General features: G+C 38.4%; 12 protein-coding genes across 18 annotated transcripts in view; 9 read left to right on the plus strand and 3 right to left on the minus strand.

Moving 5' to 3' along the window:
• Positions 1-2,949: 2,949 nt before the first annotated feature.
• Positions 2,950-16,568, minus strand: duox (dual oxidase). Its single transcript, XM_066669414.1, has 33 exons — positions 16,511-16,568; positions 16,294-16,371; positions 16,052-16,210; positions 15,228-15,418; positions 14,876-15,074; positions 13,959-14,125; positions 13,638-13,698; positions 13,063-13,159; positions 12,762-12,852; positions 12,532-12,634; positions 12,271-12,443; positions 11,998-12,173; positions 11,435-11,553; positions 11,204-11,344; positions 10,937-11,050; positions 10,654-10,850; positions 10,292-10,471; positions 9,917-10,142; positions 9,708-9,801; positions 9,327-9,502; positions 8,953-9,022; positions 8,770-8,847; positions 8,222-8,400; positions 7,837-8,067; positions 7,419-7,518; positions 7,263-7,312; positions 5,370-5,497; positions 5,116-5,269; positions 4,695-4,927; positions 4,382-4,540; positions 4,057-4,212; positions 3,726-3,854; positions 2,950-3,357 (listed from the first exon to the last, which is right to left on the minus strand). The coding sequence occupies exons 1-33, from the start codon at positions 16,566-16,568 to the stop codon at positions 3,235-3,237; spliced, it is 4,590 nt and encodes a 1,529-aa protein (XP_066525511.1). The 3' UTR covers positions 2,950-3,234.
• Positions 16,569-18,540: 1,972 nt separating this feature from the next.
• duox2 (dual oxidase 2) lies at positions 18,541-21,166 on the plus strand. The gene is made up of 7 exons (XM_066667863.1): positions 18,541-18,702; positions 19,214-19,271; positions 19,474-19,608; positions 19,812-20,019; positions 20,140-20,354; positions 20,712-20,929; positions 21,064-21,166. The coding sequence occupies exons 1-7, from the start codon at positions 18,556-18,558 to the stop codon at positions 21,070-21,072; spliced, it is 990 nt and encodes a 329-aa protein (XP_066523960.1). The 5' UTR covers positions 18,541-18,555; the 3' UTR covers positions 21,073-21,166.
• apba2a (amyloid beta (A4) precursor protein-binding, family A, member 2a) lies at positions 21,080-33,476 on the minus strand. Of its 3 annotated transcripts, none has more exons than XM_066667861.1 (11): positions 33,442-33,476; positions 27,748-29,316; positions 26,728-26,767; positions 26,407-26,552; positions 26,148-26,234; positions 25,619-25,804; positions 24,713-24,892; positions 24,103-24,315; positions 23,835-23,954; positions 22,748-22,888; positions 21,080-22,639 (listed from the first exon to the last, which is right to left on the minus strand). In XM_066667861.1, exons 2-11 carry the CDS (start codon positions 29,275-29,277, stop codon positions 22,568-22,570), a joined length of 2,715 nt encoding a protein of 904 aa, XP_066523958.1. In that variant the 5' UTR covers positions 29,278-29,316; positions 33,442-33,476; the 3' UTR covers positions 21,080-22,567. The 3 variants fall into 3 exon arrangements, with proteins under 3 accessions (XP_066523958.1, XP_066523959.1, XP_066523957.1); XM_066667862.1 differs by lacking the exon at positions 33,442-33,476 and adding an exon at positions 29,793-29,901; XM_066667860.1 differs by lacking the exon at positions 33,442-33,476 and adding an exon at positions 32,622-32,875 and having other exon boundaries at positions 21,081-22,639.
• Positions 33,477-33,576: 100 nt separating this feature from the next.
• On the plus strand, positions 33,577-38,723 carry eif3ja (eukaryotic translation initiation factor 3, subunit Ja). Of its 2 annotated transcripts, none has more exons than XM_066668628.1 (8): positions 33,577-33,630; positions 33,780-33,883; positions 35,256-35,310; positions 35,385-35,482; positions 35,901-36,018; positions 36,141-36,305; positions 36,417-36,490; positions 37,547-38,723. In XM_066668628.1, the coding sequence occupies exons 1-8, from the start codon at positions 33,609-33,611 to the stop codon at positions 37,679-37,681; spliced, it is 771 nt and encodes a 256-aa protein (XP_066524725.1). In that variant the 5' UTR covers positions 33,577-33,608; the 3' UTR covers positions 37,682-38,723. The 2 variants fall into 2 exon arrangements, with proteins under 2 accessions (XP_066524725.1, XP_066524726.1); XM_066668629.1 differs by having other exon boundaries at positions 37,550-38,723.
• Positions 38,724-39,472: 749 nt separating this feature from the next.
• Positions 39,473-42,108, plus strand: si:ch73-330k17.3 (IGFBP domain-containing protein). The gene is made up of 4 exons (XM_066668820.1): positions 39,473-39,773; positions 41,076-41,163; positions 41,587-41,782; positions 42,019-42,108. The coding sequence occupies exons 1-4, from the start codon at positions 39,473-39,475 to the stop codon at positions 42,076-42,078; spliced, it is 645 nt and encodes a 214-aa protein (XP_066524917.1). The 3' UTR covers positions 42,079-42,108.
• A 1,087-nt stretch (positions 42,109-43,195) lies between these two features.
• Positions 43,196-66,582, minus strand: parp16 (poly (ADP-ribose) polymerase family, member 16). Of its 2 annotated transcripts, none has more exons than XM_066667967.1 (7): positions 66,147-66,582; positions 48,449-48,645; positions 47,800-47,937; positions 47,461-47,667; positions 46,426-46,597; positions 46,123-46,267; positions 43,196-45,496 (listed from the first exon to the last, which is right to left on the minus strand). In XM_066667967.1, the coding sequence occupies exons 2-7, from the start codon at positions 48,635-48,637 to the stop codon at positions 45,361-45,363; spliced, it is 987 nt and encodes a 328-aa protein (XP_066524064.1). In that variant the 5' UTR covers positions 48,638-48,645; positions 66,147-66,582; the 3' UTR covers positions 43,196-45,360. The 2 variants fall into 2 exon arrangements, with proteins under 2 accessions (XP_066524064.1, XP_066524063.1); XM_066667966.1 differs by lacking the exon at positions 66,147-66,582 and adding an exon at positions 50,057-50,257.
• Positions 56,093-66,289, plus strand: scamp5a (secretory carrier membrane protein 5a). 2 transcript variants are annotated; one of them, XM_066667968.1, is made up of 8 exons: positions 56,093-56,532; positions 58,624-58,647; positions 59,383-59,440; positions 59,637-59,756; positions 60,922-61,078; positions 62,984-63,085; positions 63,687-63,804; positions 64,001-66,289. In XM_066667968.1, the coding sequence occupies exons 3-8, from the start codon at positions 59,434-59,436 to the stop codon at positions 64,187-64,189; spliced, it is 693 nt and encodes a 230-aa protein (XP_066524065.1). In that variant the 5' UTR covers positions 56,093-56,532; positions 58,624-58,647; positions 59,383-59,433; the 3' UTR covers positions 64,190-66,289. The 2 variants fall into 2 exon arrangements, with proteins under 2 accessions (XP_066524065.1, XP_066524067.1); XM_066667970.1 differs by lacking the exon at positions 58,624-58,647.
• A 6,190-nt stretch (positions 66,583-72,772) lies between the features above and the next one.
• Positions 72,773-80,690, plus strand: LOC136695475 (inhibitory synaptic factor 1). Of its 2 annotated transcripts, none has more exons than XM_066669578.1 (2): positions 72,773-74,451; positions 78,951-80,690. In XM_066669578.1, exons 1-2 carry the CDS (start codon positions 74,305-74,307, stop codon positions 79,575-79,577), a joined length of 774 nt encoding a protein of 257 aa, XP_066525675.1. In that variant the 5' UTR covers positions 72,773-74,304; the 3' UTR covers positions 79,578-80,690. The 2 variants fall into 2 exon arrangements, with proteins under 2 accessions (XP_066525675.1, XP_066525676.1); XM_066669579.1 differs by lacking the exon at positions 72,773-74,451 and adding an exon at positions 77,988-78,280.
• Positions 80,691-85,677: 4,987 nt separating this feature from the next.
• On the plus strand, positions 85,678-90,969 carry ubl7a (ubiquitin-like 7a (bone marrow stromal cell-derived)). The gene is made up of 10 exons (XM_066668397.1): positions 85,678-86,147; positions 86,282-86,401; positions 86,980-87,062; positions 87,178-87,262; positions 87,485-87,542; positions 87,702-87,835; positions 87,992-88,041; positions 88,144-88,320; positions 88,945-89,055; positions 89,263-90,969. Exons 1-10 carry the CDS (start codon positions 85,934-85,936, stop codon positions 89,398-89,400), a joined length of 1,170 nt encoding a protein of 389 aa, XP_066524494.1. The 5' UTR covers positions 85,678-85,933; the 3' UTR covers positions 89,401-90,969.
• Positions 90,970-91,829: 860 nt separating this feature from the next.
• Positions 91,830-97,631, plus strand: acot19 (acyl-CoA thioesterase 19). Its single transcript, XM_066668995.1, has 11 exons — positions 91,830-92,017; positions 92,111-92,317; positions 92,680-92,779; positions 92,875-93,065; positions 93,496-93,665; positions 93,843-93,962; positions 94,275-94,357; positions 94,949-95,042; positions 95,168-95,248; positions 95,471-95,612; positions 97,439-97,631. The coding sequence occupies exons 2-11, from the start codon at positions 92,122-92,124 to the stop codon at positions 97,567-97,569; spliced, it is 1,308 nt and encodes a 435-aa protein (XP_066525092.1). The 5' UTR covers positions 91,830-92,017; positions 92,111-92,121; the 3' UTR covers positions 97,570-97,631.
• An 8,134-nt stretch (positions 97,632-105,765) lies between these two features.
• lamb4 (laminin, beta 4) lies at positions 105,766-130,746 on the plus strand. The gene is made up of 35 exons (XM_066667874.1): positions 105,766-105,888; positions 109,007-109,064; positions 109,480-109,637; positions 111,394-111,529; positions 112,420-112,493; positions 112,598-112,786; positions 112,876-112,939; positions 113,334-113,548; positions 115,403-115,523; positions 116,076-116,267; positions 116,376-116,531; positions 117,445-117,554; positions 117,650-117,729; positions 117,822-117,978; positions 118,867-119,085; positions 119,160-119,345; positions 119,475-119,584; positions 119,731-119,851; positions 119,981-120,158; positions 120,707-120,850; positions 121,070-121,301; positions 122,302-122,459; positions 122,802-123,026; positions 123,515-123,726; positions 124,138-124,234; positions 124,913-125,276; positions 125,601-125,761; positions 125,852-126,051; positions 127,004-127,189; positions 127,392-127,536; positions 128,250-128,457; positions 128,549-128,684; positions 128,785-128,955; positions 129,283-129,436; positions 129,703-130,746. Exons 2-35 carry the CDS (start codon positions 109,010-109,012, stop codon positions 129,840-129,842), a joined length of 5,454 nt encoding a protein of 1,817 aa, XP_066523971.1. The 5' UTR covers positions 105,766-105,888; positions 109,007-109,009; the 3' UTR covers positions 129,843-130,746.
• Positions 130,747-132,586: 1,840 nt separating this feature from the next.
• Positions 132,587-140,511, plus strand: part of lamb1a (laminin, beta 1a) — a 27,922-nt gene continuing 19,997 nt past the window's right edge. The window contains exons 1-9 of the mRNA XM_066666989.1: positions 132,587-132,685; positions 133,426-133,598; positions 134,657-134,792; positions 136,370-136,443; positions 137,003-137,191; positions 137,298-137,361; positions 137,492-137,694; positions 139,451-139,571; positions 139,893-140,081. Of these exons, the coding sequence (XP_066523086.1) occupies positions 132,661-132,685; positions 133,426-133,598; positions 134,657-134,792; positions 136,370-136,443; positions 137,003-137,191; positions 137,298-137,361; positions 137,492-137,694; positions 139,451-139,571; positions 139,893-140,081 (1,174 nt within the window). The 5' untranslated portion in view covers positions 132,587-132,660. The remainder of the gene's footprint in view (positions 132,686-133,425; positions 133,599-134,656; positions 134,793-136,369; positions 136,444-137,002; positions 137,192-137,297; positions 137,362-137,491; positions 137,695-139,450; positions 139,572-139,892; positions 140,082-140,511) is intronic.

Below are 140,511 nucleotides of genomic sequence, written 5' to 3' on the forward strand. Positions count from 1 at the left end.
AGGAAACCCACACGGACACGGGGAGAACACCAACTCCTCACAGACAGTCACCCGGAGCGGGAATCGAACCCACAACCTCCAGGCCCCTGGAGCTGTGTGACTGATATATATATCATTATCAATTGTTAATTATATTTAATGCATTATTTTTAGCTAGGTAAAATAAATAAAGGATCTGTTTTTTTTTTTTTATCGTTACACTTATATAGCGCCTTTTCTAGATACCCAAGGACGCTTTACAATCTACACTGCTCAGAACACTCAATTCACACACACACACTGGCAAGAAGCGGCAGCCAAACGCACACAGCGTACTCTCAACCAGAAACGACCGTCCACCTGGAGGACTGCATCGGGCACTAGGATTTCACCCAGGACAGAGCGCCAATCCTTATCTGGGCACACACACATTCACACTCATTAACTCACAAATCAGGACAGTTATTACAGAAGCCAATTCACCTACTTTTTGTACATCCTCATAAAATTGTCTTTTCTATTTCACCCAAAATAATGTGTTGATTCTACTTTTAAAAAACTACAAATTTTACAAGCATTTTCAGATTCAAACACTTACAGAACCGAAAATTATAAAACATCTAAATTTAATAATTTTCACAAAAACATATTCAACACAAAACCCAAGTGAATAAAAGGACAAAATGTGTAAATTTAATATTTATAATTAGATAGGTTTTATATTATTATTATTAATGAATAATAATAATTAATGAATACATTTTACATTAACACATTTTGTTCTTTACTTTTGTATTGTGTTAAGTATGATTTACTAATGTGGAATTTTGTAATCATTTGAAACCATGTAAATATAACACAATACTTTTATCAGTGGTCATGACTAGAGTTGGGAAACATCTTTTCTTTACCGAATGAATAAGCAAATTCTATGGACTCACAGAGTATCATTATTACATAAAATATCCCAGAGTTTCATAAGAGAGCAATACAGGGGAACATGTGGGTAATCTAACTTTTGCAAACTTTGCTGCGCTTTCCAGCAAATAGAACTTTGCTAATGATGTTGGCTGAAGACATTAATTAAATTTTTTATTCATCTGTCATTTCTTGGGCCATAATTGTATTGTGACATTTTCAATGAAACCATTTAAGACGCATTTATTTGATTCAGTTACACAACCTGTTATCAAACCTTTCATCATATATGAGAAAATGAGTGGCATAGTGTAGCCCTCGATCTACCAGTTGTAAATTGCAAAGATCATATGTCACAGCTTGCTGTAAATGAGAACCTGGATGTATTTTTTCTTTATTACACTAGTGTGGGGATAGTTAACTCAGAGATGAATGTAAAAGATATTCAAGAGATAAATGTAAATGTTGTAGATTCACAATATCATTAACTTAATAATCATAATTTTAAGACAATTATTCATAAAAAATAAAGAGAGAGGGAAGCTTTGGCCATACTTAGTTGATGTCACAGGGATTAGAGCTGCAGAAGTCTAATAACATTACAGTGGCACTTGCACGAAAAGTGTATATTCAATAGTTGTTGTGTAGCACTTTGTTTGTACAATGTAATAATTTCATTATGTAATGCATAACTACACTTGTAGGTGGGCTCTTTCTGCAGTGCACTGGGCCAAAAATCCTGAAATGTAGGCAACATTTTATACAATTGTATATTTATATCTTATACAGTTTCTTATCATTAACATATTAACTGAGGGAGCACTTTTTTTTATCTGATTAGGTCTCAATATAAATAGGATAAGAAATTGGTTCTGATTTGGAACTACAGAACTGTCCAGCCTCCTTATCTGAGTCTCTCCTGTCACAGTGCTGGACTACATTGTTTACACAAGATCGCAAATGTGAGTTTAAATGGAAGGACACTAACCTTGAAAAATTGGTTGTACAAGTTTCTCTTTAGTTCTCCCACTTCCTTATTCATTGCTCTAAAGACGTAGCTAAAAAGGTCCAAATCAAAGAAAGGGAAAATGTAACATTTTAGAAACACCTTGGTATCTTTACATAATAGTTTTTTTGTTTGTTTAGATGTTCCTGACTGTGTTGATGTAAGGTTTTATTTTGGTTAATCTGCTAAAACATCTCTATTTCCACAGCGTTCACATTAGCTAACTTTAGTAAGACTGAGTCAAATGGTTGGGTTCTGCTACTGACGTTAAAATAGTGCTCTGACGTGGAGCTTTTTTCACTATTTTTTCACTATTATTTTACTTGAAATATAACAAATATATATAAGGTGTAAGTAAACGTACACATATTTACCATGACTAATAAAATCGTACAAGAAAGTATATGTAAAAGTCTTTCAGAAAACAGACAAAAATGATGGGAAATATACTGATCCAGTTTTATGTTCCATTATACACTTTCTGTGTAAACCAACCAAACCATAGACAAAGAGCAAACAGAGATGAAGCAATTTCCTGGAATTTTATTTAACTATTGTTATTAATATGCTTGTTCAGAAACGTGTTTTTTTTTTAGTTATAGGAATTTATCTGCAGAACACTTTTCAAACAATAGATAATTGTTACAACATCATCATCATCATCATCATCATTTTCTTCTCCGCTTCTCCATTTCAGGGTCGCGGTGATTGTTACAACACAAGTACTTTATTTTTTTTAATTTTCTTCCCAAAAATCAATCTAAAACATGTATGTCAAATTCATAATTAATATTTCATTTGAAATTAGACACATGGACTGATGAGAGTAAACAATGAAATGTTATTTATTTTTATCTTTTTAACAATGATTTCCATTGACTTGCCAGGAAAGATTAGTTTTAAAAACATTTCATACAATAAAGGAAAAATGGCACACATCTCTTGTTATATTAAACTGAGGACATTTCACAGTGTTGAATTACAATAAACATATATGCCACATTAAAGATCACAAAAAAAAAACACAGTACAGAAGTGCAGAGTAAGATACGATGGTTTTAGCGAGTGGTTAATTCCTTTATTCAATACATTTTCTATATCACAGTCAAGACCAAACATATTTCATTTATGTGATCATTTTTTTAAAAATATTCTTTAGTAAAAAGCAAATATATTTGAAAACTTCCAGCTTTACCATTAGCACACATCAGTAGAAATAGTGCATTCCTTGTTAATCTTGGGTCAGAATGAGAAAAAATATTTATTGTTAATGTAGATCCCTTCATTGTCCAGTGTAATATATTGATACAAAATTAAGAGCAGCACTAAAACTAGAAGTTCTCGAAGTGATGGATAAAATGAGCTTGATCACGTTTGTTAATCTGCTGGCAGGCCTTTTCTACATTCTTTGTCAAACCAGGAGGACCACAGCTGAACACACCAATTTTCCCAACCTGGGGGGGAAAAGAAAGAAAAGAGTTATGGGTAAACAAATATTTGAGCATAAAGCTAGAACAGCTGAAGAGGTTCACATACTTGTAGATATTTTAAAGCGATATAAGGAACATGAAAGAACAATGAGAACATAAATAGGGAGGGTTAGGATGGATGTTTTTCATATGTGTATTAAAGTGTAATGACTGCTTGAAACTGAATTAAGGAACTGATTCATTGTGAATTACTAGTTAAGGGGACTTTCCTTATAGGATGTTTTGATGAGTTTATAAATTATCACAGCAAACTAAGTAAAATATTGACACATTGTGATAAGAAGGCATGTCTTCACTGGGTGTGTTAGAATTGTGTGACATTGTGGTGAGACCTCAGGGTGAACTTCCTGCAAGGAACTAAAGAAGGCCACAAATGGTGGACGACCAAAGTGAGTAATAGAACGTAATCCTGTGAACAGACTCCTGTTCCATACTTTCTGGAAGTGCCTCTCACACACGTACTGTAAAGAGAGAGAGAGAGAGAGAGAGAGAGAGAGAGAGAGAGAGAGAGAGAGAGAGAGAGAGAGAAAAAAAGTTTTAAATGTATAACTAATACACTATTTTGTGTGGGCAGTTCTTGTTATACATTTGAGTCAGTGTAGGGAAATTATTGCCATTTCAAGCACATTTCTTAAACTATATGTCAGATAATCCTATCCTTACCAGCATGGTAGTCCGGAGATCAAACTTCTCTGCCAACTGAGTGATATAGATATGCACAGACACCAGATCTTGATCATCCACCTCCTCAACCTCTCGTATGATATCGGACACCCATTCAAACTGCCGCTGTGTTCGAGTCACCCAGATAAAGTACACCTAGAGGAGGTTGATTGACTGTTACTTCTATAGTTACAATAGCAAACTCTCAAAAGTAAACTGTGGAGTAGTCCAACTGATGAAACTGTGAAAAACGTCTATATAACTATGCAGTATAAATATAAGTGTTATGATGTAAAAGTGTTTTTCCATTCAATGAGAATTTTACCTTTTTGCACTGAACTCTGAGCTTTGCCGAAGATTTGAATACCAGATCCTTCAATATTGAAGCAAATGGAGTTACTCCAATGCCTCCACCGACCAGAACAGACACCTCAAAGTCTTTCCATTCTTGATGTCCCTCCCCAAATGGTCCATCCAGATACAGCTGTGGAAATAAATATGTTAAGAGAAACTGAAATCTGAAGTCCTATAACACAAAAGTTCAAGTTCAATTTCACGCAGGCAAATTTGCAGTAATTTAATTAACTTAATTTTTCAATAGTAAGTGATCAGGACAACATCTAGGATTCCTTCCTTACTTTGGGATAAGAGCCCAGTTTCTGTATTTTGTCTGGGTTGTAGACTTCTCTCAATTTGCTGGTCCATGGTCCCACAGCACGGATATGCAGGCTCAGGGTGTCTTCATGTGGTGCTGAGGTCAAAGTGAAGGGGTGGTACTCGTCTGTGCCCAGCTCCAGACATGCGATCCGAACCCACTGTCCTGAACGATACGCAAAGCCTGGGGGGCGCTTAAACTCCACATGGGTCACTTCTGTCATTGGAGACAGATACACATAAAATCAGTTCTGTCACAGACCTCAAAATTGGTTGGAATCTGTAAATTGGGTTGGTGAACTAATGCAGGCCACAAATACTGAACATGAACATGTGCTGTATAGAAAGAACAGCTTGTATGAACATGATGCTGTCACTTGTAAGAATATGAGTAGTTTTCTCTACCTGAGGGAAGCAGCTCAGCTTTCACTACAGGAATCTCCACCTTCTTCCTGCTGAGGCTGATGAGTTTGTCCAAGAGGTAAAGCAGGGCTGGAGGGATCAGGTAGACGAAGAAACGTGGCTCCTGGAGGAGGGCAAAGCTGCCATGGATCACCGTCTGCCAGAAGTGAATGAAGAGGGTGAATAATTGCTATTTTTATTTAAATTCGATGTCTTCCTATCAAAATATTTTTATATTATTAATGATTGATTCTCACCAGGGTATAGACAAGAACATAAAGGTAATGTGTGATCCAGAAAGCTCTGAAACTGATACGTCTAAAGTAATGCGTGGCAAAGACATACAGAAAGGCCAAGATTAGAAGCAGAATAATCCCTGTGAGACCTGTGTGAGAGAGACAGAAGGATATACAGAGAGACAATGAGAGACAGTCTGTGTATGTGTGTTTGTGTATGAGAGCGACAAAACAGTAATATAAAACACATACAAGTCATACGTAATATAAGGAAAGTTTTATTTCATTTTATTAATTGTTTGACATGTAATATTTGTATACAAGCCCACTTTCAATGAAGTTGGGACATTGTGTAAAACATAAATAAAAATACGATGATTTGCAAATCCATTTCAAACTGTATTCAATTGAATACACTACAAAGACAAGATATTTAATGGTCAAACGGATAAACCTTTTAGTTTTTTTGCAAATATTCACTCATTTTGAATTTGAGGCCTGCATTACTTTCCAGAAGAGTTGGGATAGAGGCAACAAAAGACTGGGAAAGTTGAGGAATTCTCAAAAAACATCTGTTTGGAACATTCCACAGGTGAACAGGTTCTTGGAAACAGGTGAGTGTCATGATTGGGTATAAAGGGAATATCCCCGAAGGCCTCAGTCGTTCACAAGCAAGAATGGCGCGAGGTTCACCACTTTGTGAACAACTGTGTGAGCAAATTGTCCAACGCTTTAAGAACATATCTTTTCATCATCTACGGTCCATAATTTCATCAGAAGATTCCGAGAATCTGTAGAAATATCTGCAAGTAAGCAGCAAAGCAGAAAACCAACGTTGAATGCCTGTGACCTTCGATCCCTCAAGTGGCACTGCATTAAAAACCGACATCATTCTGTAACGGATATTACCACATGGGCTCAGGAATTCTTTAGAAAACCATTGTCAGTGAACACAGTTCGTCGCTCCATCTACAATGCAAGTTAAAACTCTGCCATGCAAAGCGAAAGTCATATATCAACAACATGCAGAAATGCCACAGAGTTTTCTGGGCCTGAGCTCATCTGAGATGGATTGGTAAAAGTGCGGGTACTAGACTGGCCTGCCTGCTGTCCAGACCTGTCTCCCATTGGAAATGTGTGACGCATTATGAAGCACAAAATACCACAACGGAGACTCCGGACTGTTGAACAACTGAAGTTGTACATCAAGCAAGAATGGGAAACAATTCCACCTACAAAGCTTCAACAATTAGTGTCCTCAGTTCCCAAACGCTTATTGAGTGTTGTTAAAAGGAAAGGTGATGTAACACAGTGGTAAACATGCCCCTGTCCAAACTCTTTTGGAACGTGTCGCAGGCCTCAAATTCAAAAAGAGTGAATATTTGCAAAAAACAATAAAGTTTATCCATGTGACCATTAAATATCTTGTCTTTGTAGTGTATTCAATTGAATACAGGTTGAAAAGGATTTGCAAATCATAGTATTCTGTTTATATTTATGTTTTACACAATGTCCCAAATTTATTGGAACTGGGGTTGTAAGCTTACTTACCACAGCAAGAATAATTTTTTCATCCCTTTAATTTAACCAGCATTTATGTTATTGTGCCCTGATTGCCTGACTGATATTGTTTCTTATTCATAAAGCAGTCCAAGCTGAAACACTCCTTATAACTTTAGCGATCAAACTGCTCAGTAGATGGATATAAAGAAAATAAGTTTGCTTTTGTCATATCACAAAAGGAAGTACTCAAAACCTGCTGTTTTTGATGCATCTATGGACTATGGATTTAAATGGAATGAACGACACATTTTTATATACAACATCAAACTACTTAACTACGTAATGCTGATATGGAAGTCGACATGTTCACAATCAGTAAACACAACATTTAGTATATACATGATCCCTCACCTGGTACTGTAGCAAAGAACCAGAACGTCCATTTTTGAGGCATCTCTGACCTGTAAATAATTTGCATAGAACATATTAGAAATGGCTAACTTCAGCTGTATAAGGTTAAGGTTATCACTGCCAAAATTGATTGCATTTATTGTATTGACATATTACCCATTATTGGAAAACACTCTGGGGAACAGGCAGGAAAGGATGTTGAGGTCACTAATGCAGAAGACGTAAATATTGACCACATGACCCAAACTGTGAACAACTGTAGGATGAAGGAAGAAGAATTTAGACTAAAGTCAAAAATGACCTCAAAGACAAACTACACTGCCAGTTATAATGTAAATAAAAGTTATTCACATGCTCCCCAGAGCAAGCAAAAGTCCTGAATAACCACTGATACTCTAAAGTTGCATTTATAATAATTAATACATTCTAATTAATTTTATAATTAATAAATCAGTGGCTCCAAACACTGAAATCTTGACCGGAATAAATGACAAATTGTTTCACACTGTAGGTTTATAACCAATGTAACATAGGCTTTCAAAGATGTTGAGTAGTTTAATCTAGAATTTCTTGCCTGCGAGGATGATAGCCGTCCCTGCCATGAGGCGATGAAGGTCAATGGCAGAGTCAAAGGGAATGTATCTGTTGAGGAAGGTCTCCCTAAACACCGTAATCAGGTTGCGGCACACTGTGAGGAGCATGTAGGGAAACAGGAAGGAGATAGCAGCAGCAGAGCCTCGGGACACAAGGATGCCTACGATGGAGGTTTCTGGGACTCCAGAGGAGTCAGCCTGTAAACCATAATCTGGAAAGGAAATAATATACAATCCAATAATATAAAGCCATTGTAATAGAAAACTAAGGTTCATGTCGTCATTTAGTGGTTTATTTGTTCCTTTTGATTAATCCCAATAATAGGGATTAGGCATAAAAGGGCATGGTGAAGTGGAATAACTCACAGTAGCATCTCTCCAGAGCCACCCCAGCAACGATCCCATAGATGATAACAAGGCACATAACATGGCGACGGTAATTTTCCACAAAACGTTTAAACTGCTGGATCTTCTGCTGGACAGGACTCCTGATGAGACGTTCTCTCTGAGGATTCACATAAACCTTGGGGCCGGAGAAGCCCAACCTGAAAAAAACGCATTGTACATGATTATAAACTAAAACTTCAAGTGAAGCCACATACCAACCCTGAAGTATGTAGAGAATATGCACCTGCTTTAAAAGATGATGTAATTCCTAGTGAAATTTGGCAGACATCATGTCACCTAATTACCTCAAACCCACAAACACTAATGGTTTCATATGACAGTAATCTGAAAATAACAGGGATCACTATAGCTTAGGTAAATCCTGATGGAGTACATGATAATTATAAGTGGACATCTGGACATGCAACATGGTCAAATGCTACAGCAGGTTTATGAACTAATAACATGGCAAAATGGCAAATTCCTACACAGATTTAAACCTCTCATGTCTCCTTTGAAGCTCTCACTTTTTTCTTTGACGAAGTTCTTGGCCAACATCAACTGGGCAGTTTTGCATAAAGTCAGCATCCTTTTCTAATAAGGAACTGCAAATGAAAGAAGTAAAACATGACAATGCTTTCATCTTATAGATTGAACAAGTATTTCTGGGCATTATAGTTAGGTGCAGAACATGACCTCTTTGTACTTACCTGTTTTTCTCTGTAATGATGAAAGAAACACGTGGTTGGGCCAACCTGTTCTTGCTCTGCTTCTCCATTCCTGTAGGTATGTAGCTAAGTGTTAGGATAACTAGTACATGCCTTGAGTGTTGGAGCAATCCTAGGGAAATCTATCAGGCATTAAAGGGCTTTTTCATTGACGGGGGGATATATATGACAATCCAGTCGGTTGCCTTTTTGTTTGCAGGACAGATCAAAATGCTTCCTATTGCTAAATTTATTCTATAGTTATTTAAAATATGCTCTGGGATACATTTAAGATGACAAAAAAGGAGTTTTACAGCTCCAAATTTGTTTGGTGGTCACCCAGAAGGCTAAGGACAGACAAACAAACTATGCATCACCTCTGATGTTGAGTTGTGCAAATTGTAGGACATTTTCATGGTCTCGCAGCAAGAGGTGAAAGTCTTCCCAGGTGATTTGATCTTTATCATCAACTCCAGCAGCTTGAAGCATTGCTGCTATGGCATCCTCTGCCTGGCTCTTAGATAGTACATTGCCAGAGATTTCCAAAAAAGACCTGGAGAAGAGCAGGAAGAACTCTCAGAAATGACCTATACTTCTGTTGTATAAATACTGTTATCATTAGCAGAGTTAATCTCCAGATAAGGACTCATTCTAAATAAACATCAATAAAAGTTTTGTTAAAAATTTATTGACCTTGCTGAAAAAATCTATACCAATGTTCCAGGAAATAATTTGCCTGTAAAAACATCAGACCTGACCTCAATAAAGAACAAAACTCTTCCTTGGACAAAAAGCCTTCTCCTCTGATGTCATGCATGGAGAACAGGAGTCTGGACTTCTCCTCTGGCGTCCCTGATTTGGAGAACCCAAATTAGGAGACAGTTTTATTACTCAAATTCCAATATTTGTAAATTTAGAAATTCAATTTTATTATACATATATAATGTGAGTATGAGCCTAATTTGACCTTTCATAAAGATGATTATGACATCAAGAAACTCTTGAAAGGAGAGGAAACCATTGCCATCCTTATCTGCCAGAGAAAACATAGACTCTACAAACAGAGAATCAGGCCTGAGCCCCAGTGCATCAGCAAATTCCTCTGCTGTGAGCTCACACTGCAGAGCTTCTCTAGTTCTTTTACTGGACACACCGCTTAGGTCTCCTGCATCACTTCTATCAATGTCTAGGACCTGAGTATAGAAAACACAATTAAGAAGTGGAAGCACCCGACTACAATCCTCAATGGTAAACTGAAATGCAAACGGTTGTCTAAGGAGCAGACATTAGTTTGAAACGTTGGGCCAAAAAATACTAAACAAATCAAATATTCAGTTCATACTTTTGCAAATGCTTGTCTGAAGAAGGTCTCCACTATCTGGGCCCGTTGTTCTTTGGTCACAGCCTCTCTTAGCAGTTCTTTTTCACTAATCTCTGTAACTGTAAGACACTGGGACATTACTTTTGACCTTAAGAGACCTATGAACTCTGATCTCTGTGCATCATTCTCGAATAACAGCACCTGTAAACACATTAGGCAATGATAGATTTGTTTCATTATCATTCCTGAGAAAAAAATACATGGAATAAAATACAGTATATTATAACAATAATAACACTGATGTAACTAATATTTAAGCAGCATGAGCAAAGGGCATCTGTGCCTGATTGAAGGTAAGGTTTTAGAGTTTAATGATATCATACCAGGTCATATTCTTTGGGGATCCTGAGAAGTAGGGCACGCTGTTGGTGGTCATTGGATAAAAACACCTCCAGTTGCTCCTGGGTGCCCAGATTATGAGAGTGCCGGGATCCTTTTTCACCATAAATATGTAGTTTTTTCATTTCATCAATCACCAGGTTGACTGGCTGAGTCTCTGTATACCCCTGCCACTCATGAGCTAAACAATGAACAAACACATAAATTATTACCTTATATAACACATTGCCAACACCAGTGTCAGCAGAGGTATAATGCAGGGAATACCTGTGATTCCATAAACTGGTTCTTTATCTTTGCTGGGCCCCCTGATCCTCTTCAGGAACTTTCTGTACCTGACTGCCCGGATTTTGGCCACAATTAAAGCCGCAATGAGACTTCCTGTTTAAGGGTTGGCAGAAAGTTGACATTAGGTTTTTGGAAAGTGCATATGCATGAGAGATGATAAATGTATGGTAAGAGATGGTCAAATGTTTAGTGTTCATGTAACTACATTAGTTTTGTTCAAATGCAAATGTTATTGGTCTTACTGACCCACAGGAAACAGGAAAAGGATAATCACTAAAATGCCATAGCCAGCTTTGTCGCTATTGTCAAAGTAACGTATGGAAGTAGCTTTAGTGCAGGGTTGAAGATCAGAGGCAGTGACTGGCTTAGGCTGGGGGCAGGGATCACCTATAAATGAGAGGAACAATTGTTAAAATATACCTGTTTCGTACAGAAGGAGCAGAGGCAAGAATATGTAAGTCAAATAATTCTGTTCACCATTTAACCAGAAGAACACATTCTTTTGAATGTCTTCACTCTCAGCACTGATGACAGCAAGAAGGACATCATAATATGTGGTGTTTTTTATAGACTGGATCTCTTCTTCTGTGAACAAACTATGACAGACAAACAAACCACAGCAACATTTTTGACAAAAGAACATGAAACATTTTATATTAAAATGTTTTGAATGTCTGTGAGGAATGTCTGTGGTGTGTTCTCCCTGTGTCTGCGTGGGTTTCCTCCGGGTGCTCCAGTTTCCTCCCACAGTCAAAAAACACACATTGGTTGGTGGATTGGCTACTCAAAAGTGTCCGTAGGTGTGAGTGTGTGAGTGAATGTGTGAGTGTGTGTCACCCTGTGAAGGACTGGTGCCCCCTCCAGGTTGTGTTCCTGCCTTGAGCCCAGTGATTCCGGGTAGACTCTGAACACACCACGACACAGAACTGAATAAGCGGTTACAGACGATAAATGAATGAATGCATGAATGTTTGTAATGTCTTCACTCTCAAGTGACACAAGAGTAGATCAAATACAAAATGTTCTGGTACATGGCTTACCCATTATGTTTGTTTTCAAACCAGAAGCGGTCTGCATTTCTGATGCGTTCAAACTGGTCCAGGAAAATGGAGACGACCACTGGGCCTGGTCCTTCATCTAGCTCCAACAGAGCTCCTACAAACAACTCCAGCTTCGAGACATCATTGTCATAGAGCTCAGACAGATCCTTAAACAACTGAGACACAAACAGCAAAGAGAGTCAGCAATATGTAAGGCTGAATATAATATTTAAGAAAAGAATATTCTGCATAAATCTCACCAAAATTGCTTACCTGTGGATTGGTCTGGTTAAGTTTGGGATTGACCTCTCCCCAAGTTTGGACTGGTTTCAAATTGAAGGCCTCTCTGACCTGATTATAACTTGGCAGCCCAAAGTCCCGTCCTCTCTGAATGGTCAGGGCAACCACATCTGAACGTGAGAACAGCAGAGTACCATACATGTAGTCTGAAAAAGAAAGAAGGAGGATCAGGTGCTCTATTTTTCTGAACAGGATAAAAGGAGCGGAGGAGAGCAATGTGAAAGGAGGACTAACCTCTTAGGTCCTCAACAATAACATTGTCCTCTTTTTCTGCTATTTGAGAGGCCATACCCATTATCAGATCATCCACATCCTGGGCAGATTTCAGGTTTGGATTCTATAGTGAAATCAGGATTAGAACTTGCTTGGTCACTCGGTTTCAAATATGTTGGCACTTACTCCACATTAACCAAATTGCCACACTGTGCTACCTATTAAATTAGTATTTCTCTGTCTTGACTCACATCTCTGTTCCAGAAACTGTTACACAAGCGCAGTGCTGGAGATGTGCTCCCGTCAGAGTTCACAATTCTCCTGTAGTGACAAGTCTTGTTTCTGAAGCAAGAAAATAAACACACGAAACAAACATTGCACATTCCTGTAGGTCTTTGTAATTACATTACTTAATGAATGATAACATAAGAAGTGATAAGAAGTATATTTGTATATACGTGTGAGACGTGACACATAAAACGTACTACATGAAACGTACAAATATTTGTACTCGTTATTATTTGTTTAAAAGGTGTGGATGTGATCGTTTACCTCATGTAGACACCAGGGGGAACCAAAGTCAACCCAAACCTTACAGCAGCAACCTGGAACTCAGGAGAGACTCCAGGATCCACAAATTTCTGATAGCCTAGGGGGGAATTGGAGGAACAGTTTATAAAGCACATAGCTATAGTTCCAATACAATGGTTATCATGCACAACTTGTTTTCAGTCTGCCAAACTACTTTTCAAACTGCAAAACTTTTCAGCCCTGAACCTCTATGGAATACACAGTTCTGTTAAACAGGCTTTGGTAATGTTTTATTTTTCCATAAAAAAGAGAGTTATAGCATATATTTAATTGCATGTTCGCATTAAGAAATTACAATACAAACCTAAGCATGTGACTTTACCTCCCTTCTAAGACTGAAGTAAGAATAACTCTGCAAAACCGCTCCCTCAGCAGAAATGATATCCCTGGCTTGTGTTAACTGCACTGACGTAACTGAAGCCCACTGAAGCCCATTAAATGGAGCCTCAAGTAGTAACTCACTAAACCACAAGTAACTGGAGCATGCTAGCACACCACACACAGCCACATGTGCGCACACTCACGCAAACTCTCACCTGGGTATGAAGGCACTGGGACACCAAGGTGAGCAGGTAGCCACTCATAGAATGCAATATTCTAATTTGAGAAGGAAACGAAAAGCATTATATATGAAGAGATACATCATACAGACATATCAGCCAGTATCAGCTACTGACACATGCATTTGGCAATAAATAGTGAGCAAGTAGCTGAAAGGTGAGTAACTAAAACAAAGGCATCTTAATCTCAGTTGCAGAAAGTCTATGAGGCAACTGTGCAGGTGGAGATGCTTCGCCAAATTGATACCTCTATCTGTGCTGTGTGGTTTCTAAATAACAGAGGACTTTTCTCTTTACCTGGAATGTGGCAATAACCCTCTTCCTTGCGTTCTGGAAAAGCTCCTCATCTGACCACGACGGGTGTTCCTTGTGTAGCTGAGATGCAATGTAATTATGGTAGCGAAACCAAATAATCCCTTCAGCTGCTGTGAAAATGTTCTCATTGGCCCAGGCATTCCCAAATTCTGAAGACACAAGAATCCACAGATTCACAGCTGTTTATTTTATTTGGCTACTGATTTGTCATGGCAACTGCATCAAAGAAAAGCTACTACATTTTACTTACCTGAACTTTTCTTTAAAAAAGGTTGAAAACAGAATCATTTATTTCTATGCACTAAATATTCAATAACACTGAAGGAATGCTGCTGATCAGGCCCAAGCAACATGAACCTAAAAGAGTGTCATAGGACAGGCCAGCTTTGGCTAGGCTTTTTCTCTCTAGGCATTGCTCCATGACTCTGGTTCATTGAGACATTCTAAACCACAGCATATGTGGCACAAATGATGAATAACATCTTATAAGATCAACAACAACACAGTCATTCTTCGTGGGATTAAACGAGGGCAGGAAAACTATAAAGACCAGGTGGACACACATACAGGCACGTAATGAATCTTGAAACTGTTTTGTTGACTGAATGAGGTCATCCTAACCTGAGAGTCTCCATATTCTGAAAATTCAGGTGACTGTTTAGTAGTCTGAATACTAAACAGTTGAGGTGCCACATTACATACTGACACGCTGTCCACTGTCAGTAGAAACCCAGGCTAGCCAAACATGGGCTGAGTAGCATTTTTTCTTTTGACTAGTAACTACAATAAATAGAAAGGCTGTAGTATAAAGGACCTCTAGAACATGGCCAAATGTCTGAAGAGATGTGTATCATTTCTTGTTCCAATAATTCACATTTTTGTACAGTGATTCATTTTACCATAGAGCCCCTCTGAGCCAGTCTGCCCAGTGCATGGGTTTGGTGCACTCCACATGAAATTGTTGTCACTCTGTTTTGGCATGTTTATATCAGATCCAGATGACAGGAGGCCTCCTTGAAAACTCCTAAGTGCATCACACCAAGAGCTGGAAGAACCATAGATTGAGCTGCCATCTATCCATGCAGTCACTTGGTTCACCTGTGCAGGTAATTGGTGGACAAATTGACAAATCAGCTTATTCAATTTTAAACTTTTGTAGTCTGATTACAGTTATATGCAATGTCCAGTGATACACGCTACATTTATTTATATAAAAAATCACTATGGAATGATTTGGAAATGCTGTGTTACCTGTGTCCTTGGATTGTTTGGGCTCTTTCCAGTTTCATGGTCCCAACTTGCACGCTGAAACGGTAGCAGAACATTTTGCCTTGTGGTGTTGGAGCCAAAGACAGGATCATTTGGTGAGACTGGAATTTGCATGAACTCGGGAGGACATCCAGGCCTTCGGGATTCTGCTATCTCTAAGGCTACATGGTAACCTAACGACCAAGAGTAAATCTGTTAGATGTTTTATAGATATATTATTTACTAGTAATTTTATTGGTTATTCAAACCATCTACAGCCTGTAAGCAGCAACTTACAATTTACAATTTACATAGGACTGTAACTTTGCTCCTGCCCCTTTCTGTGAGAGTGTGTGAGGGGCCCTATGTGAAGCTTTAATGGATTAGCATAGGATATTTTACACCTTATCCTGTATATGATTATAATGTATGGGTGCTGTGGACCAGACATCTTTTGGACAGATGCTGTGACACTTCACGTTTTAACTTTGATTTGATTCTGCAAACACTGCACAATGTATTTTAATACATTTCACTATATTAGTGTATAAAGCAGTTTATATAATATATATATATATATATAACATACAAATTTGATCTGTTCTGTTATAGGATGAGAAGTGGGTGGGGGGTTAGCTCAGGTGTAGACTGACAAAATCACAACAAACCTGGACTTAAAACGGTCACTTCTCAGGGCAAAGTAATGTTGATATATTTTTACTTTTAAAAGTAACGAAGCTGCCTTAAGGCTCTGATTTCACGGAACTTCTGTTTCCAGACAGAGACTCGGTCATTCAGTAAGAGTGAACAGAAATGGCCAAGCTCACCGAAGAAGACGGAGAGCACGGTCCGGTTGCGTTGTGAGAGCTGAGCAGAGTCTCCTCGCGCGACCATGTTGCTGATGATACGCGCGTTCGGCAAAGCGCTCAGAGGCTGATAAGAGCCATCAGAGTAGCGCGCGGGCAGGAAGCGCATGAGCGGAGCACCTGCCCACACACACACACACACACATTTAACAATAAGCACACTGAATTGTATCTAGACTCCACAGCTGGAGGCGCTGTTGTACCTGCGGTGCCGCGGCGGTGATAGGCCAAGTTATTGTACCAGCCATCGAACCTCTGAACTTCCCAGGTGATACTGCAGTCTGTGTGAGGAGAACAAACACAACACAGTGAAAACAGAGTCCTCATTCGCCTCCATCCTTCGACTAATACAATGCGGTTACATCATAAATTGAATCTGCCTTCATTATTGTGTTTAATCAGAATGTGCACGTTACTTACGCGCTGTGAGGAAGGCGAGAGAGAGCGCGAGGAGGGTCCAACTCCCGCGCACATCCATCGTAGAGAGAGAGAGAGACCTACAGAGAGAGAGAGAGAGAGAGAGAGAGAGAGAGAGAGAGAGAGAGAGAGAGAGAGAGAGAGAGTATAGTGTGTGAGTTTCAGAGAGAGGGGGCAGTCAAGCGTCTCTCTTCAAAGAGCAAGTCCTGTAAAAAAACACTTGAGCTGAAAAGACAGAGACAGACGGGACATAAAAGTCTCAGATAAGCTCGGTAATAATTAAAAAAATAAACCAAAGTTTATTGTATAGTAACCAAAGCAGAGAGAAATAAACTATTTACAGATTAAGAAATGATCTTGTGTAATTAAGAAATAAGAGTAATGTGTGGGAGAACATGCCTGTGTAAAGTGTGAGCTGCAGTCACTCAAACACTCCTGAGTTAAAATGGTCGAATGCAGTGAGTTAAGTCTTAAGTTACTCAGGCGGCTCGCTTTGAAATGTCCACATTTCTAGAGAAACTTACTGAGTCAGAATTCGCAGTGATAGTGTTACTACTGCTTACTATTTTTAATTTTTTTAAGCAATTCATATTACTGCAGGATGATGAATGTGCAAATGTTTCTCAGTGAAGTAACACTGTTTTATCATCGTTAAAGTTACATACACAGCTCGTACTAATCCCCGTGTACGGCTGAACACTTTAGGGAAAATACCTAACTCTGATTTCTCTGACCAGTAATAAAAAATAAAAGAAATAGCAATTATTCATTATCAATTAGGCCATGCTTTGTAACCAAGGAAACCTGGCTTTAAACCTGAACGCTGAATGTAGGCTATGATTTAGTTGCAGTGTTTGGACGCCTGTGATTGGTCAGAGTCTGTTACACAGAAGCTGCAGGTCCCAGTTTCAAACTTAAGACAATGTCCATTGTAAAGAATATTGTCTTCCTGAATTCGCAGCTCTTTTGTTAATTCGTGCTTTAAACTGCGGGTTCAATAGAGACATGGTTAATCTTTCAGCCCTAGAACAAAGCACGGCTGTATGTGCGTTGTAGACATTGAGGTCCCTATCCCCGCCACTGAATAGAAATCCGAGTCGATACGTTTATCTACAATGAACCGCTTCAAAGCAAACGACTCGGAAAGACTTTAACATCTCTCCAGCTGATTTACGCAGAAAGGTCCCAAACTCGGTTCAAACGTTGGTCAAAATCAGAGCGCTTAAAGCAAAATCCGCTAAACCCAATCGTTTAAAGTAAGACCCGTGGTAAAGAAAGCCAGGGAAAGAGAGAGAGAGAGAGAGAGAGAGAGAGAGAGGTAATATAGTTTAGTACAGTTGAGCTCACCGGGTTGTAATGGATCCGCTGTAACCGCCAAGAAAAACTGAGGCGAATGGTCAATGAGGAGTAGGACAAAAGAGTCGGAGTCAGTAGAGAGCCAGCCTTCAGCTCCAACTTTATCAGAGTACACAGTTACAGAAAGGGATGGTCAACAGTCGGTTCACACCTCTGTTCCCGCATGTTCCAATCAATGCAAATCAGGCCTAGCGCGAGGAAGTGTGAGCATATAAAAGATGCTCGCCCTCACACAAAGACAAATCCCTCTGGACTCCGATTATCTTGGACATTTTCCTTCCACTTCTTTCTCTTCCTCGCTCTTACAGGTAGGCTAAGCGTGTCCGTTACTATCATTCACCTGGACTTAAGACTGTGTCTTCATTTTAAACAGGATCACATTACTACATCATTAATAAGTCTACATCATTATTATTACTATTATTATTATTACTATTATTATAGACACTTTCACAAGCAGGTAAATGCTGGAGCAGTTTTATTTTAATAGATATTCGCACAATAAGTGATGATTAGCTACAAGTTTAGCCTTGCCAGAGTGGTTTAGTGATAGTCTTAGGCATCCTCTCCTCAGTTTTTGCTGAAGCTGGACATGGCTCTTATCTGCTGATCTGTAACTGAGCTGCACGTCGACACTGTCCTCACTGTAGCGCCGTCTGCTTTCAGCTCTAGCGCTCGCATTTGGAGGAACGATGACTTTCTACGATGGCATTTACCCATTCTACTCACTACAAAGGACCTCGTTCATCTTCAGCACCAACCTGCTCACTGTCATCCTGGTGTTCTTGGTGCTCGCTGTCGGCTTCCTCCTCATTGTGCCAGGAATACGTGGCAAATCGGTGAGTGGGGCTCAAGAAATTCAGTATTTCCCCAGAAGGGGCTACACACTACTGATATTAACACCCTTCCATTTACCTGGAGACAGTATTCGTACTTTCCTCAGTAGGTTCCACTCTAAATATATATATTTATTTTTTTAAAGAGTTTGAGAATAAGGGATCACACAAAGAAAAAAACACATAACAAACTTGAGTTCATCTGTAGTAGACAGGTCCTTAATGCACAAAGAACTTCCACTGGAGTTTTAAAGTGAACTGAACAGGGGCCTACCTGATAACATTTACACTTACATCTGAAGTTGTTTTTGTGCCTCAGTTACCTTATACTTCATTTAAGCCATTTTACTGGTGTGTTAAGTTGTTTGGGTTTGGTTTTGGCTACACCACTGACTGTCTCAAGTAAAAGATCCCACAGACAACACCTCACATATCTGCTGTTGAGCTTTCCTTTGTCCTGATGTTATTGAGAGTTCTCAGTGAGAAAAAACATTTTTGAATGTGTTTCTTTCAGCGGATTCTCTGGACATTCAGGATAATCATAAGCTTGTTTATTGGAGTTGTTATTGTTGGTGAGTATTTCTCTTTATAACAATTTTAAACCAGCAGTACAGAGTAAAGGGAAACTTACAACAATAAAATACATTTGCTGTTAAATAGAAATGTAAAAATAACATGTTTAATGTCTAAATTATGAAGTTTTCTCTAAAAAAACTAATCAACAAATTGGTTTAAGTTTTAAACTAAATATTTAATTTTCTTGTCCCTTTACAGCTCTGAACTTCACCAGTGATTGGGCTGAGGCGAGTTTGAAAGCCAACACCACGTACAAATCCTTCAGTAATATGGTGGTGAATGCTGAGGTCGGGCTGCATGTCGGCCTGTATGGAATTAACATCACACTTAGAGGTAAGTCACACAAGACAAGACTTGACAAGAGTCTTTGCTTTTCTTTCAATCTACCAGAGTATTGTTATTATAATTCTTTTCTATATTTCTGCCCAATCATTAGCCGTGTATATATTTGGAAATGTAAAATGTTTATGTTGGCCAGACAGATCAAGTGGATAGGTTCACAAATTTGACATAACCCTTAATTTGTGTCCTTTTAGGAGATCCTGTTGTACAGTTCAATGAGACAATAGACTACAACGAAATGTTCAGCTGGACCAGTAGTCTGGATGAGGAGTATGCTGATGCTTTGGAGAAGGGTCTTCCCAACCCCATACTGTACATTGCTGAAAAGTTTACCCTCAACAGCCCCTGTGGCCTCATCTACCAGTACCGATACTCAGGCAAATATGCCTCAGCCACCCTGTGGTAAGACACACAGATCACTGACCCTCTTAATGCCTTTGGAATATAAATGCGAGGTCTCATTCAACAACTGCAGACCAAGTACAGTAAAGAATGGTATCTCTCTTTAACTTTTTCCCACAGGACGGCTTTTTGCTGCTGGCTGGTAGCCAACGTCCTCTTCTCAATGCCCGTCATCCTCTATGCTGGCTGCATGATGGCTACCACAGCAGCTTTTATCTTCTTCTCCATGGCCTCCTTCTCAACAATATACAACCTTCCACAGTGCTTCTTCACTGTAGGAACAGAATCCTTTGTGACAAACTTCAGCGCTTCCTTTTGGCTCGCGTTAGCTACTGGTATGTGCCATGTATCTTTTATTGATCCTCTGTGTATTTGGTCCTGAAAATGATACTGTAGACCAGTGGGTTATTTTTTTCCAACCCTGCCATGCACATTTATTGCTTTCCCTTCTCCCAACACACCTGATTCATCAGTTAATGAACAAATACTTTCAGAGTTGCAGTTGGTGTGTTAAAGCAGGGAGACCACTAAAATGTGCAGGGCTAGGTGCCACCAGTGTTGAGAAACAATGCTGTACACTAATTATAAATGTCATAAATATGTTGATAATTATGTTCTTCATTTATTTAAAACATATTTAAATGGTAATGCATTTCTGATTTAGTGTCAATAACAAACTATGTTTCTTACAGGTTTATTGTGTGCACTGATTGGCATAGCGGTGATACTACTGGACATGATGTTTCCAGAAAAAATTAGGGAAGCATTCAGTATCGGCATAGACGATGAGGATGATAACATTTACCCTGAAAAGGGCTACCTCAATGCTGGCTTCTTTGAAGGAGTGAGTTTAGATGGCGTTATTGTGAAAGGGATGAGCAAAGAACCACAGCAGATCTCCACTTTAACGGTAAATCTCTTTTCCTTTACCAAATAATCATTCTAATCAATTGTTACTAAAACATATTAAAATTATTGACATCAATAATACACAATGGGTCAGTAATGCTGAGTGAATGACTACATTTTAATTTCTCTCCACAGAAATTTTGAGAAACCATCTGTTTCACACAAGGCCATCATTCCCTTTACTTGAAAAACACACGTGCTGCAGAATGATTTTGCTGGGGGTAGCTGTAAATACAACATTTTTCTGTTCTACTGAAGAATTTGGATCTGTGTAAATATGTACATAAATATATATTTGAGTGATAATAAAAAGAAAATATATGTATTGTAATAAATGTATTGTTTACAGAGAATAAAGAAATAAAACAAATGCATTACAGTGTTGTGTTCAATGTCAGGAGTTAACATCCACATAGATTCAATACTTGGCTTAAAGACATGGTTAAAAGTCACAGTATTATTACTGAATGTAGATTTGCAAGTCACCATTTCAGTTAAATGATCATCTGTGTTTCTACATAAACCTGATCTTCTAAATGAGGAATTCTTTTAGTAAATATTGGATCATTAAGTAATAAAAAATGTTAATGCCACCATGTTTTATGTGTTATATATTTTTCAGCACAATGTGGTAAAATTCTGTAATTGGGTAAAATGATTCATCTGTACACCAGAATTATGAACAGTAATATTAAGATGAAGACATCAGTTCAATGGACAATGTCCTTATGAGTAAACCTGGGCCATGACAACTCAACATAGTCACTGAGATATTTAATGCTAAGAATGTGTTGTTGTTATCTTTGGAATTCAGCATATCCCTCCCAAATGACTACAGCAGTATGAAATTGGTAAATAATTAAAAGTTGTTCCTAAGTAATACAATTCTTGAGCATAGCTGATGAACACTGCATAGATATCTAGCCCCTATCATTACAAACCAGCTGATAAACAGTAAATATACAGTCCAACCAGGAACAATATTTACATAGTTAAAAAATAAATGCCAGCATCAGCATTGTTTTGTTAAAAAAAATAATTATGTGTGGTAGAGCAAGGGCCTCACTGCTGGAGCAACACATCCACTAGACCTGGAAAGCTAGGAAGGGTTGGTTGGGGTATTCAGCACACCCGGATGAAACACAGATGGAGGTCATGCACTAGTCATGCACTGCTGGCCTCAAAAAAAAAAAACATTTACCACCATGTTCAAGAGGATAAATCTAAACAAAACAGAGATTGAGAAGGCTGGTCTCCTAAAGACTGCAATTACCATTTCACTCTTAGTTTTAGACATAGTTTAGCCCCTGTACCCTGTACGTCAGCGTCACTTGTCATTAAACCTGTCCAAATTATATAAAAGTATAATTAGCTTTCCTCTTTAGTGCTTTTATCTTGTAATGAAACACACATCCCACACATGCAGTAAACAGCCTGATGACACATGACTCATGTTGATGATGAATTGACAGGCTACTGTATTTGAAAGGTACACAACATGTTAAGTCTATTTTTAAGCCAGGGTGGATACATACGTTACCAAAAAGAACATACCATTTGGGAGATAATTTGATGCATTGTTTTAAATTGCACAAGAAGAGTAGCGCACCACAGTGTTTCTGGAGCATCCAAATTGCAATTAGATGTACATTGGTGTCTCCTGTCCGGTAAGCAATCGGAACATCACAGCTGGCATAGTTTTCATGTGAATCTGTTACAACAAATAGAGACATGAGCCCTCAATGAGTAAACATGCAAATCTAGTTCCGTAAAAGAGTCACAGACCCATATTTACACTAATCCAAAATAAAGCACTTACCTCACCAACAGACACTGACAAGGCATGGACTATTTTCTCATGTGCCATTGCGACCACACTCTGTCCATTAATTTCAATTATTCTGTGACCAACACGTACACCTCCCCTTTCTGCTATTCCACCCCTCATCAGACTACAAATCTGGAAAAAAGAGCAATTAATTAATGCAATAAATGCACCATGATTGCATACATGTATAACGTGTCACACGTGTATAACCACAACTGAACTGATGATTTGATTAGAAAATAAGACTTTGCACAATGGAAATCTGATTTCCTTATCCCCAAGGAGGTCAGTAAACAAAGGCTTATTGTAGTCCATAGACTGCTTTAGTTTTGTTAATGTACCTAAGAAGTAATGGAAGCTTCTGTCACATTTAACAGTACTGACCAAGCTGCATGATTAAAGGACGAAATTTGAAAAACAAACAAAAATCAGCCTTAAAATGCCAGACATGTCAGTGCTAGTAACAAACTTAGTAATTATACCTTAGATTTATTAACAACACAAGATGGCTTAAGTCAAGTGTATGATCACTTAGGTATGCAGTTTGAATAATGTTGTTTAATGCACATAATCTACCTTGCTCATTAGCTATACTGGCTTTGAAGCAAAACTGGAGAAAACTGGAGTGCCATATTAAGAAGCCATTTCAGACACCAAATATGTCTAAACTGACTGATTATATTTTGTATTAACACCTTACTGTAGGGTGATATTTATATAGCAATAAGTTACAGCACTTTCTGACCACTAACACTGACCTACACATATATTTATAATCAATTATACCAAATGCCAACATTTAGTCCACAGGACTCCAGATGACCTTTCAGTTAAATGAGTTTAAGGTATGTCAACTATCATGACACAACACAGTTTCCAAAAAAAACCATGTCATCTGTTATGCTGTACGTCATCTTGTCATCAAAGTTTATAACAGCAGTCTTTGAACCTTTAAATAATTCATCTTTATATGGATTTATGACTGTTTCAGTAAGCCTCGTGTTAACCATTTTAAGAAAGTGAAAAACTGTGTTCACTTGAATTTGTTTACTCATAGTTTTAGTTAAAGGGAACTCACTATGCCATTCTGTACACTGAATCCCAGCTGGTACTGCAGGTCTGGTCTCTTTATCAACACAGTGGTGACAGGTGGGCAACTTACTACACTCAACTTTACTTGCACCTGACTCTTCAGACCCTGGAATGAACACACAGATGTATACTTTATAGGTTATCCACAGAAATGCTCAAACTCTACTTTATGATAGACACTGTTTTTCTTAAGTAAGCTGGGCTGATATGTGTTTGCATATAATTAACTATAAATTCAAAACATTGGTAAAAACCTTGATAATGCCTTGGCAGGTTGCCAGAGGTAAGCCCACCAAGCTTGTGTCATTGACAGCCATGAGTTGATCTCCCACGTTCAGTTTCCCAGAACGGGCAGCAGGCCCACTGTTCAGCATGCAGGCCAAAATGACTGTGGGTAGGATAGAGCCCCAGCCAGACTCCACTATCACTACACCAAGAATCTCCCCTTTCTGCTTCTCCAGGTGCAACTACAAAGAGAAGCCACACCAGGGTCAGGGTGAAGAGAAGACGAAGAGGGAAAGAGAGAGGTAGCTGGAGTACCATCGTCAAATGATATGCAACACAGCAATGTGGGTGAATGCTGAATACACATGCAGCTAAATGAATCATTATCAGAATAACATTTGTATCTCTGTTTTTTTTTTAGTCTTTTTAATTTTCTGATATTAGAAAATACTATCAAAATAAATAAGTTGGAATAAAATCCCTTTTCCTGAACCATCAGTTGGGGAGGGGGGTTAAAAATTGTGTTCCAATAGCAACATTATAATTTATGCTTTTATGAAAAAAGACACAGATGATTTGTGAACATATTTACTAGCAAATTGACACTGACTATTAGCAATGCTCCAAGGCTTTCCATACCTCTTTGCAGTTTTCTGAGTTTGAGAAGTGGATGAGGTCATCATTGTACATTTCTTGTGAATTAAGAATATCACTGTAGTCTTTCTGACTAAGATCTTTCGGGTTGATACCATTTGCTCGCAGGAATTCCTGGTAGGCCATGCTAAACGCCTGACCAATGGACTGTGCAATGAGTTGGGCCTGAGGAAGGGGAGAGGACGGGAGGGAGAGTGCTCAGCAGAGAACGTGAGGATACTTAAATGTGACACACACACACACACACACAGATAAAGACACTCACGTACGCAGGCAAACACTCAGTCTTATCTCCATGGTTTCGGGGGACATTACATAGACTTACATTTATTCAAGGGGGAGTGCTCAGCTTAAGACAAAACAGTAGAAGATAAGTCATAAGCAATTACATAAGTATATACTTTTCAAGCCATTGTCCCTGTTCACCTGGGCTAGTCTGAGGTCAGACATGGTGAAATAACATGGATTAGTTATAACTGCATAAGATGAGAAATGAGGTTTCTAAGCTCAATTTGTGGCTAGATTTGCTATTTTACATATAGCATTTGCCTTTGGGATTGGAGTTTGGAGACAGAGTCTTAGTTTGTACAGACCATATAAAATAATAAATGAACATAAATCACAACAATAGTGTTCCATTGTGAAATGTATCTACATATTGTCATCACATGTTCTCACATCTTTAAAACAGTAACATTAGAGGAAGAGTTACTGTGGCATTAATGGAAGTTCATGCAACGATTGATCAAGTCATTTTTGTACACAGCAGGTTTTTTAAATAATGTCACAAGATGATAAACTACAAAAATGGGAGAAAAGGGTTTTGTCCTTACAGTAATGAATGAATGAACCTAACTATAAATTAGAAATAAAGCCGTAGCATTAACTTACATCTTCAGATTCAAAGACATAACAGATCATTCGGTACTGTTTCCTGCTTTCTGAGGAATTGAGGCTGTTGTCAGTGCAGTCCAGTGAGGCAGAGTGAGACATGCGTCTGCGGGCCATCAGCACCACCACACTCCCAATGTCCGCAATGTAGGAGATGGTACGGAGGGCATTGTCCATCATAGTCTCCTGTATCCAAAGAATTATAGGATTAGCATTTATTTTTGGGAATAACTTCTAAAGGACCTAATTTATTCAAGTAATATCATTATTTTGTGATGTAACAGGGTTTTAGGGGTGTAAGAATACAGGAGTTTAGCTGTTTCTATATGTGGAAAATAGATGGTAATCCAGCTAATATATATATATATATATAATCTTTATATATATTTTTAATTTTATTGTCTGTATTTCATTATTATATTCAAGATGTTTAACCAAACATCATACTGAAACTAGACTAAAAAAAGATATAGGCAAACATAACTGTCCATATAAATACTGATGAACTATAAGAGTGAATATTGTTAACCTGTGTGTCAGCATTTAACACTTTGATGGCTTTTGTTGAAATGAAGAGATCAACCTCAGTCAGGCTCTGGCTATCTCCATCCAGACACTGAAACACGCAGAAGAAGAGTTACAGCTACATCTAGTGGAATGAGTAGGCATTTTTGACCAGCTACCAACACTACGGACATCCTCCACAGAAAACAACCACAAGCAGAACAGTAACAAAACACTATATGATATCTTTCTAGAAGTTCACAGAACCATTGTTCACAGATTACCTTTACTCTGTCCACAGCTTCTTGAGCTTGTATCATACGCACACTCTTAGATGGGTTTCTGTCTGACAGAAGCTGGGTGGAGCCGAGGTAATTTGCAGCAAATATGATCCCATCAATGAGATCCTCTGGTTCACAAGGACCTGGAACTAAATGAGAGATAAAAACATATCTGAATTAAGGCTTTTACACACGCAAACACACACACACACACCATTTTGATTCTATAGTTACCGCCATTATGTATTTGTTCAGTACAGTTCCTCTCTTTATCTTTCTACATTTAGCATGCCATTTTTGTCACATGAGCTGACAATAACTTACCATCCACAAAGCTTGGAAAAGAAGGATTTCTCTTTCCTTGCTGAAAAGCAATAAAAAATCATTTTAAAAAAATAATTTAGTCTGTTTCACAATCACTTCAAACTTTGAAACTGAAGTTTCAGTAACAGAAGTGAAAGCCTTGGCTGTATTATATATATATTAAATTGAACTGCTTTATACTGTCATAGTTATATGATATAATGTGTTATTTAACATACGCACAACTTCTGTGCCATTATAAAAGAGTCATGTGGGGATATTGAAATGCACCCACATCTTTTGTGTAGCATAAATGTATTTCAAAATTGGTAACTGTTGCATAGTATTAAATATAAAATTACAAAAAAAGAAAAAAAAAAGAAAAAATGGAAAAAGAAAAAACATCCTGAAAATTGCGTGGTTTGAATATGGCTGTTGAGAAGCATTCATTCGTCACTGCTCTCGTTAAGAGTTCCATGTGCCATCCAGCATGTTCATTTGTTCTGTTTTTGGGGATAATATTGAATCTAAAGCTACATTTGTGTCTTGGGTAAGAATATGCTTATATTCAATATTTATGGCATGAAAATTTAGTTAAATGATATTCTCACATCCACTTAGTAATAAGTCTGCAGCTACACTTTCCCCATTTATGTCACAGTTTACATGGAAAAATATTAAGTACAGTGTCTAAACTTGTAGGTGTGACAATGTTTAAAAATAAATCCACCAACACTGCTATGTCATGCTGAAATGTCCACCCTCCAAAACAATCCCTACAATGGTGGTGATATTGTGTTTCATTTGTTTTTGAGGGGAGGTATTTCAGAGTGAGGGTTGTGGACTTGCTTGTTAATTTTTTATTACACTTTATGCAATACAATCAGTAATAAAGTGAGTAGTTTGCTCCAGTCTGTTAAATGCATTGTTTGACACTTTGTATGCTGACTGAGAGACTGATTCTGAACAATACAATATAATATGTTGTGTTATTAGAGCCTTAGAAGGAGGTAAACATTGATTTTATAAACTGAGTGTTACCTGGCCTTGATTGGATCTCCATTCCTCTTCGTTATTAGCTTTGGGCTGGTCATTTTGCAGCGCTGAATCTGGAGGTTGCAGGACTTTGTCATGTACCCCAGGTCTGCTTTCCTTCTTTTCTGATAGTAGGAATGAAGCTTTAGAACTGTCTGGGTTCCCACTTTTACTAGATGACTGCTCAGTTACATACTTGTCCATCCCAGTATTTTGAGGTGCTACTTTCAGTTTCGCCCTCACCTCATTAACAATCCGGTCCTGATCCCCTTTAGCATCCACTGCTGGCTGCCTGTCCTTCCTGGTCTTTGCTCTATAATTACTGTGAGTGCGACCTTGTTCTCTGCCTGCGCTATCCTCAGGACAGTCACTGTCCTCATGTAAATGCCTGTCTTCTCTTTCCTCCCCACCACGTTGTCTGTATACATGTCTTTTATTATGATCTCCTTTGTTTTGAGGCTCTTCACATTTTGCTGGTTCTCTACCTCTTGGATTTCTGGTGCCACTGTCCTCCTTCCAAGTTTGCTGCCCTTTGAATCTAGACCCTTGTCTCGAGTTTCTATCAGCCCTATCCTTATCACAGTCTCTTGGATAGTCAACTCTTTCTTCCGTTGTTGCCTTTTTAAGGACTTCCCTGTGGCCACTGAATGAACCCTGGGTGTCACCTCTACAGTTCTGTTGCCTTTTGTCTCCTCTGTGATCATGAGATACGTCTTCAGCCTCTCTGCTCTTAGCTTGAGTGGAACTTGGCCGTTGATGAAGGTTTCTATTGTTTCCTGAAAGACCGCCACATATTTTGGGAAGAATTTCATCCTGATCCTCCTCTGCTTTCTCTCCAGTATAAATAAAATATTGATCATCGTCGTCTTCCTCCTCGTCCTCCTCTTCATCCTCACCCTCCTCATCATCTACATCATCTGCCTCTTCGTCTTCATCTTCCTCATCCTCAGCCATGGGGGCTTGAATGAAAGTTGTCTCTGTGATGGGCTCAGGGTGTTTGTAGACCAGTGCTTCCTTGCCATGCTTTAGCACATCATAAAGACCCCCAGATTTTGGCCAATCTTCTACTGGTGTTCGCCCACCATCCGGATCCCTGGACGTGCTGGGTCTAGCCGGGTCACTGTTATCAGTCCCTTCATGACAGTCCATTCCCTCCATGTAGCTTTCATCCTCAGGGCAACAGTGCACATAGTAAGTCATCCCATCGGCATCAGTACGCAGCTCCTCATCCTCTTCGTAGTCCTGCTCCTCTTCCTCCTCCTCAGATCCAACATTATCGTATTCAGACAGCGAGTCTTCCATGCTGTCAGGCTGAATAGGGCTGTCACCATGGATGGAGTCCTCCCCGGAGACAGAGCCATCGCTGGGGCAGAAGCTGTCTGGGTTGGGCGTGCTTGACTGGCTCTCCACAGTGCTGCTGTGAGCTTCCTCTGAGTCTTCTCTGTCTCTGGTGTTCTTCCCACTCTGCTCTGGTGTAGGTGGAAGATCAGGCTCAGTCTCACTGGCCCTGCAACCATGGCCTTGCCTGAGAGCCATAACTGGCTTCAGTACCACACCAGTGAGATTCCTTCAGTCCTGTAAAGAATGAGAAGAGATGACAAAATTAAAATATCAAGTAATAAATATTTAATTACAAATGCATTTTCATGTCATGAGGGACACTAAACTTTCTTCCCTGTAGTGATGTAACATTTTTCAGTTGTTTTCACACCAATATCTATTTTGTTTGGGTTGAGTGTGCCTGGAATAACACAGTTACACACCACAAAAGACAGTCGGATCCTTTCACCTATTTGAATAGAATTACTAAGGAAAGGGGAAAAAAACTGTAGAATAAGCTGATACCAGTCTTACAGCCAAATTCCTTCAAAACCAAAGTCTGTTTACATCGATGACACATGTTTACAGTCTCATCGTCAAGTATTAGCAGCATAATCATGACTTTTATATGACTGCTACTCTTGTACAGATGGCAATGAAGGATTATGCATTTCAATAATTTAATGAAAAAGCAGAGTATCAAATGATTTAAATAGTGAACAAACACTTACAGACAAGTTAAGCTTCAGCCACTTTCAAACAACAGTCGTTTAAGGACGCAGAGCTTCTGAACATAAACAAATCAGAGAACAGTGCTTCCTTACAATTGTAGATGTTACCTTTAACTTACTATATAAAAAAAGAAGAAGTCTAGCCTTTCACTCACAACAGCAAACTAGCATAACAGATTTGAATGAATGAATGAAAGGTTCTTACATAGACACTTTCATAAAACTTTTCTAGAAACCCCAAAGTGTTTCGCATTCTTTGGGATTGAGATTGGAATCCGTTATTAAGCTTCTTTGCTGAAATTACGCAGAGTATAAAAGCTCACAAGGATATCATCTCAGTTCAAGCACAAGGCCACACGTTCTACAGAATCAGACACAACGTATAACAGCTACAAGCTGACTGTTCTGTTTAATTCCTGATTTATTTTATTGCATATATTATTTAAAATGCTATGAATATTTACAAATTATAGAAAAACAAAATTATTCTCTTCACTTCTCTTTTTTTTTGGCATCACTCTTTGGTTCCTGAAATTGATGAGGATCCTTAGAGAGACTAATCTTTATCCAATCTGAACACTGAACCACAAAGAGTCAGGAGGAAAGGTCAGCACGATTCAGCACTGTGTCTCAGCAGGAAAGGTGTTCATGCTGGTATTTCTGTAGACTACAGTGATTTGCCTCGTGTGATGAGAGGCTTGTATTCCCACAGGGGTCAATGAGGATTCACTGCAGAACGCTTCCCTAAGGTTTACTTTGTAGCTATTCCCCTTGTAGAACAAATGGGATTAATACTTTGCCTGTTTTGTATGACACACCTTATAAATAAATCGAAAACAGAATTCTTAAATGAGAGACCACCTTAAACAACACAGATGCTAAATCACTGTACAAATCGCACTGAACAATAAATATTTTCTAAAGACCTCATGAGGACAATTATTACTGTTATTTTTATAAAAAATCAAAGGAGAGAAAAAGTATTAATTAGACTGATGTGTTTGTGGTTGACTCAGCACATAGACTTTAAGCTGTAGTTAGTTTTATGCTAAAAGCACTCATAAAAGCTGTGCTTCACTCCTGTCTATATTTGGTACTGATTGGTCTTTCATCAAATAACAGAACATATTTAACAATTCATAACACTTTTAGGATATTCATTAAGGAATTACATAAGGATTCTAGTTTGAAAAAAATCTAATTTATAATAATAATAATAATAACCTTTATAAAAATTAAGACAGTGACTGTACATTCGATTTGGGGTTTTCTACATTTCAGAGGTAACTGTACAGGACCGCTGCTCTGCAGAGAGTTGCTGTCTCATCTAAATGCAAATGCTTGGCTTTTTTGTAGGACACTTAACCTATATAGCTGATGAGTGGGCGACTTGAAGTAACACCAGAGGATAAGTGCAATTAACACCATAAAAGTTCCACCATGATTTGCAGAAGGTCTGCTTCTTCCGGGGCAACAGCAACAGTAGACAGTGTGTAGAGTTTTCATTACAAATACGTTTAACTACATCTTCAGGTTTACTCACTTATAACTTCAGGAAATCTATCTCAAAAGATCAGTGTTTATGGGTTTTTATAACTACATAACTACCTTTTTTATTTTTTGTGATTTATTCATCAAAGCTTCCTTTTAAATCACTCAAATTTTCTCCATTAATAAACTAACTACATACCTGTGGACATAACACCGGAGTGTTGAACAGAAACGTCTCTAGAGCTGCTAGCAGGTTTCAGATGCTCTAAACGGGTCTTTAATTCTCTTAGTAGTTGATGAGCTGGATATACAGCTGAACTTGATTAAAACACAGGGGGCTGGATTCCCAGACAGGGATTAAGCTTAGTCTAGGACTATATCTTTCTTTCAATGTATAATCACAACTAAAAATGCTATCAGAAGATGATCCACTTGATCATGCTGGTTATGCTTGCAATGGAAGGGGACCAGCTTGGTTAAGGTGGTAACATTGGTCTAACAGCTTGGTTAAGAAGAAGAAGAAAATGAAGATGAAGAAGCAGAAGAAGAAGGAGAAAAGAATCCACTAAGCATATTCTTTTCACTGCATTTAACCCATTTCTTGGTAATGACCATACACTAGTGAGCAATTCTTCACACACACCAGGAGCAGTGAACACACATCTGGTGTGAGGGTTAGGTGCCTTGCTCAAGGGCACTTTAGCAATGTAATTTTTTTTCTTACTGGTCCTGGTAACTGAAGCAGCAACCCTCCAGTCTCAAGCTTGCTTCTCTAAACTTAAGGCCACAGCTGTTGACATCTTGGTTATTGTAGTCATGGGGTTCTACCACCTTTGTTGGTCTTGTTGGAGGACCAGCATGTATATTCTGGTCATTCTGGTGAAATAGCTTGGTTAGACTTTTTGTTAGTCCAGATTCACCACGCAACTCAGCTGAAAACACTGCTGTTCCACTGGAGCTGGTCCACCAACTTAACCATGTTGCTGTTTCTTAGCAGGGACATCTGATACAAGCACACATTCAGAATGCATCACGTGCGAAAACTGCTGGGATTTCTTATGGAAGCATATGTTAACATTTAATATTGGTTCGATGCTCTGGTCAAGAAGAGACTGTAATCATCCCTATCAGGCTGACGCTAGTTAAGTCCTCCCTCATTCTACATTACTCACATTAGGATATTTTCTTCCTGCAGCAATCGGCCCGTTCTCTCGCATTCAGTTCGCGCCCCATGAACACGAGCATTAATGACATTCACTTTGAAAGCATGAGCTACAACTACAGGACAGGCTCCTTTAATACCGACAGCAATAAAAGCACTGAAAGACATGAGCTTACCAGAGGTGGGTCAGGTTTCTGCTTAGGCATCTGCGAGCCTTGTGGATGTGAGTGTGAGGCGCAGGAACGCGCGCGCGCGCGCGCACACACACACACACACACTCACATACACACCCTCATCATCCCGGGACAGAGACAGTGACTTAAAGACACCGAGAGAAAAACACAATATAGTGTTTAGTAAAGCAAAGGTAATTAATTGCAACGAGCATATCTTTCTTCCAGTCTGTCCATTATCAAGTTTGTCTTGCATGCACCCCGAAGACTGAATCAGAAATATACTCTCTCTCTCTCTCTCTCTCTCTCTCTCTCTCTCTCTCTCTCTCTCTCTCTCTCTGCAGAGAGGAGCGTTGAAAAACCGTTTGTTTTCATAATAAAAGTTAATTGGGGACGCCTTTCACCTTACTGTTTGAACAATTATCTGTCGTGAGTGAGCCAAATAAAACATGCTCGTTATTGGTTTGTTGAGGACCTGGAACGTAACACAAAAACCGCAAAGGGGCTAGCAAAGTAAACTGAACTCTAGTTTGTGACTGCTGAAATGCAAATTTCACCTATGTTAAATGGAACTCAAGACTAAATAAGGGCTACTACGTTCATAGCCCAAGTACTTATGTGGCATGATAACACCATCTCAGTTTATAAAATATAAACACTATAGAAAGTATTGACTCTAAATATTGTAACATGTCAAATTATGACTTATCAGATGCGCATATGCATACATCTGAAACAAACAAAGAAGCCCAAAGACAAACAAGTCCAATAAGAAAATGGCTGAAAGACATTCAAGATGGACATTCCTCAATTTTAGTCTTACTTTATCTCGCTAAACTGAGAAATCCTGCTTTGTGGAAAATCCACCTGCTACTATGACTACCTAGAATGTTTCTGTTTTTATCCGGGGCTTTTATTTTGAAGCTGGAGCGGGGTTCACATTTCTTGACTTTGCTGTGTTCACTCTATCAGAGTGAGTGGTCTCTCAAGATGGCGGACGGTGACTCTTGGGGTGAGGGTCTCTCTCTGGAGTTGAACACTGTATTTCGCTGTGTCAGCGCGGTTGTGTGAACAGATATGAGCGCTGTACTGTTCTGTATAGCGGCAGTGGTGTTAACGCAGAGCGATGATGTGTGTGTTGTGTGTGGGTGTTTGTTGTAGATGCGGACAGTTTCGAGCCAGAGGAGCCGCTCCAGAAGGCGGCAGCGGCGGCGGCGGCGGGGCACGACAAGTGGGAGGGAGAGGATGAGGACGAAGACGTTAAAGTTAGTCACTGCCGTCGATACGCTCATCTATCTCTGTAGGGTCTCACTCTTCTCGGGACTGTGCACCACAAGGCCAGAGCGCTCACTCGGTCTGAACACCCCTGGCCGAGCAGTCGGCGAGGGAGGAAAGCGTTAGCTCCCGCCTCCGGAGCAGATTATACCGCCAATGACAGCGAGAATGGGTTACAGACTGCCCTAAACATAATTATTATAGACATTCTGACTGTCACTGTAACTAACGCTCTGAGACAAAGTATAGAGTCAGGAGTGTGCGCTCTACGCGACTCCATGAACAACCTAGCTACATTCCATTCATCGAAACTAATACAGTCAAATCTGACATAACTAGTTTAGTCATATCTGTTGGTGTATATATAACCCATATAGTCAGTTAAATAATACGTTAAAATATAACTATTTGATGTATAATAGTTACAACCGATGTAATGTATGTCATATCAGTTAATATATTTCCATTTATTTTCTGTAACCTTTTGATCCTGTTCAGTCTCACAGTGAGAACACACACTGGATGGGCTGCCAGTCCATCAATGAGCAGATATGTAGTATTGTCATACCCAAGCACCCAGATGAAAGCCCCCACACACCTGGGGGAAACACACCTACTAACTGATCTGCTGTAGCAGATACCACCACTGGGTTATACAACATTTGCTGAGTAACCCTTATAGTGAACAACAGAGTTAGCCTTTATTAAAGATAAATTTAATGTACAATGAAAATACCATCTCAGAAGTTTCCAAATGTTCGCTTCCAATTCAAATTAAAGAGCAGAAATTCATTGTTTTTCTGATATCATGAAACCCAACACATTTCTATGTATTCAGCCTACAGCAGTTAAGATCCACCTATTCATGTTTAAGTTATATAGTGTGTTTCAGTTTGGGTTGCTATTCTTAATATGGGCGTTATGTCTAATACAGGTAGCAAATTTCATTAATTATGCAGACATTTTGAAATCATTGGAAATCTCCAAATCAGGTATTATTTGGGTGGTGGATATGTTGGGCAGTGATACTTTTGTAGTGGTGGTGGTGTGTTAGTGTGTGTGGTGCTGTTTAGCGTGTATCAGAGACACCAGTGCTGCTGGAGTTTTTAAAGTCCTCAGTTTCATTGCTGGACTGAGAACAATCAACAATCAAAATTGCCACACATTTCATCCAGAGAATGAACAGTGAGGGTAGAAACAAGGAATTGGTGTTAATGTTAAGGCTTATTGGTCTATATATCCATGTAGTAAATTAACACTTTCATTCCTACATCAGGGAAGCATTCAAGCATATTTTTAAAAATGTGACAGAATCCACTGATATGGGTATTCCCACTGAAGATATATTTGTCTATTTTCCAGGATAACTGGGATGATGAAGAGGAGGAAGAAGAAAAGCAGACAGAAATAAAAACAGGTACAAGGACATTCAGTTTGAAATGTAAGCAGTTTCATTTGTTTTGTGTATCTAAGAAGCAATGTCTCATTTAGTTACAGCTACTAAGCCTGCAGAGAAGAAAAAACTTATTGATAAAATCAAAGAGAAAGAGAGTTTACAAAGAAAAAAACAAGAGGAACTCCGGAAGCAGGTAAGTGCCATATTTATTTTTTCTCTGCTACATATTTTTAAAGGGGTGTTTATTTTATGTGCTAGCCATATATTACAGTGGGCCAGATATTTACCACTAGTCAAGTGTCAACCAACTGGTGTTGAGGTAAAACAAAATAAAAAATTGGAGAGAATATGTGGGTGAAATTACAGGGGTTTCTAGCCATTACACAGCTTTATAATATCTTTCCATAATATTATAGTTTAGGTGATCTCACATTTACTGTCGTATGAATATATAAGCAAATATGAGCTGAAGTAATGGTTTGTCATTTGAAATGTATAGACCTTTTTTGTTCTGAGAAATAAACATAATATTTGTCTGGAAAAAAATTATTGATGTGGAGACCACAAGGAATGTGTGGTTTAAGTTGAAAAAAATACTGTTACTTTGACAGTTAGAGGAAACAAACGTCAACACAGAACTCACACCAGAGGAGGAGGAACTCGCAGAAAAACTTAGAGTGAAGAAGCTTCAGGAAGATTCAGACTTGGAGCTTGCAAAAGATGCTTTTGGTAAGTACTCTTATCTAAACAGTACTGTAACAGTTTTTTTTTTTCTAAATATGGAAGATGTAGTAATGTTACCCCACATATTTGATACATTTTTAAGAAATTTTGTGTGTTCTCGACATTAGGCGTTGTATCAAATAATGTAACGGGAATTGATTCCATGAGCCCTTCCTCCAAAGATGATTTTACAGAGTTTGAGCGATTGCTGAAAGAGAAAATAACTTCATGTGAGAAGTCAATACACTATTCCAGCTTTTTAGAGTCACTCTTCAGAGACCTGTGTCTATCATGTAAGTACTACCTAAAAAACACATTATTGTGCTTAAATTACTTCTAAACACTATTGACAAATTGTGTTCATCTGTGGTGTTTCGCTTCAATAACACTGATTTGTGCTACAGTGGAGGTTGAAGATTTGAAGAAAATAAACAATTCACTTACAGTTTTACTCAGTGAGAAGCAGAAGCAAGAAAAGGTATGTTTGAACATAATTTCTAATGGTGCTTTCCACCGCATGGGTCTGGCTCTACACGACTCGGCTCTCTTTAAGCTTGTTGCATGTTCGGCTTTCGTTGGAAATTTATCGGCCATCAGCTCAAGGAGCATATAAACCTCTTCAAAACACCTCGAGGTAAAGTTACGAGCTGCCGTTGTGAGTCAGATAAAAATTAATTTAAAAGCTGCTGTAACTTAAGAGATTTTACAAGCAGCAAATTTGTGCTGGATTTGAATGAGCTCTGCATTTGTGGTGATTGACATGGCTGTGGCCAATCAGCGCTCTGCAGGGGTCACCATTTAGTACCTACTCGGCATGGTTGGAACCCCAAGGGAGCTGGGGCCGAAAACTGACCAGGTACCAGATTGGGCCAGTGGAAAAGGAAAAGAGCCGTGCTGAGTCATGCAGGTTCCATGCAGTGGAAAAGTGCCATAAGACTACTGACAGTGCGTTTTGTTAGTAATTAGATATCAACATAGTTTTGTTCAAGCTCTGTTCTCTAGTAGAGTACATTGAAACAATGAGGCTAAATTACAGAACTGCAGCTTTGATTAGATGGTGATTACATTCACATTAAGTTGACAGGTGTTTTTATACATAGGTCCTCATATCTGAATAAATTCTAGTAAGTTTCAGGTTTATGATGAATTTAAAAACATTATGTGGAAATAATAGTCAACAACCATCAAAGTCCATTTCTGATATGTTGGTGGAAAAAAATAATGTACTGAAAAAATGCTGCATTTAAAATAATGGCCTATTTACTTTAAATACTTAGTGATGACATACAAAGTGATACCTACACTTTACATAGTATTTATTAATTTACTTGTTTGTAATTTGACTTTAATTTGTAATTTAAACTAGGGGCTTGTGCCACAAAACGTAAATGATTAAAAATTAATAAAACTATAATACTTACCTCAATGGAGTAAGGCAAAATGTATAAAATACATCTGTAATCATGTCTGCTGACAAAGTAGAGACCTTTACAAAAATCTAAATATTCTTTTGTGTCACTCTTTTTTTATTAAGCAGCAAAATAAAGGAAAGAAGAAAAAGAAAGGAGTTTTACCAGGAGGTGGTTTAAAAGCCAAGATGAAGGATGACCTTGCTGACTACGGCGAGTTTGATGGAGGTTATGTACAAGACTTTGAGGATTTTATGTGACCCTGGCTTAATAACCCATCACATTCCTTGATTGCTGAAACATACACCTTTACAGCATGACTTCTCCCTACAGCCAGACCCACTTCCAGAGCCATGCTAGAAAACTGAACGTCATCCCATGTAACGCACGTTAGCCTAAGTGGTTTTATCTGAGAAAGATTTTTTTTTCTCTGATATTTATTATCTGTAGGTCAGTCTCATGTTTGCTTGGGAAACAGTGATAAGGACGTAATATCCTCTTTTAAAAGTCTTTGTCCGAAGTGAATATGAAAACTGACAGATGTGAACTAGCAGCTTCACATGAGTGACAGTATTACTGTTTGAAACCGCTACAACTTGGAAATAAATATGACGTTCTATGCAAATTTCATGAAATGTCTGTCATGTATTTTGATTACATTTAGGCCAGAAATCGAAGAGGATTTTTTTGTATTGTGACTAGGTATCTGCCTCTCACTGCTCTTTTTAATGCAAGGCAAACCATAATGTGATTCTCATTAAATGCTGTCACATCTACACAGTCTTATTTTATTGTTTTTCAGGTAACAGTATACTGATTGGTTTTAGACGCTTTGAACATAACGGTGAGTGTAGTTTATTGAATCTGATAAAAGAGGGGTTTATTTTGCCTGCAGAGACAGAGCAGATTTGGAATGCATTCCATATGAATCACCAAACCAGAGTTAAGAATATAATTTTCCGCACATAGTCCATGCTGTAGGGTGCATTGCAGTTCTGCAAAAGCATCCTCTGACGTTTAGCTGAGCTGTTTCTGTGAACATAATGTTATTTGCAATTTAGCTGTTTTTGTTTATGCTCAGTATCACTTATTTACCCCATAACCATGCAAGTGGAGATGATGCTACATTAAAAAAAGACTGTAAGAATGTTAGTATTGTTACTGTGCGAAGGACCAAGAGCCTATGGTATATTCAGGTGGAACTTTCCATTTTTTAAGTAAACAGATTTGTTTATGGAGATTTAACATCAGCAAAGCCAATAATAGGATTCTGCAGTGTTTTATAAGGATCTAATTTAATAAAAGCCCTAAAAAATTAAACACTTGTCCTCTCTTGCATTTTGTGCTCTAAAGTACACTGTCGTTGGCCATTTAATGCAACAATTGATATTGTTAATAACTTAAATACAGTACTACAAAATCAGTATAATTTAATGCAACTTCAATAGCATTGCAAGTGACATTTGGATAATATTTTGCAACACTGTTTCATCACATGAATAGACATAGGGTCCAAGATAAACTAATACTGGTCAAGGTGTTGGCCTTCAAGACATCTGTGTCAGAGGGAAGGTTATTACAGGCAAGCAGACTTATGAAAAGGCATACTTACACATGCTCCTCAGATAACTTGCCAATGTCCTAATCTTGTCCTTGTTAGAAGAGGGTGATAATCTTGATCGTTTGTTGAATTGCCCCTCTCTATTGATCATGTGACTTGCATGACAAAGGGTCTAGTCTTCTCCTCGATTCAACTTATCTAAAAGTGCTCAAAAGGAAGAAATGGTTTCAGAAAAAAAGAAGAGAGATTGTAAAGATAAGACTCCGGGGATAATTAACAGTAAGAGCTTACTGTAATACTCCATCATCCATTGGCTGTTAGGGGGGCGTGGAGGTTTGGCAAGTAACAGTTTTTTAGACGTGGGGAGCACTATATAAAAGAAGGTGTCAGTCCTGGCTCCTCATGTTAACAGTCTTAATTCATACCTCTGGAGATGAGTTGGTATGTGTTGTTGATTTTGTTGATGGCTTGGGTGGTAGTGAATGTGGAGATGGCCAGTTTAGAAAGCAGTAGGCCTCCAGTTGACCCTGGACCTCAAAGTCTTCAGGCCTTACACTGTCCACCTTGTGAGCGGATTCATTGCTCACCCCGCAGAGCTCTGAATCTCCAGTGTAAAGGTGGGGTCACCACAGGTGTGTGTGGCTGCTGCCCTACATGTGCCAAACTGGCTGGGGAGAGCTGTGGAGGAACGTGGGATCACCTGGGCAAGTGTGATGAAGGTCTGGTGTGTGTGTACCAGGACTCCAGTGATGGCAAACCAGAAGAAGAACGCAAAGGCATCTGCAAATCAGGTAACCCGAAAAAATCCGAAACCAGGTGAAAATATATTTTAAACATTGCAACCCCTCCAGCGCTGCACAGGAATAGTGCTGCCTTCTCATGAAACATTGAGAACAACTCAATACGTCTAGGACGTGTTGGAGTGGTGTTTGTTAATTAAAGCCAATAATTTAAAATCAGTACCTGATCTCACAAATGTAAATGTTGTAGTAGCTTAATAGCATTAAATCCTCACAACAAAGTTATGATGTTTAGTCTATGCCCCCTAAGAAAATTAAATCTGAGTGAATCTCCTTACTGATTTTTGAATGACTCTGGATTTCTGAAGTATCTGCAAACATCCAGACATATGGCACATCTCTTACTGAACAGTGAGTGTAGGCACTTGTCCGTAGTCCGACATGACCCTTGGGACAACGTAACCGATCAATCTAATCTATTAATCTAGCTACTTATCTTTTTTAGAGTACAATATGATACGTGAAAATGGTAAACATCCACTCATCAAATGTTTCCTTTGAAATCCATTGTGTCAATAGGGAGTTTGTTCCCTCTTTTCTGCAGTAACAGCTTCTCTTCCTCTGGAAATTTATAATAGATACAACCAGCCCAGTAAACAAGGAACGTCCCTGGACGTTCAAAATACGTCTAAAAGTAGTCTGTCCGTCAAGGACATATTATAAACGTCAATGGACGTCCAAATTCCATCTTGATAAGTTAGTTAAGTGGTGACCAATCGATAACGTCAGTGGACGTCCAAAATACGTCTAATAGTCGTCTTTTCAATGTCTGTGTTTGGACGTCTTTTCAACTTTAGTTTTCAACCTTAAGAGAACGTTGATTAGACGGCAGTTATGACGTTATTTCAACGTTGAATCAACGGCAAATCAACAAATGTTTACTGGGAGACACCTTTTGTTAAACTTGCTGTGTTTTAAATGTATAAATATAAATAAAGCTGTCTTGTCCTCTGAAAGGAATAATTCTAGAAAATTAGAATGTTGTTATAATCATTTGGGGGAAAAAAAACAGTGAGGACAGAAGAAAATGCCACTCCAGCTCATCTCTGAGGCACTGAATGAAGCTAAATCACTCCAGAGAGCACTGTTCAGCTGTTCCAGGGACTGCTAGGGACTCTTTAGCTAACGCTTGGAATTGGGCAGCGTTACATTCAACATGAAAGTATTTTAGAGTGGTGCTCAAGAGAGACCCATAAATTAGCTGAAATCACTCATTAGAATACGTGTCTACACATTTATATATAGATAGATAATACACTAATAACTGATGAAGCATAATTTGTTCCCATGCAGTACTTGAAGTCCTCGAAAAAGATACATGTCGTCCAGACTGTACCTGGGAATTCTGCCAGACGCACCCCAATGAAATATGTTCGGCCAGGTAAAGAGCAACAAGACTTGCACTGTATACTCTACCATTCCATTCATTTTAACTAACCAGCTGTGTTGTGTTTTATACATTCACAATATTTTTAGTCCTGGTTCTCTTCTTTCCTATAAACATAAATATTACTGATAATGTGTCATGTACTTCCATACATCAAGTTTTTTCTGATTTTCATGTTTCTATATTATTTGAACACATCAGCTGGTTTGTGTAGCATAGGTCTTCATTTCCTGTGGCAGAATAGGGTCCCCACCTGGGCAGGCACACCACGATGCACTTTAGTACCTATCTCTGTGACATAACATATTTGCCATCTCCTGTCTTTCTGTAGGTACTTTAGTTCTCAGGTCAATACCATGCATCTCCGTAATAATCCAGAAGGTTAATGTGAGGCTCTCTGTGTGCTTGGTTCTGTAGGTCGGTGTCTGTGGAGGAGCGAGAGTGTGGAGGATTCTGTCAGCACACAACCTGTTCCAGCTGTTTGGTCCTAAAGCATCCAGCATGTCCACAAGCCTGTGCTCAGTCTGACCACATCTGCCTCCATCGCTTTGGGAGGTGTATACGCAGCCATCTGGAGGCACATAAACCTGCTGTCTGCCACCAGAATTTGCAGGTAAAAGAGCTTAAAGAACTTGTTTATTATTTTGAATTTTTTATATAATATGCAACTCACACGAGCACATTGGAGTGGGCAGGTTTACAGATCTCTGATACATCTAGATCACTAGGTGTCAGAATAATGACCATTTCATAATGTGAAAAATGACTGATTGTTTCTTTAAAGAAAACACAGCACTGTCCTTGTTTTTCTGAAAACTCAGTGTGTGGTTTTTTTTTTTGGTCCAACAGAACAGTAGTGAGGGATATTTTATGTGCTTGGCTCCTGCCTGTCCAGCTCCAGCAAACTGACACATCGGTGAAAGAACTACTCTAAAGGGCTTGAAGTGAAAAATGTAGCATTTTAATGCAGCTATTTTTGATATATGAATGGTTGTAACCTTTTAATTCTTCTTTTATTAACCCACTGCAATTAAATTGGTGTATATTGTACAGCTGAAAGAAAATGTTTGTGAATTGATTGAATAAATGGTTTCTATATAAAGTGCTCCTAAATGTGATCTTTATTTAGAATACAATACGAAGATTTGTCATACTGTAAACTTATAATATATTCTCAATGATGTATCATGTAGAAAAAAATATTTTTTTTTCTATTTTCACTTTTTAATGTGAAGGGTAATAAGCAGCTTTAAATAGACCTGATGAGATTTAAAGTGACTAGAACAATAAACAGAACTGTACAAGGTACAAAATGCACTGTTTAACACAGGAATAAATAAAATAATTCATTCATTATCTGTAAGCGCTTATCCAGTTCAGGGTCACGGTGGGTCCAGAGCCTAACCGTACTCACTGGGTGGAAGGCGGGAATACACCCTGGAGGGGGCGCCAGTCCTTCACAGGGCAACACACATTCATTCACTCACACCTAAGGACTTTTGAGTCGCCAATCCACCTACCAACATGTGTTTTTGGACTGTGGGAGGAAACTGGAGCACCCAGAGGAAACCCACGTGGACAAAGAGAGAACACACCAAACTCCGCCCTAAATAAAATCAATATCCTTATTTTTAAGTGATGAACAACTATCAAAATATACCTAAATAGCACTCAGACTATTTAACCCAACATATTTATGGGTTCATAAATATGTTAATACTAAAAAATACCTAAATGAACTGTGTTGAAATAAAACTTTGTGGTGAATAACTTGTAATATTTAAGTATGCATTATATAAACAATTATTCTATACAAAATAAAGCATTGTTTACATGTCATCTGATTCCAAATATTAGAATATTTGCAGAATTACTACATGTAACACTCTTTGAAATTTACATATGAACTCTCACTTAGTTACTAAGTATATTCTTCTTATATTGACAAGAACAGCAACCAAACACTTTCTATAACTGCTGTGATAAGTACTGAAAAAAAGGACAATAAATGTAAAAACAAGGTGGCTTTAATGTTGTGACTAATTTCTTGCAGAGCTCACGCTATAGATTCTATTCCAAAAAACCTCAAAATATAACATAAGGGTGATTATTAGTATTATTATTTTAACAATTAAACTACAGCATGCACTGACAACAGGTTCTTTTGTGCATTTCACTCTCATCTGCTGCACTTTTCTTTGATCTTGTGACAGAACTCTCCTTGTCCTCTTTGCACATACGTCAGTTCTTGATGGGATTGATAAGGTCGGATAGTAGGTTACAGTAGGGAGGGACAGACTGACCCCAGGGAAGCGCCCACCTGAGATGTTCTCTTACACACAATGGCTTGTTACTGAATAACAGTAGGTTTATGAGCCTGTAATAATACACACATCCATGAGCCAGAAAAACAGTCTAGACTTACAATAGCACAGTCTGTTCACCTTCCTTTTGATGTCTGGATTATATCTCAACTCACGAAGAAAGGAAATGGTTAATTCTGATAAATCTGCAATTGTCAGACACTTTTATGCGTTTATGAGATATATATAAAGAAAATAGGGCTAATTCTCCTGTTGGCATACATCATGATTTCTAGCTGTGATTGGAGTCAAGCGAAGACAATAATATTTAAGGAATAAACTTGTATACTTTAAAATATTACTTTAAAATGGATAAGCACTTCTACATAGTAGTTGAAACAGAAACAATTTAGTGGATGGTTTATACTGTTTCTTGCACAAACATGTACACTCTCTCTCTCTCACACACACACACACAAACATTTGTATACATTTTAAGCCCCTCTCATTTATAAAAAAATATTATCCACAAGCATAACACAATAACAATAAGTGTGCACTTAAGGTGTATATGGTCAGAGCGGCTTTACCAGAGATCAAAGCTTGCTGTACAGTTTTATCAGATATTATCTCCATTGTAAATTGCCTTGCCGCTTTTGTTGATAACAATGGATAAAGACAAAAGCTGATATCATAAAACAGAACCAAACAGAAACAGAAGACTCTAATATTAATTTTGCACAGACAGTACTAAGAAATATGCTGAAATGTTGGAAGAATATGTTTATTGTGTAAGTATAAACTATTTAATAGTTACCCATGTGTATCAATACAATGCATACTTTTAACATTAAATGAAAACAACTAGGGAGAATCAATAACCATTGAGAATGTCAACACTGTATTAGTTGTATTGGAATGCATTGTATTGGAATGCCTAAATCTCCCCTCCCCTGCCAATTTTCAGACAAATTTGATCTCTTTTAAATTAGCATCTTAGCAATATTTCACTTACTGCTATTGATGTCAACTCAAGACCCGACATTGTTTCCATTAACTAAAATGTCATTTACTTTTGATTAACTTTATGGTCTGAGGCCAAGTATGAGTACTTAGTACTACATAGTAAGTCCTAATACTCACTGATAGCTGAGACAGCTGAATCTAAAATTACTCAAGGTCAATTTCCCCCTGCAAAATACACACTTCAGAGTCACAAGAACACATGAACGCAAATATTGCAATTCGTTTTGCTTGCACATTGCATTTTTGAGATGTCTAAAGTTAAAACGGAATTTCTAACTCTGATATGACATGAGAGCTACATTCAATTTAAAATATTCTAGATTGTCCACCCCACAAACAGTAAATCGATCATAGTGTACCTTTAACATTATCATTAGAACAATGGTCATTAGAACAAGCAACTGGCTTTGGCAAAATCTAACCTGAAACCCAAGATCATCTATATTACTGAAAGGCAAATAGTGCAGCATTTTTCCCATGTAATTTGGTTGTACAGTTAATATAATGATCCCACCATTCTACGCAAGTAGAAAGTGCTAAAGAAAACTTGACAAGCTACATGCCACAGTGTTACGAAGACCCAAAGTACAGGCCTTCATCCCTACACTGATAAAAACTGTCTGAACGTAGCTCATGTTACTTTAAAAATGCATAAACTACCCAAGGGTTAAAAGCTCTTTTCTGTCAATAATGGAGTGACTGGTGTCTGTGGTTTAACTCATACACACCAGGGATGGAATAAAATGTTCAGAGATTCCTGAGAGTTGTCTTCTTTGCTGTAGTTGTCAAATGACTGTCTTTATGAACCAAAGGAAAAAAGGCACTTTGGAGTGGAGGCAAAATGTGACGTGAGAAGTTTGGTTCACCGGAACATTCTGTGCCAAAACAACTGGAAACTAGTAGAATTGAAGGCACCGATGAATATGAGAAGCAGAAGATAGAGACCCATCATAACGGCAAAATGGTGTCTGACCATCCATGACGTCCTCTGAGTGCGTCTAAAGACAGGAAGAAAACACAAGTCACCCAATAATTCTACAAGAAATGGTTCACCATCATTTGATTTTATGACTGTTCTGAGGTCAATACTTTAGTTATATATATAATTAGTTATACATTAGTTATGTGTATTTAGTTATTTTGATTTTATTTTGAAATGCTACTTTTAGAGGAAACGAAATATGATTACTTGAATGTAGGCAAAGTTTTTCAAGTTTAATTTCGTGTGAACATCAGATAATGCTGGTATATAAATAATACTACCTTTTCTGTTCTTAAAAACCCCAGATGTACTCAATGGTGACTTCTTGCAAGCTTAAAATTATTCTAATATTTCTGGACTGTAAATGGCTCTTTTTAGTAATTTGAAAAGCCCCATAAAATTACAAAGAAATCTTTAATATATTAAACATGTCACAAAAATCTTTGTGTGTTTTGTAATTTGTAAATACAAATTATAAACAAAACGTCCTGGGAGACTTACTGGAAGTGCAACATTTTATATCAGTCTTCCTATTTATAGGCGTCTGTCTGACCTCATATGAATGATTTCTTTTCCTATTTTTTTGTGTTTTTGTTAATAAAACCACATATTTTCTACCAGATTTAAACAATTCTCTCTCACCTGGTTCTGTAACGATTCTGAGAGTAAACCAGCAGGTACTTCACTCTCAGCAGCTCATTATTTGTGACCACAAAGTATTTCTCAGGCACATCCCCTCCCTCGCTGTTCCTTGCCCTCAAACGCTGTCGATCAATGCTCTCAGAGTCTAAAATATTTTTGAACATTATAAAAATTAACAGCTGTCTATGGAATAACATGTTTTAAAACTTGTTACAAGGATAAATATTAGTGACACCAAGTTCTCAAGGAATCAGTATTTGTTAATAGGCTATGAATAATTTATTTATTTTTGTGTTACTTCACCTTTCTTCTTCACCTGACATTTCACATCTGGGTGATCTATTATTTCACAAAGGGCAACACAGCTTAGTAATGGCCCAAGGACACTCTCACGCCACCCATTTCCATGGGGACTATAGAGGATGGCCATGCTAAGGTCACTGGTGAGATAAGTGCCTTCCCCAAACAGCGATGTCTGGAAGGAAAAAGTGAAATGTGAATGTTTTTCATTTCATTACACTGACAACACCAACATGCTGCATATAATACATCTTTAATATTTATGTACTACGAATATAAATACTCAATTAGATAAAGCTGTAATTCATACAAACACTTGATTAACATGTAATCAATTTACGTCCAAAGATTTGTAGGCACCTGGTATTTCTCAATTTCTTTGACTATTAGAGGCTGTTAATAGATATTTCCCCCAACATACTGTTCCTATAACATCCTATACTCTTCTAAGAAGTCTTTAATACACACACTGACCTTATTTAGCCACAAGATAATTAGTGATGTCTGCTCATTCCAAAAGCACTAAGTTGTGCTCCATCTCTCCAAATTATGCAACATCAATATTTAACAGCCCAATGCTTGTGAGGATTTTTAACCTTCCAACCAATGCTTAGATTTCTTACATGGTGATCTTCGGTTCATGAATGACTACTCCAAAACATGCAGGCCTATTTACAATGTTTTTTATGAAGAAGATACAACCAGCAATGGGAGCACCATAAAGTAACTCTATTTACAGCCTACACGACCTACTTGTAGGAGCTGGATTTATAATTCTGAAAAACAGAAGTAGGTCTGTAAGGCAAAAAGAATGAACTGTAGAAAGAGTGGCATGGTTAAGCCAATAGAAAGATAACAAAGAGATTGTAATCACTGTCTTCACACGTGTTATCTTAACACCTGCTGATAAGCAAACAGTTCCACCAGAGATGCCAGGAAGAGCTCCTAGTAAAAATCTAACTATTCTTAAATAAAATAATAATAAAAAAAGTGCAAAATACTTCTAAAATAATGGGCATAAAAAAGAAAGTCACTGACCTTATTTAGATGGCAGTGTAAACCATTGTGTATAATGGAATGGAAGTTCTCCAGTCGGCTACCGTGGAATGCATAGATAGTGTCTCTTCCGGCCCTTGTCTTTTCAAACTTTAAATTCATCTGTTCACAGTACTCTAATTCAAAAATGAAGTCAGGCACAGGAGAGGAGATGCCTTCATCTTGTATCAGATGGCTGAGACTGACCCACTGGGCAGGAATCATTTAGGAAAAAAAATGGAAGAAAAAGAAAATGAGCAAATTTCATGTAAGATTAAATGTACTGTAACTGTACAAGTTCATATATATATATATACACACACACTCAAACTTAAGCTGCACCTTTTCTTTCTGAATAGTCTTCATAGAAAAGCTCTTAGAGGAAAGCACCCAGTGCACAAGTGCCAGGTGATGATCTCCCTCTCCCAATCCCAGACGGACAAGGTCTCTAACACTTGGCAAAGAACTCACATCCTTCTGCTGTAAGAAAAAAAAAAAACACAGGGAACATTGTTTTCCATGTAAAAATCTTTACGCAAATGTTACCCAATCCTGCATTTCCTAGCTAATGATCCATACAATAACAAATTATACAACAAAGTCTGCATATAATCTTGGCCATAAACAAACAAACAAATAAATAATAAATATTCTTAGTTAATAAGTTTTAGCTTGCTGTCCTCATTTGATAATTACTTTCTGACATTTGAATAGACCATTATCCCATTTATATGGCTGTGATAAGATAAAGTGCTTGCTAGCAGTAAATCTAAAGTAAAGTAGTATCTAAAATAAAAAACTTTTCAAAAAGCATACATTCCACCCACCAAAAATCTTCTCTCCCACCTTTAAGATACTTTACAAGAAGGGAGTTTTCAAACAGGAAAAATCTGGTTTGAGAGACTGTGAACTAGGTATGCAATTACAAATATAGCACTGGTAAAAAAAAAAAGTCTGATATAAACCATAAACACAAATGACCACCTCTTACCAGCTCTTCAAAATCCTTGATGTCACCTCTGAGGTATCGAGATGGGAATGGTCTCAGCACAGAGTCACGCTTATAGCTCTGTACAGCAGCCACAAAAATACTGCAACGCAAATCTGCAGCCACAGGGTCAAGATGGAGGCAGGAGCAGACCAGCTCTCTGACTGAGGCTGGTGATAACGGCGACTGCATTCCCAACACTACAACACAAAGCAGGAAAAAAGATAATAAAAACACAAATATTTAACACAATAAGATGCATAGAGAGTCATAATAGCCATTTCCAGCCATTTTAAGTCGAATTCTAAAATCTCATCTCTGCTCAAAAAGATAAAGAATCACTTAAGGCCTTAAACTGGGTATAGATACAACTCCACAGCTTCAACTTTATTCAACATGCATGAAGCTATTAATATGCAATTAGTCCCCACCTCCATTTCCCCACTTCTGCCCCTGCCATTTGCTTCATATTGAAATTTGCGACAGAAATGTTGTTTAGTTTTATGATGTAAGAAACCATGGCTATATGAATCCACCTGTTTGAGAATGTGCAGTTTCAAAATATTTTACTATTTTTTACTATTACTAAACTTCTAGTTATGGCCAGCCAGGATTATCTGAGGTTTCTATCCAGTTGTTTTCAACAGTCATCAGTTGGGCTTGTGATGGACTTTACCATAGAGGCGATGTATGTGTGAATTTAGGACAAATTTGTAACCAATAAGTGTTCTTCAAACTATCTCACATTATTCTTGTGTTTTTGTTTTTTTTTACAGTATTTCATTTTTAGAAACGAATCTTTCTCGAATGATATCCTATATGGCGTTATTACAGCCGAGATAAAGGGCCTAACACAATGTGTCTGGTGCTTACAACATGTACAACATGGGATGTGTGTATATAACATGCTACGGGCAGTGCAGAGCGGCATTAAACAGGTCTTTTGGGAGATTCTGGGGTTGGGAGGGATCGCTACAATGTAACGTCAACTTTTAAACTTTTTGTAAACCTATGTCTTGGTGTATCTTCCAGCAGGATTAAAGCTCTTACGTGTTAGCTTTCTACGATGATTTGAGCGCGAGTGTAATGTGTGAAACAACTTAACGTTGAGCAATGAAGGCATGACACCATACTTTTATTGTTCGGGGCATCTTTATGGGCTTCACGCATATGTGAGCTTTAGCTGGAGGAGGGAGAAGACTCTAGCTCACTATGGTGCTAAGTAGTTCTAGCCTATACGGCTAAGTAGCAATGCTAGCAAGCTAACAGTTAAGCGTATAATTTTGTCAGAAATGATACATTTCTGGTCAACTAGAAGACTCTGTGCTGTCTTAGACTCCCTCAGGTTAAGCAGCGATGTAGAACTGAGGGGTTAACACTGAAGTTAACCTATATCCATGTTGTTAGACTTCAGGGCCGCACGTTTGTTTACAAAACATTAGCCCTATGAGGAGAGTTGGGCGCTGCAAGCTAAATTAACAACCGCGTTACTGGGACCACTTAAGATCATTTGGCAATATAACAAACTGTTTAATAACACAAGCGATTTATGGAAGATTCTCGGGGTTTTTTATCGAGTCTAGCTGTTTGCTTAAAAGTAACTCAACTCACCTGAATGTGCAGATATTAGCTACAGTCCAGCCTTCACTGTCATCAGAGGATCAGTGTCTCTGTGCTGTTCCCACGGCTCACTTCATTTCACACCATGTGTGAGAGCAGTACAACACCGCCAAGGATCCCACAGACACATGAGCCACGCTTTAATTTGTTTAACGTTTTTTTTTTTTTTTTTTTTCTTTGTAGATGATTCTACATGAAAAAGATATCTCTCTCTCTCTCTCTCTCTTGCTGCTATGGCAGGCATTCAAATAAATTTAGTGAGAGACCCCGCCTACACTTTTAAACTTTAACACAATTATTGAACTTTTGATTATATGAGGTGATTTTTGTTAAAACAAATAAATAACAAATCCTGTTCATGTTCATTAACTTTATCTGACAGTGCACAACAATGCGGAATCTCTATATGATATATCACTAGTAGTGTGCTCTGAGCCTACTCCAAACACTACTGTGGCACTGTGTTGTTGCTGTACAGTAGTACATTTCTGCCCTTCACAGGCCCCGATTGAAAGTAATTCATAAATCTTTCACATTATACACATCAAATATTTATGCTATTAGTTGGATATAAAATGATCTGTTCTAGAGAAGCTTAAGGGTACCAGTCAAATGTTTGGACACATCTCATTATTCATTGGTGGAATAGGGTTATTCACTGCAGAGAACTGTGTTCCAGCCACTACCTCTGCACAACACAAGTTATCGTCTCAAACACATTAAGAATGCAAACAGCTCTTCAGATTAACTCTTGACGAGGCCAAGAGTGTGCAAAGCTGTCATCAAAGGAAAAGGAGTCTACTTTGAAGAGTCTAATGTATAAAACATATTATGGTTTGCTTAACACTTTTTTGTTTACTACGTAACGAGTTCCTTCATAGTTTTAATGTCTTCCATATTCATTTACAACGAAGAAAATAATAAAAAACTAAGAAAAACAATTGAATGAGATGATGTTCAGTTTTTTGACTGGTACTGTACATTCACAATATGTGGAAAATGGCCCAAAACAAAGGAAACGCTCCACGAGTGGGTGTGTCCAAACATCTGACTGGTAACTGGACAATTTATTTATTCTTCCTAAAGTGGAATGATGAATGGAACCACGCATCTATGTGTGCCTCAAAGAAATTCAGTGCACAAAAAGGATTACAAATACATTGACAGATATCTGGGACAGGCCGAACATGTGGTGCTGCTGTTGTTGGTTTGAGCCCCACCTCCGGTCACTGTCTATGAGAAGTTTGGTGTGTCCTCCCCCTGTCCGTGTGGGTTTCCTGTGCAGGCACGTACACAGATAGAGCCCTAGTGGTGCTCAAGTACCTGCCCTTTTGCCCTGGATTAGAAAAATGCCCTTTCTGTTGGAGCCCAATTCTTTTTTGTCAAAATGTCAGAGCACATGCCTGTTACTGTGGGTATATTACAGCTTCCTCTAATAGTCTAAAAACATACGTTAGTAGGTAAATTGGCTGTGCAAATTAATTATTTTATTACTACACCTCATAAGCAAAGGTAATGTACCACCTTCTGTGTTACAATGGCATATTTTTATGGGTATTAACAAAAACTATGATTCCCAACTGTCATGAGTGATTCATTTATGTGACGACATATATGTGTCACTGCATCTAAAAATAGACAGAGGCAAATGTGTGCCAGTCTGCCACTGAGTGTACAGTAGGGAGAAGAAATTTACATTAGTGTGCAGCACAAAACACTTACAGCATATGTGTCCTGTTCTGGAGCCACATTTGATGGCACGCTTAAAATAATAACAATAGTGAGGTCTGTTTTTCTTTCATTGTATTTAAAAGTCAAAACCCCATAGTTTAATATGTGGTGTTACAGAATATGTAAATTATGTACTACAGGGTAATATTTCCCAGCATCCAGCATTCAGTTTGTCAAAATTTATAACTGTTTATGATCCTTATGTTTATATTCATCAACAGTCTCTCACTACAATACACAGATTGCATTATACAAGTACATCAAATGCTCTCAGGAAATTGGAGTGTTACTGTCAGGAGTGTGTCTGCATATTTTTAGTGAGGGAATTTGATTTGTAATTAAATATTTTTAAGTTGAACTGATTTCATACATGGTGACTTTACTCCATGCTTTTTTTTTACTATTTAGAATCTGTTATTAAAGAATATAATATGCACTTTTACCCTGGAAAAGTGGATGTAGTGTAACTTTTAAAGAGTCACTGGGTGAGACTTTTGACACTAACTCTATCACATGATTAACACTGTAAGTTGCTGTACAGGCTACACTTAATTCAGTAAAATGTAAAAGGAGTGCTATAAGGTGTGGTTCCCATGTAATGTTTCTATCATAAAATCATGTTCCTAAAGGATATAAAGTTTTTAGCATCGAGTTTCCCCCAAGAAAAGCATCCAATATGGCCTCTTTCTTCAAAAGTGTATAGTTAGCTGTAGGTGGGATGTACATTTATGTGATAAGGAGGCTATTTAAAAGGAAGACTGAACAACATTACACTTAAATCTGCCACAAACTGCAGAAATGGAAAAATATAATTATGACTTAAATTGAGAATAATGCAGTGTGAAGAGAGATGTGTGTATCTGGTTAAAAGTAACCAGTTGGACCTGGGCCCAATTCTGTCTAAATCTTTGTTGTGGTTACTGAGAAACCAGTGTTCTCCTTTAATCTCAGAATTACATGAGTGCTCTAATCCTTCTGTGTAGCCACAGTTACCCTGAGAGAATTTGTAGTCAGAGCATAAAGTCAAACACCTTCTTTACACCAGTATCTACAACCCCAGATCCAACGAGGTTCAGACATTGTGTAAAACATAAATAAAAACACTATACAATGATTGCAAATCTTTTTCAACCTCTATTCAATTGAATACACTACAAAGACAAGATATTTAAAGTTCAAATGGATAAACTTTTTTTTTTTTTTTTACAAATATTCACTCATTTTGAATTTGAGGCCTGCAACACATTCCAAAAGTTGGGACTGGGACAACAAAAGACTGGGAATGTTGAGGAATGCGCAAAAAACACCTGTTTGGAACATTCCACAGGTGAACAGGTTATTGGAAACAGGTGAGTGTCATTATTGGGTATAAAGGGAGTATCCCCAAAGGGCTCAGTTGTTCACAAGACACGATGGGGCGAGGTTCACCAACTGAACCTGTGTTTGTGAACACCAACTGTGTGAACAAATTGTCCAACGGTTTAAGAACAACGTTTCTCAACGTACAATTGCATCTACAGTTCATAATTTCATCAAAAGATTCAGAGAATCTGTAGAAATATCTGAAAGTAAGCAGCAAGGCCGAAAACCAACATTGAATTTCCATGACCTTTGATCCCTCAGGTGGCACTGCATTAAAAACCGACATCATTCTGTAACGGATATTACCACATGGGCTCAGGAACACTTCAGAAAACCATTGTCAGTGAACACAGTTCATCTCTCCATCTACAAGTGCAAGTTAAAACTCTGCCATGCAAAATGAAAGCCATATATCAACAACACACAGAAACGCCGCCGGGTTCTCTGGGTCCAAGCTCATCTGAGATGGACTGACGCAAAGTGGAAAAGTGTCCTGTGAGTCCACATTTCAGATTGTTTTTGGAATTCATGGACGTTGTGTCCTCTGAGACAAAGAGGAAAAGGACTGTCCGGATTGTTATCAGCACAAAGTTCAAAAGCCAGCATCTCTGATGGTAAGAGGATGTGTAAGTGCCCCTGTCATGGGTAACTTACAAATCTGTGAAGGCACCATTAATGCTGAAAAGTACATACAGGATTTGGAGCAACATAGGCTGCCATCCAAGCAACGTCTTTTTCAGGGATGTCCCTGCTTATTTCAGCAAGACAATGTCCACATTCTAGACGTGTTACAACAGCGTGGCTTCATAGTAAAAGAGTGCGGGTACTAGACTGGCCTGCCTGCTGTCCAGACCTGTCTCACATTGGAAATGTGCGGCACATTATGAAGCACAAAATACAACAACGGAGACCCTGGACTGTTGAGCTAAACTGAAGTTGTACATTAAGCAAGAATGGGAAAGAATTCCACCTACAAAGCTTCAACAATTAGTGTCCTCAGTTTCCAAACGCTTATTGAGTGTTTTTAAAAAGAAAGGTGATGTAACACAGTGGTAAACATGCCCCTGTTCCAACTTTTTTAGAACATTTTGCAGGCCTCATTCAAAATGAGTGAATATTTGCAAAAAAACAACATTTATCCATTTGAACATTAAATGTCATGTCTAGTGTATAGGGCATAGTGTATTCAATTGAATATAAGTTAAAATCATTTGGAAATCATTGTATTCTGTTTTTATTTATATTTTACACAACATCCCAATTTCATTGGAATTGGGGTTGTAACTAAAGTTAAGCTATGTTCTAGCTAGCAAACGTATTGAATCACTGCCAGGAAGTCTGAGCAGTAACTGAAGTGCAGTATAGGGTCTGAAGGGTTCAAACATATTACAGCTGTCTGAACACACAGGCCTATGACAAAGATGTCACTAACGGTATACCTTTCTGAATTCTTTCTCAGAGGATACTGTTAGCCATACATTAGAATATTTTCCTTCAGTTAGTTTAATATACAACCCAAATTCCAAATAATTTGGGATGCTCTGTAAATGTCAATGTTGTGCAATGGGTAGTGTCACTGTCACAAAGGGTTGTGGGTTCAAGCCCTGCTCCGGGTGACAGTCTGTGAGGAGTTTAATGTGTTGTCCCCTGATAACAAGCTCCATGGTCCCTCTCCTCTTGAGTTCACAAAGGTTTTGATTCAGATCAGTTTTCCATTTTACATGAGTACATTTTAAATTAACTATGGTCCATTTAAACAGCAGTATTTCTGGATTGCGTTGACATATGGCTTCTTCTTTGTGTGATACAATTTTAACTTTCATTTGTGGATTGCACAACAAACTGTTCACACAATGAATTCTGGAAGTGTTCTTGATCCCATGCTGTGATTTCCAGTACAGAATCATACCCGTGTGCTGCCTGAGGGCCCAAACATCATGAGCATTCAATATTGACTGTCAGGCTTGTTCCTTGTGCACAGAGATTTCTCCAAACTCTCTGAAGCTTTTATGTATGCTGTAGTAAATTTACATCGAGAAACTTTTATTCTGAAATTGTTTCAAAATTTTTAGAAAGTTTTCCGCAGATTGGTGAATATCTGCACATATTTACGTGCGAGAGACAAATTGTTCCTCCAGCTGTTATTTTATTGTACCACTTGCTTTTTCCGCCTTTTGTTACTCCTTCCTAAATGTTTGATCATCTGAAATGTGCTATGTGTTCTGTTGCCTCTATAAACATTTGTTGTATAATAAACATATTGTCAGTGTTAGGATATAATGGGTAGAAGGACAGTATTCAGAATTCAGACAGTATACAGTAGATTTTAAAGGGAATGTGCAGAATGCTTTTACTTTTCACATTTTAGGAAAACATTTTAGGACATCTAATAAACCATACTTTAAAAACAAAAGACAGCTCATTGGTGGTTTATTTGCTGTACACATGATTGACAGGTTCAAAAAGGACTGAAAAACATTTTCTTGACAAAGCCTGAAGTTGTTGGTGAAGCCTGGTCAGACTGATAAATCAGTGGGTGGGTCCCCTGCTTATCAAACAGTGCCCTATTATTGCTGAGTTCATGAGTCAAATGAGACTAGGAGCAGCTGTGGATTGGAACGGACTGATAAAGTTTCAGTCCTTTATTCATAGAAGGGAAACGAAACTTTAACCAAATGTGCACCTGAAGAAGGCATCTTGCAACAGTAAAGATACTTATGTATGTTACATTTAGGCGTAACATAAAATGTACAGAATTTGTTAATCAGTATAAATCAAACATCGGTATAAAATAAAGCAGTTTTGGGTCAGGTGTCAGTTTTGGGCTGAAGCTAAGCTGCATTTTCCTGTGGGCGTTGTAGTGATATGAACACATGTTGGGTGTGGAAAAGTCTGATGTAATGGCCATTGAGGTGGGATTACATTAGTCCCAATGTAGCCTCGTACAGGACGTTCCAAGGTGCTTCAGTACCGCGGAGAGCGACTATGGGTCGTGTACTATGAGCGAGGGGGAAGCAGGATGGAGGGCTAGGGATTGAGAGAGGCGGAGTGAGGGGCTGAGCGTGAGAGGGAGAGTGAGTGGAAGAATGAAGTATCGCGATCTCTCGGAGGCCTGCTGGCTGCTGGGATTTGTTCAGAAGCATCATATTTAGCGCGGGTCCCGGGCGGGTGGTTGTGTGGGAGGATCACGGCGTTATCGTTTCACTGTATACCCCACTATCAGAAGAACATAAACCCCAGGGCTTTGCGGAAGAGCCCTCTTCGCTGCAAGCAGGGTCTGCATTGGATGGAAAGCAGCCGTGGTCCCTTCTTGCTGTTCATCCGAGGAAGCGTTTTCACAGGAGCCACGTTCTCGCGTGAAACCACACGGCGAGGTGAGATATTTCAGACGCTTCTCGGCTTTAACTGGTCAGAAAAACGAGCGTGTGTTGGGATCTGTCTCACTGGGCAAGGATATCGGAGACATGCATGCAGTACCATTGTATTAGAACTGGGTGGAAGATATGGCAGTATTCAGCATCGTTTTATATCGTGAAGGTCTCTCTCTCTCTCTCTCTCTCTCTCTCTCTCTACACACGACCTCCATCAGTCTCAGGACCGAGAGAAATGTGAGGTCGTTTGTATACACGCTGCTGTAACCTATATCTGATGGGAACTACCCTCGAAGAACCATGTATTCAGCGGCTAACCCCGATGAAAACCGTTGTGTTTTTAGAGTCAGAGGGTCTCGACTGAACCATGGCGCTTTGCCCTTCAGCTTTAAACCGTCTCTGTGTTACTAGAAATGTAGTTTAAAACCTGTAGGCCACTGTAGGTTATGTAACACGCAGTTTATCCGCGGGGATGAGAGGTGGAAATGTCTTTTTCCGTTTCCCTTTCCCTTTTCTCCCAAACCCCTCTGCTCCTCTCAGTCAAGCTCCAGCAAAGATGAACACCAACACACACTCGGGACCTCCCCGTTTTCCTCAGCTCAGACACAGAAACGTAAACACACACAGCGGATAGTATAATGAACATTATAGTAAAAACAAATCAGGTCCGTTACAGCTGTGAATTCGATCATGTAGAAGGCCGTATTATTTATAAAGACTCCTGACAGCAGGGGGCGCTTAATCACGGGATCTCTACACATCACTCCAGCAACATTTAAGGGACAAACATCACAAACTCAGCGAAATAACACAATAATGGTGTGTAAATGACAAATTAGTATGACAGAAAAGGAAAATTAACTGTTATTCATTCAAATGTACATTTCATGAAGCATGACAGAAATCCCAAATAGCAATATTAGGCCTAAATGTATATCTGTTATGTCATTCCACCCTGCACATGTTCCAAAAGAAATGTACAACCATGGTCACTACCACCGGAACTGTGCAGGATAAGGCAAGTGTGATTTTCGAAAAATAATTAAATACATTAATAATAATAATAATAAATACAAATATTAAAAATACATAACATTCATTTGCTCTAAAAGTAATAGAGAGCAATTAATGGGAACATTTGTAAATGTAGTCAGTAATGGTATCTGTTTCAGAAAGAAAAAATAACACTACTAAGATATGTGCTAAGTAAGCTTTGTAAGATCCTCTTCGGTTCACTTTCACTTCCCTCGTTGGGGTGTGTGTGTGTGTGTGTGTGTGTGTTCACGAGCAGTGGCATTCCTTCCATTAATCCAAAAACATGACGTCAGAACACCAGAGGGCGCCCAGGAGCGAGGTCTCAGTGAATGAAGCTACATGGGTAGAAATGTGGAGTAAATATATTTGTCTTTCACACCAGTGATTTCTATAAATTTTGGAAGTAAAATAATGGATTTCATTGGAATCAATAGTGAAAACAGTACAGTGTGTTTACGGTTATGTACAGAAAACAGGTTCTGTGCAGTATGGCGCTAGCATCACTGCTACTGAGCTCTGATTGGTCGGTGAGCTGAGGCGCTACACACTTACTGACGTCATGGGTTTTTATAAGGCTGTGTCACAAAATTCTGCATCCCCTTCTGGACTGATAATCACGTGTGAAAGACTGGCGATACCTTCACACCAGGCCAATGCCCTCTTAACACCACAGCTAATCACATACAGTTCTCCTGTAACTAAATCTCAGAAAAAAACACATAGGCATTCACACATTATTTGAGACACGTTTCTGTTGCGTGCTTTGTAATTTAAAATAGTGCATAGGTAACAAACTGCTCCTATTGTGAAATAAACTATGAAACTGTGCTTTTTTTAAAATTATTTATTTATTTTAATGGTCTGATAACATAAAACTATTTTGGAAAATTTGGCCATATTTGTAACTAATCGTAATGAAGGAGATTTATTTATATATGCCCACAAACATTTGTTTTTCTTACATATATTAACTTAAATACAATTGCTTAGGACACTCAGAGGTTATTTAGAGTGCAAAAGGCTTTCCTGAAGACCTTGTTTTTTTGTTTTTAATTGCAGCATTTCCACTGCAGAAAGGAAGAGGTGAGATAAACTCTTAACTCCTGCTCTGTCCTAAGAAGTCCCTTAGAGCCACTATAAGTGTCAGGAGAAAGGAGGAAACACCAAGTTAGTCACATGCTGGAGAATGATTCTCATGCCGTCCTTGAGACTCTGGCAGCAATGGGCAGTAACTTCAGTGACAGACAGCTTCACTCCAAGTGTGTGAAGGAGCAATATTGCAGGTCCATAATTCCTGCTGCTGTTAGACTGTACAACCAGCACTGCTGCCAGTACACCACATACACTATACACTTAAAGAATGCAGAATGTAAATGTTTTTATATACTTATATATTCCTTAGAGGGTATTTTAGATTTTAGATTTTTATTATTATGTTTGTTACAGCTACTCTACTGCTGAGTACCTTTTAACTTTAGCATTTAGCTTCGTAACACCATGGAACCTACTGTTGGAGTATTATATATGTGCAAAGAGGTTATTATTTTTTTGTTACATGAGTTTAGATCAAGCAGGCGCAGTGGAACATATGCATCACAAGGAATTTTAATACAACAGCGTCAATTCAAATAATTTTGTGTTTTATTAATTCGTTTACTTATTTATTTACTGGGCTTTCTGTCCGCAGCGCCCTCTAGCGTCTACGCAACACGGAAGACATTATAAAGTGGCAGTAACTCTTGGCAGTGACATGTATTCTTTACTGTTTGCTACTTTGTGTGAGTTCAGTGTGTACTTAAGAAATCATTTTTCATTTAGGTTGCTGAAAATTACTCTCTGAAATCAGGGGACTAAGAAAAAGGCGTCTTAATGGCAGGTAAGATTGGTTTTCTTGCTACTAAAATGATCAGCAATGTTGTAAAGTGTTTGCTGTACTCTTTCTTGTTTTAATTCCAGCACAGTAATTATTTTGTATGAGTAATGCTCTGGTCAGTGTAAGAATTGATAATGTATTAATCATGAGTTATGTCTTTTCTGACTTTTGTTCACTTTATTGTTTTGTTTCCTAACAGAAAACAACTTCCCTCCTCTTCCTCGTTTCATTCCTCTGAAGCCATGCTTTTACCAAGACTTCAATGAGATTCCAGACCAGCACCGCACCATGTGCAAGCGGCTCTACTATCTCTGGATCTGTATGTGGGCAAACACTCTTTCTGAATTATTTCTGCTTAATGACATTGGGTATATTTATTACTTTTTGTGTGTTCTGGATGCAGTTTTGTAAGGTACCAGTGTTTGGTCTAATAATGTTAGTTGTGTTGTCACTCAAAACACAGCAGCAGCCTAAACAGTGCAGCTTAAGTTTACACATAAGCTGAAGGACTTTGTTGGACATTGTTATTAAACCTTCATATCTCCAAAAATACCCAGGAATATTCAGCATTACAAGAAGTATCATATTAAAATCCTGGCCTGCCACCGTAGACAGTTAATACAAGGAGTGCTAAAGTGCTTTTATATCAGTGTGGTTCTGTAAAATGTACCACATTTTTCATCATAGTTTACCTCCTGAAAACTGAACAGTAAGTGTTTGATTTGCTATAGTAGTGGTACTGATGCTATGTCATACTGCTATTTGTCTGTAATTAGTCATTTACAGGGATTTTTGTAATGTGTAGGAGCAATCAGTAATTTTCACCAATGATTCTTCATGTTATTAACATATTAATGACTTATGGCCTAAATATTTGGGAGATTCTGTAATAAACCTGTTTTAAACATGGTCACTCTATGTTCAGTGAAACAAACTGTGATTCATTAAGAGTCTCCCACACTTTGATTTGTGATCTCTTGTAATTTGTATTATTTTTTGGAAAAATATTAAAATAATAAATAGTAACTAGTAATAGTAATCAAGACCCTAAACATGATGAAGAATTTACAAAATAAATTAAATGAATAAATAAATATTGCTTGCTATGTTTTGGTGGTAAAAAAGAAAACTGTTTGTTTTTTAAAGTGTTTTATTAATTGGTTTAATCCCACAGTATATTCCCTTTAATTGTATGAGCTATTTATGATAACTATATTGCATGAATTGAAATCCCAATAATACTTCCCTTTTAATCATCACATGACAAAACCTTGCATTGTTTGATACTTTATTCAAATTATTGCTGATAATTATTGATAATTATTGTTGAAAAGCTTTCTGTGATTAGCAGTCAGAGCTTCTTTTAAACAGAGAAAATCTCCTAATTAATGGGTTAAATGATCTAATACCAGTTTGAACTTTATAGTGTGAGACTTTTTTGCAATATGATGTTCAATTTTATAATACCCAATTCTCCCATTAAGTGAACAGTGCTACACTGGCGGTGAATCTGATTGGCTGTCTGGCGTGGATGTGCGGTGGAGGAGGAGCGACTAACTTTGGGATGGCCATTCTGTGGCTGATACTCTTCACTCCTTGCTCCTATGTATGCTGGTTCAGGCCCATTTACAAAGCCTTGAAGTAAGTTCAATTTATTTTTCTGTGCTGTAACCTCTGTTTCTTGTTTTGCCAATTGGATACAAACTGGAGCATGACAACACAAACCAAGTCTCTTTAATCATGAGAAATCTTTGTATTTCATGTGAATTTCCACAAAATTATCTTAATGACATGGTAAATCACTTTTTTAAATGATTTTATATGGAGTTTTTAAAAGTGTGCAATCCCAAAGTTAGCCAGCAGGGGTCAAACTCACGTCCATCCATCCATTATCTGTAACCGCTTATCCAATTTAGGGTCGCGGGGGTCCAGAGCCTACCTGGAATCATCGGGCGCAAGGCGGGAATACACCCTGGAGGGGACACCAGTCCTTCACAGGGCAACACAGACACACACACATTCACACCTACGGACACTTTCGAGTCGCCAATCCACCTGCAATGTGTGTTTTTGGACTGTGGGAGGAAACCGGAGCAACCGGAGGAAACCCACCAACTCCTCACAGACAGTCACCCGGAGCGGGAATCAAACCCACAACCTCCAGGCCCCTGGAGCTGTGTGACTGCGACACTACCTGCTGCTCAAACTCACGTCTCAAACCAAAACAGATTTTAAGAGATGCCTCGTTCTCCTTCCAGCCACAACCACACCTCCCTTCTTAACATTTTATGCAGAAAGCAAAAGCTTAAAAAGTCACACTGACTCACTAAATCTGAGCTTATAACATTAAGAACAAATTCATAATATCTGTAACAGCTAACTTTATCATGCCAGTCACTCAAGAAAATTAACATGGGACATTATAAAATAATCATATTTACTTGGTGCTTTTCCATCACCCAAAGCTCTACCAGAAGTCCACAAACACCAAGATAAAGCATTCAAACCAGAATGGAATATAGAATTCAGAACAAGGGAATTATTGCGCTCAGGGGCCCCACTACAAAGGCTCCTACAGGACAACTGGAAAACTGTGAACTCGGGTTCTCCCTCTTTGCAGTAGTCAGTGTTTTATTTGCATTTTCTGCTCCACCTTAGATAGTGATAATGAACATTGTGTTTTAACATAAACAAAGGTAAATAACTGAGAAAAGTTGCTGTGTAAATGCCCTAAATGGACAGAAACAAAACAGCACAATTGTAATTTAACTTACAGGAGCTTTTAAGGTGGAATTTTCTTGATGAAGGTGTTAGAAAAGAGAAAGCAGTATTTCCCTGTGCACTATCACTCCACATCCGCGGGGAGGGACGTTACTGATCCGGGGGAGCATTTCAAAGAGGATAATTGTTCTGTTGGAGCCTTTCTGCAAAACTTTGTGCTCTCCATATGAGGAAAGTCAGTCCAGGTTTGATTCTTGTCTTATCTCACTCTGTGTTAGAGGCATTATATTCTCAGAGGAGGAACACATGTATTGTGTTGTTATCCAAAATATTCGATTTTGGAATACACAAACATGCTTGGGTGGTGCCTATCCCAAGGGTGAAAACAAGGCCAAAGCACTATAGCATCATGTGTGGCTTCTTTCTCTGCCCAGGACACCTCAACTCCACTACAGTTTTACATTAAAATGACTTATTTCATGCAATATAAATGTGTAAAATCTCGGATAGTGCACCTTTAATTTATTGAGTGAAAAACTTTACGTTGCAGTACAAAATCTAATACATAATACTAGAGAGATAAGTGAAGTGTGCCATGGATATTCTCTGGATCAAAGATTCCAAGTAAATGCCCATTAAAAAAAAATCAAATAAAGACTTGGGCACTTAATAAAAAGGTCAGACACTGCTGTCATTCTGACATTTCAAAGTATATGCCAAAATGACTTTTCACTTTATTTTATGCAATTAAAATAGCCTAAGGCTGACAAGCAAATCTCATCATGGCACTTTATAACTCAGTTTAATAATGTTTCTCTTTTGCAGGACTGACAGCTCATTCAATTTTATGGCATTTTTCTTCGTATTCATGGCCCAGGTTGTGATCAGTATTATTCAGACAGTGGGCATTCCAGGCTGGGGAGTATGGTAAGGACTTTGAATTTGGGGTTCAAGAGATATGGAAAAGAGTGTGTTTGAGCTCAGGCCTAATTGTTTTCATCTTTGTTTGGTCAGTAATTTGTTCATTAGCTTGTTTACGATGAGTTTCACCAAGACAAATATTATCACTACATTCAAGAAAGACATTATCATAAAATGACCTAGTGGACCAACTTAGTCCAGTTTGTGAGGTTGTTTATTTTGGCTCATGTTAACAACCTTGTGATGAGTTTACAAGGACCTGGAAGCCATTTTGTCTTTATGATATTTAAAGGAATGAATCCTTTAAGGATTGTTTTGTATTCATCCCAAATGTGGTATATTCTTTCAGTACAGTTCTTTATGGTCTGGCTAAGTCTTGAACTGAGTGTTTTAAAAAGTATTTTATTCGCTGACAAAACTGAGTTCTTTAAGAAGAGGAAGCAAATGTGCTTTCATTTACACTGTTTTGCTAATTAAATTTGATAGTTTAATCTGATCACATGAAACTTTACAGAATATGAATGGCAGTGCAGAAAGGAATTAGTTTTCTGTCTGATGATTGTTACTGTGAAGTCTATTCTAATATCTTTGCTTTCATCTCTTACAGTGGTTGGCTGGCCACCATCACATTCTTCAGCACTAATATTGGGTCTGCTGTGGTCATGCTGATTCCCACTATTATGTTCACGGCTGTGGCTGTGCTCTCATTCATTGCTCTCACCAAGGTGCCCCATTCACTTTTTAATACAGAAAATAAAATACATTCTTTCATCTTTGTACCATCATGTTTGTAGTGGCCACATACTGAGAGCATTTGCACAAAACATTTTTATGAGACATTTATGTTTATTATTAAAGCACATTTACTAGTTAGCATTTTCATTTGGGAATTTAAAAAAATCAATATTCTCTGTGATGCAGGTTCATAACTTCTATCGTGGCAGTGGAGGGAGCATGAGTAAGGCCCAGCAGGAGTGGACAACTGGTGCTTGGAAAAACCCCCATGTTCAACAGGCAGCACAGCAGGCAGCTATGGGGGCAGCCCAGGGGGCCATGCAAGGCCAGGAGTACTCAGCCGCTCCCACCTACAACTATGATGACCCCATGTAATGGGTTTTAGTAAGAAATACACAAAAGGGAGCATAACAGGGTATTTGGGAGGGGGGCAAATAATAAAAGGTGACCAAAATATAAAGGGAATAAAGCAAATATCTGACCAATTTCATTCAAAACAGGTTTCCTTCGATACAATAAGGCATAGACTACTACTTCATTTTTTTTTAAAAGGGTATAGTAAGTTCAAGTATTTTTTATGGTCTTTTGACCTGATCAGTACTGCATTACCTCCCTTAACTTGCTCCACCAAGCAGTTTTAGTGGCTATATTCTATTTATCTTTCAATATTTCTTTAAATATATCTGGACTTGAGCTCTAGAGAAAAACACATCATTCAATCACACTGTGTTTCTATAATAACTAGACTCCTGGTCCAATGCATCCTTGAAGAGCCAACAGTGTGACTCTGTATCCTGTTGGCAATTTGGTGTTCAAAATAAAGCAAATTTTATGACTGCTTGGCACATTCATGTCACTGTTTTACAATCAATACTCAAGTCGTCACTAAGAATAATACATTAATATTAATTTTAAGTGATATCATTTAGTAATAACTAGTTCTATATAAATAAAACACACTTCATTTCAGTTTAATTGACCCATTGTTCTTTGACCGGTTTCATAATGTGGCCTTAAAACAGGTCTTAACACTCTGGCTTGTTTTTCAGCTGCTGCATTTCAGTTTGTTTTGCTATAAACCTGATAGCCATACACTTGTACATCAATTTTTTAAATTAGTTTGTTATGTAATTGTGACTTGAGTGCAGAAATATGCACTTAACAGCTCACTAAATGTTGTAGTTTGTAATTGTTTATATTGTTTTGTTACCTCAGGATTTAAGTGATTTATATTTTGTTACTGTAGCACTGGTGAAAGGTCAGTGTGAAAGGAATTTTTCGGGCACTTTTACTGTAGTTCTTTGTAGGAGATAGTTCTAAAAACCTTGGTCTGAAAAACATTTGCAGATATAGACATTAACTTGGCACTACAGTAGAACAGTCCAGGTTCCTTTCCATGAAAAGTACAGAAAAACTCTCAGCTTAACCTTTTTGAAGTGATTGGTGAATGAGCTGTATTCAGTCAGTAGTCAGTGATTTGAGCCATAAGCTATTGCTTCATTATCTGCCATTGCAGTCTTAATTTGATGCAGGGTTGTCATTATTATTACTGAAATTATATCCAATATTATGTGTACTATTGGACTTTAGTATTTAGCTGTGCATTTATTTGCATAAAGAATTCCAACCTTGTTTGTGAAGTGAAATCTTTTATTCATGGACTAGCAGGAGTGTTAAATACCTGCAAGCAAAGCACACTTGTCTTTAAGTTCAAAATGCATAGGGTTTCCTACCACTATGACTATTGTCTACCACTATTCAGTGAGGGGCTCTAATTTCCTAACAGGAAACAGATGGACTTTGCTGTAATATCTCACTTTATTTCATGTAAATATTTGCTGTGACACAGTGATTAGTAAATGTTGTGTAAAATTCCCAGATGACATGGAGCTGAAGGTGGTGTAACCTCTTTGTCAGCAGATATGGTTGTGGTACATACAATACATGTAATGTGTAATTAAGACGGAGCAGATTATATATACAGTTACGTTTATAGAGAGGCTTGAATTATACTCTCTGAAAGGGTTGGTGTTAGATTTTAAGCAATCGCTTTAAAATATTCATTTATATACTCTTGAGTACCATTTAAAAATTAAACTGATACCATAGGTGAAAATCACACTTAAGTGTACAGTATATGTAATATGTAATCAAACTGTCTTAATCAAGGCTTGTAAAATAGCACCTCATCTCAAGAACTGTGAAATGTTTTCATGTGCTCATATAGGAAGTGTATTTTGATGTGTATGTTTTTTCATCTGTAATGATATTATTTTACTGTTATTCTTTAGGTGTATGTGTGTGTGAGAGGCTTTATTGTTCAGTGTTTTACCTGTTACACTGGAATGACTGTGGGTTTTGGTAGAAGATCATCAGCTGCACAGCTTTGGCATGGTGTTGGTAGAAATTTTGTTGATTGCCCAGTAAACCTGATCTAAATCTGTAGAAACTTAAGGAATTTTCAGCCTCGAGTGGTTTACGTCCTGCTTTTTGGTGCTTTCAGAGCCAGGACCTAAATGTGAAATAAGCCCAGTCTCTGACTAAAGTTCACTGTCAACAGTGAATGGCCAGTAGAAACGTATTATGGTCATTGTTTACCCTTTTGTCTGAGAAATGGGCCCATGGTGTCCTAAAAACAAGAGCCCTCTAGTGGACGGGAGGTGTTAAGGTCTTTTCTGCTCCAAATTAAGACCTGTCATAATGCTCTAGAAGAAAACCATGTGATAAAAATGTAAGATAATATGAATATTATTTCAGTTGAACCAACTAAAGCTAAGCCCACTGTCCATTGCCAAGACCCACTGCCCACCTTTGTACCATGATCCCACTACATAAATATAGTCACATTGTCAACAGTAGGTGAAGCCTGTTTATAGTGTAAAGTAAATGGAAAGAAGACAATAGAATCAAACCGATAGTCGTCTGTGTGTGGTGTGCTGTGTGTGGTGCTTGGTAAATTTGTGCCATTTGTAAATAGGTGCTGTGCATGTGTGTGTGAGTGTGTGTGTGTGTGCGCGCGTGGCTGTGTGTAAGTGTTAACTGCTGTCCAGCCCAGAATGGAATGTAATTATTGACTGAAAAGAGCTACAGTCCATTTTAGGGGTTGTTGTCTTTCTTTCTTATTTATATATTTTTGTGCTTTATGTTTATGTGACAGGGCTTTTTTTTTTTTTTTACTTCTAGCATCAATGATGAGTTAGAGTTAGACCTCAGTGAGTTATAACTCTGGAATTGAGCAATTAGTGAATCATGCTCTGTAAAGGTGTTTAGAGAATTTTTTTCTAGCTCATTTTGTATTACTTTTTGTATTATTTTGTGTCTCCCTGATGGCTAGTAAAAATATATTGTTGCATTTATGTGGTGCAGTGATTTAATCTTATCTGATGTTACTGTGTGTAATTACACATTTCTCCGACAGAGGGCAGAAACAGGCTCAGTATAAAGTAGGCTACTAAACTCTAATCAAGACCCGCTGCTTTTTCCACAGAATTGGAGGGGTTCTGTTCCCCTCAGAGTAAACGTTTTAGTTTATAGATGAGGTGACAGCTTGATATGTTTGAACGCTGCAGATCAGAAAAAAGGAATTCTGTATTTTCCTGTCACAAATTTTTATGAGGTGAAATCAATTTTCCATGATAGAATAGCTACCAATGAGAATGGTTGAGAATAGTTTGATGAAATGTGCCTTCCCCTTGTGGTCTTCATGCACCAGAAGTAGACCCTTCACAGTTTTCCTTAAAAGGAAGATGAAAACAGAAGGCAGCCTCAGGGCACTCAAATATCTCCTTGCTCATGCTTTTGCTGTATTCCAGTGTTTCATCCACAAGGTCAGTGCAGCTAATAAGAAGTGGGACATCTACAGCCCAGGTCTCCTTGTGAAAATATAAATGAACATGTCTCAGTTTCTTTTCATTTCAAGGTCATTTTCTAAGGTTGTAAAAATAGGACTGATATCTAGCAGCCTTCTGCAAAGCTAAGCCTAGGCTACACACTGAATGGTCTGGAGCTGAGAGGACAGCAATGGTCCCAGAAGGCTGGGGTCCAACAGTCTGGGGATTGTCCTCTTGTCTTTCTGTGAAAGGAAAATGAATTTTTCTGTGATTAGAAAAATACAAACAAGAACTAGTTACTCTGTGGGGAATATTAAGACAAAATACAGGAGCTAAACACACACACACAAACAACACAAAACCTGAGTAGGTAAATAATGCCAACCAAGGGAGAAGACAAAGACATGGGGTAGCTATAAAAGTCAGAGGAACAAGGACCATGTGAGAACATTCAGTGATTTTGGCAAAAACAAGTCCCAGGTGCAGGGGGTAACAAAGACATAGGAACAGTGAACCACAAACAAGAAACAGCATATAGCCATATAAGGAGGGAAAGGAAAAAGAAAAAACAAAGGCAGATCGTGATGTTACAGTCATGTTCACGCATACAGTTCATCCAGATAAATTCTGGAACATTTCTGGATTACTGTGCTTGTCTGAAAGGGGCATATGACTCCAGGACTGGAGCTTGCCATCCCTGGTATGGATGGTTGTGTCTGGACTCGCTGACATGTTTGAGTAATTCTATACAGTATTCACAAAACCACAGTTAATATGATAGGACCCTGTACAGGTCCCATGTTCTTCACTCAGAAATTACACAATACAGTGTAGCATTCTTAATTTTACACTTTGTGATAAACATGATTAAAGTGCCATGATTGTCTTTGTAAAATATGTAACATGTACCTTTACATTTAACCCATGGCAGTGAGCCTACACCCACCTGGAACAGCGGGCAGCTATTCTCAGCATCCAGGGAACAGTTGGGTGTAAGTTGCCTTACACAATTGCATTTCATCTGTGGATGTTGAGAGAGGAGCCAGCATCATTGACTATGTACAGTGCTTAAAAAATGTTTAAGAAACTGTTATATACAATGCAAGAAATTGTTATATACAATGTAAGACACACATTTAGGGAATAAAGTCTCATATATGTGAGCACAAAGTTGACTGAAGGGCCTTCATAGTGTTGTTGCCTGTTTTCAGCTTTGCTTTGACTGGATATTACCTGAACTCAGCTGAACTCACAACTATTGGGGGACTGCTGACTTGTTTTCACAGCATGACATCACCAGTCATTGAGTTCCCACATCTCCTCTCCCTGTAGCACATGAGTGCAGAGGATTTTGGCATGTACTAACCAAACAGACTCAGAACAGGTATTTGATATTCCCCACACATCATAATTTTGATTAATACAGCCCTCATTTTGCATTTAAAGTTTAAGTACAGTGATATACATTATTAACATTGTACTGCCCAAGCCTACATACAGGGTTTTAAACTGTTTGACAAAACTGAATCACCCTGAGGAAACCCATGTGGACACAAGGAGAGCGACACTATCTGTTTAAGTATTGAATAGTAACTGGTAAATTCTGGGTGAATTCAAATAAAGCTTTAGGAATGGTTACCTATATATATATATATATATATATATATATATATATATATATATATATATATATATATATATATATAGTTTATCTGTTTATCTGTTCATCTAATCTAATGTTAGTATCTATTTGAATAACTAAATTCCTACATCTGAGATGATGAAATTGCTTTGCATTTCATCTCTGGGATCTCTAAGACTGTGCCTTACATTTCAGAATAAAGTGAAATCCATGCAACAGCCATTACACTCTGATAATGAATGACAGTTTTAGTCTCCACTTACTGCTTTCACACAATTTAGAAGCAATTTTGAGCTCTGGATACCATTAGATATGTCTTGTGGGGTGCTATCAGCCTGATTTTCATATTGTAGGAAGTTATATATAAATTGCTTATTAAAAAAACTGTTTATTTTAATATTTTGTCATTCACACTTTGTGCAGACAGAATGGGTTCCATGGTAATGGACAAGAAGAAGATGCAAATGAGCTAGTCTAGTCTGGAGTTATACAGTAAACTGTAGAGTGAGCAGGGAAACACTATATGTGTCAGTGCTGTGCTGTGGCCTTGGGTCTTTTGTAACCGAGCTTTTATTCGTCCATGTCATGCCAGTGTTTGCATAGTCAGAATGACAGAAGCACAGTCCTGCAATTATACTGGAACTGTCAGTTTTCAGGCCCACATGCTGTGTTATTATCACACTTTTGAATGCAGTGTTCAAGCCTGATTCTACAGGGATGCAAAAGTATGCATTTCACCCTCAGTAAAGCTTTCTGAAAAATGCATTTGGACAGGCTAGGTTCTACCTAAGATATGGGGTGTTTCTCAGTATCTGAGCTACCTTGCTTAGGCAGCATTTCAACCAAAACAAAACCTTATAAAATAGCGTATTGACTCATTATTTTTAGACAGGTTTTAAAGCAATGATCAGCCCAACCAACTGCTATGTTACTTGAGTAAAAATGTTTGAAAACAGCACATACTAAAAGTTACCAAGTTAGCTTGCCAGTTGGAACATTGAGTAAAAAGCACAATGATCTACCAAAATGTATAAAATTACCCTATTCTACTAAAATAAATAGCAGAAAAATACTATTTGATGCAGCCAAATGTTGCCTATGTAGTCAACTCACTATGAATGGGTAGTTTTGTTTTTCAGGTTTTTTCTCTCCTTAGTATATTAGGGATGTTGGGTAGACTCTGTAGGGAATTTAATAAAGAAAGGCTAAATGTTCTCTCCTGAACCAGAATTACCACTAATATTGCACTGCCTGAGTGCTACTGCCATTTTCATTGCCTGTGTCTCCTTTCTATTCAGTCTGCCTGCATGAGGGTCCTTAGTGATGTCAGCCTCATGTGATGCTAGGGCCTCTTGGAGTAAGGTGCTGAGGAAAATTCATTCTGGGTATGGACTTCAAAGTGTAGGCTTGCTGCACATTTGTTCTTAGCTCAGTAGCTAATACCGTTAGCCATCTCTTCCATGTTGTCTTTCCTTTAGCTGTTGCTTTGCCGTCAGTGAAACTCGAGAAATTCTGGTTGTCATTTGCTGCCATGGTATAGGCTCTGATGACCTTTCACTTGGTATCATCAGCTGTACATTTGACATTGCCTGCTACAGCTAGCCACAAAACCTGTGATTGGCTGGCTTCGTTAGGTAAAACTGGGCATAATTCTTGGAACGATTGTTCATTTTTCAGTGTTTTCACTTTTTTTGATGAATAATATTTCAGTTTATTTTTATGGGGAAATTTAATTTGATATACGAGCAAATTGAATTACATGCTCAGTCACAGAACAAATTAAACTCATAAGTCAGGGTATTACTGTATCATCAAGAACAAACACCAGCCATACCTTTCATTATGCTCCTTTAATTTATTGTTGAATGTTTATTATTCAATTATATTTCTCTGTATAACTCAGACAATTATATTTGAAAATCAAAACAAAAGTCAAAACTCCCAAAAAATAAAACTCTATTGAATGTACTTTTTTTGTTTCATTTGTGTACAATACCCGGTGTCACATGGCTTCGGGGTCATGGAGGTTGTGGATTTGAGCCCTGCTTCGCGTGACTGTCGGTGAGTCTTGATGAGTTTTGTGTGTTCTCCCTGTGTCTATAAGGGTGTCCTCTAGGTGCTCCGGTTTCTTCCCACAGTCCAAAAACTCTCGTTGGTAGGTGGAAAAGTGTTCACAGGTGAGAGTGCCAGTAGGTGTGACTGGCACCCCCTCTGGGTTGTGTTCCTTCCTTGTGCCCACTGGTCCCAGGTAGGCTCCAGACCCACCACAACCCTGAACTGGATAAGCAGTTACAGACAATGAATAAATGAAAATGTGGACAATACAAATTCCCCAGAATGACTGTTCTATATTAAATCTTTTTGCATCATTTGTGCTAAAAATCCCAGAACACGTTTTTTTTTAAATACATGGTATTTTCAGGCCTGATGACATGTAGGCATCAGAGTGAGGAAACAAATGTTTAGGGTTTTAAGGGAAAAGGTTACATAAATGAATTACACATCACAGTACAGACTATGTTTAATAGACCTGCACACACAGCCAGGCCAGTATTGATAGCATGCTGCATGAGTTCATGAGTTGAGGCATCTTCTATATAATTACAGCAGCAGCAGGAGCCAGAGCGGAGCGAGTGGTTTCCTGTGACTCTCTCTCTCCTGTGCTTTTCATTAATGTGTTTTAATGGGATAATGTGCCCTGCTTCCATTGCAGCAACTCTGGTGCATTCATGTCTCTCTGCTTGCACTGCAACACTGAATTGAATTAATCTTCTTTCTCCATTGAGGTGGCAAGCTACTGGAAAAGAGAAGCTTGAGGGCGTATGAGCAAACTTGTGTGTGAGTGTGTGTATATGTCAAATGTAAAAATGACTAACAAATGTCTGTAATGTGTGGGTGTGTGCGTATACATGTGTGTATTTGTATGAGACATAGAAAAAGAGAGAGTTTTTATAGAGTGGAATAGAAGGGACTATTAAAATTTAAAATGCCCATTATGATTGAGAGGAACAGCGTGAGAGGGAAAGATAGGAAATTAATGTATAAGGGTGCACAAGGGGAAAGAGGCAAGTGTAACGAGTGTGAAGGAGGGTGTTGAATAAAAAAAAGAAAAGAAAGTGGAGTGTGTGTGTGTGTGTGTGTGTGTGAGAGAGAGAGAGAGCAGAGATAGAAGAGAGGGTGGGGACTGAGTGATAGAACTAAATTAAAGAGAAGAAAAATGAAAGTAGAGGGAGAGTGAGAGAATGAGAGTGAGAATTTATAGTGAGAGAGGAATTGTTACGGAAGGAGAGAGAAAGAGTGAGGTAGATAGAGCGAGATGAATCAGTGAGAGTGAGTAAGAAGGAGAGAAAGAAAATTGGGGGAGTTAAAAAGGGAGAGAGTGATAGAGAGCGACAAAAGAAAGTGGGATGTGAGTCAAAGGCGGAGAAGAACAGGAAAGACAGAAAGGAAGGGAAAAAAATCAGAGCAGGGAAAGTGGAAGTGGGAGTGAGAGAACAGGGGAGAAAGAATAGGAAAGACACACACACACACACAGAGAGAGAGAGAGAGAGAGAGAGAGAAGCAGTGAACTGAAGCCTGCCTCCCTGGTTGGAGCAGTTAGAGCTGTAACTGCTGGAGATGAGAGATGCTCTACACAGCACAGAGCACAGACGGAGCGCAGCAGAAAGCACTCTCACTCTCAGCACTCCTCTTCTGGACACCGGAGCTGAGACTTGGACGGCTGGGATAATGCCAAACCTGGAGCAGTGCCATGGCTGTGGAAAAACTGCAGAGGATGGATGGTGGGAGTGATGTTTATGTGAAAGTGAAGCAGGCGCCTGTTGGGAAGTGAACGGTGATGCTTTGCTCTTAGAAGCTGTGATGTTTGGCAGGAAGGCTCTTTCCTCTTTCTCTGACGTGTCGTATGGGACACACTCAGCCTCTCTCAGGCTCCCTTCTGCCTCTCTGTCTTCGGGCTGGATTCCTGTTTTGTGGCTTCATCTCCACGCTCTCAATCCACTTGAAGAAGCATGACTGGATATGTGGTGGCTAACTTGCCCTGAGATGGGTTTTTCGGCTTCTGCTTGCTGGGAAATAATAGTCACTGGTTCAAGTCTGTGAGTACAAAGACTGCATAAGATGCTGAATCAACCGTTACTTTGGGTGCTGCTCTGAGGTCGTTTCAGTTCAAGAGGAACACTCCCAAACTCCTAGAGTAGCAGCGTTTGTATTTTAACAAGCGTACCAGAAAAGAGATGTTTCCGGTTATGCTAATTACTTCTTGTTCTTTTCTTTTATTTAAATGATTTATACATATCACTGGAATTATTCAACACATATTGATCCCAAAGGAAACTGCAGATTTCCTACAGGCTTAAATTACAAGGGTCTGTATTCAGCTACAACTATGTTTCTGCCTTTGTTCATAGACAATAACAAAGCTCACATGTAAATAATATATTTATTATGAAAGTGAGGGAAGAAATGGGGCAGATGTATAAGCTTATGCAGCTGATTAGACTCTTGATAGGCCTATGTATATAGTTAATATTTAATGACACATTGGTTACATAGTTGTAACAGCAGCAAGGAATTGAACCTTGCAGGCTTATGCAAGCCTTTATAGTTCATTATCCTCATGGTATTATTATTTATGTACCTTAAGTTGAACAAAACCTTTATCTGTTTGTATTAAAATGTGATCCCACATATAGGCCCTTGCTGTATATACTTTGCTATTGATAGGCCTAGATATGTGATGTTCAATAACAATTCTGTTGTTATCCTATGGCCCCAGACCCTTTCGGTTCAATTATACACGGTGTAATTAAGCATCTTAGGTTGGAAAATAAGAGTACCTGAATTTGTCACAGTGAAGGAAAGTCATGTAAGGAGTTCCATGGTGGAACTTATCTTCATCTGACCATGTGCACATTCACCACTGCCCGAGTGCGGATGACCACTGTGAGTCTGGGGGGCTTTAGACATGAAGCCCAGACCCCTGTGCCCTGCTGGCTGCTGGTGTGCCCAAGTGCAGGATGTTCCAGAGCACTCTGCTAGGACCCCTGAGCCTGAGCGAGGGTCAGGATCACAGGCAGTGCATCCGCAGCCACATCAGGATGGTGATGGAACAGCTGGAGCAGGTTCTGATTGAGCTGAAGGACGTGGCCAGAGAGCTCAGAGAGGTAAAACACACACATACACACACCACACGTATCTGGGTTCCCTCAGGGGCTTATAATTGGAGCCTGGAGCCTGTTTGGGCTATATCAGAGGCAAGAAAAAGGTAGATATGTATAAATAAATAAAAAAAGAAATAAAACACTCATACACACACACACACGCAGCATCAAAACGGCTGATCCGACAGGCAGCTTAACAAGGGGTGAGATTTGCACTGACACCCCGGCAGACAAAGTGACACGTAACACAAACAAGCTGTCAGTTTTGAAGCCTAATTATCAGCAGGTAAACAGTGAGAGCCCTCTCTCCACAGCATCAGGAAATCACCTTTTCCTTTGCTTTTCATTTGTCAGGGTCACGTCTCTGTTTTCATTCTGTCCCACCAGATAAGCTGTACTGTGTTTTTCCTTTCTGTAATATGAGAGGTGAAGAAATTCTACTAAACTCTTCCTCTACAGAATATTTAGCTCCTGTTACTGGTGTCTTTGACACAGTAGTACTCCTAGCTATTGAAATTAAACAAAGCATTCCAAAATTCTCTGAATGCACTATACTATTCCTGGCTGTAGGAATACATTACAATATTTATTGTTAAAATAGAGCAGTGGCTCCAAATCGTTTTCTGCAGTGGCCCCCTTTGATATATTTTGAGCCTCTCCCTCCCCCCAGACTTCACTGGAATTTATTTGAAACACTGTAATACATAGAAAACTGCAACTTATTATTAAATAAAACAAAATAAATTGACAAATCTTTAATGGAATCTTTACAGGTGACATGCATTATGTACTGTATACATAATTTCTCTACCTTACTGCAGCTCCCATTATAACAGTGGGGAGCACCCACCCTCTTTGGGAACCGCTACCCTAGAGTAATCCTGGCAGTATTACTCTGGAAATACATTCTAACATTTCTAAGAATCTGAATATAAATGGCTATTATTCCGGGCTGAAAGAATACAATGTAGTATATGGGAATGCTGTAGCAAATCTGGACAGATATTCAGAGTTTAGAAATAGAGTACTCCTAGCTGTAGTAATAAACTACAATATTCTGAGGGAAGAAGTAAAGTATGCATATAGTATGCATACCCCTAGCTGAAGGATTAAAACATTTGCTTCCAAGTTTCAGGAATATATTACAGTATTCTTAGCTATGGTAATACATCTGTCGGTAGAAGGTCTCTGCGGTGTTTCTTGGGAACACACTAAAATAGTCTTTCCTATAAGAACATATCTCAATCTTCTTGGCAGTTTCTTGCTCATCTGTGGTCCAATATTGATTCCCCTGAGGGCTAAAATCAGCCATAACTGATACCTCTCCTGACCGGGCGTGATTGATCTGTTCTGTTGGTCCAGTCCTTGTGTTTGCTGGAATTTATTGATGTCTTTTTATAGGAGCTTTACGTTCTAGTCCCCTCTGATTATTTTCTTTCAGCTTATAAACAGACGTGTGCATCACCAGGAGCAACTATGGACTGGGAAGGTGCATTAGTGTCGCCCGTAAAAATGATGGCCACAACTCAAGTCCCTGGCAGTTTTCTTTTTGCGAGCTAACTGAGTCTCTCAGTTATCAATCTACCCTTGCTCCCTTCACCCAGTCCTTCACAACATGTCTCTTTCACTGTCCTGTCAGGATGCTATCATCTCCAGCTGTCAGAGTGATGTGTTAAACACAAACTCCCTGTCAGCACAGTGCATCTATCAGGGTGAGGCTGCATGGAGGAGACTAACATACACTGATACACAAGATCTCCATCCACAGGGTAACATCTGAGAGCACTCAGCCCTCTCTTTATGATTTAGAACAGCACTGTACGAAGTGAAACAAGGCAGGAGTGCTTTTTTTTCTTTTTTAATTGTGTAAAAAATTGCCAGTTGATGATCTAAACTCAAATATTGCCTCATTCAGTGTATTTGAATTGAATGAAAGCGGTCCATTTTCTTGTCACTTGCTTTAGTTTGAACTGGCCATTTTTACAGTGTTGTGATGCAGTTACACAAAACTCACAATGTCAGGAAACTCCAGTCAGTAGCTTGACTGTGACTGTATGTGTGTGTGTGTGTATGTGTGTGTGTACACCAGGAATATATCACACTTATCACACCACCAGCTTGTCCCCACATTTTAATGTGAAGACGTTTCAAGGTTGGTTTAAGTTTAGAGTAAGGTTTAGGGTTAATTCAGTGGTGCGTATGGAAAGGTTAATGACAAGTCTCCACAAAATAGATTAGAAGTCTGTATGTTGTGTCCCCACAATTCATGGAAACAAGATTGTTTGTGTGTGTTTGGGAGGTGGGGGTGGAGGTAGGTGTGTTTCATGCTTTCTACTGCAGGTGCACAGCAGGTGGAGAGCGCTTTCTGTCAGACTCTTGTCATTCGTGTGCTCTGCTTATGTGGGACTGTTCCATAGCAGATCTATGCCAAGTCTGTGTTTGTAACTTCTGGATCACACTTATCATTAAATATTTCTCATATTTCTTTATTATCACATTCCATTTACTGCTATTATGTTTATGCTAGTTTCTGGAAAGGTCATGTTTTATATCCTTGTGTCACATTTGCTATTGTTTTTAATGTTTTAAATGACTTTAATGTAGTGTCCGCATTCTATAAAAACACATGGCATTAGGATGATAGACTGTGCCAGACTGTCCACAGGTTGAGTGTGTGAGTGACTGGCCCTGTGCCCAGTGATTCCGGGTAGGATCTACCTCATCTCTGTTAAGGATGAAACAGTTACAGCAGCTGCCAGAACTGTTTAGATGACTATATTATCATATGACTATACCATCGTAATCACTTTCCTCCCTCTGTAGGCTGAATGGCTTGTTAACAGTTTGTAAATTCATCTCATAATGCATTTTTCTTCACACTGAGCAGGAAACATCATTTCAGCGAGGGAGTCAAAGCACCTGATATGATAATGAGCTAAATCGATAAAGGTCAATATTTTAAACATAGATTTACCTCAGAGACCACGAGAGGCAGATGTGGCATTGTCAGTCTCACGTTCCACTTGGAAAGGCTTTTAAAAAGTGTGTCTCCCTGATCATTAATAATATATAGCACTTATACATACTGCACACATGTGGTTTTGAATTGAGGAGCTGTGAAAGGCAGCCAGGTAGAGAGGCTCTTTTGATGAATGTGTGCGTGTGGAGAGTCCTCCATCAGTGTCTGTGTGAATCCTTTCCTCCTACGCTTGATTTTGTGCCTCTGTTGTGTGCGCCAACCTTGAGTTTGCCTTCCGCAAGGGAAAAAAAAAAAAAGCTTCTTTTCCAGGGAGTACTGAAGTGGAAGTGTATGGCGAGCACCCATGTTAAGATGTTACACCGGGAAAGGAAAAAACAAACTACCCATAAGCTCCTGCATACACATAAAAAATGAGAGATAAGATTTAAAGTGTTTTGGAAGTTCACAGCTTGGCTTTGAGAAGCACTTTTTTTGATAAATGATTACCTCAAATGCAAACTTTTATAACAGCTGTTGCAATGTCAGACAAATTGGCAATCATCCCACTCAGTATGATCATTGTACTGTAGTTTGGACTTCAATAAGTAACTGGCCACTTTGTTAGGTGAATCATTCTATTATTTTGAGAGTTCGGATGAGGTTACTTCAAAATGTTCAAAAAATTTTCATCATTGCCCATTACACCGACTGGCTATGTTTCCCCAGTCACACGATGCCACACCCCCAGTCACAGGAGCGTGAAGGCTCCTGCTTCCTCAGATGTGAAGTCAGCCACTGCTTCTTTTCAAACTGATTCTAACTCAATGAAAATAAACAATGCAACATGCTTGGAGAAGAACACTAACTATTCAGGTCAGTTTTGCTCATAGTTAACAGACACTTACATTGAACTAGCATTGTGCTGAGTAATGGTAGAGACTGTCCACTCATAGAGTGAGTCCAGTTATGCTCTCTGGCCACCGAGGGCTAAGGGAGTATCACATTTCATCTGATTTGGACTGGATAATAGCAGGACTGAGCAGGTGTACAATCTCTTGTGTTTCTGGATTGTTTTTTTTTACATTGCAAATCACTTTGAATTGCTCTTGTGTATGAAGTATGATAGAACTAGCCTTGCATTAAAGGTTAAATAAACTGATTACTGAGTGTATGTTTTTGAAGCTAATTGAAATCAGGCTGATTGAAACTGTATAAATTTGCCACAGCAACAAACTGTACCCAATCTATGGTAATAGTGTGACCTTTTATTGAAAAAAATTATATATATATAATATAATATATATATATATATATATATATATATATATTATATATATATATATATATATATATATATATATATATATATATATATATATATATATAATTTAAATTAATAAAGCATTAGGATTTTCTATATAATGGAATATGTATTTTATTTTTGTTTTGGCAGTCTTCTGTCATTTGTAACTCTGTAAATATTATCCATGCATGACTTTCAGATAGTTCAATCCTAACTCAGTTTCCTCTGTCTTTTCCACAGGTAGTGTCTCAAATTGACAAACTGACAGCTGGCATTGATTTGGACACAGAGGACGACCTAGAGGAGCACAAACTCACCCTGGCTAGCGGCAGCGGCAGCAGTGAGAGAGCTTTGGAGGAACTTTTCAAACCCGAGGCTTTTACTAATAACCGTGACCTACATCACTTACTACACAACCCTCTCCTGGATATGACTAAGAGACAAGAACCTGCCCTGTATCGGCGCAGCTGTGGAGACTTGCCTGCTCTAAATGGACCTTTAAAGGCCCCCTACAGTCCAAAGACTTGCTGGCTCTTTGGCAGTGGGGAGAGGATCCACCACTGTGATAAAGCGTTGGATCACGCACTGTGCTGTGATGATGATGATGACGATGTGGATGAAGAGAGTGCTGGCAGGAGATCCTCCAGGTTCTCTTCTAATGACTCTGTGTTTTCCTCCTCTCCTCCTCGGCCTCTGAGAATGGAAGCCTTGACTCCCCGCTCCACCCGAAAATATCAGCTCAGCCCCGGCTCCAAGAAAAAAGCTCTGAGGAGCTGCAGCACTCAGACAGTTTCGGATAAGAGCACACAGACTCCATTTCCTTATAGTCCTGCCAGGCAAAGAGCTTCAAGTGAACACAAGCTTTAAATCATCTTCCAGAAGTCTCATTGCACTGATATAAAATGTCTTTGAACTTTTCAGTGTATATTAAACTGTAAAATGTACAATTTTCCATTAATGCTGTTGGAAACACTTAAATGCACACAGACGTCTTGCTAATAAAGTCATGCACTCTTAATAGTCTTAGAATCGAAAATGTAGCAAAGTTTTAATAATGTTTTTTTTTCTCCCTTTTGGTTTGAAAGTACAACTCCTAAGTAATAAATCTGCCCTGCAATTTGACTTCACTCCAACGGCCCCCTGTCGAGATCGAATTGTTTTGATCAAACTCACAATGTGCAGTAAACTGCTACAGATGAATTTAATGGGATTGCATTATACTCCTCAGCAAGGAGTAAAAGAAATCTAAAATGAAGGCTCGACAGCTGATCCTCCAGGCTGTCAGACATGTTAGCCTTGTTAGTCCTTAATGTTTCAAACGAGGACAGACTCCTTTAAAATTTCTCACAAAGTCCAAGATCAGACTGCCTCCCTCAGTCAGTAATTTAATTAGTTTCTCAGTTATAACTCTTTAGCTCAGGCTCACGGATGAAAAAAAAACACACACTCAAACTGGAAGTTGCATGTAGTATTGTATAATCAACTGCCATTTCCAAAAATGCCTGTTCAATTGCTCAGAAGGCAGAGTGATAAGATTCTTAAATACATTGAACATGTCTCTCTAAGCAGCTCTAACTGACCTGACATTAATGAGACAAGAAAGGGTGGAATGATTAAAGCATTGCCCTGTTTCCATAACACTTAATGAACAAAGGATGAACTAAAGCTCTAAAGCACAGGTTTCATCATCATCATCATCATCATCATTACTTCTTCCACCACATTATAGCATGCCAACTCACAGGCTTGGCAACCCATGTAATGGATTTATCAAATATATCTCAGCGAGAGAATCTGTGTATAATAGATCATAAACTCTAAAAGCTTCAGGGTTGTGTTTTTTTAAACCCAGACTCTGGGTGTTGAGCCTGTTGGGTTATTCATATAATCCAGCATGGCTGGGTCAGTTTAACCCATGTGTGTTGTGTTATCGGTTGTACTTCACACAGCGTTTTTGGTGTGTACCAACAACAGACATCACATCTGACAGAGAACAAGCTTTCTGGTGCATAATAAAGGTTCATTTGGAAACTTAGTGGATTTCTTTTCATGGTTTTACTATTTTTCTTGATTATATTAATCTATATTTATTATATTTAATCTATAATGTTTCACATTTAAAACTACTTAAACCATGAGGAGTCCAGGGTAGATCTTTAAAATGTTAATGAGGCATAACTATCCTTATTCAGGAAAGGTTTGAAAGAAAAAGGATAATGTCTTTTTAAAAAAATATGGGGTGAAAAAGCCTCTGTGCAGAAGTGAATTATTCATGGAGAGCGAAAAAGATGTAGACTATACAAACACAAAATTTGGTTATTCATGTAGCCACTCTGAAAAGGTATAGTGTTAAAGATAAGATTTTAAACAGAATGGGATACACCTAAACAATCCAGCTTTGAAATGTTGCAATGCTCTGTTTGGAGTTGGTTTGGAGTGGCCCTTGTAAATGTCAAAATGTTAGGCTATGGTTCTTTTGGGGAACATAAAGGAAAAAACCCAGAATGACATATTTTAAATGAAATTGCTAAGGAAGAAAGACTCCAACATTAAGTTAGAATAGAATCATTTTACAACCCTGGAAACATTTTCCATCTGCCACATTTCCCATATGTTTCCCTCATTATAATGAGTGCTATTGCAGATATATGACATCAGCTGTGCTGTGTTTGAGATTGGGGTTCTGATGCGAGTTAAATAGCTCTGGACCTGTGTAACAGCTCTTCTGCCTGGAGCCGTGATCTACAGAACCGCGCCGCTGGGGCTAGGAAGCTGTAAACCGTGGGTCAGTGGTGTGTCAGAGCTGGCAGGTGACATTGCTTTGCCACCTGTGTCTCTGTGCTGTAGGAAAGCAGGCACCTCATAATCAGATGGTAATAAAGCGCTAATGGGCCAGGTGACACCAGACTTAGCAGCTTTTCTAATCTCGCTGAAGGGGGCTAGGGAAAGAGAAGAGATGAAGCTGGCAAGAGCCCTCAGTTGATGCAGCAAACAAGAAACGAATTAGAACAAAGTGTGTCTTACCATACCAATTAAAGTGCTACAAGTGCAATTCTGCTGACACACACACAAATTGAGCAATCAAAACATGGCGCATGAACACAGCTTGCGATTCACAAGGTCGTCTGGAAACTCAAAACTGTTGACTCATGAATTTGTTTCCTCTTTGCTGAAATCTCTGCACGGACCCAAATGAATTCAGTACATTGGGGAACAACGTGTATCCTTCCACGGGTTCCATCATTTTATCCATTGCACTTTACAAACGCTACGATGCTGCACAGATAGACTCTGCTCTTTGCCTAATGGTGCGCATGCAGATTGAGACAGATTAGAACCAGATTTTAATAGACTCCCCTTTGTGCTTTTCCTTTTTCCTGTATGTCTTCCCTTGGCACACCTATCACCGATCCTCTCGCTACAGAAATCCTGATAGGGTAAATGTACAATATAGTCCAAATTTTTTAAAGTGCTTTATATCCAATTCTCATCAGACCACTGCAGATGAGGTCTTGAGCCTAATTAATCAAATTAGAGAATCCATTCTACAGCCTCTCCATTAATCAGACAGCACTGTGTGAGCTGCATTTAAAATCGCCACATTCAGGCTAGCTCAATCAGCCTGAACAAGAGCGTGCGCACACACACTCACACACACACACACATGCAGGCACATTATCAATAATGTGTCTCAATTATGTGATTTTGTATAACACCTTGTTCTGACAAGTTCTATGTAGCTTAAGTACTTTACAACAAACACCATCCCAGCCTCATGTCACCCAGGGCACAAGGCAAAAAGGCACTAGACATATTCATTTCAGCTGAATTCAGTTCACGTGTAACCCCCTAATTTTCTGGGGCCTATTACATTTTAAGCCTTACTGTTCAGTAACTTGTGGAAAACAATATGAACTGGATGTGTTCATCTTAAAGGGATATTCCTGTCCAAACAATTCTTTATTATATGTCATTGGTTTGACATAATGCATGCTTTGATACTCTTTTTATGTGTTTGCACTTTATGTTCTGTCTAAAATACCCATATGCATTATAGCAAATGGTATAGCAAATGGATTGGATACTCAAAAGTGTCCGTATGTTTGAGTGTGTGTCACCCTGGGATGGACTGGCCCCACCAATAAGGTGTGTCCCCTCCTTGCACCCAATGGACCCACCACGACCCTGAACCGGATAAGCGGCTACAGATAATAAATTGATGAATGAATGAATGAATATTCAACAAGAAAACTCCTTTAATTTAAAGGAATGTGGAAAAAGAGGCCTAAATCTGTTTGCCCTTTAAGGGTTTAAAATTTTGGTGACATATTTTCAGATGATTTTCTGGTGCATATATTTACTGCTCTCTGCATCCACTAAATTCATAATGTGTAAAGTTAATGATACAAAGTTAATAGAAGCAAGTTTCAAAGTTTTTAAGACAATCATTAAACTAGTGCACTGTGTAAAGATGAGTAAAGGCTCAGTTTGCACTAATTGTGTTAAACTTTTTGACTTTATTAGACTCTATAATGCAGAGTAGATGGCAGAAATGCATCACTCATCAGGTTTTGTGGACACAGTAAACACGAGGTCTTTGTTATTTTGTTATTTGATGTCTTTTTAGCAAACAATCAATTTAAAATTTTGATTTCTTTTAAACTATATATGACATCTGTAGAAACAATGGTACAACAATTTCCTGATACATGTTGTTCACATGGGGTGGCACGGTGGTGCAGCAGGTAGTGTCGCCCTCACACAGCTCCAGGGGCCTGGAGGTTGTGGGTTCGATTCCCGCTCCGGGTGACTGTCTGTGAGGAGTTGGTGTGTTCTCCCCGTGTCCGCGTGGGTTTCCTCCGGGTGCTCCGGTTTCCTCCCACAGTCCAAAAACACACGTTGCAGGTGGATTGGCGACTTGAATGTGTGAGTGAATGTGTGTGTGTCTGTGTTGCCCTGTGAAGGACTGGCGTCCCCTCCAGGGTGTATTCCCGCCTCGCGCCCGATGATTCCAGGTAGGCTCTGGACCCCCCGCGACCCTAAATTGGATAAGCGGTTACAGATAATGGATGGATGGATGGATGTTGTTCACATGAGAAATGGTACAAATGACATTATATACAGTTTTTCCATAATTAGATATTATGGGTTTTGGGAGTTTTCAAATTCTGTCACTAATCTACCTATAATCATAACATCATATGAAAAAGGTAAGGAGAGGTTTGAACATGATAAATGTAAGGAGAAATTTGAGCATGGTCTATAAATATCAAAATATTGTACAAAATAATTAATTGTAAATGTTAGTTGTTATATAACCACTGCAAAATAATCATCTGAATTATGAAAATCAATATGTTTGATATCAGTCTAATAAAATGTAGGTATCTGATAGAGTGTCTTCTGTCACTCATTCACACACTTAAATTCACTCACTCACTTGTGTTTAACAAAATGCTCTATAATGTGTGCTATTCGGTGCTTTGAATCAATGACATGTGTGTGCCCTTGTTTAAAATCATGGTGATCTCACAAAGTGGGAAGTGCTTCTTATCAAATTATTTACTGGTGTGATTCCAGGGTTGTGCTTCAGGAATCCACGTTACTGCCCTCAGCACTTACACAACCATGCTGCTAGATACACAGGCAGTGTTTCAGTGGGCTTGGCTGAAGTGGGCATCCCTCTTTTCAGGGTGAGAAGTGTGTGGGCTATTGCTTGTCCTTGTCATGGCTAGTGTGCCCTGCTTCCCCCAGGCTCTGTCAGGTCTGCTCTGCTGTGTAGTGTGCACCCTGGCAACTGGTACTCACTGAAAAGCATATCCAGCCAAGCAACCATCTGTCATTGTGCATAACAGTGTGACAGCACAAATACAGGTCTGCCTGACAAGATATTTAAACTAGAGGAGAGATTATGACTTCTCACCTTAAAAATGAATAAAAAATAAAATAAAATAAATAGTAATGGTTAATAGTTAATTTGAATTAAACTTTATATAAATAATACGTTATACTTCATTGCAATTATAATTATTCTTATATAAATACAACACTATGTCAAAAACATATTTTGTAAGTGACTTTTTGCTCTGGATCACAAACATTGTGCCAGCTCCATCTCAGTAGCACTGGCTTGTGCTCCATCACTCCATAGAGCACAGATTTATTGCCCCACAGACCAGTGTTAGAGGGCTTTATATTCATGTTTGCTCATGTGAGGCTGCTCCTGAATGTCCCATTCTACTGACAATATTTTTATAAGGAGATTATACAAGCTGTGTGACCACATGAATGGGAGCCAACAATGAAACTTTTCCCATTTCACAAAAGAGAAAAAATCATTTTGACACTGATGTAGGTGTGATTTTTCAGTCCCTTCATTCACGTCTGTGCAGCTCATATATAGCAACAAGCTTCATCTGGCCAGTCAAAAAAGTTATTCATCTATATCTCTCTTGAAGCCATATGAGATCCAGCAGGTTGATGCGTGTTGACCTAGACATACATTCAAGGGGAATTCCACCTACATTTCAAAATTTCAGTATCATTCAGTTTTTTAATTGTAAGCAAAATCAGAAATTATTTAAAACCCTGGGGAATAAACATTGGAAAATTGTAGTAAAATATTTACATTATTATTAGTTCTTAAAACCACACCGATGTTGTACACTGATTTCAGGGAAATGCAGAAAATCCGTATATGCAGGATATGGGATCTGTAGCTGAAAGAATGGCTATAAAATTTACTGTATATTGTATAATAATACGCAGTCCTGATAAAATCTTTTAAAAAATTGTTTATTTGGAGAAGTTTACTGCTTTCACATTGTAAATTCTTCCTACTTGCTTTACACATTGCTCTCATAAACAACGACGCCCTCTAACCGTGAACAAGAGCTAAACTATCGGCTACCAGCACGTAAAACTACATTTCCCAGAAGTCCATTGATTTTAGCCGCTTTACGTCATTCCGCACAACGACAACAGAAGGGCCGGTGTGGGTCACGTGTTTGTTTTATTTCAAGAGACAGCCAGTGTTGTTTTTAAGGTTTTAAGCATTAATGCCGGTCCCTTTTTTAAAGTCTGTCCTAAAAGCCCTATTTGATTTTCCTTCGTCTTTTAGGGAAAAAAAACGCGACAGAGCAGAGCATCAGACTGCGAGTCATTTCTGAGAGAAGAGCACAGTCGTGTAGGGGTAGTTACGCTAGGGAGTATAAGGTAGATATATGTTACTGATAAAGCCACTGAAGTCCGAGATGTCTCTTCCCGAGTGGCGGTTGTCTCTGAGGCTGATGGACCAGCCTTCCCTTCCCAAATCAGTGTTGCAGTTTCCGGACACAGAGCCTGGAGACGTGCCTCCTGGAGAATATCGGGTGGCCACACTCAAGCAGCTTGTTTCCGCGCAGTTACCAGACACTATTCCGGACCCAGAGCTCATAGGTAGGTTTATCACTGTTCAGGGTAAACAGTGATCAGGGCATTTTTGTTACAGCTTTAAAATCCCTGTGTTCATTACTCATCTATATTTTGCCCTCGTGATACAGAGGCCAGATTAACACTGTCTTGATCCACAGAGTTGGTTTACTGTGGCAGAAAACTGAGGGATGAACTCACTTTAGACTCGTATGGTATTCAATCAGGATCCACTGTCCACATCTTGAGGAAGTCTTGGCCAGAACCTGAGATTCAACCTGGTAGGCATCTGCTGACTGAGGCAATTGCATTCAAGTTGAAATCCACTTACATTTCTAAATGCCTGCATACATAATTCATTTGTTGAGATGCGAACACTCACTTCCAGAGGAAAGATCATCCTTGAGAAGCAATAGTAATAGTATTGGAGATCTGAACAAGTGGTTGCTATCCTTACGATGGAAATGCAGCAATTTTCTGTATTGTTCAAAGCTGCATGTGATTGAAAGATGGCCACTATGGACATTTTTCACTCTCAGCTCCTCTGGAACAGAGCATTTCACATCAAACCACATCACTGAAATTATCTGCTTAATCTCATTAAGGCATTTATTTCAAAGATGTTGCAGATATTTTGAAAATGGGCAAAAGAGTTGGTTACCATCCCTGGTTCTCATCTTACAGAACAGATCACCAGAAACCACTCAAAACTTCTGAAGGAGTTGTTGAGCATGTGGGACAGATGGTTGTAGATTACAAGGATAAGGGTTGGGGATGTCAGTGTTAAAGGGGGGAAAAAAGAGCCTATAGCCATAAATGCAATAACGATTTATTGTTTGTTTGTTTTTTCCTCATTCAGAGCCAGTTGACAGGGTAACAGCTGCCAGAGAATTCCGTGTTCTGCAGGCAGCTCTTCATACCAGCACAGCCTACAGAGACTCAGTAGGGGCTTTAATAGTGCCAATCAGATCCTGTATGAGGGGGGTGGGGGGCAAATGCCTTTATATGTGCAGTGTGATTTCCTATTTCTTTGGGTTTCCTTTCTTTTTCATCACAGGTTTTTAAGATGCTAAACAATAAGGAATCCTTGGATCAAATCATTGTGGCGACACCAGGCCTGAGTAGTGATCCAATGGCTCTGAGTAAGCTACTCATATTTTTTATACCTTTGAAAAACTCTTACTTATGCAATATATTGTGTGTTGTATTGTAACATTACAAACCTATGATGAGTTTTTTATATTTTCTAATAGTGATGACTTTAAGGTTAAAAGCTCCTGCAAATGGTGGTGGGTGTGATGCTTACACTCATGGTCCTAATCTTGAAACATGGTGCTTTGACTAAAATCAGTGTTTTCTTTTAGGTGTCCTTCAAGACAAAGAACTCTTTATACAATTCACAGATCCAAACATGCTTGACATGTAAGTTGAACAAATGCATACCTAAAAATTGCAACTTATTTATTCCACATTGTGTGCAAAGTAAGAATTATACCCCAGTCTTCTGAGAAATTAATTTTAGAGAAATACATTTATTCAAATAAATCACTTTGACCTCCCCATATTTCTGGTTTCCATTAGGTTGATAAACTCTCACCCAGCACTGGTTAATGCCATTATTCTGGTGCTACATTCTGTAGCTGGCAGTGTGCCCACCCAGCAGAGTGCCAGCTCTTCAAGAAATGTGTCCTCCAGTTCTTACAGTGACATGCCAGGTAAAACTGTATCTCAGATTTGAGTGAGTTATATTCCTGTTATCAGTAATGTTATGGAATATGTACGTTTATGGGAAATGTGTAGCTTGCTTATACAGCAGACGTATAATTATATTTCTCAAGTGGTTATCACAGACATGCTTCTTTCTGCTGCAGGAGGTTTTCTTTTTGAAGGCATGTCTGATGATGAGGAAGAATTCCAGTCGGTTAGTCATTGCAGTCTGTGCACTTTTTAAAACATTCATCATTCTGTGTATGCACTGGCACGGTGCACTTTCTACAGTGTTAACTGTTCTGATGTGTAACAGGGGAACCGAGGTGGGCTGTCCTCCAGTTCTACAGGCACTTCAGGGTTGAGGCCTGCTACATTAGGCTACAGTGGGGCAGTAGGCCCAAGACCAATCACCCAGAGTGAACTAGCCACAGCCTTGGCCCTCGCCAGCACTCCAGAAAGCAGTGCTGTTACACCCACCATAGGAAACCAGGTATTCAGTAATAGCACACTGTGCCAAGCTTAGAAATCGATGTAATATATTTTATATGTACCATACATTTTATTAAATAAAAAAAAATTGCATTGTGATTTGCCTCTGGTGTCCAGCATTTTGAACATGAAACCTTTGAGATAAAATGCAGTGTTTAAACATCAAAGCACATATTGGAAATGTTCATGCTGTTCTTCTGTAGTGACTGCAAAACACACTTTCAAACTCTTTAGCATTTGCTGTTAGTGGCTGAAAGCATGGGAACCATAACAAATTATTTAGTTAGTAAGCCGTCAGCAGGCCAAAACTAGGCTAGACAGATAAATCAATCCAAGGAAAAAAAAGTATAAAATGTGATGTGAATGTAATCTTTGATTTCATGTTACCTTCAGGGTGTGTAACTTTTAAACAAATATATATTTCCAAAGCATTGATGAGAGCAAGTGAAGGAAGAAGAACCAAAGCTGCAAACAAATTTTACTAGCTTGGCTAAGTGACCATTCACTGATTTAAAATGTGGAAAGTATAGAGGAGACATTTGTATATTCATGTGTTTATACACATTTGTGCTTATATTTTCCTTAGATTTGTGTTTTTCAGTTTATATTTGTGTGTCCCTTTTAGGGTGCTTCTTCAGGGGTTTCCCCTATTCCTGCAGGAACTCCTATTACAAATGACCTCTTTAACCAGGCCCTGCAACAAGCCTTACAGGTGTCAAGTATATCCTCCCTTCAAGTGAGTGCCTACCAATATTGACATAATATTATGAAAAAGCTGCTATGTTTATTCCATATCATTATTTACTACTTTACTTCAATTATAAATTATGTGTATTTTGTTTAATCCTGTTAAACTAATAGAGTGGAAGTTGAGTGTGGCATCACACCAAGGGTTGTGTTGTAGATCTCTGTAAGAATACCAGGGCTATATGTTCTATTTCAGAGTCAATGGCAGTCTCAGCTCCAGCAGCTGCGAGACATGGGGATCCAAGATGAAGAGCTGATCCTGCGAGCCCTACAGGCCACTGGAGGAGATATTCAAGCTGCCCTGGAGCTTATTTTTGCAGGAGGAGCACCATGAGTCTCTCCAGTCCACACTCACTAATACAGTAGAATCAGAGTTACTTCCTGATGCTGAGTACTTGAAATAATTCCTAGTATATTTAAACATGTTATTCCCAGTATATTTGAACAGTTATTCCATGTTGAATTTTTCCGACTTTAAAGCAACACTATGTCACAATTGGTATATTTGCTCCTGGGCTCTGCCTACAGTTTGTTGCTATTCGTCATGTACTTTTCACACAATGTGAAGGACAGCTGCTATGTTCAACTGATGTAAACTAAAAATCGACAAAAATGGAGATGTATGTTTTTCTTTCGGTGGTGATGATTTACATTGTGTAATTCACATTTACAGTACTGTTTTGTAATCAAGTCACCTCCACCCTCCACCCCCACCTGCTGTCTGATTTGTGTTGTTTAGGATGCCTGGTTAATTGTTAAAGCTGTGGAAATGGGCTGACTACCTGACATTTTGCATTTGATTAGTAACCCTTAGAAACAAAACAAGTCATTATTTACTAGTCCAATGAAAAGGCCATTTAGGCACCTTGAATACCTTAATCTCTTATAGCTTACTGCAACATTTAAAAACCAGTCTGTTATTTACTCATGTCTGGTCCATAGCTCAGTCTGAGCTAGCTTCTACTTATACATTGTTGAAGACCCATAATTGTTGGTGTGTGAGATGTGTGCTATAAAGCGTCATGCAGTTCTCACGAGATTACCAGCCTGCCACCAAAAATTACACAGTGCAGTGTCTACCAGGTTGAGCCCAAGGTAGCAATGGCAGGAGCTCTGTTTTCCCCATTACTGGTCAGTGGAGCATCACATTTATTTTGAAGCTGTAATTTTAATGTAACTATGCTAGGCTACATAGTGTTTCTTTAACGGACAAGCTATTTGCACTTTCCCCTGAATTGCTTATATAGATGTTATATTTATTTTAAAATCACAGATTATGTGAATATATGTCTTTTTTCTTAAGTCGAATTGTCTCTGTTGTTTGCATTTGTGATGCTTCCATTCTGTGGATTCTAGCAGCAGTACCATCTTAGAGTACATTTGATTCAGTTTGAAGTTGTAAGCCTCAAGCACTCAAGGTTAGTCTGATGCAGTAGAATTAATTATAGATATCAAGTCTAGAATGTTAGTTTTTGTACAGTCTTGTCACTGGGTTTCAAATTCACGAGTACTGACCTAAATTATTATTTTGTTTTATTGTTTTTAATAATGACTCAATTTGTACGTGGAGAGCAGAAAAGCTTTAAGTCTTTTTAAAGTTGAACAATCAGCCTTTACTGAAGTAAATAACCAGAGGGAAAATACTCAGGGTCATAAATGCTGGTTGTATACAAATCTGAAAAGAAAAATTGAATTGAACCCCTTAAAAACAAAACACTTGTTTCCATAACTACCTATGGTTGAACTGTTGTGTGAATACATTCTCTGCAATGACAATAAAATGATTATTTTAATGTTTTGACAAATATGAAGTCCATGCTGATCTATGCCGGATTATACTAGTCTATGCTGGTTTAGTGGGTCTCCCAGAATTATAGTATCCGAATCAAAACATAGGTTAACAGTTGTTTCTCAATGAAGGTTTTTGCTAGAAAACAAGCCTGGAGCTGAGGAGTGGCCAATTAGATTCTCGGGTCTTTTCCTACTGGAGCCATTTGACTTGGAACTACATTTATCTGTCAAATCTGATTTTGTGGAATGCTCACCAGGATTTGTTTTTCTAGCAGGTTTCTGTGATTTACAATTTAGCGGTATTAAACCCTTCAGACGCCTGGTTGCTATCATTACTACTTTACAATTCTGCCTCAGTTCTGATGTTCCCCTTTAAAAGCAAAATTGATGATTGTAAACAAAAAAATATATATTTAATTTTGATTAACAAAAATGTTTCCTCCCTACCTGCTAGCTCTCCAGTCTGCTGCTGGAAACTGAAGCCCCAGTCTCTAAATGAGTGAAAAGACAAACTGGCTCAGTCCAGTATGCTAGGCTTTTTACTAGCTAGGCTAGTATTTTTAGACAATTGAGACAACTCCAAATGTTGAAAATCATGAACAGAAATGGCAATGCTGCTTGTGACTGCTCCAGAGTAATAGATTCATTTTGCTGTTTCGGATCACTTAAGGTTGAAATGTCTACAAACTTGGAAGACAGCAACTTACCGAATGTGATACAAAACTAAACAACTTGAATTACATATTAGTTTCTGTGGTAATTTCAATAGTGAAAAATCTTACAGACAATGTAATTTCAGCCATGTAAACAACAGTCGGGTTTTCCTCTTAAACACACTTACAATACGCTTATCTGAAGGTAAACAACCAGAGAGTACTGCAATTTCACACAATAGTAGACTTTCTCTTTAACACCATGCGGAATTGAGTAGACATATCTGGCAACCCAGAGACCCAACGAGCACGCCCTCCTTAGTAAAGTTTCAGAGTGTACTTTACTCAAGTCAGGTCATTGTCATGTTTTACCGCGTTGTACAGCGTGTCTACAGGGGGCATCATTTTCCTTGAAGAATATATGGGCGAGCGGTTTATACATTAACTCCACCTCAGAGAAGAGGCTATAAGCAAATCTGAACTTTGCGATTGCCTCTTTACACCACGGTGAATGACATATGACCCCACACACACAGACCTTGAGTTTAAAAACTGCCCTGAACCCTATGGATAAAACGGGTTTGTTGTGTTTGTTTTCAGCTGTGTGAGCGATGTCCGCGGAGAGGCCGTGTCCCGCGCTGTGTGTGCGTCCTACGCGTGCGCTGGTAGATGAGAAAGTGGAGGTTTGTGTGACCTGTTTACCGCCCGAGTTCCCGGTGACGGTGCATTCGCTGTTACAGTCAGAGGACGGAGACTTTTGGGAGGCCTTCGGACACTACACCAGTGATTTATCCGGATCCGTCAGAGGTACACATTTAACGTACTGTAACTTAAAGCCACGTGCAAATAGCTACTCGTGATTTCCTAAAAGAGAAGTACACACCGTATACACAAACTGATTTCTCCTATGCCACAAATCTGCAGGCAGAACTCTACACTCTGCAGACTTGTGGCCGGACAGGAATTACGCCTGACACAAGCTCTACAGAGAAAACGTGTGTCCATTTTAGTGGACAGTACATTTAATCCCAGGATAGTAATAAAAAAAATAAAATTAAAATTGAAGATAGAAGATTGAAGATGTCCGCTGAAGAGGACATCTTACCAGAGAGAGAGATTCAGTTTCTCTGTTAGATAGAAGTTGTTAGTGGCATTTCTCTCTGTCTCAGTTTCTGAAGATGCCAGTCATGGTGGAACATATGATGGCGTGGAGCCCATGGGTTTGCTGTGGAGCATGAGACCCATCCCTGGAAGTAGAAAAAACCTCAGGTAAACTTAAGCATTTTCTGTATGACTTCTCTGTTGCTTTAAGCCTGATTCCACATCCAAAAACCTTTATGTATCTATTTATTTTCTTTTGAAAGATTCCGTAAGAAGGATGTCCTTAAACCCACCGAAGTGCACATCTCTGTGTATGAAGGCCATCTGACTGAGGGGTTCAGGGAAAAATGCCCTCTGGCCTCTGTTGTGGCGCAGCGATGGTACACAGCCCCTGCAGTCCAAAGAGTAGATATCAGGGAGAAAGGGTTAAAGGGGACCCTCTTTATACCACCAGGTATTGGCAACAGGTGATTAGATAGATGTTGAAAATATAGCTTTATAAGTTTCAAAGTCCTTACTCTAGTGCTGCAAGTCCTGGTCTGTTTTCAGGGAGACAACAGTTTATTTGGGAACCTTTACAGAGTAGAAGCCTCCAGTTTTTAAAGGTGCTTTACGCAAGATTTAAGATATGTGACTAGTGGCTATGTAGGTGGAGGATAAAGCAAATACAGATAAGGAATGAATGTGAAATATGACGTTCTTCATATTTTACAGTTTATTTGTTTTTGTTAGAGAATTAAAACTGAGTAACGCACCTTTAACGCAGCTACACAAGTTGGGATCAGTGTCTTTGATGAGATCAGAAAGTGAATGACAGCTATGTTATACCTGTAGAACAATGTAACGTTACAGAGATAATGTTTTTTATATTATGTGTTTTTTAGGTCCTGGCCCTTTCCCAGGTGTGCTGGATCTTTGGGGTGGAGGAGGTGGGCTTGTGGAGTATCGCTCTGCTCTGCTGGCCTCACGAGGCTATGTAACTTTGTCCTTGGAGTACATGGACCTTATGACCCCTGATGGCAAGCCATACAATGTAGACAATAAATACTTTGAGGTACTGTTGTGTTACTTTATTATATTGGCAGTGTAAATGGCTGATAGTAAAGAATGAAGCAAATCTGGAAAGAGCTAAATATCTGTCCCTTGTTATGGATAATGAGAAGGGAAATTAATTGGCTAGAAAGCTCACATTGTTGCACTACTTTTATGTGGTATTTGTAACTTCTTTCAGACTGCTTTCAATGTGCTAAAGCACCATCCGCAGGTGAATCCTGACAGAGTGGCGATGATGGGATTGTCATTTGGTGTCTCTGTGACCCTGGGCATGACTGCATATTCTTCAGTGGTAGAGGTATTCCAACCCAAGGTCTTCTCACATTATGATGTCATTTTTATAGCCTCTGTAACCTCTGTTCATAAAACTTGTGCTTTATAGAGGAAACTGTCCTAGTTGTGTTTCTCATGGTTATTTCTGTCAGTGTATTTTGTTAAAGCTGGTTTATAATCAATCTGCTAGAGGCATGGACCCTTATTAGTGTCATCTTGTGCAGTGTGGAGAATAAATGGAATGTGGTATTTGCTGTTTCTGTATATGGCATATAACATGACAGTCTATAAACCTATGTTTTTTTTGTTTTTTTTTACTCTTTCACTCTCCTTCTAGCCCAAGTGTATAGTCTGTGTTAGTGGAAGCCATATTATGCCTGTCAATGGATCTTTGAAGGATGTTTTTAACGAGCTCGGAAAGTAAGTTGCAGATTATGAACATATCATGTAGGCTGATTGGTTTTAATGGGTCAAGTTCAAGGAAAGGTACACAGGATATTTTATAATATACACTTACCTTGTTTATACCCATTATAATTGCCTGCTGTAAAAGTTTGCCAGTACAGCTTGCACCACAGAGTTACTCAAATGGTTAGTCAAATGAGATCAGCCTTTAATGTCACCTTTTGTTTTTGAGAGTTTAAGCAAGGCATTTTATATTTTATAAATTTTTTTTTTTTCAACTCAGAGTTATCCATAGCTTCATGGCTTGGAAAATGGTCTTGAAGCTGTTCTTTTCAATGGTATAAAAAAATAAAAAGCAGAAAAATTAAGTTGCTGCATTTGGTGGTATTAGTTCTAAAGGTGTTGGGGTGGGGTGGGGTGGGGGGGGTACACGTGTGTCAAATGATAAACATGTTTCTGTAGTTCTGGCCAGAGATTCTTAATTTTGCTGGCAATATTCACTGGTGAATTATTGGCTTGATTTTCTCAACATAATCACTTTTGATTTTCAGTTTTCCTTTCATCTTTCTGATGGCAAATGTTTCCCTCCTTGTTTGATTTTATAAGGAATGAAATTAAGACTCGTTATGATGAGGAGCAAAGAATCATCTGGAGAGATCTGCTGCTGCCGATACCCGACGACCCTTCAAAGAAAGTGGAAGTGAGGATTCTTGAAACAGCTTGCATTCCATTGATCATAATTTCATACATTTTCTGATATTCAGCTTATCTGGAAGCACACAGTTATGCAATCTCTGTTTTTGTAACTCTGTTTATTTTGACCAGATGGGTCGCATCAATTGCCCTGTTTTATTGATTGCTGGTGAAGATGATCAAAACTGGCCTGCATCAGAATCTGCAGAGGATGTGTGTTAAGTTGCTTCTTAATATGATAAATTAGAGTTATACCTGAGCAGTAATATTACGTTTCTGATCCACCACACTATTGCAGTTTGAAAGATTCCTGTTATTCAACTCAACATAATAATCTGACAAGCGGAAATATAGAGACACTACTAAACTGTGCAGTTATGTCACAAGGTATATATATCAGTGTCTATGGACTGGTGCATTATTTTATACTCCCAGATGAAGAAAATGATGGAGCAAGCTGGGAATGGACACCTGTTGACTATTCTCTCTTACCCTGAAACCGGCCACCTCATTGAGCCTCCCTACAGTCCTCATACCCGAGCTAGCAACTTCATTGTGGTACAAACAAAGGCTAAAGGTAAATTTTTCTATTAAGTATGGGTAAGGGTTTATATACACACACACACGGTGTTTGCAGAATTATTAGGCAAGTTGTATTTTAGAGGATTCTTTTTATTATTGAACAACTTTGTTCTCAATCAACCCAAAAGACTCAAATATCAAAGCTTAATATTTGTATAAATGTTATATAAAGTTGGAGTGTGGTTTTGTTAGATGTGGCTATCTTAGGAGGATATCCGTTTGTGCAGGTAACTATTACTGTGCAGAATTATTAGGCAACTTAATAAAAACCAAATTTATACCCATCTCTCTCGTTTATTTTCACCAGGTAAACCAATATAACACAAAACTTAGAAATAAACATTTCTGACTTTCAAAAACAAAACCAAATCAGTGACCAACATAGCCACCTTTCTTTACGATGACACTCAAAAACCTTCCATCCATAGATTGTCAGTTGCTTGATCTGTTTACGATCAACATTGCGTGCAGCAGCCACCACAGCCTCCCAGAAACTGTTCAGAGAGGTGTACTGTTTTCCCGATACCGACTTCTTCTGGTACCACTGCTTGAAGGTGTCTTCCAGAAATTGGCAGTAGGTCTGGGAGTTGAGCTTCACTCCATCCTCAACCCGAAAAGGTCCCACAAATCCATCTTTGATGATACCAGCCCATACCGGTACCCCACCTCCACCCTGCTGACGTCTTGAGTCGGAGTGGAGCTCTCAGCCCTTTACTGATCCAGCCTCTCGCCCATCCATCTGGCCCATCAATAGTCACTCGTTTCATCAGTTCATAATACCTTAGAAAGGTATTTCTTGGCCCAGTCTTGACATTTTATCTTATGTTTCTTGTTCAAAGGTGGTCATTCTTCAGCCTTCCTTACCTTGGTCATGTCCCTGAGTATTGCACACCTTGTGCTTCTTGATACTCCAGTAACGTTGCAGCTCTGAAATACGGCAAAACTGGTGACAAATGGCATCTTCATGCTTGATTTTCCTCAATTCATGGGCAGTTATTTTGCGCCTTTTTTCAAAACGCTTCTTGCGACCCTGTTGACTATTTGCCATGAAACACTTGAGTGTTCGGTGATCACGCTTCAGAAGTTTGGCAATTTCAAGACTGTTGCATCCGTCAGCACGACATCTCACAATTTTTGACTTTTCAGAGTCTGTCAAATCTCTCTTCTGACCCATTTTGCCAAAGGAAAGGAAGTTGCCTAATAACTAAGCAAACCTTATATAGGGTGTTAATGTCATCAGACCACACCCCTCCTCATTACAGAGATGCACATCACCTGACTGACTTAATTGGTAGTTGGCTAGTTGGCTTTCAAGCCTATAAAGCTTGGAGTAGGACAACATGTATAAACAGGATGATATATATATATATATATATATATATATATACTGACACAAATTCATACAGTTGAACATGATTGACTTGTTATCAACAGTATATTGCCAATGTGCTGATGACACTTTAGTGACTTATTGGGTCAACAATCAAGAACGTATATATTAAGAATCAGACAAATTATATCAAAAGACGGCTGTGACATTTTTGCCAAGTGCACATCTAAACCGCAGCAAATTAAATCAAATCTTTATTTAGACAAATCCTTCTCTTTGATAGAGTAAGTCCACCCATACTACTAATGGTAGTATGTTCAGAGTTCAGCTCTTTTTCCTAAATCTAAATAAATTTGTCTGTAGAACTGGAAAAACAGCCTTCATCTGCCTTCCATGTGGCACTCTAAACTATCTTACCTTTGTACTAGTCACTGCACATGTAATTCAAAATAAACTGCTGTATTTGATGCATGTTTTGTTTTTTGTTGCAGTGGAGGTGCTGTGGGGTGGACGTTTGGTGCCTCACAGTCGAGCTCAGGAAGACTCTTGGCACAAGACGCTGGACTTTCTAGAGAAGCATCTCTACAGAAATGACAGTGGGGCTTGTAGATCCAGCCTTTAACAACAAATACACTTTGAATTTATCTTTCAAAATTCACTAATAAATTCTGTGCCTTATATACGCTGAAGTCTAGGTGTCAAATATTAACCAAATATTGTTTTAAGAACCTAATTAAGTTTTTATAAAATCTTATAAAACTTTTGTGGAATCAAGACCCAATCATAATCTTGATCAATGTTAATTTTTCACTTATAATTTAGTATGAAATCAGTATGCCTTTGTTCAATGAGCATGTATGTCAGTATGCCTTGGTTCAACATTGATTTCACCATCAAAGCACATTATACCATTATTTTAAAATAATTCCTAAAATTATTCATTCATTTTTTATAAGCACTTATCCAGCTCAGGGTTGCAGTGGTCCGGAGCCTACCCGGAATCATTGGGTGCTAGGCAAGAACACACCCTGGAGGAGGCACAAGTCCTTCAAAGGGTGACACACACACACCAATGGACACTTTGAGTCACCAGTTCACCTACCCATGTGTGTTTTTGGATTGTGGGAAGAAACCAATGCTGATAACACACTTAACTCCTCAAAGACAGTCACCCGGAGTGGGACTTGAGCCCACAACCTTCAGGTCCCCGGAGCTGTGTGACTGAAATACTTCCTGCTGCGCCACAGTGCTGCCTAATTTCTATTCACTTGTTCATTTTTTTTTATTCAAAAAGTAATTTTAGATTTTTACCTTGGCAGCTACTCGCTTGTTAGCACAGTGGCTCTTCAGTCTTACCTGGCTGTGCTGTTAGCATGGTGGCTATACTCAGCTGTTAGTATGGAGGCTGCCTCCTCAATCTCACCTGGCTTTGCTGTTAGCCTGGAGACTGTATATCTTGATTGACAATGCAGTTATCGAATGCCTTGTGGCTCCTGCTAGCCACTTTTATTAGTTTAGCTAATCCTTTCTCACTGGAATCAGCTTTCAGTCCTCAGGCTCTGTCTTGCACCCATGCTGAATGTAATAATTACAGTAACTTCCACCACCTCTCTAAAAACTGCAGAATACCTGAAAGGAAAATTAGTATACTGTGTCGATGACAATGTTCACCTGGCTCATTAAGAGCTATCACTAATGGCATTTACATCCTTTTTGTCCCATCAGGACTCCCCATGTCACTCACATAACCTGTGACTGCCCACTCCAGCTCCCGCTCTTCCCAGAGGTCTGCCTGCTCACTTTGTAATGAATAATGTGTCTTACATTAATGTATTCTCAATAACACTACTATTGTGCTAGCAACAAGCTGCTGACTTTTACTGGCTTAATCAAACATCTTTACCTAACTTTAATTTTATTTGCAAACCCTGTCCTTCTGGCAAGGGTGGTTGTTTGGCTGTCATTTTCAACGCCAAAGTGAATCACATAATTCCTTTGAATTCATCACCCGACCATGACCTGGCTTTATTACAGCACTGTTGCTCAACCGCCCACATAAACCTAATGCACCTTTCTGACTGAGTTACTTTCTCTTGCTAGTTCATCTTTGCCCTGCTTGTTGCTTTTTGGTTGGTTTTTGTGTAATATCTTCTGACTTTAAGCCTGTGTCTGATTTTCTCCTCGCTCGGTGTGAATTTTCTCACCCATGTTAAAGGTCACACTCTGGATCTAGTCTGCACCTTCTCTGTTCAGGTCCTGACTATCCGCTCATTCTGTTCCCTCTCTCTGATCGCAAACCTATTTTGTTTAAATTGACCCATAGCTCAACAGACAGAAAAAAAAAAAAACTACTTTCACAACACTCTCATGCAGACTATCTCTGGTCTGGTCTTTCCTTTTCTTGAGCATGCTACAATGCTAAATGTGGTTTTTCTGGTTTATTAAATTTGCTGACCCCACTTAGATACAAAAATAGCTTCTTTTGCTAACAGTGCACCCTGGTACATCTCCAAGCTGTGCAATTGAGTTCCCAATTTGAGAGGTTATAGAACAAATCTAATCCCCCTGTCTATGCTGATGCATATGCACAACTTAACTGTGCTTATAAAGAGGCCTTGAATGTTGCCAAGTCTATTTACCTCTTCCATCTTGTTAATGGACATAATACTCACTCCCATCAGATATTCTAAACTGGCTTGAAGCTCTTTAAACAACCAACTGGCATTGTAGTTCATTCTTCTGCAACTCTTCCTTTCATTGAACAAAAAAACAATCAATATTACCTTGGTTACTTCAACATATTTCTTCCTCTTATTTAAATCTTCAGCCTCCTGGTTCCCCCATGTATTTATCTACTTTGAGCCAGTTAGAGATTCTTTCATACTTAAAATTAGTTTTGAATCTAAATATAAAACTGTTATTAACAACTCATTGCTCCATGGCCATGTCCCCTCATTTTAAAAAATATCAGCATTAACACCAACCCTCTAAAATCTATTGTTCTATTTGTAATGTTCCATTCTTAAAAGTGTTGTTGCCAACCGTTTCCTGGATTAAAATTATCTATTTGATCCACTTGAGTTTGGTTTTTGTCTGTTTTGCAGCACTGAAACTGCCTTGGTTAAAATGATCAATTAATTGCTAACATTCATTCATTCATTCTCTGTAACCCTTATCCAGTTCAGGGTCGCAGTGGGTCCAGAGCCTACCTGGAATCGTTGGGCGCAAGGGCAACACACACACACACACACTGAGCTGTGTGACTGCGACACTACCTGCTGCGCCACTGTGCCGCCCGACTTGCTAACAGTGTTAGTATTTTTGTTCTGCTGGACCTAAATGCTACATTTGACACAGTAAGACCTTCTTTTGGCATGTGCAAGCTGACAGGTTCAAGTCCAATATATCGGACCGGAAGTGGCATAGACCCTTGCTGTTTATAATTTACATTCTCCTCTTGGCTTTCACTGCTATGCAGATGACACCCACATCTATCTATAGACTAAGTTCATTAGTAACCCACCTCTGCGTTGATTAGAATTGTGTCTCTCAGAAATGAGATGCTGGATAAACAGTGACGGAACTAAAATTATTTTTTCTCTCAACAGAATCAGTTCCTTAAAGTGTCCTTTTTATTGTGGGCAGTCTAAAGCACACCTGTGCTATAATCATGCTCTCTGTGAATAATTTTTTGTTTACCTCAAGCACATGCTTCTGAATAAACAAATGTTGAATGTACATCAGTGCTACCGCCACACAGACTTCACAACTGTGATTGGTCGGAAGTCGGAAGAATATTTTTTATGCAGAACCGAAGGAGTACAGAAACATGAACTCCTCTCCTCCACACACAGAGACGCATACAGTAGCAAATTCATAACAAACACAAACAACGACCTAATTCTACTACACCACTACATTGTTTACTACATAATGTAGAGGAAGATGTGTGAGATTCAGCCCTAGTGGTGTGGCGGTGTAATTGCAGTGCGCTGCAGATATCAACAGGACTCTCTCGTAGGACTCTTAGTCTACAGAGTAGGCTTTGCTTCGTGTCAGCGCAGAAGTATAAATCGGCCTTTAGTAGTTATAAACCGGTTTGTATCAGAAGATACTCAAGTTTGGTTTTCAGACACGAAAGGTGGTATCTTCCCATCTGTATAAGAGACAAACCCCAAAAATGCATTTGCAAAGCAAAAACTCTTAAAAACTTAAATGCAAAAAACTCAAAAAAACATCAATGCAAAAAAGCAACGGTTTGTCACAACTCCATGGAGTATTAACGTATTTTTGTATTATGAATAATGGAAATCTCATAATCTGGCCTTATTTAACATTATTTTTGAATGTGAAAGCACAACTTTTAAAATAACTCTTTAAAAAATAACATTTAATTTAGAAACAGTATCTGAAAACATATGGCTTAATGGCCTGAGGCGTTCAAATTGATTTGCATCAACTGATAAAGTACGCATATGTGATGAAGATGTAGTGAATGCAAATGGTCTCCATAAGCTTGTCTCCCTTAAGGCAAGTGTAGCATAATTCCAGCAGAGACTTCAGGAATGTGTCACTGCATATATTCCCAGTCTAGAAAAAAATATAAGGACATTATAGATATGGAAATAAATAAAAAGAGTAATATATTTGAAATTTATTTGCTAATATTTTATATTAATATTAAAGGAAACATTACATACTATGGGCGGCACGGTGGCGCAGCAGGTAGTGTCACAGTCACACAGCTCCAGGGACTTGGAGGTTGTCGGTTCTATTCCCGCTCCGGGTGACTCCGGGTTGGTGTGTTCTCCCCGTGTCCGCGTGGGTTTCCTCCGGGTGCTTCGGTTTCCTCCCACAGTCCAAAAACACACATTGGTAGGTGGATTGGTGACTCAAAAGTGTGTGTGTGTGTGTGTGTTGCCCTGTGAAGGACTGGCGCCCCCTCCAGGGTGTATTCCTGCCTTGCGCCCAATGATTCTAGGTAGGCTCTGGACCCACCGCGACCCTGAACTGGATAAGCGGTTACAGATAATGAATGAATTACATACTATGTTTCATGTATGTTTTGAAATAATAATCTGAAATTAGCAGGGATGTGTAAGCTGTATTGTATTCTTTTTCTGGTCGATTTAACTGAATTATTTCAAGCATTTTCTGACCAGTGCTTGTCATACATCATGGTGACAGTAGGCTCATGTTCTAGAGTGACTCAGTTAATTTCTTGATTATCTATGGAGACTATTCATGTTGTAATTGCACAATGAAATGTATGTGCATTACCAGCTTTGTTAGAAATTTTGCTTTTTTTAATCGTGTAGTCTGGTAGGCGTTAAGCAGCTATAACACACTGCAGCAGGTAGTGTCACAGTCACGCAGCTCCAGGGACCTGGAGGTTATGGGTTCAAGTCCCATTCCGAGAGACTGTCTGTGAGGAGTTCGGTGTGTTCTCTCAGTGTACATGTGGGTTTCCTCCTGTGGTCAAAAAACCCCTCCAGGGAGTTCCTACCTTGAACCCAATGTTAGTTAAACTAAATTAAGTTAGTCTGTCATATATCCCTTTGCACAGCGGGTGTCACTAGTCAGAATGATTCAATGAGGCTTCGGGTAATGAACTTTTTGTCAACTTTTTGACAACTTTTTGTCACTCGTTTTGCCATCTCCAATGATGAAGACAATAGGAGATTGCAAAGAGAAAGCTATTTCTAAGCAAGCCCCAGGGGTCTTTTAAAACAGAGTGTGGCAAAATGGAAGACTGTTCATATCAGATGAGTAACGATATGAAGTTCTTTATGGAACACTGGAACGCCATGTCATCCGGACCAGAGAGGACAAGGATAACCCAAGTTGTTATCAACGCTCCGTTCAGAAGCCTACATCACTGATGGTATGGGGTTGCATGAGTGCTTGTGGCATGGGCAGCTTGCATGTCTGGAAAGGCACCATTAATGCAGAGAACTATGTTCAGGTTCTAGAACAACATATGCTCCCATCTAGACGTCATCTCTTTCAGGGAAGACCCTGCATTTTTCAACAAGATAATGCCAGACCACATTCTGCAGCAATCACAACATCATGGCTACGTAGGAGAAGGATCCGGGTACTGAAATCACCAGCCTGCAGTCCAGATCTTTCACCTATAGAGAACATTTGGCGCATCATAAAGAGGAAGGTGTGACAAAGAAGGCCCAAGAAGATTGAACAGTTAGAGGCCTGTATTAGACAGGAATGGGAGAGCATTCCTATTTCTAAACTTGAGAAACTGGTCTCCTCTGTCCACAGACGTCTGTTGAGTGTTGTAAGAAGAAGGGGGGATGCCACACAGTGGTAAAAAATGGCCTTGTCCCAACTTTTTGGGGATTTGTTGACGCCATGAAATTTTGATACAATCTCTCAGTTTAAACTTTTGATCTGTGATTTGTGTTCTATTCTGAATAAAATATTAGATGTTGGCACCTCCACATCATTACATTCAGTTTTTATTCACTATTTGTTTAGTGTCCCAACTTTTTTGGAATCCGGTTTGTATATGATATTGTAGTCTTAGTCTTGTATGTACCTGTACTGATTGAGTCAGGTTACGTTTTTAAAAAGTTAATTCCTTACTACAAGTATAGTGTTTTTGTTGTTTTTTAAAAATAAAAGTCCCAGTTTGAGTATACTTACGCCTATATCGCCATTATTGGTGGTCCCTCTGACATTCAGCTGCATTACTCAGTGACTTGTAACGGAAGTACGGCCCCTGTAGTAAGTACTGCTAAGTATTTCCGCAGCCATTTCACTAGATCCCCACCAACTCAGGGAACTCGGGGAATTTTTTATTTTTTTTATTTTTTTTTTGGATGACACCATGAATAATTTATGAAAGGTTTTTTTTTTGCCATAGCAAGTTCCTCACATACGAGGTCATGTGTACGGACATATTCTCCTTTCTGGCTGCTCGGCTGCTCGTAGTGGGAACGCTAGAGATTTTTCAAACGTTTTGCATAATTCATGACTTCAGTGACTCAGACGTCTTTACAGTGGTTGTGAACAAGGGGTCATTTTTAGTGTTTTTGTCCTGCATTTAACATACCATTATGGAAAAGGATTATTTTTTCATTGATTTAATATCTAAACTATTGACATCTGTAATCGTTTCATGTAAAAGCTTTCTGTGAGGGGAATTTCATAGACATAAAATATCTGGCTCTGGTCACTACTACTTTGAAACTTAGAGATGGTTTTCCAGGAAGAAATATTTCATATAAAAACACCTGGAATTTCTTTATTCTTTTCTACTGCACTAATGCTAGTGATACACTCTTACAGTTGTGATGATGGCATTAATCAGAATTAATGTTTTACAATATCTCCCCCAGGTGGATGAAGACTGCATTAGTCCATGGTTATTTCCTGAAGGATTTGCCTCTGTAAAGCTGGAAATGAAAGCATAGTTTCATAATTGGCCTTATTTTTTAATTGTAGGTTAAACCAGTGCAGTCTTGCTAACTGTCAGTGAAATTAAGCTACTAGTTGAGTCACTTTGAGAAAATGTCTTAATCAGATACATAGCATCAGCACTGGATTTATTGACATACTTTATCCTTTGGTAAAAGAAAGCAAGTGACACTAAACTCACACCGATTTCTTTATAGTGTATTTTAACACATTAGCCATGTTTGTGGTATGCCCATATGAGGTGGTGTTAACTGGCTGTTAACATATGAATTTTTATTTCAAAGTTTCAAAGTGGTCAGTTTAAGTTTAAAATGAGTCATCTTAAAAATAAAATGATCCAGACAGGTTCTTTGCTCAGTGTCATATTAGAACCACTCAACGTTCTCTAAAGAACCTTGCTGCAGTTGACTTTTAGAGAACCGTTTTTTGGAAATGGGATATGTGAGTTATTTGTGAAGTTGGAAGAACACACAATGGGTCTAGGACAAATCCTAACTTTGTAAAGAACTTTGACTAGATGGATACTTTATTAAGGTAATACCTGAACAGTACTGTCATGGCTCTGATAATGGCTCTGAATCAGGCAACAGGCTGCCCATTGCAAATACATTTTATTTTGGTTTCCTCATTCTAACCACTCTGATAAGCACAAACTGACTTCTCCCTCTGCAAAATACTGGAGGTGAGTTTATGGGAGACATAAAACAATTCAAGGGCAGATAAAACCAAAGAGAGAAAACAGACATAAACACAAATAACAGAACAAAACAACCAGAACAACAATAAATAACAAACCCCAATACAACAGAAAAACAACCTAAATAACTAAGAATCAGGGAAGCTGTGTCACTTCCACTGTGCAATCTTTATTTTGGTTCCTACTTCTCTCTATCGCTCTCATTCACTTGCTCACTCACTCCCTTACTCACATTCTCTCTCACACACACACACACCATGACATAGCATATACCACTTGTTAATACAGAATGTGATTAAGCAGGAATTGAAGAGTATAAATAGATGAATAAATAAACTGATGACTAAATCTGATGAATGATGAAGCTACACTGTTTTACATTTTCCTGCTTGTTAACTAATACTAGTGCATAGAAGAGAGTGGTGGGGGCAGGGCTTGTGAATCTTCCCTCAATGTCTTACCTCTCCATCCTTTCTCTCATACTGTGCTGCATACTCTCCAGCACGACAATCATAAATCAGCTCTGTATGCAACATAATCCTTTTTACCACAGAGCCCTGCGGCTCCTCTCCCTCCTCTCTTTCTCACACACTCACGCTCACCTACTCTTGGGTGTTCAGGTGTGTCTTTACATGCTTCACCTTTCACAGTTGTTACTGCATGATCCACTGCTGCCCGCTACACCTACACACTGGGGAGAGAGACTTTGCTAGGCAGTGCAATACTTCTAAAACTTCAACTTTTTTTTTCTGCATGGAAAACTACACTCCAACCTTGAACAGGAACATCATCTGCTTTATTTAGAATGTAAGTGACATGATGAAACTTTCACTCTTTGGCTACAACAGAATCTCACCTAACGCTTATAACTTCCACTGCACACTGTATATCAGACAGTTACGCTGATATGTAATACTGCAAACATTGAAGTGAACCAAGCTTTATTCTGTGTTTTGTACTCATTCTGTGTGCAGTTGAGAATCAACAGCATATAACATGATGTACCTCGTGAATGTTTTGGGTTTTTTTTTCAACATTTTTGTCATTTGACGAACTTTAAACGTTTAAGTATTCCTGTCACCATGTTATGGAGCATTTCATGTGTAATTATATCCCATTACTCCTATGTACAGCATACAGGTTCTTGGTTGTGACATTTTGGGCTTCAAAATGCATCACACTTCCTTTATTGGGGACTGTTTGGAGCTACAGTGCAGCACTTACAACCTCTTCTTCCATAGCCATGCCTTTGAAATGCTTGTAGACTGTGGGTTTGCATTATTTTGTTGAACAAATACATGAGCATCCTTGGAAAAGATGTCATGTTGAGGCAAGGGTATATTGTTGAATTAGTTTTAGCATTAATGTTAATGTTACATTTGACGCAATCACATAGCATGACAAAATTTTGCTTTTGGATTTTTTTCCTTTGAACAATTCCCTTCTTTTTGTTTTTATTCCATAAGACAGCATGCATTTCACCCCAAAAAGAACTGTAATATTAATTTGTATGACCACAATACATATTTCCACTGTGCAACTGTCCATTACAGATGCTTCAACTGTTAACATAAGGTTTCCTTTGGCACAGTAAAGTTTTAACTGGCATTTGTGTACGAAACTGCTTACTGAAATGCCTGACAAGGATTTGCCAAAGTAATCCTCAGCCTTTGTGGTTACATTGATTATAGATGACTGATGGTGATGCAGTGCAGTCTGGGGAATAGAGACCACAGATAATCAGCTTAGGCTTGCACTCTTGTTTGTTAGGTAATAAAATTCCTCCAGGTTCTTCCAAACTCTCACAGCAGCTGCTTCCATTGATTGTGGTACTGTATATGTATTTATATGTTCTTCATAGCAATAATAACTACACAGTCTGTCTTCTAAACTTGCACTGTGGCCCTGTAAATACAAGAAATGTGCTTAGGCCCTGGAGGATCAGTGTTTCTCCACTGTTACAGTGAAGTTCTTCTTAACCTTCTTAGTAGACTGCTCCAATTTCAGGCTCTGTGAAGATCCTGTAAAGTGATAAATATCTGTTTGTGTTGTAATGATTATATTTATTTTTTAGATTAATGAGTTAGGAATTAGTTTTTGCGGAATGAGGAATGAGGTTTAGCAGAGCATGACTCAAGAGGAAGATTTTTGCATGATTGTAGAATGTAAGTTGTTAGGTCATGGAAATCTGCTTTCTGTAGTGTGAGAGTACGAGGTTGTGTAGTCAAGGTTTTGGGGATTCAGAGGGTGTATATTTCTTGGACTGGCAATCCAAGGCCATAACAACAGCACTTGAAAAGTTATACAGACCATGTTTCACTTAATTTGTTATTCATAATTAGGTACCACTTTCACTTGGTGATTACATGAACAGTGAACAGTTTCTGTTAAAGCATTTTATAACGCAGTTAAAAATTATTCGTTATTATCACCAATAAGCTTAGAACAGACTAGTACTTGTACAGAATGTATCTAGCTGACCAGAGTGTTTTAATTTTTAAAAATAAATGTAAAAAAGTGAAAAGTAAAATCAACACATTTTTAGCATTTGTGAAAAAAGGAAAAAATGCAAAAGCCTCATATTGACATGAGAGTCTGAATCATGATTAGAATTGAATACATAACTGAAGATCTGGACAATTTATGGCACTCTCTTTGTTCTAAATTTTTCACTTCTCACTATTCCCTACATTATACATTACTCACTATGTAGTGCACAATATTATAGAGTTTATTTATGAATTTAGGAGGGTAGTGTAGGGTAACAATTTTGGACTATTTTGGTGATGTCAGAAATGTACTTAGAATTAATACAAATAGATCAATTATTATCTTCCACATTTTACATGTCAAAGCTTTCTTTAGTTTTAAATGTCTATTTAAATGCCTGTCCTATATTCTGTTATCATATAGTTGGTTACAAAGTATATTAGGGCAATTCCATGATGATTTGTTCGTTTCTCAATGGCTGTAAGCCTAAACTTGAAGCATGTTTTACTGGAGAAAATAATATCAGATTACCCATCTTCTTTCAGAACTGTAGTAATGGCCAGTGTGAGGTGGGACTTGCATTGAATTTGTGAATGGCAAAGAGGTCATGAATGTGCACACAATTTAGTCTTAGTCCTTTTCTGTTTTGTTGTTGTTGTTGTTGTTGTTGTTGTTGTTTTATAGGTTCTACACATGCAGGTTGTATCGGTTCTTGGGAATACATTTGCAGGAGATGATTTTTAACCTGCCTGTCACATTTTATAATGATGCAAATATGTGATATCCAGCAGAATAAAAGATTTTTCCAGTCTTTGAGTTTCTCCACTCTCGGGTCTTGCAGACAGTGTGGAAATGTCTAAACAGTATCGATCTGTTTTCAGATTCTTCAGCACGTGCAAAGCAGAGCTGTCTAAGCAGTGCATCATTTTTTTCAGTCGAAGGCTGCTGCTTGTTTCCTGCAGAACCCGCAGGCTTGCACGCTTTGGATGACTTGACTTGGATGGCTTGAGGCCACTGTCTTTCTGGAGACATTCCTCTTGGTTTAACAAAAAGCATAAAGCTTTGGTGTAGACCTGGAGAAATGCAGATAATAACCAAGAAAAATGTAACCTCATATCTCAGAAATAATCAAAGAAAAGGGGAATACTGTTATTAAATATTAAATATAGGAAGAAGCAAATGATTGTTCAAAATAAATACGGATAAATAATATTGGTCATTAAATGGTCAAACAAAGGACCACAGACAAAATCATATTAAAAAAAAACCTTTTGATATACCAAGAACATAGTCAAGCCAAGTCCTGTGTACAGACTGTGTACAGATGCATCAAATTTGTCTGTGAAAGCAGCATATGGATAGAGGAGTATGTGAAAACAGAGTGCAAGCAATATATTTTCTCAGTTCATCTTTTCTTTACCATTCCTCCCCTCAGCCCATGTTTTTCAGAGCAGCAATGGCCCGAGAGGAGATATCTGCACTCCTGCTCCTCTGTGAGTGTACTTCTATTTGTTCTGACTTTGCTAGAAGCTGACAGAGAAATTATCTCTGAATGCCTCATAAGCACAAACATGTGATCACTTGCCGAACTCAGATGGTTATTTTTTATCTTCTTGCTAGCACTTGCCCTCTTCTGAATTTGAGAATTGTTTTTAGTTGTAACGATGTGTAAATTGAGAGGATCAGATTTTAGTTTTATTGACAAAGGAACTGTGCTCTCTGTGCTTTTCCTGAAAGAGCAATACGTATATTTATACCATTAAAAATGAGTAATCAATATTTTTAAAAAGTGATCCTTTTTAATTTATAGCTCCTTCCGGTACAGTACAACTCACAAGAGAGATGAAGAACCATATTGCTTTGCAGTCCCTGAATGAACTAGATGTATCTATTCATCCTCTTTGGCAGTTTTGCTGGTTCCTGTTCATCTTCAGCAGAGCTGTGAAGGGGGCTCGTGTCACCCCAGTCTAGGAGATCTTATGGTGGGCCGTGCTGCCCAGCTCTCCGCCTCATCTACCTGTGGTCTAAATGGACCACAGAATTACTGCATCCTGGGATACTTGGAGGTCAGTTTGCAACACTCTGGATCTATCTGGCCTTTGTGCATTACATTTTACACACACACACACAGTTTGTGTTGCAATTTGGACAAAAGATGAAATCACAACATTGTGAAAATATTGTAAAGGTTAATAATAAATTCATTTCATTGATTGTCTGTAACCACAGTTCAGGGTCACGGTGGGTCCAGAGCCTACCCAGAATCACTGGGCACAAGGTGGAAATACTAGTCCTTCGGAGGATGACATACACTCACACATTCATTCACACACTCACACTTGACAATCCACCTACCATAGTGTGTTTTTGGACCATGGGAGGAAACTAGAGCAGGAACACACCAAACTCCTCACAGACAGTCACCCGGAGCAGGACTTGAACCCTCAACCTCGAGGTCCCTGGAGCTGTGTGACTGCGACACTTACCTGCTGCACCACCGTGCCGCTCTATCTGGCACATTCTGAAAGTTAAATGTATATGCCTTTATAAATCTATTTATTTAAAATAACAAAAATGCAAAATGCAAGGAATATATGATTTACGTGCTTTAATCCAAAAGTGTCCAGAATTTCCACATGGATTAAATATATAAAATTAAAACAATTATAGCCAAAAGTAAAATGAAACACAAAATGTAATTGGTGTAAAATTATGTTCACATTTGTAAGAAATTGAATGCATGTATTCCTTTCTAAAATTCAGTGCAGTTTCTTTTTTTTTTTTCAATAAATACAAACTGGCTTTGAAGCACAAGGAATGTAACGTTCACCAAAATGCTTTATGGGTTAAAGTACAGACAATGGACTGATTACTCAGAGGATATATTGCAGTGCTGCCTTCTACAATTATACATTTAAACTACTTAGAAAAGTATTTTTTTCCACTCTTTGACAGATTCCTAAGTTATTGCCCCATGCCTTTATTGTTGTGCCTTGAGGCGAGGCACAGCATGCTATGCTGCTTTGGGGATTTTGGCTACATGGTGCCCCTTTTCCCTGCAGTGAGTCCAGGCCTTTTGCTTTTGACATAAGCCAGTGCTTTATAAAAAAAAAAAAACACAAAGCCCACTGTGACCTAACCTTTCCAGAATAAAATCCCATCACGAAGCTGGCACTTGTCAGCAGAGCAGTCTGGATAGATAAAAGAGACAGAGGAAGCTATTTTGGCTCAGTGCAGACTGATAGCACTCTGGCACTATGGCTAGCCCCGTGGATGCATACAGCAGACATGTTCTGATCTGCCAGTGTTATAGGTCCTTACTCCTCCTCTCCCTAAAGACTAATTTACGCCTGTTTCAATCCTCACCCCTGGTCCTCTTCACCTCTCACAGGTGATACACGTGGAATGTTAGGTGTGTCTCCCTGGACTTATTTTGTGTTTGCTCTATTTTTGTTGGCCTGGAGTGTCAAAAGCAGTTTGCTCCAATAACAACCAGTGACAGATATAGGATGCCAAATGGAGTGTGCATTCCTCTGTGTTAATATAGCAGCTATTTTAATGGGATTAGTTTGGAATTGAACAGGTCTTGTCCTCACATGTCTACTCATGAAATGATGTGTATCTCTGAGTGTTTGTATCTGTATCACAGTGCCCCATATTTTCCATGTTAGTTCATGCTGCATTCAAGATAGGCTTCCCGCTTCTTTTTAATATTATGTCAGTTTATTTTGGAGAAAGAAACATGTGTTCATCTTTATATTATCAGTGATAGATAAACATTAATATAAAAGCTATTAAAATGTATGTTTACATTTTCTACAGAATGAACAGAAATGCTTCAGCTGTGACTCAAGGAGACCTTACAACCACTACAACAACCGCTACAGCCACCAAATAGAGAATGCCATCACCACTTTTGAACCTGAACGCAAGATGAGATGGTGGCAGTCTGAGAATGGTGAGTCTTATGTTAATATAGCTGATACCAAAGACTGGTATCACTGCTATTTTTACTGAATGATGTAAAATGTAAGAAGATTTAGAACACGAACGGAACAAAGTAATCAACTCATTGTTCATAATAATGTCGTGACAAATAGTTTGTTCCTTGAAATTTTTGTATTCATTTCACTTGCCACGGCATAACATACTAATAAATAACATTTAGTAATGTGACAAATGACGACAAACATTTTGAACAATAGCATAATTATCTTAACTTATGAAATGTATGTATTTCTTTGTTCCATATTAAAGTTTAAAATATTAATGAAAAGTATAGAAGACATTAATCAAAAAGGTATTGAATTCCCCATAGAACTGCAGAAGCATGTCAGTATTTATTATCATAGGTATTTCAGAGATTTCATCTAGCCTTAGAATGATTTTGGTCTAAAATGTAAAGGCTAAAAATCAAACATTAATGGTGTGATTAGCAACAAAGCAACCCAGGCTAAACCAGCAAAGCAGAATTAATTTATACACTACAAGAAATAGATACATGTAAAATTTTAACATGTAAATAAATATTTTCCACACAAATTTATTTAAATTAAACAAAAGTATATAATATGTACTTAAAGACAAAAGACATTTTTTATGTTTTTGTGGTTTAACAACTTCAACAGAAGTTCTTGGTTCTATATTGATTCTATATTGATATAAGTCATTTCAAAAAGGTACCTTGAAGAAACCTAACTTTTTTTTTTAATGATATGTCAAACTAAGTAAGACTGACTTGTTTCTACCTCCTCTGGATAACCAACTACATAAGTACAGATTTAGGTTAATGATTAAACAATGGTTAATCTACTGACTTAAAACATGAAATTCTCTCTCAAACTTCAGGTGTGCAGCGAGTCAGCATTCAACTGGACCTCGAGACTGTATTTCAGTTTAGCCATTTAGTCCTGACCTTCAAGGTACATTCAGTTTTTTAAAAAGGAGTCATTTTACAGTCAGTCTTCAACATTATGATCTTTCACTTGAGACTAACTCCACAATATTCTGGACTGTTGCTGGGCAGAGTTTCAGACCAGCTGCAATGCTGGTGGAGAGGTCTAAAGATTTTGGGCGCACTTGGAAGGTGTTTCGATACTTCGCTGCCGACTGTGCTAATGACTTCCCCGGGGTTTCTCGAGGCCAGGCGGAGAGTATCGATGACCTCATCTGCGACAGCCGCTACTCTGGACCTGAACCCTCAACTGATGGAGAAGTAAAACCTCAAAAACTTCAGCCTCTGACTCTCATCAAAATTTAGCTCATATGTGATTGCATGGTTTGAATACTGTGGATTTCTTGCAGGTGGTGCTAAAAGCACTGGACCCCAACTTTAACATTGATGATCCATATGATCCCACCATTCAAGGTTTGCTTTTCAACTTAACTTTTATTGAAGACTTAAAAATGGTCAAAAGGCTCTTTTTAAAGTTTTCTTGGTGCTCCAGGGCATACTCTAGCATAGATTAAATATTGATACTGTACATTTCCAACTTGCATGAGCTGAAGTCTTCTCATATGCAGAATCCGGAGCACACTAATGGGCACATGGTGAACTAAAGCATAATGTACTGATCTAGTGTTTGTGTTTTAAAGAGATGAGCAGTAGCTAATTTAAATCTTTGTTATAATTTGAGGCAATTGAATGCATTTGTAATTTACTAATAATAGCATTTGTGGAATGTACACAAATTATGGTGGATGTGCAGTTTACAAATGTATCCAGAAAGAATGTAAGATATGTGGGTTCCCTCTGCTGTTAGAGCTCATCACCATGACTAACTTGCGGGTGAACTTCACTCGACTCTTCACTCTGGGTGATAACTTGCTGGGTCGGAGAAGGAGGCATCCTGAGGATAAATACTACTATGCTCTCTATGAGATGGTGGTCAGAGGGAGCTGCTTCTGTTATGGCCATGCCAGTCAGTGTATGCCTATGTATAGCAGTCGTGGAGATGTCTACAGTGAGCCTGGCATGGTAAGGGTGACCAAATTTTTTTTTCCCATGACTGTGAATGTGTGGATATTTGGTTATCTCAGCTGCATCAGAATGTTTAGTACATAAGGTATATGTTATATTTAAAATCCCTGCTTAACAAAATCCCATATAAACTCACATTTTCATCACAATAACAGTTATGAGTTTTTTCAAAGAGGGCAAATTTCCTAATGATTTAAACTGGCATAGTTTGGAAGCGGGTTTTCACCATATAAAATATAAAACATATTTTCATTAATATGTAAGTTGCTATCTCAGTATTTCAAGAGGCTATTGTTACAGGAAGGGTGGGTGGATCCAAGAGCAGAGCTCTAGGTTTATTTATTTTTTGCAGGTAACTAGTGAATGTGAACTAATATATAACACAGCATGCAGCGTAGCGAATGTGCTTGTGTACATTCGGTGTTAATGTATCTGAATCTGGATTCGAATCAGTAACTCAGGGAGCTACACTTTAATACTGCTATACATGAGGAGTGCCAAAGCACATGGAAAACCAACTCAAAAGGCAGTGAGAAAAAAAGCAGGAACGGCAAACAAAGGAGAAGCCAAAAATGGTGCGCTCAAACAAAGGGAAATACTGATAACTAAACCAACACAAAATAATCCTCAGCCACTGGGCTGGAAACACACTTAACACTAAAAAGTGTTTTTTTCTCTCTTTCTTTTGTTTGTGTTAATAAATAAACTTAAATCATAAGAAGCTGAACTCTTCTTTCAACACCAATTATCTTAGTCTATAATTACTTTCCTTTGTTTCAACTTTACTTTCTTTTTCTCTCTTTTCTTTCCGTTCTCCTTTTGCCCCTCTACAAAGGAGCAGCACCGAGTAAGGTTTGTGTGAGCCTTTTATACAGGACCCTGCAGGTGTGCCTGATTAGCACTAATTAGTGCTAAGGCTTCTGGGAACTGGAGTTCTAAGAGCTGCTCCCAGCTACTCCCTCACTGCGCCGCCCCGGCCCCCTGCTGGTGGCCGGCGGTATGGCTTGACCTCTTACAGCTATAAGATGAGATGGTCGTATCTCATTATTTTGAGATATTAAGTCAATATATTGAGATAGTATGTCAATGTTTTGAGATACTATCTTATTTTTTAAAGATACTAAGTCAATCAGGATATATTTCACATAGTAAAGGTTTTATTGGTGTAATGAAGAATATAATTTCTCTGTAATGGACAATATCACTAAGTCCCTTTACATTTTAGTCTCTTTAAATTTCAGTCACTTTAAACTACACTTAAATGTATTCTATTATTCTTTCTAAGATTAATCGACTTGGTACAGTAAGAGTGCCTACACCCCACTGTCTCTGTATATGAGTATATAACTGAATATTGAGTGTGTATTTAGTGTTGATTGAATATATTGCTGGTTATTTGGTTTGGAATATTTAGGATGTGCTATATCAAAATAATGAGATAATCTTACAATATATTGACTTAGTCTTTCAAAATATTGTAAAGAACATTACATATTAATGGATAAAATGGTGGCTTTTTGGTGAGACTGTCTTTTACGCATTTATCGCCACCCACTCCTCTGCCACTTGCCGTCAGCTCCAAAGCCCCACCCTGCGAGTTAATAGAGTGGGTTTTTAAAGTTTATGTAAGATGTGGAAACCCTGGTTGTCTGAATATGTCAGTTTGAGACTGGCTTCGGAACACTTTGAAATATTCAGTATTCCCACAATTTGCCACACCAGTCGACGGTACATGGGAATATTTACAAAAATAAAAAGGAGCCTTTTGTTGGCAACAATATATATATATATATATTTATGTATTTTCTTTTCTATTTGAACATAAAGAGTAAAACGGGTGTCTCATGACAGGTTCATGGGCGCTGTGTGTGTCAACACAACACCGCTGGGGACAACTGTGAGAAATGCCAAGACTTTTACAATGACGCCCCCTGGAGGCCGGCAGGACACTCTGACCCACATGTCTGCAAAAGTAAACTCGGTTCTAAACACAGTAACGTCTAGAGCACTCCGGATAATCACACATTTATAATAGTAATAATGATCTAAGTACGTATTTATGTATGTATCTATGTATGTATGTATTCATTCATTCATTATGTTTTCCTCCAACAGTCCAGACACACATGAATGGATATGAGAAATCATACACTGCTGTGAGTGTGTTAGTGACTGGGTATGTGTGTAATGCCCTGTGATGGACTGGTGCCCATGTCAATGATGTGTTTCTGCCTAGCACACCCTGCTGAACCCATCATGACCATATAAATGACATAAAGAATGAATGAATGTGTTACTATGATCTAGACTTGAGAAGATGAAAGGATGAATATCCATTACAAGTCTTTAAACAAGCGCTCCAGTTTATATAAACTTTTGATATTAATTTATTATGAGATCATTCAATTAATAGATAAACCTCAGACTACAGAAGATTTGTAAAATGCTTTACAGAACTATATTTAGAAATGAAATATGACATTATGAATGTGTGTATAATACCTAGGTTTTTCATTTTTTACAGAGTGTAACTGCAATGGTCACTCAGAGAAGTGTCACTTTGACTTGGAGCGTTACATGGCCACCGGACAGGTCAGTGGTGGTGTGTGTGATGACTGCAGAAACAACAGGGTTGGTGCACAGTGTGAGCAGTGTCAGCCACGCTTCTACAGAGACCCCCAGAGACCCTCTGTAGAAGACCCTGCAGCCTGTATACGTGAGTGTGTTTAGAAAATGTCTCATTGTAGAGGTTTTACAGGCCTAAAACAGACTTACCCAAGGTTTTGTTTACACATGACCCTGCTGTATTTGCCTTGGTCTGCAGCTTGCTCCTGTGATCCAGCGGGGTCTGTGGATTGTGGGCTGTGTGATCCAGTGACTGGGCACTGTGTGTGCAAGCAGAACGTAGAGGGTGAACGCTGTGATCGGTGCAAGTTAGGCTTCTATGGTCTCAGCCATGAAGAAAACAGTGGCTGCCAGAGTAAGAGAGATTTTGCTGTTTTGTCCAAGGCACAATACCAAAGAAATATGGGAGTTGGTTACTGCGTGTAATAAGTCATCCTTAGACATATAATTAAAGGAGAACTCTAGCCATTTTCATTCTAGTCTTTATATGGCACATCTACAGTACATGATTGATTATCACAGACAATAATTTCTCCATACATAGAAAAGAAAGGGGAAAAACTGTTGACTAGAGATACACAACATTGGATGTCAATGGGTAGGTGTCTGGCCATGGGCTTCCATAATAAATCTGGATGTATCTAGTGCAGATATAAATTCAAAAACACGTTCAACAGTCTATGATATAAGTGCATTGATTTTCTTTTCAAATTATAAAGGAAAGCAACTACAAAAACTTATGGCCAGAACAAATCGATTCAGAGTCTTAAAAACACGTCCAAGTAATTAAAAACTTGACCTAATTAATTAACTACATACTATACTACCAAAAATCAATCAGTTTACCTTGCAAAAGGTGTCTGCCATTAATATCAGTGCTATAAACACATATTTTAATATTGCCAACAGACTTTGCGGATAACTTAGTTAATAATAATTTAGAGATGCTTTAAGTTCTTCATTAAACTTCAGTACATGACTGGAATATCCCATGTTTGTTACACTGGTCCAGTTCAGCTAAACATTGCTTTAAGTTTCAGAGGCTATACTACTAAGATTTTCCCTCCAATACTCAATCCAGTATATTCTGCTGACATAGTCCAGGCACTGATGTTTTTACTGTTAACCTTAAGCGTTTCCATATGATTGAACACTTTTCACATTTTTAAGTGTGTGTTGCAGAGAAAGTACAGTTTGGGACTTACAAGACCTTTTTCTGCAGTTTGTTTGTGGATAATGCTTTTCTTTGGTCTCATGAAACTGTCCAGGATGCCAGTGTAATTTTTTGGGAACCAAACCCAGCTCTCCATGTGACCAAACCACAGGCCAGTGCATCTGTGAAAACTTCGCCCTTGGACCAGAGTGTGATCAGTGTTTAGTAAGTTTAACAAATCCATTGTTGTGACTTAAGCCCTTCCATAAAAACATCATATTACACTTGATTTCATTTCAATTTTATGTATATTTTTTTAGCCTGGCTACTGGGGCTTAGGAAACACAGTATATGGATGCTTACCTTGTGACTGTGATATAGGAGGAGCTTTCAGTATTGAGTAAGCTAGCAATTTACTAATAGACTGCTTCTTATATTACACTTGTCATTTGAAAACTGCAGTGTCATGTTTATGTATGGAAATATGTTCAGGTGCTCCTCTGTAAATGGTCAGTGTCAATGCAGAGCTAATATGATTGGACTCAGCTGTTCTGAGCCTGCGCCTGGATACTTCCTGGCTCCTCTGGACTTCTATTTGTATGAGGCTGAAAATGCAGCTCCTCTGGACACTAAGTGTTCCTCTTACCTGGTGAGTGACCATGATGGAAGATGACAGTGCTTCTGTGTTTGTGAATGCCTTCTTTTCTCAAATGTCATTAAAGCTACCAACTGTGAAATATAAGTTTAATAGTAAAGTTCTTGCAGAGAAAATAAACATTTGTAAACACTCTTTATAATTATTGAATAAGCCACTTTAAATTGCAGATGTTCAGTTGTGCCACCCCAGGACTGTATGATTTTCATAATATGTATGAAACAGTTTAAAAGATCACTTTGTTAATTGCCAAACCATGGAAAGAAGGATTGTAATATCCTCCAGCACTGGGTTGTGGAGCAGTGGTAGTGTGTTCCTTAGAAATTTCTGACAGTCAAAGCAGCACGAACACCAGGGGCCTAGGTGGAGCTTTATGCCACGGTATTTTAATCAATCACTTTCATCCCTAACTGTTTGTTGGTAACCAATTATGGTCTTTCTGCCTCAAAGGCCGCGCAGCTCCAGAATGTGCTTCCTGTCGACGTAATTTTACAAAAGCAGGCTTTACTTATTCATTCATTCATTGTCTGTAACCGCTTATTCAGTTCACTGTTGCGGTGGGTCCGGAGACTAGCCGAAATTATTGGGCGCAAGACAGGAACACACCCTGGAGGGGGTGCCTGTACTTCACAAGGCGATACACACACTCACTCACATCTACAGACTCTTTGAGTCACCAATCCACCCACCAACGTGGACATGCAAGCGGAGGAAAGACACAGGGAGAATACACCAAATTCCTCACACACAGTAACCCCAAGTGGGACTTGAACCCACAACTTCCAGGTCCCTGGAGCTGCACAACTGCGACACTACCTGCTGCGCTGCCCGGCTTTACTTCTATATAAATAAAATGCTTGTGTGTGATTATATGTTTTCCAGGTGAAACCCACTGCTCTTCCTGCTCCACTAGAACTCACCACAACCAAGCCTCCTCCACATTTTTACTGTACCCCAGGACCCCCAACTACAGAACCTCCCACTCTGCCTAGATGTGATGAGTACTTCAGAAGCAGAGGTTATGACTTCACATTTAGTGATGGGAAATTTGTAGTAGTGACTCGTGAGAGACGACGAGCTCGGAAAAGAAGGCAAGACCAGGTATAATTAGAATTTTATATCATTTCTAGTCTGTTTTATAGACAGCAAACTGAATGCAACATTTCTTTTCCCAGAGAAGTATTTCCCTGCAGCCAGGATCATCTCATCAGATTATATTACGACCTCATTCTCCAGATGCTCCTGTGTTGTGGACTGGACTGGGATTTGTGAGAGTTCAAGATGGAGCTGGGCTCAGATTTATTGTCACCAATATCCCATTAAACCTTAACTACCACATAGTTATTCGCTATGAGCCAGAGGTTTGTATTCGATTTACCTCAACACATAAATGTCAATGGTGAACCTATAAATATTTATGCAAGAAAATCAAATAATGAAAATATATTTATTACAATAATTGTAACATGACCTTTGCTTTATGTGTGTAGTCCACAGATGACTGGAGAGCTACTGCAAAAGTCGTACCTTTAGGACCATATGACGAAAACTGTCCAAATGATCCTTCAGAGAAAACTGTTGTACTTTCCAGCACTCGTAGGTGAGAAAGTGTGCCTCTGAAGTCATAGAACAGTTCATATTTTAATTACAGAAAAATGATCAGAACTTCATCCCCTACTGTGTTTTTACATTGGCACCCTGATACTTTTTTTGTAATGATTATTTGTTGATATCTGCCTCATGTAGGGCAGCCACTTTTGATCCTTCGGTGTGTCTCAGTACTGGTGTGCGGTATTATGTGGACATCACTTTTGAGAAGCGGTCCAATCCTGACCCTTACTGCCGATCACACATTCGGATTGACTCTGTAAGCTTTTTCAGATTCCCACCTCCAGTGACCATTATTTTAATAAATGATAAGAAACAGACATTTAAATTTAATGTGCCAGGGAACATTAAACATTTTTTTATTCTTCTGAAAATGATCATGTTTCAGATGGGACTCATTCCAAAGATAGAGTCTCTTCCAAGTTTCTGCTCTGGGGACGCCCTGGCTCAGTACCAGCAGTATCAGTGTGTGGAGCTGGTTTCACAGGCAGGAGAACACACTTTGCCCGAGGTGTGTGAGCAACTGGTTGGCAGCATGTCGGCTTTTATTCATAACGGTGCCATTCGTGAGTACCCTTTATTCTCCTTGATATCTTCAACTCTTGCTACTACAAGTCATATGAATTTTGAATAACATATTAATTAGTTATATAACTCCTATTAACGTTTAAGAATATAAATGAAATGAAAAGTGTCTGTAGACTGATATTAAATACTAAAATACCAAAATATTCATAAAATAGCCACTGAACAACATTAGAAATATATACTTATAAATAAAAAGGTTCATAACTATATTTTGAATGTACTGAAATGCATAATGATGTCAGTCATAAGAAATGAGACAGGTGGACAACTGAGTCAGGTCCAAGCTGTTTTTTCTGCTCTGATATAGTAACAATGCCTAAGCAACTGGTTATTATCTCAATAGTTTAATCAGAGGTGTTTAAAGAAAACACATCCTCCAGGACCAAATTTTCCCACTAATTTGTTAAGGTGTCTCTGTATTAAAGGAGAATATACACTTTGATAATTGCAAAATAAAATGAGCAAAAGCCTAATGAAGTCTGATGGTGAATTACCTACACTTTTCTTTCTGTGCGTTTTTCTTCAGCTTGCAGATGTAATCCTTTAGGGTCTTTTAGCTCATCCTGCAGTAAATTTGGTGGCCAATGTGACTGTAAACCCAGTGTGATTGGACGCTGCTGTGACACTTGTGCCCCAATGACTTATGGCTTTGGGCCAAATGGCTGCTCACGTAAGTGTTAAACACAGCTATTATAACACAGAGAAACTCTCAGGAGAAGAAAGGAAACGTTTAAATGTATAAATGATTAATGGCTCTACTGAGACACTCCATGATGGAGGATTAAATTAAGACTTTCAATTTTAAAGCTGTGTAAATCAACCTTGATGTTCTTAAAGGTGCCATTTATATGTCTCATCAGTGACTGTTAATCCCTTTTATCCATCCCAGCATGTAACTGTGAGCCTTCTGGCTCCAGAGCAGAGATGTGTGACTCTAGAACTGGACAATGCCCCTGCCATAATGAGATTACAGGCCAGCGCTGTGACCGGTGTCTGCCTGGATACTATGGTTTTCCCAACTGCAAACGCTGTCAGTGTAATGGACTTTCCGACCTCTGTGATTCTGTCACTGGAGTGTGTCTAAACTGTAAAGAGCATTCAACTGGGCCCCACTGTGAAAGGTACGAGTGAGATGTGGTTATAAAAGGGAATTTCACCAAAATTTCAAAGAGTTGAAATTTCCATAATTTCAAATAACTGAATTTGCATAATTCAGTAATTAAGATGTAATATTATTAAGAGTTGTCATATGGGAAAAGGTTAATTACAGAGAAATAAATGGACTCTAATTTAATATTTGTGATTTCAAGCAGTGATCCAGATGTCCATATGCATGTGAAACTGGCACAGATAAATGTGCATTTCATGCCCCAACATTTTACTAATCTTTTGACCAATAATATAATTAGTTTTGAGTTGTTTCACCATGGAAGGTCTGGCGTCCCCTCCAGGGTGTATTCCCGCCTTGCGCCCGATGATTCCAGGTAGGCTCTGGACCCTCCGCGACCCTAAATTGGATAAGCGATTACAGATAATGGATGGATGGATGGATGTTTCATCATGTGTTTTTTCAGCATTAACAATATTCTGTTGTCCCCGTCCTAACTTTTTAAACGTGTTCCTGACAACAATTAAAAATGAGCATATTTTTAAAAATAATTTCACGTTTTGCATAACTTCCCAAGTTCTTATTAAAGCAGTTGTATTTTGCTTTGGATAAACTTTTGCCTTACAAAACCTCTCCAGCATAGATTTATATAAAAATATGTTTCAGGCTGTCTCAGGACTTTTCTCAGGCAATATGGTTTTAACTAGTTGTGTAATTCCTTTATGTAATGTAGTTCTTAAAGACATCAATTGCTTTAGATTTTTGGATTCTTATCACCACCACTGTGAACAATTCACTGTGAACCAAAAAGCATTTCGCCTAAGACCACTTGGAATGACTGAATGTAGATGAATGTAGATTTCCTCTTTCATTAAATTATAGATCAAATGTGGTCCCTAACTTTCAGCTGATTCAAATAGTACCATAAACATGCATCTTCAGATCTATGGTAGTTATCTAATTTTTAAATGCAATTTGTTTTGTGGTAATTAGTGTTCTCTGTTGTACTGCAGGTGTGTGGAGGGTTACTTTGGTGACCCTGTCTCTAGAGAGACCTGCCTGCCATGTCAGTGTCCTGACGTGAAAGGCAGTGGACGTTTCTTTGCCCGTACCTGCAGCAAAGATCCAAATGCTTTAGTCCCAATCTGTGAATGTGAGACTGGACATCAAGGTATGCTTTTTCACCTCAGCTCTCTCAGTGTTTTAAATGTGTAATGAGTCATTTTTCTACATTTAATTTATATTTGAAATCTGAAGCTTTTGAATGAACCATTTAATGTGACATGGAGCAGGACTCCCAAATGGGGGCAGCCAAACGTATAGGATTAGTAAATAAATCTCTGATAGATTTTGGTTACTAGGTGTCAGTATATATGGCTGTTTGATAACATAAAGATGTATCATCTGAGAAAATGACTGATGGGTTATTTAATGATGCTGCATCACTATTAACTAACAGGCATTGAAGAAGTAGAGGAATGAAGACAATTCATTTCCAATCATCTTTTCACAGGCATACGCTGTGAGGCATGCACTCCTGGTTACTATGGTAACCTAATATTGCCAGGAGAAAGATGTAAGGAATGTCCCTGCAATAATAATATTGACCCTCGAGATGGGGAGGCGTGTGATGCTGTGACTGGCGAGTGTCTCCGCTGCTTACACAACACTCATGGGCCCTATTGTCAGACCTGTAGACCTGGTTACTATGGCAACGCTCTGCATCAGGACTGCCGAGGTACAGAGCATGGATGAACTATAGAACAGACCATTACAGTTAATGACTACTTCTACCCACTGTGGCTAACCATTAAAAATATATTATTTGGTTATTCAGTGTAGGTCTTATTTAATATTATTCAGCAGAAACTAATTACTAATCCTGTGATATAATGAATGATTAAAGGGAAGGATATTACAGTTTTTAGATTTTTCCCACAGGGCTGTGTAGTTTGATATTATGTTTTCTGACATGTGGACCATTGGAAAAGTGTAGAAACTTTAAACTTAGATACGCACATTTAAAAACTGTAGACACACACACAGCTGTGTTTATCAAGTTGTGTTATATGTTTTAGACAAATATTATGTTTTTTTAACCCTTTAACAGCTCATTAAAACATAAGTTTAATACTAATTACTGAATCATTCGTAGTATTTACTAAGACTTTAGCAGAGGGTTGAATGATGTTACCAGACTCTGTATTTGTTTTCTCATGTTCATAGAGTGTTCTTGTGATCAGCTGGGGACAGAGCTGGTGAGATGTCCTCCGGGTGGGTCATGTATATGTAATGCAGTGACCGGGCAGTGTCCGTGTCGTGCGGGTGTAGAGGGAGTGCGGTGTGATCAGTGTAAGGATGGACACTGGAACTTGCAATCAGGCTGTCAGCCCTGTGCTTGTAACTCTCAACACTCTCTCAGCAACCTGTGTGACAAGGTGACTCTCTTTTTCCAGCTGCTCAAAGCTAAACTGTATTGTCAATAAATTGTCTAGACATATAGGGCCCCAAAAGTGTAAGACCACTAACAAAAGTATTTTGCATACTTTCTTAAATGTAATACAATATATTTTTAATATAATATGCAATATAACAATTTGCAAGTACAATTTTTTAAGCATTTAATTAATATCAGAGTTTTTCACTATTTGGTTTCTTAATACCCTGTTTTAATAATGGTATTCACTCAAGCTGCATGAACTTAAAGACTATGTAAAAGTTTTTGATGAGTCCCCACATAAATTCAGAAATACAAAAGAAGAACAAAGGTCTTAACATTGTAAAATATCTAAATTTGTGATGTCGGAACAAATGAATGTAAATTGCTGTGTTTGTATTCTCATATAAAGATCACAGGCCAGTGTCCATGTGAACGGGAATATGGTGGCAAACAGTGCAACAAATGTGCAGAGAATCACTTTGGAAACCCAGACATCCAGTGCATATGTATGTGGCTTTACAGTACAGAACATTATTCTTTGGCATTTAAATGTGAAGTCACTGCGAACTATTGATTTACAAGGTCATACAATGGGTTCTTTGGAGAGTTGCTGTAGATGGACATTTCAATTAATGCATTGTCAAGAGCCATTTATATGGGTTTGCCTCTGACAAGAAATATTTGCTTCTAAGCCAAGAAATAATTATGAATGTTTCATTCTAGGATCCTCTAAACCTTTCTAAAATATATTTCCTCTTTACCCTTCAAATCTTGTGCTTGTTTTCCACGGTGTATGTTTAGTAGTAAACTGAACAGTATTTGTATAGAATATATAATATAGAATAATGTGAAAAAAGTTCACAAACAATGTATTCATTGTTACAGTTTAGTGACAAATTCGGACTCATTCAGTGTGAAACCAGTGCTGTGTTGACAGTCCAATTTCCAAGGTCTAAAGAACTGATTATAAAAAGTCTGTGCAAATCAGACTGCTCAACATACATGATTAAGAGGGAAGTTGAATAGACTAGTGAGCACTAAATATCAGACATATTACTTAATTCAACCCTGTTTAATCTTCTGTAACACATTCAAACCAAGCTAAAATGTAGTGTCCAAAGGTAAAAAGGAAAACATACCAACTTATCATGTAAATGGCTATTTTTCCTTCCTTTGTCCTAAAGCCTGTGACTGCAACATGGAGGGCACTATCCACCCAGGCTGTGACCCTTACACTGGTGAGTGTTTATGCCGGGCAGGTGTCAGTGGTATTTTCTGTGATGAGTGTGCGCCAGGGCATGACCCAGTCTTCCCTGCCTGTGAGCCCTGCCACACCTGTTTCCTGCTGTGGGAAAAAAATATTACTGACATCACACAGACTACTTCAGTGATGCTGTCATTGATCCCTCATCCTGGGACCACCCCCAATGAGAAGCACCTTCAGAAACGCATGCAGGAATTGAATGACAAGCTGAAGAACTTGGTCAACATGCTGGGGCTTGATCAGAATGAGCTGGACAACATAGAAAAGCTCCTGAATCAAATCAGGTGCATATTAAAACAATACTCAGATATTTAAGATATGTGTAAATGGAAGTCTAAATTCAATATCTAGAATAAATTATGGAACTAAAAATCAAAATAATTATTCATTCATTTAAAAGATACTTTAAATCTATAATACTTTATTTTAAAATTGAATGGATTTGTAGTGTATAATGTTTATCTCATGTATTAATACATTATACATTATAGAATATGTATGGATTAAATATTAGCATTTTTATTAATAAAATAAATGTTATAATATTGCAAGAAAATCCAAATATGTATATATATTTGGAATGTAATGCTTCCTCCCTTGTGTTTCAGAAACTTAGCAGAAACCATTGATCCAAACATAATCATTGTAGACCCGTCTCCACTGCTCAACACTGACATTGATAACATTCAATATGAGTTCAAGAGGCTGGTGAAGGACTTGGAGAGGAAACTGAAAGAAGGCCCAAAACTAGATCTAAAAGCACTGAATGGTGAGTCTTCAGATTTGAAATCTCAAAAGTTATTAGTAATGAGGATACACATTCAGCACTGTTAAATAATGTGTGGTAACTGTGTTTCAGACACACTAGAGAAGATCCGAAAGCTTCACTCTGACTTCATGAAAGACGAAGAGCGGGTGAAGCAGGCTGAAGGCGTCTTGGATTCCTCCAGACAAATTCGGCAGGACACTAAGAAGGAACTGGCCAAATGCGAAAAGAGGCCCTTGGACGTATTGAACAAGAAGGTCCAAGCACTCAGTGTGGCTCAACTCAATGAAGAGGTCAGATAAAACAACTATGACGAATTTATAGTTATTAAATTATTTTATATTTATTGAGTCTAAAATCTCAAAAATTGTATGATGAGTCAAATGTAAAGAAAATGAATTATGTATAATATGACATTACATTTGTAACTAAAATTAAAAACCAAAATATAAAAGAATGAACCTTAATTAACTTTAATTAACTTGAGTTATCATCAGTGATAATTATCATAGACACCTTTAAGTTTTAAAAATTGGAACATCAGGGCGGCATGGTGGTGCAGCAGGTAGTGTCACAGTCACACAGCTCCAGGGATCTGGAGGTTGTGGGTTCAAGTCCTGCTCCAGGTGACTGTCTGTGAGGAGTGTGGTGTGTTCTCCCTGTGTCTGCGTGGGTTTCCTCCAGGTGCTCCGGTTTCCTCCCACAGTCCAAAAAGACACGGCGGTGGATTGGCGACTCAAAGTGTCCATAGGTGTGAGTGAATGTGTGAGAGTGTGTGTCGCCCTGTGAAGGACTGGTACCCCCTCCAGGGTGTGTTCCTGCCTTGCACCTAATGATTCCGGGTAGGCTCTGGACCCACTGCAACCCTGAATCAGATAACTCATTCAGACAATGAGTTAATGAATGTTGGAACATCTCTTTGAATATTTGGTGGCATTCAGTCACAAGAGCATTAATGAAATGCTCCTAAAGCTATTGGTTGGTTTTGTGTCACTCCTGTGGAATTTATGTTTGTCTGTGCTGATTATATCAGCCATATATAGACAACTGAACATCTACAAATTGTACAGCTCACAGTAATTTAAATTAATTACCATGATGAAATGCATGATGACAAAAAAGAAAGACTGATATTAACAAATGTTCATGATGTTTTTTATACATTTCCAATATTCTATGTCATGGACACATGGAGGAAGCCAGCATGTGTCTGACATGTCTTTTAAATCTTTCATTCTCCCACAGATCTGTGGAGCACCAGGTGATGTGGAGTGTGAAAAGGCAAAGTGTGGTGGTGCTTTGTGTGGGACGTGTGGTGGGCCTTCGTGTACCGGAAGTGTTCCTGTCAGTGAGAAGGCTTTAGACACAGCAAAGAAAACTGAGAAAGGCATATTGGACCTGCTCCAGAACCTCTCAGATGCAGAAGTGAAGGCAGGTTAACCTCGTTGCACTTATGTATTACATAATCATTGCAAAAATACTGTATCTGTATATTTTTTAATTATACTTTCTCATGTATTGTTTTCTGACCTTGGTAAGGTCCCTTGCTGCCAGCCATGGTAATTGTATCTCTGCAGTTCTACTGTGTAATTCTAAGTTACTGCAAATGTCTTAAATTGATTTCTGTTCTTAGATGAAAGAAGTGAAAAATATGAGTGAAAGCATCAAAGACAAAGCACAGGACATGATGAAGAAAATCACCATCAGTAAGAACACATTTGAGAAGGACAAGAATGTCACAAAAAAACTCATCATTCGTGTTAGAGAATACTTGACAGGTAACATTTTCTTTTTTCTTCTAGCCTTGTTCTCTCTATTTAAAGGTGCTGTATACAGTTCTGAAGGATGACTGTTGATATTTGAAATCAAGAACAAAAAAAAACACAAGAAAACTCACTTTAGTGCTCCTTCAAAAACTCTGATCCCTAAAATTCATGCATGTGCATTGCCAAGGTAGCGACACTGAGCTACCACTGTTTTTCCACTGTTTTGGATGGGCTGGAATATTGTTGTGTTTTTTTGCTGAGCCACACAGATAATTTTTCTCCGTTTACAGAGCCAGTGCTGAGTATGAACACCAAACAAAAGACTGGAGAATCAGTGAACCATGACAAAATATTTGCTGAATTTTGAAAAAAAAAAAAGTGTATTTGATTGAAATAGATACAGTGCACTTTATGTAAAGTTGTGTGCTAATATTCTGGCTCTCCTGGACATGCTGCATTTTTTCCTTGATTTTTCTTGAAGTAAAGCGCATCCTCAGTAGACCACTACATATATTATATGCAATTACTGCTTATATATTCTGAATATAACAGATGAGGTAAACCACAAAATATGGCATGTACAAAATGAATGTCACTTTTAATGTTATATGTAATATAGTTTCTCTTGGTCTAATCTTGCACATTAAATTTTAAGAAGTAATTATGATTATTAATTTATTTAGTACTAAATGTCTGAAAACTTCACTATACTCCTTGTGCCCCAGCGGATTCAATGGAACCAGAAGACATCAACATGCTGGCCTCTGCTGTGTTGGCCATACAGCTGCCCAACTCACCAGATGAGATTAAGAAGATGATCCAGGATATCCAGATCCTCCTGGCCAATTTCACACACTTTAAAGAGGACCTGAAGCCATTCCAAGACCAAGCTGAATTAGCTAAAGAACTAAAACAAAAGGCTGATGAAATCTTGTGAGTTGATCATTATACTGATTTAATGTCCAAAAAGATTAAAAGATGTTGCAAATGCATATAAATGAATGAATAAACTTTTGAAAACCAGGAACAAAACTAAGCAGATAGATGTCACTGAGATCCAGAAGAACCTAAATGACGCTGCTCAGCTACAAGACAAAATCAAGCAGGACTTAAGCAAGGCTGAAGACAACAACAATGTTACAAAACAAAAACTTGACCAGGTTATTTCTATGCCCAAATTTTTCATGGAAAGCAAATTAACTGAAAATGTATTTTTGTTACAATGAATCATTCTTCTTTATTCCATTTCTTGTCCAACAGAGTGCAGACAAACTAAAGAATACTGAAGATAATTTAAGCACAACTGAGACAAATCAGCTGTTGGATGAAATTGAGGCCCTGAAGAATAAAACTGCCATGAATCAGGCTCAGGCTGCACAGGCAAAAGCTGCTGCTGATGCAGCATTAGCTGATGCCACAGACGCTAGCAAGGTCAGTTGCTCTAGTTGGATGTTGTTTCCTTTTAAACTGGTTTACAGCAAGCATGGGAAAATCCTGAGGGGGGCACAATCCTACACAGTGGGGTATTCTCTCAGCTGTGAGTGACCTACAAGACCTAGCAGTTAATTAGTGAGTGGGATCAAGTGAGTGAATAAGGAAAAGGTCGAACTATGCAGGAATCTGTTTCCCAGGACTTGACATCCCAATTGATTTTTCAAGAAGTTGGCTAATATATAGTTACTAAATTCAGAGAGAATAAGGATAACCGTTGTATGCATCTGATGTTATGATTTCATGTTATTGTTGTCATATTTTCAGGACCTTATGGATGCAATGGAACAGTTTAAAAATCTGACAGAGAAAAACCAAACCCAGGGTGCTAACGATGCTGCTAATGAGCGCTTGAACAACATAAAGTTGGAAGCAGAAAATCTGGCAAAAGACATTGAAGATAAACTCAGTCAAATTGAAGGTACATTGGCAGTAACATGAGTAAAGAACCAGCATAAGCATAATATGCTATACCAATAAGAGTTCTAGGGCTAAACTATTGGCTGACATCTGTAAAAAAAAGATCATCTGCCAAATGCCATAATTGTGAATAATATGTTTATTTTATTTTCAAACTATTGTACGGTACTTGTAGCGATCCTTGAGGCTTGATTTTGGACGTTCAGCAATTTAATTCAATTTTAGATCTGTCAACATGTAAATGTCTCTTTTCTCCATTGATTTCAGACTTGGAGAAAAGGATTCAAGATGCAGCCCTAAATAAAGAGAAGAAAATGAAAGAGCTGGAGGACTTTCGTAAGCAGGTGGAGAATTTGCAGAGAAACATTTCTGAAAAAGTGGAGAAATATGTACAGTGCAGCACTTAAGCCCACATTACCATCCCTGGCAGTGCCATGTATCTCTGCTGAAGTGTCACTCTAAATCAGAGGTATGACAAAGGCTGCTGTTGGAATGAAATTTGTCCTTACATCTTGGATTGACCAAAATTGTGAAAAATCTTGTAAGTGGATTATATTTTGGTAATATAAATATGTAATAATAGACTTTTTTTAAATGTTAATTTTAAATTTGTTAAAAACAATGTAATGTTTAATAATGATCTGAGTGACATTTTGAGATGCTTCATTCCTGACTGAAATTGTGCACTGCTGTTAAACAATGCACTTTCAGTGCCGTCTGAACAGAACTTTGCTTATCTGATCAGCAGAGATATTCACTTCAAACATAAAAGGTTGCTCTATATAAGTTCCTAAAACAGAATTAAGGATTCAAGAGCTATTATTCCATCTGTATCATGTTGTAGTTTGGCATGATTGCATAGGGTTTTATTTGGACCTGTCTTCATTTCTTCACCTGCATTTTATGCCACTCTGCAACTTTTGCATCATTCAGAACATCATGAAGGAGAAATGTTTGTCTTTACAGCTGTGCACTGTTATTCCCTGTGGACAATTGTAGCCAGCTAGGCTGGGGATGTAATAAGATTAAACAGCAGTCAGGTCTGAACTGGAGGCATGCTGTTGTAGGAATGTGTCCAGTTGTCTCTGGCCAAAGCTGGAGGGCCTCTACATCACTGTCTTTTGTGCTGGGGGTGTTAACAAGCAAGCAATGGCCACTCCTGGTACTATGGATTTGCAGCAACAACAAGAAAATTATATTATTTCAATTTCCTCATTCTTGTTGACTTTGACTCTTTTTAGGTAAATTTCTTTTGTCTTAAATATTATATACTGTTTTATATAAGTCCCCTGCTTATGGAGCAAATACATTTGAAAAGCATGTCATGTTTACTGCACCAGAAATTCTAATTTGCCTTTCATGTCATGAATGAAATATAGCTTATACACAAAAATCTCACTTCAGAGTATTGCAATTTTATTAGATGCCTGTGTTTGGGTGTAGAGTTTTAGAAACTGTGAAAAACCATTCAGGAAAAGTTGGGTTTCTGGTAAACGTTTTTCAAAAAATATCAAAAAGTATCTCTCTCAAACTGAAATTTTAAAAAGTATCTCTGTATTTACTTCACGACCCACAGCAAAGATGCCTTAACACCAAAGCAAACACCCAATTTAAAGCTTTTACGATTTTTGGTGACAATGACTGTATAACAATAGTGCCATATGTACCTTATGTGGGCAATAATGTTCCTTGTAGCCTGTCACAGTCACACGCTTTGGGACTTACTGTAAAGAAAAAGTCATATGTTTGTAGATTGCATGCTCATACAGCAATTCAAGAATTTTATTTCTAAATGCCTTTCCATCCTGATATATTTTGTCTCATAGGTCATAGGTTCATATATATATATATATATATATATATATATATATATATATATATATATATATATATATATGTGTGTGTGTGTGTGTTGTTCTGTAGTAGCATACTTGAAGAGCACATTCATTTCTAGGTTAGATGGAGTTTTAGTTTAATGATGAAGAAACATTTATTGCTAGCCTTCTCAAGAGCTACAAATCTTGCCATTCAGGGAATAGGCTTAAAAAAGAGAGAAAGTCAGCTCAGGAATTCACACAAGCTATTTATCAATGAATAGATATGATCTAGGACAATGGTGAACTCTGCACCGTAAGTCAAAGAACAATGCATTCCTACTTTGTTTATCTTGTTTAACTGTCTGTACGTCTTTGCATTTAAGTATGGGGGGAAACATATTTGATTTTCTAAAGGACTGCTCCATGGATGGCTCACTAAGCCATTAAAAAATACGCTGTGTGAAGGACCTTTTAAAATTAAAAGACTAAAAAAATGCAAAATTTGAAGCTTCCTTACACCTTTAATTGGTTCTTTACACTCACGGATTTACACGCTTGGTTATTTGAAGGAAACAATGTGGTAAAAATGTAGCATGCTAAAGTTTAAAACTTTGATTTTCCTCTACAGTAAACAAGTTAAATTACAGGACTTGTTCCACAAATGTTGGTACACAATTTAGGATTTTTTAAAAAAAAGTAACTTATTTAAAAGTATGTTAAACGTATGTTCTCTGTACGACACATTTAGGTTCAAGCATAATAAATGTTCAAGACAATATACAGAAAGAGTTAAAGCAGACTTTAAAAGCTGTGGCTGTGGTTCACCACTTTTTGAGGATCATTCATCATCTGCCACAATGATGGTAAAGCTGTTACAACAGGCACAAAACTGATTAAAAGCAAAATGATTAAAGGGTAGAAAACAATGGAATGTCCTTTTCCAGTGAACTAACGGTGGATGAGTTTGCTGGGCTTAACTGCTCTTGAGCTAGTTCCCTTGTCACATGTAGAGCTGAAGATTTTATTTTCAATGTGTGTGGTGGGTGGGCTCTCTTTTTGTCCACCACCCCCAACCCCTTTGAGAGAGGGTGTACAATGTCAGACAGGAACTTTTTTTGTTTTGTAAGGAGATAACTTAAAGGCACTTGGGAACGCAGAAGCTGAGGAGACACGTCGTGTTTTACTGGGCTTTACAGAAAAGCCTCTCTGCTGAGATTTAACGGTTAATCAGTTACAGTGGATCACACCTAGGGGAGGGCGGAGAGCGCTGCGCATGCGCAAAAGCCGAGCGCCTGGGTGGAGTAAAGTAACTTTCACACTACGAGAGTTGAGCTGGACTGAAGCCTGGTCAGAAGCTCAGGAGACTGCAGAGGCGCGAGGGAGAGGCAGACCGTTATACATCGGAAAGATGTTACATATCGCAGCCCTTTTGTGTAAGTTCTTCTACTTTTACTTTGAAGATTTTCCTCACCCTCGGGGAGTTTTCATTCATTTAATAAACAGAACAAAGGAGCCGGCTGTTTCTAACGGAACAGTGGTGCAGAGGTAGCGTCTAGAGCTGAGGTGAATAAGTTGAGTTTGTTTTTCCATGGACAAGCTACACTATTTCTTTTTGTTGGTTTTCAAGGATAAATAATTTAACACATCTTCCACAAGGAGCATACTTAAATTTCAGTGAACATTTTTTTTGTTTATTTGCTGAGTTAATGCATAAAATAATGCACAGGCAAAAAAAATAAATAAATAAATAAAAATTGGTTTTAGTTTTACATTCAACAAATGCAATAATGCCTTAAAAATGTTTGTTCATTGGTGTACAGTTATTTCCATATAGACATTAAGCATGTAATTTGGCCATAAGAACACAGACTTTTGCATAAGACATATATCCAATGTGTTAATTACCCCATAATTTAAATCAACACAAATATTTTATTGAGTTAAATGATTTACACATTTGAATTCAGTAAATGTAAAGGATTTTCCACATGCAGTTTTACAATATGGACTTTATCATTTAAATGTGAGATTAAAAGGTCTTCAAGTGAAGATTACTTTTCATTACAAATATTCATTTGAAAAGAAATTCTTGTTCTGTGTTCTTATAAATATTTGATAGAAACCATAGATGATAATGAAAGAAGGGTTAAGTGGTATGTGTTTCTGTCCACAGGTCTGGGGGTTTTGTGTGTGGCTGATGTTCCTGAGCGTGGAGATGTGTGCACGGAGGGTAGCTGTTATCCCGCTACAGGAGATCTGCTGATCGGCCGAGCACACCAGCTCTCAGCCACTTCAACCTGTGGTCTTTTAAAACCCGAACCTTTCTGCATTGTCAGTCATTTACAGGTAACATAAAGATCATATTTTCTGTGCTTGTGATTATTTTTCTTCAACAAATTCTCCACCCATTGTGATATACACTAGCTGACTTAATTAATGTCCTGCTGTGGAAAAGAGTCATGAACAAGAGACTTCAGATATATGCAGTTATTCTCCTGCCTTGCCCTGGGCCTTTCTTTCTTCATGCTATAAATCTTTGCACATATCCTCGTCAAATGATACACAAGCAGTTAAACATTAAGTAATGTTAGACCACCTTGAGGAACCTTTGTTCACATTTTAGCATTTCAAGTATATCTTTTTAAATTATCTGAATTTCCAGGCTTAATGGTAAAGATTTTATTTGATAAAGCAGAGTCTGAAATGAAAAGCATGCAGTTAAACATGCAAACTACAATTTTACATGCAGTTAAAATGTTTAAGGTGTTATTTTTTCACTCATTGTATCTTCCAGAGACCTTCAGGGCTTTCATCTTTTTTGTTTCTACTAGAAAGCATTATTTCTTGTGGGTTGGTTTGGAACATTCCCTGTTCCTGCTTGAGAGATTGCACAATTTATAAGGCTTTCATTCAAGAGAGAAACTCTGTTCTGTCTAGACTACTTCCTGAAAGACCAAATAAAATTGTCATAGATCTTTAGGGGGTTCTGATGCTATCGCCCATGATGTGGGCTCATTGTTGATGTCCAGATTACAGGTTTTGAACCTTCAGAAATATTTCTTAGAAGAGCAATAATTCATGTTGGGAATGACTGGCTACTCTGCTGCCTCCATCTTTGTAGGCTTATCAGTACTGCTGTGGTTGTTTGTAGTGGTGGTCACACTCATAAAAGCTACCTATCTGAAATGGGGCCTGTGCTGTCTCCAAATCACTGAGACTGTGACACAGGCAGTCCTTATCCAAGCATTGAGACAATAGCAATTAGCATAAGTTGAGTCACTTTATGCCAAACCATTGAATAGAGCTTTGAAACATTTTTCTCATTTTATATTTGCTGAAATCTAATGCAGAGTGCCTGTAAAGCTGCTGATATTTTCCATTTTCCACACCCCCGTCCATTGTAGGAAGAGAAGAAATGCTTTGTGTGTGATTCTAAGGATTCCTTCGATGAAACAGTGCATTCAACAAGTCACAGAATCGAGAATGTAGTGACAACATTTGCCCCTAATCGACTGAAGACCTGGTGGCAGTCAGAGAACGGTGAGTTAATAGGTCTAATGTTGCTACTAATGACACCTCATTTTTTGCAATTGTCTGTCTTTTTTTTCAAGTTACTTAGTGATATATTCTCTTTTATCATACATTTCCCATGAAGAGATCTGTGTTTAGGCTGGGCTTTATGATCCCCAAATTAGTGCTCTTTAGTTTTTTTGTTTCCAGGTTAAACGGGAAAGACCATGGTGATTCAGCCATTTAGTTCTCATGGGAAAAAAGAGCACAGTTAAACAATGCTTGTAGGCAACAGCTCTCTCCACAAGCTGTTTAGCCCTCTGTAATCACACTATTGGTGGGAGTTCCATCTTCAAAGCAGGCACCTAATAGCTTACCAGTTAAGATGATGACCTCAATTTTAGGTGTGGAATGGCAGCTTTTTCCCTTAGGAATGGTCATCCCTGGGCCTTGAAGAAAAGTGGTACAGAAAGTAATTTGCTGAATAATATTCAGTGATGAAGAAGTGCTTGAAAAACGAACATAACTTTGTTGTCCAAAAAATATGTAACTTTACAAGAGAAGGAAAACACTTATTAACTTTCAGTGGAAGTCAATGTGAAAATTATTCCACGTAATTCTAGGGCATGTCTATTGGTCCATTCATTATGGAATTTTCACACTATGTTAATGGAGATACAAGTTTTTCATTGGGCAGAAAAAAATCTTTTACACAGCAACACAGTAATCCTTCCGTTTATTCCCCTTGGGCAACAATTGTGTTGAATTAACTGTTTTAGGAACACTGTAGTTTTTAAAGTTTAAATTTATTGTTTAAATAAAAGTATTAGGGTGTTGAAATTCCAATGTGCTGCTGTGGCATATCTTAACCAGACATGCTTTATCACTGGAGTGTGGGAGGGAGGCAGTAATCCCTTGGATTGTCCATTTCATGGGAAAGGGGGAATGTGAATTGAAGAGAAAAGGGAAGTAAAGGACATGACTGCAACCAGAGAGGCCTGTGAATGTAAGGTCCAGTTGTTTCAGAGAGGAAGGCAGGAGGTGGGAGTAATTCCGAGGAGAGGGGAAGCAGTTATTCATCTGAGTATTGGAAGCCAGCTGGACACATGGGTCTGGGAGTCACAGGATGCAGACATTATGCTAAATTATAAATTTAGCATTTTCAGGCCTTCATAAATCCACTGGCACATTTCCAAAGGAAACAGATGTTATTGTGCAACTGCAGATCCCTACTGTAAATGGAATTGTTCCATATTGTACAAGCTGCAGATGCTACCATTAAACATTTTATTGTCCCTACTGTCTGTGTTGTTCGGACAATAAGACCCCAGTTTCAGAAACAACTACCTTGTTCACAGTTGGGTCTTGTTGCAAGTGTGGTTTTCATATTAGGCCTTCATTTGGGTATGAATCTAATCACTTAGGCTAAAAAAATATATATATATATATATATATATATATATGCACACACACTTCATTTACAATGTACAAATATTTTCTTTCTCTCTCTCTCTCTCTCTCTCTCTCTCTCTCTCTCTCTCTCTCTCTCTCCCTCTCTCGCTCTCTCTCTCTCTCTCTCTCCCTCTCTCGCTCTCTTTCTCTCTCAGGCATGGAGAATGTGACCATCCAGCTGAACCTGGAGGCCGAGTTCCACTTCACCCATCTCATCATGACCTTCAAGGTAATTGTGATGATAGAATGAGAGACAATGTCAGGTGAGAACAGGCGTGTTTGTGTGTTTGTGTGTTGGAAGTCAACCTAATCCTGGCCCCAGGCTGAGGTGTCGTATGGGGGCTGAAGCTGCAGGAAGGTGAGAGGAGGGGCTGATTGTGGATCAGTGTGTTAGCGCAGTGGGGGCTGGAAGAGCTCCAGCTGTGTGTGTGACTGAGACTCTTGGAATGTAACTGATAAAAGTCTCACTGCAACCATTCATTTACTAAAAGGCCTTTTTTTGCATATGGGATATATCATGACAAGTCCTTGGTCTGTAAATTAACATATGCACATGTTAGTATAACAGTGGGAGACCTATGAGTGGTTTAACAAATATGGTGCTGTCCTTAACTAATTATACAATTACAGTTTTTATTGGTTAAACAGCATATTTTTCTTAGACTGTAATAAGGAATGAAACATGCAGTTGATCCACAATAGTATATTCATAGTTTGCTCAGAAAAAACAATTGAAAGGACAGTGAAAGGGAGAATTCATGTTGCTCTCATCTGTCATTTCCTTCTAGACATTTCGTCCAGCTGCAATGGTGATTGAGCGCTCAGCTGACTTTGGGAAGACATGGCAAGTGTACCGTTACTTTGCCTATGACTGCGAGTCGTCTTTCCCCTCCGTCTCTCAGGGACCCATGAAGAAGGTGGACGACATTATATGTGACTCTCGCTATTCTGACATCGAGCCATCTACTGAGGGAGAGGTTAGTTTTTATTTAGATGCTAAAAGTGAAATACAATATACTGTTGAATGGCTTCATGTTATGTATATTACTCCCTGTTTTTTTTGGGGAAAATGTATTTTTCTAGGTCATTTTTCGAGTACTAGATCCAGCATTCAGAATAGAAGACCCTTACAGCCCCAGGATTCAAAGTAAGAGCAACACTGTAATAGACAAACGGAAGACTGATGTTTATCTAATTACAGCTGAAACAGCTGAAAAAAAACAAGGCCATACAATTGCATTGTTCTTTGCATAATTATCTTTCCTCTTATTGTATAGATATGCTCAAGATCACCAACTTGAGGGTGAAATTCACTAAGCTGCACACACTGGGCGATAATCTGTTGGACTCACGCATTGAGATCAAAGAGAAGTACTATTATGCTATTTATGACATGGTCGTGAGGGGCAATTGTTTCTGCTATGGCCACGCTTCAGAGTGTGCCCCCGTCGATGGAGCAGGTGATGTGGTAGATGGAATGGTAAGTATAACCGCACAAAACAAATGGCAACCACAAAGTGGTACCTATGATATTTATATATAACTGTTGGTACTCTTTAACTGGCCCTGTTTTCAGTAAATACTCAGAAAAATGGAAAGTTATTCTTGAAGTGGAAGTGAAAATTGTGATTTTATTGTTTAAAATGAATGCATATTTTGGTGAAATGGGTTTAATACTCATGTTTTTAACTGTATTGTGTATGACAATTTTTTGGATGTTATAAACATTTACAGGCAAATGTCTGAAGTAAGACCCCCTTGTAATGTTCCACAGGGATTTTCAGTCCTTTTGGTAAAGGAAGCTGGCCGTGATTATTTTGTCTAGGTTTTTTTTTTTTACCGTGTTCAGAGTGGAAAAATACACTGAAGTCAGTTTCTCATGGGAAGGAGGCATTTGAATATCTTTGTACTGCACAACAGGCTGCTGGGCCATTTCAGATCTGTTTCTTATTAGGCTTAAAGAAAAGTGGACTGTGTAATGATTCTCAGATTGAATAGTGCTTTATAATTTTTACAAGTCAAGCTCTGATAAACACAAGCAAGTGTTTGAAACTATTCTGCATGCAAAACTGATTGTGGCATGCATGGGCGTGTGTGTTTGTGTCTACCTTGAAGATTGTATATGCAAGAGCAGGAACAAGTTCCTGTTTAGTCTCAGTTCGTCATTCTCTCAGCATCTGACTGAAATCACTTCATTGCCTAACAGAACTGAAGAGAAATCCAACTGGATCCAGTGTCAAAACTTTCTCTGAATATTGTTCAAAAGTCCTGTAATGTATCCAGATTTGCTGTAGTAATGATACAGTACAGTGAGAGCCTACTTGAGTGTGTGTCCGCTGCCAGTGCTGGCGCTTGTTAATGCAGTCCAGATGCTTCCAGTATAAACATTTTCTGCTGCCATCTGGATGGGGATGTTGTATTAGTTTCAGCAGCTGTATCTTTCAGCTAACTTCCTGTTGCTAGAAGTGTCTGCCTTCTTAGTTTAGAGAAGGTCTCAATGATAGCAATGAATAAGAACTAAGAAATCTTGTGAAAAAGGAAGTCTTTTGAATTTGGTGGTTGTTGTAAATCAAGTAGTATTAAATGGTCCCTTTTTTCCATTTCCTTTATATAAAGCATATGTGAATTGAACAACATGCCCAAACATGCTTGTTTTTCATTTAAAGCCATGTGTGTTCAGTAATATTTTTTTGGTTGTCCACAAGACACATTGAAGAGTTTTAAAGGTTCTTTTGATATCTTGTTTTTTTTTTCAGTGGAGTTAACAGTCTTTGCTACAATTATCAAATAGTTGTGTACTCTAGACATTCCAAAATCCTTCTTACCACATGTGAAACCATATGTGGCTTTTTAAAGCTTTGCAGACTGTCTGATAGAGCCCTTGTACCTTAAGTCTGCTAAGACTCCTTGCTGTTGTAAGATCAAAGAGGCCTTTTTTTTTAGTGTGAAGATATTTCAGCTTGGATTATTATATTTGGCCATGGTAATTTGACACGTCTTGTTTGGGAAAGAGAATTTAATGGAACCTCTATGCTATTTATTTTGGATACAATTTACATTCTATTAGTTTTTGCAGCCCTTATTTAAACGGAGGGCCACATATTTTTTTTTTCTGTGAATACTGTATAGTTATTGTCACACTATTTTGATTTTAAAAATATTAATTTATTAATAACAGATTCTGATAAAGACAATGATGTTAAAATGTTTTAATTATCTGACTGCTTTTCCTGTAGGTACATGGCCACTGTATGTGTAATCACAACACAATGGGTCTGAACTGTGAGCGCTGTCAGGACTTTTATCACGACCTGCCCTGGAGGCCTGCAGAGGGACGCAACACTAACGCCTGCAAAAGTATGATATTTACTGAAAACATTGCTTAAAACAAACAGCCCATATGTTGGCTTTCATGTCCTTACTGCATTTACTACATTATTTACGTATTTGTATATATTAGCTACTAAAAGCTAATGTCTGGTAATTTAAAATTATACGTTGAAAGATTTTACATGTATCTAGGTGTAACACATCTAGGGGTCACACATATTTTTGCCCCAGAGTTTGAGTATAAACATCCACTAACATCCTTTCTCTGAATATTAATAAATGAGTGAATGGGTTAATGAATGACTTTTGAATGAATGTCTTCTAAAGAATGTTTTTAAATCTCTGCAGAGTGCAACTGTAATCAGCACAGTGATTCATGCCACTTTGACATGGCTGTGTATCAGGCCTCAGGCAACGTAAGTGGAGGAGTGTGTGACAGCTGTCTACACAACACCATGGGCCACAATTGTGAGCAATGCAAGCCCTTCTTCTACCAGAATCACGAAAGGGACATCCGTGACCCCAACATCTGTGAACGTAGGTGCCCTCTCTCATCTCGTCTCAATCTCATCCCTGCTTTCTTCAGTCATCTCTTCCTCCTTGTGTCTTGTCTGGTCTAGCCTGAAAGGCATGTCTGCTTGCGTCTTTGAACCTCTCCTTCTGTTTGTGGTTGGGGCCATGGTGGGAAACACCTGGCCTTTGAAGTGTTCCCAGTCATTGCAGCGCTGAACACTAACCTGCCCACAACGCAGCCATAGGTTTAGTTTCTCAGTTCATTTTTGTGTGGCTTCTGTGGTTTTAAATCCACTCTCTTGACCACAAGGCAAAAATGTGAGACAAGATTTGAATCTGTATCAAACCACACACATAGTGTAATTGCTAGAGTCACATAGTGCTAAGTGCAAACACATGCCTGACATTTAATTGCCTAATTTTAATAGGCAAGTCATTTTTTTAATTTATATCA

This window comes from Hoplias malabaricus, chromosome 4 (genome assembly GCF_029633855.1).
Source record: "Hoplias malabaricus isolate fHopMal1 chromosome 4, fHopMal1.hap1, whole genome shotgun sequence".
In the NCBI taxonomy this organism is placed as follows: domain Eukaryota; kingdom Metazoa; phylum Chordata; class Actinopteri; order Characiformes; family Erythrinidae; genus Hoplias; species Hoplias malabaricus.

Excerpts from the sequence above, each read along its gene's own strand:
- duox (XM_066669414.1), bottom strand. The coding sequence starts at position 16,568 with ATGGATGTGCGCGGGAGTTGGACCCTCCTCGCGCTCTCTCTCGCCTTC. Across the intron at positions 14,126-14,875 it reads TGGCTCAGAGGGGCTCTATG|AATTTGGGAATGCCTGGGCC; the intron begins GTAAAATGAATC and ends TTGTGTCTTCAG. Across the intron at positions 10,472-10,653 it reads TCCCCAAAGAATATGACCTG|GTGCTGTTATTCGAGAATGA; the intron begins GTATGATATCAT and ends ATGTGTTTACAG.
- duox2 (XM_066667863.1), top strand. The coding sequence starts at position 18,556 with ATGACTTTCTACGATGGCATTTACCCATTCTACTCACTACAAAGGACC. Across the intron at positions 19,609-19,811 it reads AATTAACATCACACTTAGAG|GAGATCCTGTTGTACAGTTC; the intron begins GTAAGTCACACA and ends GTGTCCTTTTAG. Across the intron at positions 20,020-20,139 it reads TATGCCTCAGCCACCCTGTG|GACGGCTTTTTGCTGCTGGC; the intron begins GTAAGACACACA and ends TTTTTCCCACAG.
- apba2a (XM_066667861.1), bottom strand. The coding sequence starts at position 29,277 with ATGGCTCTCAGGCAAGGCCATGGTTGCAGGGCCAGTGAGACTGAGCCT. Across the intron at positions 26,768-27,747 it reads GGAGATCCAATCAAGGCCAG|CAAGGAAAGAGAAATCCTTC; the intron begins GTAACACTCAGT and ends ATTGCTTTTCAG. Across the intron at positions 25,805-26,147 it reads TGTTAAATGCTGACACACAG|GAGACTATGATGGACAATGC; the intron begins GTTAACAATATT and ends CTTTGGATACAG.
- eif3ja (XM_066668628.1), top strand. The coding sequence starts at position 33,609 with ATGGCGGACGGTGACTCTTGGG. Across the intron at positions 33,884-35,255 it reads ATGAGGACGAAGACGTTAAA|GATAACTGGGATGATGAAGA; the intron begins GTTAGTCACTGC and ends TCTATTTTCCAG. Across the intron at positions 35,311-35,384 it reads GCAGACAGAAATAAAAACAG|TTACAGCTACTAAGCCTGCA; the intron begins GTACAAGGACAT and ends TGTCTCATTTAG.
- si:ch73-330k17.3 (XM_066668820.1), top strand. The coding sequence starts at position 39,473 with ATGGCCAGTTTAGAAAGCAGTAGGCCTCCAGTTGACCCTGGACCTCAA. Across the intron at positions 39,774-41,075 it reads CAAAGGCATCTGCAAATCAG|TACTTGAAGTCCTCGAAAAA; the intron begins GTAACCCGAAAA and ends GTTCCCATGCAG. Across the intron at positions 41,783-42,018 it reads TCTGCCACCAGAATTTGCAG|AACAGTAGTGAGGGATATTT; the intron begins GTAAAAGAGCTT and ends TTGGTCCAACAG.
- parp16 (XM_066667967.1), bottom strand. The coding sequence starts at position 48,637 with ATGCAGTCGCCGTTATCACCAGCCTCAGTCAGAGAGCTGGTCTGCTCC. Across the intron at positions 47,938-48,448 it reads TCAAGGATTTTGAAGAGCTG|CAGAAGGATGTGAGTTCTTT; the intron begins GTAAGAGGTGGT and ends TTTTTCTTACAG. Across the intron at positions 46,598-47,460 it reads TACACTGCCATCTAAATAAG|ACATCGCTGTTTGGGGAAGG; the intron begins GTCAGTGACTTT and ends TTTTCCTTCCAG.
- scamp5a (XM_066667968.1), top strand. Across the intron at positions 59,757-60,921 it reads GCTCTACTATCTCTGGATCT|TGAACAGTGCTACACTGGCG; the intron begins GTATGTGGGCAA and ends TCTCCCATTAAG. Across the intron at positions 61,079-62,983 it reads CCCATTTACAAAGCCTTGAA|GACTGACAGCTCATTCAATT; the intron begins GTAAGTTCAATT and ends TCTCTTTTGCAG.
- LOC136695475 (XM_066669578.1), top strand. The coding sequence starts at position 74,305 with ATGTTCCAGAGCACTCTGCTAGGACCCCTGAGCCTGAGCGAGGGTCAG. Across the intron at positions 74,452-78,950 it reads TGGCCAGAGAGCTCAGAGAG|GTAGTGTCTCAAATTGACAA; the intron begins GTAAAACACACA and ends TCTTTTCCACAG.
- ubl7a (XM_066668397.1), top strand. The coding sequence starts at position 85,934 with ATGTTACTGATAAAGCCACTGAAGTCCGAGATGTCTCTTCCCGAGTGG. Across the intron at positions 86,148-86,281 it reads TCCGGACCCAGAGCTCATAG|AGTTGGTTTACTGTGGCAGA; the intron begins GTAGGTTTATCA and ends CTTGATCCACAG. Across the intron at positions 87,063-87,177 it reads GCACAGCCTACAGAGACTCA|GTTTTTAAGATGCTAAACAA; the intron begins GTAGGGGCTTTA and ends TTTTCATCACAG.
- acot19 (XM_066668995.1), top strand. The coding sequence starts at position 92,122 with ATGTCCGCGGAGAGGCCGTGTCCCGCGCTGTGTGTGCGTCCTACGCGT. Across the intron at positions 93,666-93,842 it reads TAGACAATAAATACTTTGAG|ACTGCTTTCAATGTGCTAAA; the intron begins GTACTGTTGTGT and ends AACTTCTTTCAG. Across the intron at positions 95,249-95,470 it reads CATCAGAATCTGCAGAGGAT|ATGAAGAAAATGATGGAGCA; the intron begins GTGTGTTAAGTT and ends TTATACTCCCAG.
- lamb4 (XM_066667874.1), top strand. The coding sequence starts at position 109,010 with ATGTTTTTCAGAGCAGCAATGGCCCGAGAGGAGATATCTGCACTCCTG. Across the intron at positions 125,762-125,851 it reads AGATCTAAAAGCACTGAATG|ACACACTAGAGAAGATCCGA; the intron begins GTGAGTCTTCAG and ends ACTGTGTTTCAG. Across the intron at positions 128,458-128,548 it reads CAAAAGGCTGATGAAATCTT|GAACAAAACTAAGCAGATAG; the intron begins GTGAGTTGATCA and ends TTTGAAAACCAG.